This window comes from Trachurus japonicus, chromosome 22 (assembly GCF_045865225.1).
Source record: "Trachurus japonicus isolate A0001 chromosome 22, Traja_1.0".
Classification (NCBI taxonomy): domain Eukaryota; kingdom Metazoa; phylum Chordata; class Actinopteri; order Carangiformes; family Carangidae; genus Trachurus; species Trachurus japonicus.
This window is the reverse complement of record NC_140928.1, coordinates 15,816,653-15,944,696: the sequence shown is the minus strand read 5'-3', so window position 1 is coordinate 15,944,696 and position 128,044 is coordinate 15,816,653. Positions and strand designations below refer to the sequence as shown.

General features: G+C 41.9%; 7 protein-coding genes across 9 annotated transcripts; 4 read left to right on the top strand and 3 right to left on the bottom strand.

The window, feature by feature from the left end:
* Positions 1-25,793: 25,793 nt before the first annotated feature.
* LOC146963770 (14-3-3 protein beta/alpha-1-like) lies at positions 25,794-35,187 on the top strand. Of its 2 annotated transcripts, none has more exons than XM_085766798.1 (6): positions 25,794-25,849; positions 26,401-26,848; positions 31,247-31,370; positions 32,816-32,979; positions 33,074-33,169; positions 34,106-35,187. In XM_085766798.1, the coding sequence occupies exons 2-6, from the start codon at positions 26,555-26,557 to the stop codon at positions 34,181-34,183; spliced, it is 756 nt and encodes a 251-aa protein (XP_085622924.1). In that variant the 5' UTR covers positions 25,794-25,849; positions 26,401-26,554; the 3' UTR covers positions 34,184-35,187. The 2 variants fall into 2 exon arrangements, with proteins under 2 accessions (XP_085622924.1, XP_085622923.1); XM_085766797.1 differs by having other exon boundaries at positions 25,794-25,853.
* Positions 35,188-36,574: 1,387 nt separating this feature from the next.
* adam17a (ADAM metallopeptidase domain 17a) lies at positions 36,575-49,908 on the top strand. 2 transcript variants are annotated; one of them, XM_085766650.1, is made up of 20 exons: positions 36,576-36,799; positions 37,134-37,266; positions 37,942-38,075; positions 38,370-38,458; positions 38,782-38,968; positions 40,557-40,687; positions 40,811-40,897; positions 41,556-41,681; positions 42,154-42,298; positions 42,668-42,759; positions 43,187-43,339; positions 44,262-44,461; positions 44,612-44,715; positions 44,865-44,999; positions 45,321-45,448; positions 45,562-45,640; positions 45,802-45,890; positions 46,045-46,104; positions 47,056-47,092; positions 48,137-49,908. In XM_085766650.1, the coding sequence occupies exons 1-20, from the start codon at positions 36,694-36,696 to the stop codon at positions 48,544-48,546; spliced, it is 2,625 nt and encodes an 874-aa protein (XP_085622776.1). In that variant the 5' UTR covers positions 36,576-36,693; the 3' UTR covers positions 48,547-49,908. The 2 variants fall into 2 exon arrangements, with proteins under 2 accessions (XP_085622777.1, XP_085622776.1); XM_085766651.1 differs by lacking the exon at positions 47,056-47,092 and having other exon boundaries at positions 36,575-36,799.
* On the bottom strand, positions 49,902-53,790 carry iah1 (isoamyl acetate hydrolyzing esterase 1 (putative)). The gene is made up of 6 exons (XM_085766652.1): positions 53,648-53,790; positions 53,463-53,515; positions 53,169-53,320; positions 52,661-52,822; positions 52,445-52,566; positions 49,902-50,242 (listed from the first exon to the last, which is right to left on the bottom strand). The coding sequence occupies exons 1-6, from the start codon at positions 53,708-53,710 to the stop codon at positions 50,057-50,059; spliced, it is 738 nt and encodes a 245-aa protein (XP_085622778.1). The 5' UTR covers positions 53,711-53,790; the 3' UTR covers positions 49,902-50,056.
* An 802-nt stretch (positions 53,791-54,592) lies between these two features.
* Positions 54,593-55,618, top strand: LOC146963767 (dnaJ homolog subfamily C member 30, mitochondrial-like). Its single transcript, XM_085767807.1, has one exon. The coding sequence runs from the start codon at positions 54,607-54,609 to the stop codon at positions 55,615-55,617; it is 1,011 nt and encodes a 336-aa protein (XP_085623933.1). The 5' UTR covers positions 54,593-54,606; the 3' UTR covers position 55,618.
* Positions 55,619-56,754: 1,136 nt separating this feature from the next.
* Positions 56,755-62,732, bottom strand: LOC146963766 (cleavage and polyadenylation specificity factor subunit 3-like). Its single transcript, XM_085766896.1, has 18 exons — positions 62,527-62,732; positions 62,336-62,399; positions 61,803-61,900; positions 61,546-61,674; positions 61,284-61,461; positions 61,111-61,200; positions 60,868-61,018; positions 60,097-60,272; positions 59,845-60,003; positions 59,560-59,706; positions 59,306-59,458; positions 59,018-59,126; positions 58,614-58,712; positions 58,364-58,458; positions 58,131-58,218; positions 57,846-57,912; positions 57,605-57,701; positions 56,755-57,490 (listed from the first exon to the last, which is right to left on the bottom strand). The coding sequence occupies exons 1-18, from the start codon at positions 62,595-62,597 to the stop codon at positions 57,389-57,391; spliced, it is 2,073 nt and encodes a 690-aa protein (XP_085623022.1). The 5' UTR covers positions 62,598-62,732; the 3' UTR covers positions 56,755-57,388.
* A 235-nt stretch (positions 62,733-62,967) lies between these two features.
* On the top strand, positions 62,968-69,354 carry itgb1bp1 (integrin beta 1 binding protein 1). Its single transcript, XM_085766895.1, has 7 exons — positions 62,968-63,119; positions 64,487-64,602; positions 65,550-65,628; positions 67,230-67,360; positions 67,462-67,554; positions 67,925-68,074; positions 68,173-69,354. The coding sequence occupies exons 2-7, from the start codon at positions 64,531-64,533 to the stop codon at positions 68,242-68,244; spliced, it is 597 nt and encodes a 198-aa protein (XP_085623021.1). The 5' UTR covers positions 62,968-63,119; positions 64,487-64,530; the 3' UTR covers positions 68,245-69,354.
* A 429-nt stretch (positions 69,355-69,783) lies between these two features.
* asap2a (ArfGAP with SH3 domain, ankyrin repeat and PH domain 2a) lies at positions 69,784-127,556 on the bottom strand. Its single transcript, XM_085766894.1, has 28 exons — positions 126,916-127,556; positions 107,203-107,275; positions 100,253-100,398; positions 99,321-99,395; positions 92,894-92,943; positions 90,007-90,136; positions 89,556-89,641; positions 89,406-89,481; positions 89,193-89,279; positions 88,000-88,103; positions 86,006-86,075; positions 85,373-85,460; positions 84,311-84,359; positions 83,763-83,929; positions 81,689-81,822; positions 81,012-81,106; positions 80,033-80,222; positions 79,750-79,835; positions 79,146-79,261; positions 78,104-78,171; positions 77,889-77,996; positions 76,778-77,003; positions 75,812-75,964; positions 75,050-75,152; positions 74,470-74,528; positions 74,217-74,296; positions 73,465-73,584; positions 69,784-71,939 (listed from the first exon to the last, which is right to left on the bottom strand). Exons 1-28 carry the CDS (start codon positions 127,039-127,041, stop codon positions 71,865-71,867), a joined length of 2,940 nt encoding a protein of 979 aa, XP_085623020.1. The 5' UTR covers positions 127,042-127,556; the 3' UTR covers positions 69,784-71,864.
* Positions 127,557-128,044: the final 488 nt, after the last annotated feature.

Below are 128,044 nucleotides of genomic sequence, written 5' to 3'. Positions count from 1 at the left end.
TAGACTGCATTGCACACAGCACCTTTATGGTTAAAATTATATTTATCAATATATTTACTACTTTTTGTTTTTGTGAACATATTAAATTATTAACTAAATGAATGAAACACTGAATCTGAATCTGATTCATAGAGATGTGCAGGTCAATTTGGTGATACTTTCCATCACTTATTGTGTTTAGTTGATGTACCCATCAAATGTTCAAGTCAACTTGCTTTTGCTGTCAAAATGTATGTGCATCTGAGAATGAGAAGTACACTTTTTAATATGCGAACAGAAAATGTGGAAAAACAAATATTAATGTAATAATGTAATAATATAACGTTACTCCTACATCCTTCTTATATCCTTCATGGAGGATTTTTCATTTATTTTTCATCATGTTCCAGGTTCCTGGAGACTGAATTCTTGTTTTCAGATGGAAACTACAAACTGACAAAAATGATGCAACATAGCGAGTGTGGGCCAGTTTCCCATCCTGTGTAGTACATTAACCTCTCTAATCCTAGTTTTACGAATATTATTATTATTAATAATAATATAATAATTGTATTTATATTGCACCTTTCATACAAAAAAGCATCTCAAGGTGCTTGAACAAAACAACATCAAACAATTAAAAACAATATTAATCAAGAACGATCAAAAGGCAGTAAAACAGAGTGATAAGCAATAAAACAATAGTGCTCATACAAGTAAAAAGTTAGCCTTAGTTAAAGCCAAATTAAAAAAGGATAGATTTTTAATTTAAGCATTAAGAGAAGATGCCATTCTCAGATGTTTTAACTCTACTCTTGAAAATAAAGAGGGTGTCTGCCCTGCGGATTTGAATTTGACAGAAAGCCCTGCCTCCCAGCCAACTTCTGGAGACTCTAGGAACGACCAGACATATGCCCACCTGAGTTTCTAATGATATAAATGTTGTTTTGTGTTCTCCAGGAGGACAGATTAACATCAGCCTGCAGCTGTATGAAAGAAACAGGCAAATGAGCCCTTCATACTCACCGAATCATCAAAAGTTTGCAAATGAAATGAAATGATGCATTAGCATGCAACCAAATCAGGGACCACTCTTACGTAACGGCTAAGTCCTTACAGCAAACTGCATTAAGCTGCTGTTTTTATGATCAGTGGTTCCCAAAATGTTTTATTTTTCTATGGAAATCTGGTATATACTATCTATCTATCTATCTATCTATCTATCTATCTATCTATCTATCTATCTATCTATCTATCTATCTATCTATCTATCTATCTATCTATCTATCTATCTATCTATCTATCTATATATCTATCTATCTATCTATCTATCTATCTATCTATCTATCTACTACTACTACTTTTTGATATTAAACACACATATATGACATTTTGTATTTGTATTGTACTTCATAATCCTTCACAACATGCTGTGGGGCACTTATGATAAAAATAAAAAAAAGATAAGAATAACCATAAATCTACAGTAAGACCTTAAAATCCCAAAGCAGAGAGCAGAGAAAGAGAGACACCCTGAGTGAAAACAAACAGCTTTGTTCACAGCAGAAGGGACTTAAGAGATGCTATCACACATATTCAAAGTTTCTCCCCACTGAGACAGAAACTAACAGTAGTTCCACCTCTCCCCCTCCCCCACCTCACTCATTCCCAGTCTCCCTGACACACGCACACACAGCTCCTGGTCCTGGATCCTGGTTTACTGTTTATTTATCTCATCTCAGTGGAAGGACACCTGCTTCTCCTGGAGCTTGTTTGTGTTTGCACTGAGGACATAGGATAATACTGTCAGGGAGGAAAATGAGTGTGTGTTTGTGTGTGTATGCGTGTGTGTGTGTGTGTGTGAGAGAGAGAGAGGAGGCTGAGAATATGAGGCTACAGGTGGGTCTGACTAGATGCTGACTCGACAGAGAACAGAAAGGCCAAACCATAGGGGGAAAACAGACAAAGGAAAACAAAGTGCGGATCAAAGCACAAGATCAAACCTGAGAAAAGACCTAATGAGTTACTCTCGGGAAGTGGAAGACAATGATGTGGACAGATCCTTAACTCAAGTAAAGGTACCTGCACAGCAAAGCAAAAATGCAAAAGTCCTAAATTTACATTCTAGTTATGAAAATATAGGTACACAAAATGTTCTTGAAGTAAAAATGGGGGGAATTAAAACACAACGTAACTTTACTGGTCAGTTTTATGTCTTTGAGTCTCAAACAAATATTTTACTGACATGAATTAAATTAAGTTTAGATGAGACAGAGTTTCAACAAGACACTGTTTTTTAAAGGGGACATGAGCAAACACATTTGGGGTTAGGGTAGGCGTTTACTCTACCACGTATTTTATACAGTGTATAATTTAGTCAGTTTTTAAATGTTAAACCATAACTCATATCTTTGGCTGTCAAATAATGAAGGCGTTATCAATACAATCCATCTATTTCAAATACAGTGGAGTGGAAGTATTGAGAAGAAAATTTCAATATCAAAGTAAAGGCTCCCTCTGTCCATGAAAGTCTCTGCGTCTTTCATGGTCAGAGCTCTGCATCTCATGGTGGACCAGAGTATCCTGATTGGCAGAGTGGCCTCAGTATCTCTGCTCATGAACTGGTTCCTATCAGTAGATATCAGTATCAATGACCTCTTCTCCTCATCTGCATCTCTGTCTTGTGGTGTTCCCCAGGGCTCTGTCCTGGAGCCCTGCTTATTTATCTTGCACACTTGAACAAATAACAACAAATATTCACCAAAATAGTGGCCTTGTCACCTGTCTTTGAGGTCTTATCAGGGCGTATACGATTTAGACAAGACACCATTTAAAAGCAGCTCCACTCCCGTTATTACTTTTATATGGCACATGGCATGTATTGTAAAAAAACATTTACTGATTCACTTACAAAAACCCGAAAGCTAAAGAGGACTCAGCTTAATATTTACTGTTTCGAGGAGAGAAGAGCATCTTTTACGCACGCGTTTTATAGCAAGGACAAACGTATCCAGCCAGCTCATTTCTGCTTTTATTAAACTCTGCTCTCTAACAGAAGACAACCCGCACCCATGGCATGCCTGCAACTGGTGTCCAACAGCCTGAGGCAAAGAGATGATCTCATGAGTTTTTTGGAAGCAACAACACAGGTACAAACACACAAGTCGACATAATAACCGCTGCCACAATGAACTGTAACAAGCCACAGACCAGTGGCCGAGGAAAATCCAAATGTGTGGAGGGATGAACAGCAGTTTCCAACTGTTTCCAACGACTCAAGCCCTCCAGGATGCTTTGTGTCATCTCTGTCAATTTACTTAGAGGGATACAGCCCCCACCTCTCCTCTGTCCTCCCAGTCCCATCCCTCTTCTCCACCTCCCTTATCCTGGAAGGTAGCTTGTTTTCAAAGCCATCACGCCTCACTCCAGGCATCTAACTGGGATGGAAATAAGATGCAAATCTGTCTCCACTCTTGTAGCATGTAAGCACTTGCCTGGGCGCTTGAAACTGTATTGAGGACTGTTAAGATTCGCGCAAGCAGGGCCATCAGCGGTGGTGCAGCTGAAGAGTGGGAGCTCACAGTGAAGCTCCCTGTTGTTGGGTAAACAATGGACAAGCCTATATGAACAATGAAACAGTGTTGTAATGTGTTTGAAGATCATTATCATCTTGTTGGTCGTTGTCTCTCTAAATGTTAACAGACATCACATAGGGCCTATGTCACACACACACACACAGGGCCGCAGCTTTGAAAGAGATGGGAGCTGTGTAGGACCCAAGTCTACCAGGATGACAGATGAGTCTGATCGACAAATATTACTTTATTGACATTGTGGGAATGTCTTCGCTCCTGTGTAACTGATTACTTGTGGTTTACTTTGTTATTGCAGCCTCATCAGTTGGGACTTTCTCACTCTATCGTCCTGTGATGAGTTCTTATTTGAAGAGCTTCATTTGGAGACATTTTTAAAAGTTGCAGAGATGAGTCCCAACAGCTCAGGGGATGTGATGTTTTGTTGTGTTTTGCTGAGGCCGGGGTTAGATGCTATCACACTGATGACAGTAAAAACAGGCACAGACACTGAGGGCACGGCAGACCCGCATGCAGCGCCGCAACACCTAAAACATATGTGCTAATGCACGCACGCACGCACGCACACACTCACGCACACACACACACGCACACGCACACACACTGACGCTGAGAAGGAAACAGTTCAGTGGTTTTTCCAGGTGTTATGGGATTCTGGGATTCTTCAGTGTTTGTATGTGTGCGTGTGTGTGTGTGTGTGTGTTTTGCTTCACAACACTGCTGATGTTTTAGCCCTGAGCTGTGGATTTTACCGACCATTCAGTCTCATTAAAGAGACCGTTATTATTCACAACACAAGTGTGTGGTGCACATGACATATTTTAATTTTTTGGGTTGCTAAATATGTATAATAAAAAAAGTCAAAATTGGTCCTACTTTTTGAACAAGTCATAAAACAAGCAAGTGTGGTTTTATGTTCATAAATTTAATTGATGTAGGAAATAAAGTTAATTTGCTTAGGCATTAAAATAATACTACTGATGGACTGAAGAAGGAAACAGAAAATCATAATCATAATTGTGTGTAATTCCACTGTGTGTCTACTGCTAACAAGTACAGTATGGTATTGCAGTAATATATTAGAAAGCAGAGATAAGTTGAGAGGATACAATATCCAAGTGGCTCAGTCAAACAAAGCAGCGTCTCTACAGCTTGTATCCACTAGAGAAGTAACAGTTTGGGGTTGTTGCATCATCTAATTGGTCATAATAACAATAATCGATCAAGTCTGGCAATACATTTCGAAATGATGATATCATTATGAGATGATGTTGAAAATGTCATGGGACATTAAAGATCTGATGATTCATTGACAAAAACAGGCACAGACTTGACTCGATGGCACAGACTAACTTAAAAACCTACACACTAGAGGAGCCACCACCAAGCACCTAACGCTGCTGCAGCATTTGGCTGATACACTGAAGCAGCAGAGGAAGTGCAGCCTCTGATCTGTGCAGTTTATTCAAAACTAACACTGAAGCTCCACCACATTTACAAACTAGACCCTCTAAATAGAAATAAAAAATGAAGACCAGGAAAAGAAATGTCAGAAGAAGCCTCCAGGACGTCCCATGTTGGATTATCTATAGAAAAAAACCACACACAAAGTAAATTCAAAGTAAAGTCATCGTCAATCATGCGAGTACATTTTGAAGGATTATTCTTTACTTTCCAAATTCTACTGTACTGTACCTGTGTGGCTAAGTCTCTGTTTTGATTCCCGTTTAATCCTTTAAAAAGTGACACCACATTAACTGTTTTATATTTACAGTCAGCTACAAGTGTGAGGTTCTTATAAGCAGCAGGGCTACCTACATGGTGGCTGTTCGAGGAATGCAGGCAAACAGATCGCACAACATTCCTCTGTGACCATGGATGCTTCGACAAGCTATTTTAAGACTCACATCTATGGGAAATTTAGTCACATTTAAAATTAAATCCACACAGTGAAGTGTATTTCACAAACAAGTCACAAGAAAATAAGATCTGGATCTGCTTACTGGACTAATTTTGACTTTTTATTATCAAGGTTAAGTTTCACCTCTTTTTTTCAGGAGGAAATGGGCTTCCATACATTTCACCAAATTTACTGATTACATATGTTGTTAGATGCTGATTAGATGAGATCTCATGGGTCAACCTGCTCATCAGGCCTCAGAAAATGAATGTACTGTATCTTTGTCTATTCTGTAGGCCTTGTGATGCCATAAAGGTGACAAATCCTCAGAGCGCAGTACATAATTGTTCAGTTATGTGTCTCACATGCACCATGTGAGGGACAATAGTAGGCTAATGTACATCAATGTGTCACATGGAGGCTGAACATAGCAGTGGAAGCTAATGGATGAGACCAATGAGGTGACTTCAGTGAAGGCGATTATTGTTGAAGAAAGCGTGGGAGACTCTGTCAAACCAGCTCTGCCAGTCTTCACCTGGTTCAGCCTCCCATTCTGCCCAGTCCAGTTCTGTGCCTGCCGTGATTGACTCTAACTCACCTGCTCGAGCAGCAATCACAGCCTCCTCAGTTTTTATTGCCAGCAATACGCCCGTCATTAACTGAATGTGTTGAAAGTGTGAAGACGAAAATTACACAATGCAGTAAAACAGTTCACTAGGTATTATTACAACATATTCATTCCGCTGTATTTGATGCCATTTTATTTTTATGCTGCATTCATGCGAAAGCTCTAATTACTAGTTACTTATTGTTTTACTTGGAGAAGAAAGTTAAGAAATTTAAGTGAAAGTGCATCAGTTTCCTCTGAAAGTGAAAACAACAATCAATGAAAATATGTGTGTATACTTGTACCAACCCCAACACTGTTACCATCAGGTTGATTAATCTACTGTAAAAAAAAAAAAGAAAAAAGATTTTTAAAAGTTTTTTGTCCATTTGAGGGTTTTAAAGTGTCACATTGTATTTATTGAATACAGCTTTCAAGTAAATGCAGGAGGAGTGAAATTCAAATTTTTGTAAAATAAAGTAGAATTAGCAAAAATTCTATTATAATTATAGTAAAAAGCAACTTGTAAGTTCAGTCGATCTTTATCATCCCCAAGGGTCAATCTTCCGTGCAGCAAGCGGTCAACACAGTCAAGCACACATACAGACAGCAACACCAATGATACAAATATAAATGGATAAATACTCATACAGTGGAAAAATCGAAGAGAATTCAAAAAAGCTATCGCAGCAGGGATAAAAGAGTTTTTGTGGTGGTTGGTTTTGCATCTTGGCAAAGTGAATACGATCTGAAGGAAACTGTGAGAATAGGTGGATTGTGTCGGCCAAGATCCTATGAGCCTTTGTTAGGGCGCTTGCCTCATGGATCTGTAAGTGCAGGGCAACTCATCCCAGTAGTTTGGAGAATTCATTGTGTTTAATCTTACTGTGTCACTTTCTATTCAAAGGGGTCAGGAACAAAGCAATCTGTCAGTAGTTGATAGAAATAAATAAAGAGTTAAAAAGGTGGATTAGTGTGTGCTGATGGACAGGTCACCCTCATGTATTCATGCATGCGTTCAGGTTCAGCCCAGTTCAGCCACATACAAACACATCTGTTGTGTGTGTGCTTCCTGAACAGACCTGCTGTCAAACCTGGAATGTGTCCTCAAGAGGAAGCAGGAAACAGAAAAGCATGACCTCAAATCTTGAAGATGAGTTTATTTCTAAATCTCTCTCAGGGAGGCAGTTTCCACCGTATGCTGACAGTGTGTGTTAGTGCATTATCTCATTAGATCTCATCACTCGTGGACCGTTGACCTGTTGGATTGTGTCCTTTTTTTCAGTTTCACAGCTGTCAAGATGATACAACGGTGCGCCCCTCCACATGTTCAACTGAGGGGGCATTAAACCTACATAATGTGCTTCTTTTTGCCTGGTAGAGATGTTGCATCACCTACAGACAACAACAAACCTTCTGTTTCACAAAGAGAGATAAAGTTCCCTCTAGAAATCCCATGAGGAAACATGACAGTACACCGAGAAATTTGTACATGTGTAGTTTTAATTCAATTTTACTGTAGTTCGGACGTTTTTTTAAATGGTTCTTGTATTTTGGTTATTAGTGTCACTCCAGATGGATTGAAAAAATGTAATTTCCATGTTTTTATTGATGAATAAATGGAATCTCAATCTTGAAAAGTCTTTTATTTTGGAATTACATGTCAAACCCTCCCTTATTACCAAACCCTTAAACATAATCAGTCTAATAAAAATAATTTCACAACAAATTGAGATTGCTACTCATAAAAAGAAATGATCAAACCACCTTATGCCTCTATAAAACATCAAGATGAAAGCATAGCAGATGCAGAGTGGGTGATACGGGAGAAGTTTCACAGAGGGATTATTGATTTGATTCATCACAACACACGCTGGCTCACACACAAAGTCTAAGGTTTGATTTCTGCGTCGATACAGTCAGCAGCAGATCTCGGCGGGCATGTACGAACCTGCCGGAGTTTCTGTTGTCTTCAAGCCAACCGTTGCTGCAAAGTTCATATTGTGAAGGAACTGCAGCAGTGAAACCCATTAATCGTCCCGTCTCCTCTGACACCGTACAGAAAGGCATCGCTCTGTGAACATTATATGTCCCTATAAGATGACTGAACATGTGCGAGGGAGAAGGTTTTAGGAGATCATAGGGGAGGGAAAACTGTGTTCATGCTGCATCCTATTGTTCACTCTGGATCACAGAGGATCACTGTGTTGGTGGGAAGTAGAATATGAACGCCACAGAGAGGTCGGAGTGAAGTGACAAGGCAGCCACAAAGGAAGAAAAAAAAAAAGAACGTCAGGCCTCAACAGAGAGCCGAAGAAAACAGGAGTTTCACTTGAGCCGGAGCCAAGGACTCTCACGCCTGAGGGGGGTGAGAAACAGGGATGATTGTGATGATATTCCTCAACACATAATGTATATTAGATATTGAATATATGATACAACAAGACAGAGAGTTCCTCTTCAGTGCAGTCACACTGATCACAAGGAATGAGATTTAGCTGGCAAGTAACAAATCAAGCAAAGCAGGTCTTCTAGTCAGAGATAAATTTGTTCTGATGAGTTTTTGAGTTTCTAAATCTGATTTAATTTATCTAATCTGATGTTGAGACATTCTCTAACTGAAAGAATTATTGTTGAGCAATATTGATATTCATCAATGACAGATTTTTTTTAACCTATATAGGTAATCCTATCAGATTTTCTCAATTCTTTAGAGTCTGCATAAACAGGGCGATTGCATCAGTAAAACTGCTGTAATCTCAGTTTTCTTCCCTCTGTCACTACATCACGCGTTTGGCTTTAATGTGTTTCAGGGTCAGAGGGAGTGTGAAACCTGTTGCTGAGACAACACCTTAACCTGGACGGCTTTTGTTACTAACTGATCCTCAGACCAGTCAAACCAGCAACACCTCTGTCCTTGGTCCATCCCAGGGTGGAGCAGAGAAATCTCTGCAGTTGACAAGCTGGATTAGGCTAACCGTCGACTCCGCTCTTTGTTTTCATGTGTGACAGGGTTTCCCTCAGTGTGAGTATTATGGTCCATATTGAGCATGGGTTTGTCACATTACGGACCTTTTACTGTAATACATTTAGACATTTTACTGTAATACATTTAGACTTCTCACACTGCATTGTCTTTGGTATAGTGACAATAAGGTAGTAAATTTAAAGCTGTAAGCAGGTAGATGAAACTTTAAACCTAAACATTTTGCCATGAATTAGCTCACATGTTGCACACTGGACCTCTCTCTCTCTCTCTCTCTCTCTCTCTCTCTCTCTCTCTCTCTCTCTCTCTCTCTCTCTCTCTCTCTCAATAGATAGATAGATAGATAGATAGATAGATAGATTAGCTGTCAACTATCTGAAATAAAAATTTTATCAAAATAAAATGAATAAAAATTGTATTTCTTCTTTGAAATCCTGCGGTTCTGCCTGTGTGGGAGCAACAGACAGATAGAAGGTGCAGCCATGTTGCACAAGTCCTTAAAAGTAGTTGGAAGGCTTTTGGATTCAATCCGAAGTTTAACAATTTACAATAATAGAAAGCCATAGTGAAGCCAGAGCCAAGAGCAACTGACTCTTAGTAACTAAGAAGCAGAATTTTTTTTTGATTAATTATGCAACAATATTTTGGCTCAACCAACATTAACACAGTATGCAATGACTGTCAAAACAAGAGAGGAAAAAAAAGTATCATTTGTAACTTGCTGTATTGTAATTTAACATGTGTCTAAACTGTACCTTCTGTTTTGTAACATGCACTTCTAAAGTCACCTGATACGGCTTATTATTATTATTTATTTAAACACCCCTCTTCTGCGGCCATCAATCAAGCCAGCTCTGGTATTTTTATATGCTGCATTTTATTTGAACTTCATTTGTATTTGAGAAAGTGAAAGTTTAGAATACAGTTGTTTAAGATTGTGTGTGGTGTTTTTAATCATAATTTTAAAAAGAATAATAATGAGTTAGTTAGTTAAATATTCTTATCAGTAATTTTTTTTCATCAATTACTAAACATTTCAGGCGACCCCAAGGTTGAAAAACACTGCGTAGTGTGTGAGTGTGCAGCAGTGTGAGCTACAGACCAGCAGAGTGCGGTGTACACCAACATTTCAGTGGGACCAACCTACACTGATCGAACCCACTCATCTCTGCTCCGCTTTAAAAGAAACAGGTTGTATAACATTGATCTTTTCAAAGATTTGTTCCAACACGCCTTCTGTTCTGCTCTTTTCTGCCTTCAGGCAACAAAACCGAGCTTCGCGCACACACATCTGCACTACCACACACACACACACAGCCTCACACCAGTGAAGAGGCCTTTATATATTCGGAGCCTCTCCTGACCCCACTATTTTTATGCAAATGTCTTCCTGTAGGACAGTGTATAGAAGCTCTTGTCTATGGAAATTAGCAGCGGGCTTTAACTGACGCTGCAGATAAAAGAAGATGTTTAATATGAGGCCTCTTAGCTGGGAGGCCTCTTATTAGGATAATAATCTGCTTTTTCACTCACTCTCTCTCTCTCTCTCTCTCTCTCTCTCTCTCTCTCTCTCTCTCTCTCTCACTCACACACACACACACACACACATGCAGAGCTGCATTACTCTGTCTGACTCTTTGTCTCTTCCCTTTCTGTTCTTCTGTCTCTCTCATGAATATTTCACAATTTCCATACCCCTGTTGCTGGCTGCTTCTCTGGCTGCTTCTCTGTCTAACCCCCCCCCCTCTCTCTCTCTCCTCCTCCTCCTCCTCCTCCTCCTCCTCCATTTCTTACTCTTTTATCTGGATGAGTGTGAGGAGGGAGTGCGTGTGTGCATCTGTGGTATATGTGTGTGTAGGGAGGGAGTCTGTATTGATCTGTTTGTGTCGTAGTCAAAGCAAAAAAAAAAAACAGGGTTTATCATCACTGACAATACACACACACACACACACACACACACACACACACACACACACCAGGAGGGCGAAAGAGAAGCGCAGTAATGAGCTGCCTACCTGCTACTTGATTCATCATCAGTGTTGTGGTGCATGTTTTTTCATTTTTAGACTGTAACCTGAAGCCTCCATTTGACAACCAGAGATGATTTCTATGAGGGATCTATTTACTGTAATTAGAAGTTTACGATATGATGTACACACACACACACACACACACACACACACACACACAGATGCCGGTGAGGCCATGGGCAGGCAGATCAATTGGAAAAACAGTAGACAAAAGGGGAAATGAGTAGGATGGACAGATACTCCACTCCACGCAGGGGAGGAAACAGGAAACAGGACATCAAGAGGGGAAGTGCAGCAACAACATCATCTCCTCCTCCTCCTCCTCCTCCTCCTCCTCCTCCTCCTCCTCGCTGCGCTCCTCACACACAGATGTTCCCATGTAATCCCCCTCATTCCCAGTCCTCTGCACTTGTGAAATGCTGGCTTGCTGCTGGAAACCATGGAAACGGCTGCGTGCTGGCTGCTTGAAATGCATTCACAGCAATCACGCCGTGAAAACGGGACTATCCCACCCACTTACACGGGGAAGAAGCTGCATTCATCACCATGACGAGGGCAGCGCAGGGTGTTAACGTGGTCGGCTTTACAGTGCACACACTCGGTCAGTTCCAACAATAACATCTCTCGTTGCCTTTGTTCTGACAGCTTACATGGATGCATTCACAACACAGCCACAAGTGCTCATGTCAAGCAACATCTTAAACATCAAAGATGTAGACAATTATAACAAGCTTTGAATGGATCCATTGTTTTGTTTTTTTTATGCACAATTACATTTACTAAAACATATACATGCAAGCTTCTCTCAGAAGCCTTAAATCAATTCACTTATTCATCTCTTATAAAAATGCATTACTGTAAGAGTAGCAATTCTGCTTTTTGTAAGTATCCTGAGACTGGGGCTTTTACTGTATTTGTTCACTTTAAATATTGGAAACAAAAACATCTTATCTTGCAAGTCTTTTCTGGAGATTTCACAGAGTCAAGTTGGAGATCGGGTTGTCCAAACTTGTTCAAGTGGTCTACGAGAGATCATTTGAGAAAATATATTACCTGACTGTCATGATGAAAGATAGATGAGAGATATTGAATGAGAAACAAAACAAAAAACAAAGGTATTTTTTATTTGATCTACACCTTTTTTGTTACTTGTGGCTTGGCCAATTTTCTTTCTGCTTGTATGTATAACCATACATTCACTAGTAGGTTATGTACATGACACGTATGAGGATTTATTTTAAATTTACACTTTAAATTGGTTTTAAAAATTATCCCATGAGATCTTATCACCAAGCTCTTCACACTCACACCTCCCTGTCTTGGTTTTCTGTCATTGTGTCTGCTTCACGGTTCACACTGCTCTCCAGTTATCAGCCGCCAAGTTAACGCCCTGGGACAGCTGTCATGGAGGAATGTAAACAGCAGCGTCCAAGTCACATCAAGACTCACGATTAGAGAGGAGGAAAAAAAAAAGCAGTATTGTTAACAATAGAAGCCACAACGAAGACACAGCCTCACCCTTTATTTCTATCTCTGTGTATGTGTGTCTGTAGTACCAGGTGTCAGCCAGATTACTGACCAGTCGGCGGTGACACACTCTCCTGGCATCCTCCCTCTGTCTGCCTCCCCCCAAATCCTGTCTGTCTCTGTCTGACTCCTGTCATCTGTCTCTCTCTCTCTCTCTGGGTTGTATGCACCACATGACCTCACTGCCCAGATACCACAGCGATGCCAGTGAGCATGTCCGTTCATTTTTCTTTTTTTCTCTTTTTTATTTTTTACCCGCAACAGTCAAAGTCATGCAGAGGGAGAGAGAAAGGAGAGAGAACAGGAATTAATCATGGCAGGATGCAGACCATTTAAGGCTCTGGGTGTGACAGGATTCTTCCAGGGAAATGCTGAGATTAGCTTTACAAGCTATACACTCACTCTACAGTAATGGATGTGCAGTCAGATGACTGTGTATAGCTACACATAGCTGAAGTGAATGCAGTCCAACACAACAGTGCTGCGGTAAATTACACCCTTCATGAAGGTTATACAATGTTTTGTTTTCAGAACAGCGTTGATTCACCTTCATGCTCATTTTAGTTGTTGAACTGGATTGGATTAAACAGAGTCTTTCTGTTATTTAGCTTCCTTTCACTGATGGAAATTAGGTGGACAAAAATGTCATAAATGACACAAAGCTGAGCATTATAATCCTTGTGTGGCAAGGATTTAATGCAGGGCTGATATTGATCTTAACTAAGTGCAGGTAATAAATTTGAAAACCAGACACTGTGCAGAAACCACAACAATCCAGAGATATATTTTTTACAGTCTTTCAGGGATCTGGATCACATCTCTTGATTTTATACAATATCTTCCAGTGTCATGATTGGATTAAGTCCTGTCCAGATTTCATCATTTATGGGGTCATAGTTTGAAATATATGGGCAACTGTACGCCTCTGGATTCTGGGTGTATTTTGCACAGTGAGTCTCTTTCTGAGGGGAATGGGAATGTGAACCAAATTTAATACCAGAAGACTGACGTTGCCACCCCTGGAGCTGTGCGGCAAACGTGGCTAAGAACCAACACATTCATCATTATCACTGTCAGCACATTGACAGAGCGTAATGTATGTGAGCATCCTGCATGTAAATGATCTACTTACAACGCACAACCACTCAAAATACATTTTCTCCAAGAGTCCGCAATGTCCAAATCATAAAAAGGACGAGAAGAATTTACCAAATTTACTGTAAGAAATGATTCTACCAGATGATGGAAAATGTAACCTTCTCTGAAAAAGACTCTTTTATTTCTAACTGCCTTAGATGCATAAAATCTATGTAAGGTCATGAACACGATGTATTATCACTCTGTTATTACTCTTCACATTCCTCTAATATTTTTCATTTATTTGCTGTAGCGAAAGATTTGCAAGAGAAAAGGGTCGAATGTAAAGGTGGACTGATTATGTAACACACAGAATGGTCTAAAATAGAAAGCATAAATTACAGCCCATTTGGTATGTGAGCCATAGAGTGAAAATGGTTTAAGGTGGAGAACATAAGAGGAGTCACAACAAATTAGCCTTTTGAAAGCTCTCTGCTGCATCATCACAGTGCAGGGTCACCTTGAGAGGAGAGGAGAGGAGAGGAGAGGAGAGGAGAGGAGAGGAGAGGAGAGGAGAGGAGAGGAGAGGAGAGGAGAGGAGAGGAGAGGAGAGGAGAGGAGAGGAGAGAGCGAGTCATCAGAGCACAACGTGACCTGAGGCCTGGACACAGATTGAAGCCTCTCTCTCTCTCTCTCTCTCTCTCTCTCCTCTACCGTCTGTGCTTCTTTTAGCCTTTTAGCCAGATTACCTCAGTGAAACAAAGCTTTGTGTCGACAGTTTTGTGCTTATGGAAGAAAACCAGTGTAGATGACAAAGACCATGCAGAGCTCCATCTGGGTGAGTCTGATAGTCTTGTATAAGCCGCTCAGAGCAGACAACAGCCTTAAGTTAAGAGATGAATTACCTGATACTCCTGTCATACACCACAGGCTTGTAAAGTGCTAAGCTGTTAATATGTTAAGACTAAAGTGATAAGATGAAAACTGCTGAAACATGTACAGTAACAAGGCACCAAAGATCTTATCAGATTTTCCATATTTGGGTCATAAATCACTTCCTGTTGGAGCATTGTTTCCAGTAAGACAGTGTGGCAGTGCTTCCTGCAGGGATATCCTTTGTGTGTTTATATCCACAGGATATTTGTACCAGTTGTGGCTCCATGCCTGTTATAAATATAGCTCTTAGTGAATGGTATAGTAAATTTTAATGAATGGTAATGGTAAATTTTATCTTTTTTTTTCTCTCTTTTTCCATCACTTAGCTGCCATGACGACAAAGAGGAGAAAAATGCTAATCTGCTAAAGTTTACTTCATGATCTCTCCTGTGTTTTTAATTCTGTTCCATGGAGCCATTGTTGTTAAATGATAATAGAAAGCGTGGGCAGGCAGCTTACATTGCTATGGTGAGAAGAGCGCAGCAGGAGGTAAGGAAGGCAAAAGAGCAGGAATATGAAACATGAGAGGGAAAAGAGAGCGCAGCAGATCGTTGATGAAATGATAATAAACCACGTTGGACAGAAGTATAAAATACAGATACGGAGATAAAGAGGCTCACAGAACCAGAGAGTGGAGTCGGCTGTCATGACATCTCTAATGGAAGTGCAACGTTGAAGAGGAAATGTCACCAGCTCCGTCCTATCTACAACAAACACTCGAAGCTGAAGTGGCCTGGTGTGATGGAGGGCCTGCGTGGCATTCAAATACACCCCCCCTACAAACACACACGCATGTAAGTTAAAGGAATAGTTTGGCATTTTGGGAGAGAGGATTATTTGCATCCTTGCTGAAAAAAATCAACAGCACTCACATACTGTGTCTTCACATCTGACCGTTTGTGCTAAGCTAAGCTAAACTAATCTAATCATCTTCTAACTCTCTCTGATATAACTTTCAGCAAGAAAGTTTTTAAGAAAAAGCATAAATTCGCCCCTCTGTTCCTCTAACAGTGCTTTTTTGCTCTTTAGTCATCATTATCAGCATTGAAATTGTCTTTAAGCCAACAGAGCAACAGAGAGCTGACCTGTTTTACCTGCTGCGTCTCATATATTCTGGTACAACCCACCCCCACCTCCACCCTCTCCACCCTCACTCATTCTCTTTCCCTTTCCCTCTCTCACTCTCTCTATCAGGGCTGCAGTCTGACCCGGCTAGCTGTTGCTAAGTTTATCTCTGTGCCAATCTGTGCCCCAGAGGCATGCAGAGGCAACCCAGAAAAGACAGAGTGCACTGTCAGTTAGAATAATCAGGGAAGGGAGGGAGGGAGGGAGGGAGGGAGGAGGAGGAGGGGATGAAAACTCATGATGGCCTGCTCTGCTTAACACGAGCTGCTGCAGACCAAAGGGGCTGTGGACGCGCGTGTGTGCAAGCGTGTGAATTTGTGTGTGTAATATCAGTGTGTGTGCATGCGTGCCCCACTTGCATCACAACAGTAGCTTCAAAATATTAGCTTGAGATGATAGCAGGGTACTTTTTAATCATTAGAAATGAGCTCAGCGCCCTGTTCCCGGTGACCTTTCTGCTGCGGTTTGCCTGCAAAGCTCTGGAACCGACTCAGCCACTTAATAATTAACACCAGGCCCTCAAACCATTTCATGTGGCCCATGCTAATTATGCCACAGAGCTCTGCGCTGTTTGAATGTGTTTATTAAACGCACATGCCACAACTTTTATTGATAATATGCAAATTAAAAAGATCGGCCCTGTTGCTCTCTTGTTATTTTTATCTCTCGTCATGTCGCCTCAAGTATTTTGTCCATGTTGAAACCCTGTGGTTTGCACAAGAAAGCAAACATGACCTAAACACACATATGTGTAAGTTAACACCTTGAGTGAACGCCAGGAAACCACAGTGTTAGCCCAGCTAATGCACCACTGTTTTTTTAACTGGTGCACTGGAATTATACTTCAAACCTGACTGTCAATATATTGATCCAAAATGAGGCATGCTTGTGAATAATTGAGTTTGTGACCTCAATGCAGTGAGCTGACATCATCACTGTGGGTCTGGAGCCAAACGCGACACTGCACTGGAAAAGCCCCTCTGGCCAGGACTGGGAGATCTCAGCCCTGCTGGTGGCGTGCTGGGTCGGGCTCACAGCTTGATATGATACAGTGGCTCACAGATATGATGATGACATAACTCTGAACAGGGATTACACAACAGGCACAGAAAACCATCAAAGTCATCAACAGCTCTTTGCAGCAGGAATGCTGCTAAAAACCTTAACAGTTGTATGTACATCTATATAAAACCACAGCGTCATTATTCATCTTTGATTTAGGAGCAGAAACGTTCTTTCTTTTCAGGCATGTTGAGGCACAGACAGGGCAGTGTCTATTTGCCTACTGGCCCAGTGGTTGAGCCCTGCCCTCGGATGACTCATTAAGCTGAAGACTCACTAAAAAGGTCATCCGTGAGGTATTTGTGCACTTTGTAACTATCATCGTCCCTTGGATGAAACGTTCCCATTTTGTTTGTCACATGCAAATCGCTGCAGTCATCGGTCATAATAAGCTGCTCATCGGTGGGGGCTGCAGCCACACGAGGGGCAACACCCCGCCACACATTACAGGGCATGCAGAGGGACACGGCAGCATGCCATTCACTTCACCTTTGAGTAAATGCAGGGAGTGGCAGCCGTATCATAAAAACCAGCTTTAGTAACTTTCCATTTCTCATTACAGAGGAGGAAGGGAGAGGCTTGTGTGACAGCCAGACTCGACGCTTGAGCAACTTTATTGTCTGCAAACAACCGCACACACCCCCTTGACAACATAAACTTGAAGGACCATACCAGGGTGTTAATTCTAGTTCCATAACTATCAATTATGCCTACTTAACATTTTTGCTGAGCATTTTCAGTGCAGGCTGCACCAATTTATTTTTCTGATAATATGGGCATCTGTTGTTTCCAATATATTTGCTTTTCCATCACTGAAATGCTTGTTGCTGTGCAACAATAATGAGCCGATGACAAAAATGACTCCAGAATGTGAGCAAAATATTGGTGATTTGTGGTATTTGTGTGTGAGAAAATGATTTCACCTTTCAGAATAAAAACAGTTCATGTCCAAGAGACAATCAATTCTTTTACATGCTTTTATTCTTTACATAATATAAAATGCTGAACCTCATCACTCAAGCATTTAAACATATGATGAATGCTTCCAGAAAATGCTTTTCATGCACAAGCTTTGGTTCCTGCCTCTACTACAAAATGCACTCCTGCCAGCACGCCGACGCCTCTTCCCTCAGGAGACACATGTCCTTATCATGCGCGCTTCCTGGGATTATGCATTCGCTCTCTTTCTACGCTCTCCTCTCGCTGGCTGCATTCCTGTGCAGAACTGGCTCGGCCTCATCTCTGCAGGTTCACACAGGAGCCCATCAACCCTCCCGTCTGATCCCCTGACAAGATGCACACTCGGTGTTGGTATTTGGGTGTGTACCTTGCAAACACTGCGACAATGCTTCCTACACAAATAAAGGAGATGTTTCCTCCAGTGGTGACACTGCATATGTTTTTTTTTCTATGGGAAACAGAGGTTTTCTTTGTATCATGCATGTACTGAAAATGAGGTACTGAGATAGAGACAGATGGCAAATGAGAGAGAAAAAGAAGCACTTCAGCCTACTCCTATCACTGTTTCATTTGGCTGAGTCTCTGGTACTGTAGCACCCTGTGTGGGAGTATTGGAAGCCCACTTGTTGTGTAACACCTTTTCCATCCTCCACACTATCGCCAAACTCTGCTACAACAAGGTTGAATCACAACAGCTTTCATCTTCCGGTTGTGGGATATTTAAACTTTTTTGATGTTGTTTTCATGCTTCCCTCTGTCTCTACTTTTTGAAAAAAGAAAACGAAGTATAAAACTAATTTGTTTTCCAATGTACATCATACAGTATATACTGTATATGAATATAAATATAGATGGTACTGTAGCTTTGTTTTTGAGTTTCTAAATTTGAGCGTGAGTTTAGAAGAAATGTTAGGATTTCATGGCATGGGTTTGCACCGTGACAAACCAAATTTCTAGACACATATGATTGACATAATCACGAATATAGAAACAACTAGGATCATTAATGTACTGTCGGAATATTTCATATTAATTTAATTTGCAAAATAAGCATGCTGCCTTAGGGGCAAACATTTAATTTTTGTTCCCCTGATTTATTAAGCATTCTGTGAGTGACTACCACATTGTCATTTTGCTTCAATGCAATCATTCCCCCTGACGAGGCTCATTGACTTCTCCCGGTTGAGCTCAGCTGGAGATTGGCTCCCTTGCATTTCATGTCCAGGATTAATGGAGACAGTGATAAAGTAGCCTCTACGTCAGCACCTATAATGGTAACTTCGCTCTATGCAGCATTGACCCCTTATTGGTCCAGCCCAGTGGTGACACAGCTGACTTAGCCAACAGTGACTGTGAGACTAATCACGCCACAGAAATCATTACATCCTACATTTCTCATCTGTCTTTCATCTTATCTCGAGCCCTCTGTTCATTCCTTCTCTTCCCCTCAGCTATTATATATAATTTTCTGGCTCAGATGGAGAAGCCCGACAGAGAGGCACAAAAATCTCACCAGAGTGCTCTTCGCTCAGGGCTCTTCTGCTGCCAACTGCCACTCCACTCTGCAGTGAGGTGGAATGATGCTTGGCGGCCAACACATTGAGGCTAGAGGTGCTGCAGCATGTTGTATGAGCGTGCACGTGCGTGCGTGTGGAAAGATGGTGCATAGACATGCTAATTTATAGATGCTTCATCCACGCTTGTTACAGTAAAAGAACAGGACATGGAGAGTGATCGTAATGGGGAAAACAGGGCACAGCTCTGAACACGCAGCATGATTTTCTGCCAGCGATGAGCCAGTGCATATGTGTGTGTCTGAACACGTTTGCCTGTCAAGCATCTCTGGAAAGGCTGAGTCAGTCGGGAGAAACACATAGCGAGTGAAAATAGAGATGGGAAGGGAGAGGGGGCATGGAGGAGACTCTATACATTATGAAAGAGGAGTAGGTGGGAAATGGAGGGGAGACAAACATCACAGAGAGGACACGGTTTGAAAGCTATTGCATCTTGATTAACCTCAATAAACCTTTTAAAAAGCTTTTGCAGTAGAGCCATCACACAGGTTCTCTATCCCATTTTCATCTTTAAATGCATCTCAATAAAAGTCAGAATGAAATATTTAAAATATCATGTCAAGATAAGTGCACCAATCAGGACAATCAGATGTGTGCACAGCATCTTGGGTCACTTTTTGCAAACAGTATACAAAAAGAAAAATCACAGTCTTTTTGCAGATTTTACTAAAACCATTATTCTGTTGTTCATTATGTTTTTACAGTATTTTGCATATATCCTTTTGAAATGTTAACATTATATTATTGTTATTATCATATTGCATGTTATGTAAAAGATTGCATGTGTCACCTTTGTGAAAATAGTAGTGTGTTACAGTTTGACTGAAACTTCTCATTTATAATTTTTATTTTTTAATTAACTCTACTTAATTACAGTATGTAGTAAGTACAATATTGTTATTGAAAAAGAAGTCTATCAGTTGTCTCTCTGTGATTCTTCTTTAGATTTGAATATAAACTACATGGGTCAGTAGTACACTTTTCTGTCCTCCTCCTCCTCCTCCTCCTCTGGGAGATGTAGTCTGGACTAACATGCACAGCTCATGTATGCTCAGGAAAAGACATTCACTACTGGATAGTATGAAGGTCCTTCCCACCCTTTGGGCATCACAGAGTGATTAATCAGCCATCTCAGGATGCCACAGTATAAGCTGCAATGACGTTTGTAAAAGGTACCGCACAGAACAACTAACAGTAAGCTTTAAATGTTTTATTGAGACAGGAGAGGAGAGGAGAGGAGAGGAGAGGAGAGGAGAGGAGAGGAGAGGAGAGGAGAGGAGAGGAGAGGAGAGGAGAGGAGAGGAGAGGGTAATTAAATACAACTCAGCTGACTTTGATGAAGGTCATGCTATACAATGATGACTGCAGTAAGCATGTCTCGTTTGATAGAAAGGCAGACATGCATACAGTATATGAATGTCCACCTATGTAAGAATATATACATATATACAGTCTATATAAAGCTTTGGTGTTACAATGTGCAGCACAGGTGATGTATTATTCATATAGCTAAGGAGTAAAGAGTGAGAGATGGGTGAATGCAACCTCCATACTAAGCTATCTACTGCACACACACATACACACACAACAATCTATGCGGTACATTTTCCACATGGCCTTAGCATTTCACCTCTGTTTAAAGAGCAGTGCATGCAAATGTGCCGACTTCCAGCATGAGGATAGATAAGTAGAGAGGCAGCTCAGCACATCAGTGCCACTGGAAGCCACACAAGCTACAAGGGGGAAAAAAAACACAGTGACGTTGGTGAAATAAAGGAGGAGAGTCTGAAGTCTGCTTCATAAATCAGTGACATTCTCTGATGGATCTAATTAGAGCAGAGACCCTGTTGAAATCCTGGTGGGTGCTTGCAACTGTGTATGTATGAGTCTGCAGTGTAAGGGAGTGCACATGTGTGTGTTTTAATTACCTCTAATTAGAACTTGGAGATGGGCTGTGAACTGGGGCACAGAGGCCTAATTGTCATGTGACGACCTCCCACCTTCTGCACTGGGAGTCGTCAATCACCAGTCCAACCCTGCTATATAAACACAGTGAGGTTTCCCATACAAATATTAATTTGCAAATCATTGTTTCATTTTTTTATTTTTCCTTCTTAATACAGCAAAATGTCCATGTTGAAGACAGGGACAACGGAACTTTGTGGTATTTAGAAACTGATTTGTTTTAATCCGAGCAATGAATCAGCCAATAATAATGACACTACTTCTGCACAGACCAATTTAAAACAATTCTATCACTAGCCCATTATCTATTCTGTACATACATTGTTAAACATCCAGTTTCTCCAGTGGACCAATCCAGATCTCAAATGGACAATCATGAAGATCATCTCTTCTGCTCATAGTGAACAAATATACGTATCTGCAGTACAGAGGAGCCTGTCAGCTGCAAAGATCCATGACTCAGCCACATTAGCTTGTTGTACAGATACTCCAAACCAAGATGCAGAATGCAGCGTATAATAACGTATTAAGAGAGGACCTCTATTACCCGGAAGCTGGAATACATTGCTGGCTGCAGCGCGAAAAGCAGTTCATTGACACCTCGTATAATGAGAGGTTAATTTTTAACATGGCCAGTTGTTTTATTTCTTCCTCACAGGCCACCATTGTCAAACAAAGAGACTGAAAATGATGTGCCTCCAGGTTCCATGAGGAAGTGTCTGCAGCATTAACTCACATAGAAGATGTAATGACAAACATGCTGACCACACCAAAGGAAAATGACACCATCAGGCTCGAGTCCCCTGAAGCCAGCGACAAGCAACAACAACACTCTTATTCAGGTCACATAACACCTCCACTGACTGACTATAAGAACATATACTTCCAAATGTTGCAGCTGCAGGCTACTAATAGTGATACTGTATAACTGACTCACTCTGAACTTGCAGGGTCTTGATTAAATATTATGTCAGTGCTTCTTTGTTTGATGAGCCTTTCGACAAGGAGCAGGCTTAAACATTTTTTAGTGTGTTTGAGTCTTTGGTTGGATGTTGTGGGTGAAAAACAAGGTCAAAATGCAGCTTCAGGTCTAAGGGTGGGTTTGAGTTTTGGCCCCAGAATAGCATAACGACAAGGGTTAGCGTTTGCGTAGTCTTTAAGTTTATGCACAACCTAACTTCATATTTTGGCTGCTCCACCTATCAGATGAGACAACAATGTGAACCTGAGCTATAGAAGACGACGTGCCGCCAGCTAATATCCAGAGAAGCAGCTCAGAAGTGGAGCTGAAGCCATGGGATTTCCCTCCCTATTAACGATTACTATTTATAACCATCTGTCCTACTGTGGACAAGAAGCTGTTCATCTGAGAACACCATATCTAATGACAGAAATAGATGCCTTAGTTTCTAGCCTATGGACTGAAAGATGGTCATTGAAATATGAGGACTTGGCTATTTTGGAAAGTCAAAATGCATTTTGCACCGAAAATATTATTCCTATTTATCTGGTATCACACCAAACAGTTATTTCACTGCAATACCTATACAATATCTATGAAACCAAATACCTGTCTTGAGAATTTAATAAAGTGTCCAGAAACTCAGACCAGTACATTACATCAGACCTACGTTAAAACTGTCTTCCTTGATGCAGGTGCTGGTAAAAAGTCTGTAAAAACAAGAAAAGGCTTGTCGTGTGGTTTGGGTTGGACATAGACAGGATGTTACCCTTTATGTTCTTTCCTGTTGAGAGCAGTGGTAGCTGGTGACCTGCACTGCTGGCTGTGAAAGAGGGTCTTCATGCACTGTCTGTCTGTTGTCACCGCTGATACAGACCGTGGTCAGGTGCTTATCCAATCTTTCCAAGGCTTGTTCCAACAGGAGCAGATGTGTTTTCTAAAAAAAAACTTTTTTTCTAAATGATCAGAAAAGCATGCAACATTAGCTTCACCTTTGGCGAAAAATGATAACAAAGTTACCTCAGCCTGAATCAACCCTGATTCTGAACTGAACTAATTCACTAAAATCTTTTATATCTTGGTGGGACTGGAGTGATTAAACACAGTTTTGGCTTTGAATGCGATTGTTGCACCCCCACCACCTGGTATTAACAAGGCGTATTCATGTTCTTCACCATGGGCACAGTCACACCCATGTAGGCAGGTTTGAGCAGTTTATGTTTACAGTGAGAACAAAAGCAAGCCTGAAGACAACATTTGAAAATGCAAATGTATTTATGTCTAATTATATTATTTATATTTTAACATTCTTGTGCTTTCATAATAATAAAAGGTGCGGGTAAATATTTACTTTTTGGTTTTTTTTTATGCCAGGGGCTCCTGCTCAGCCCAGTGAACTATACAACGCTCTGTAATAGGCTGGATTATTACCCAGTTAAGCAGATAAACAGTAGGTTTATGTGTTCTATATTATATTTATAACGCTAATAGCTACTAGTGAAAACCATGGTTATGATTTCAGATAAATTCATCACGTATCTGTATCATAATGTTTGTCAAAGTGACCAAGATTTCACGATGACTCATCTTGAATCACTCCTTAACTCACTGATGACTCCTCATTTTCATCAAGTCCCTGGCTGCAGCCAACAGCCGGCATCATCATCCAGGAGTCAGTGTCACAGTCGACTGTAAAGACAGAAAAGCCAAAAAGTAACTAACTAGCAGTTTAATAGTAATCCCAAATCCGTGTTAGCCTGTGGTCTGGGAGTGACTGTTGTGGTGTGGCAGAGATGTAATCCAACCATTACCACAAAGAAGGGATTAAAAATGCAAATAAGGGAAAGTGTCCTCCTGTTTTTATCAAGATTTTAATCCTGTCTGTCTTTTTCTGTCACAGCATCTTACAGCTAAAGCTCCCATTAGGTCGACTGCTGTCTGGCAGGAAGAGCAGCTAAGCTGTATAATGCATCTGCAGCTACCTTGGCAGTGTATGACTAAGCAAACAGACATTGGAGAAATAATAGAGTGATACAAGCAGCTCACTGTGTATGCTGCAATTTTTTTTTTTATAAATGTAATTAATTATTATCTATCCACAAGGACTTGTTTATATCATGGCCTAATTATTTTAATCATCACATGTATCAAACAGTGAGAACAATTAACCAACCAGTATCGCCAGTGTTCGACCTGAGACACGCCGCAGACGACATGTCCACAGATCACTTTGATCTGCAAAGTGTCAGAGAAACCAAATGATTTGCAGGTTTCAGCTGAGATGAACTACGCCCAGGGGTTCCTTCTCATTATGTAAGCCCACGCCTTTTGATGACCTCAGCAGCTTGTCACTCTGTGACTGAGCGGTAAAGCAAGGTGGAGATCAAGCAAGCACAAAGGTCAGAGTGAGAAGGTTTGTGCTGTGTAAGAAAATGGCTAACACAAGACCTAAGAGGGAAGAGACTGACAGCAAAGAAGAAGGAAACTACCCCCTGCAAAATATGCACAGATGACGTCACCTATAAAGGGAAGTGCCACTGACATGCGCTGACAGTGGCAAACAAATACAAATCAAAATTGCTCATAATACAAGTGCCAGAGCATAACCAACCTCTAAATAGTTATAGTATGTATTATTACAGGTACGATTTCAATCCCAACTTCAATCAGAATATGAAAACATACATGTGGTTGTCACTTGACAGGGATCACCTCTCAAATTCAAGTTCTCACTCTTTCACTGTTTGCAATGGCTAAAATCAAAAGGGAAGGTAGCCTATGTCTTTACAGCATAATGAGGCAGGATGCTGCAATAGGACACAGACCCCTCTCCTAAAACAGAAAGACTCCTCAACCCCCATGACTTAGACCACTTGGGCCTACATTTTGGGGCCTGCCTGTTAGACCCATGTTTATTCCATCCATCCAGCATTGAGCAAGTCCTGCCTGAGGGAATAATCTACCAATTTTCACGTTTTGTTTCACAGTTTTGGGACAATGCAGGTCTATGACACAGATAAGTAAGCTACATCTGCTGTACAGAAAATCTTGGTGTTAGTGTTACCAGAACATTGTTAGTTGGAGTATTTCCATGAGATTTGTTGACAATAAGAAAAATATAAAATATCAGCAGATAAAAACTTCAAAAGAGGAGAGATAAATTGTCTGACTAAGTAAAGGGGAGACAGTGCCACACCCGCCTACAGAGCCTACAAGCGTGTGAATGCAGGGAGTGATTGGATGAGCATCACCATGGCAATGCGATGACGTCTTCATCCCTTGCTCTAATTGGAGGAAACCCCGTGGCCCCAGCCGCTGCAGCGTTCCAGTCTGTCAAACTACTTCTGTAGGCCCGCCCCCTTCCCCCGCGCTACGCAGCCATTGGTCCGCACAACTCAACTTTCCTGTCGATCACGTGAGATGACGATTTACGATTGGACGGACGACATCCAGAAGAGCCGCCCCTATTTCAGCACGCACAGTTGGATTTTCGCCGCTACTGCCGTTCTTTGCCTTTCTGACTGATCTGTCAAATCGGATCAATTTGTGGAGCAAATTCGGACCTCAGTAGGTCAGAAACGATGAGTATTTTTTTACTATTTCTTACCCTATCTTTAAACGTATTGACGCAAAGTAGTCGCTAAACTAACGGACTGCGGTTGGTGTAGTGTTTTGTACGGGTAACGATAACGTGACATTTTGTATTGAAAGGAGTGGCCGTTGGAGCTAACGGCAGCTAGCTGTGGCTAACCCGCTAGCTGCCTGCAGCAGAGCAGACAGCTTTGTGGCGGGTTTGCCAGCAGATCTCTGCTTCCGATGCTCACAGCCAGCAGCCTCCGCTCTCATAGCGTTTGTTCGCTGTTAGACACCACAGGTTGGGAGCTATTCAGTCGCTGGATGTTGTAGTTAAACCGAGCTGGTGAATTTGTCAGGATAATAAGTGTCCGGAATAGGTTTTTCTTTCGTTTAAGGTATTTTTTTTTTTTTTTTTTTTTTACCCAGATAGGTTGCATGTCTTTTTATGCTCTGAGGACGATCGTATAATTATGCTGCCTTTCAGTTGCATAACTTGCAGTCATATTAACATCTGTTCATTTTATTGTCTCCTTTTTCCGCAGCTTGTAACGTTACTGTGGGGAATAACATCGTCGATCCCTTTGCTGCAGCTATTCATCTACTCAGCAGTCCCTGACTGTCACACACACACACACACACCCCCTCCCCCGGATTTCTGATTTCTCAGTCCCCCTCAAATATATATTAAAAAAAACTATGGATAGGACGGATCTTATTCAGAAGGCCAAGCTGGCGGAGCAGGCTGAGCGCTACGACGACATGGCAGATTGCATGAAGGAGGTAACGGAGAAGGGTGGCGAGCTGTCAAACGAGGAGAGGAACCTGCTGTCCGTCGCCTACAAAAACGTGGTTGGGGCGAGGCGGTCCGCATGGAGGGTGATGTCCAGCATCGGACTGAAGACCGAGGGGTGCGAGAAGAAGCAGCAGCTGGTCAAGGAGTACCGGGAGAAGGTGGAGAAGGAGCTGCAGGATATCTGCAACAACGTTTTGGTAAGATGTCTTTTTTTTTTTTTCTCTTTACCTTGATTTTATTCTGAAATCTGCTGCATGGATGCGAAATGTAAAGCACTCTAAAAGCAGAGCTATGTTTGTTGAATTATTAAAAATTGGGGATGGCTATAACTTAATTGTGGTTTCTATAATTCTTCCTCAGTCTTGGTTTTCCATTTTTTATTATATTAGCGGCATCGTTTAGTGCTTTTTAGCTTAGTGGACTATTGCACTTAAAGAAAGCGGAAAGATGCCATTTGCACAATTGAAGTGGTGAACGTGTGCACACAAAATCCATAGTGACGTGATTATTTTAGTCCAGTAATCTGTGTCAAATGGCATCTTCCTTGTTTCCTGTGAGCTCCTCTGTTGTATAAATATGGCCTCTACAGGCGGAGAGGGACAAGGAAGTATTATGTAGTCCTCCCACTGTTCCTGCCTTTTGGGAATCTGAAATTAGAACAATGGGCTTGAAACCTTGTGAGGGCGTGAACTGACAAAAGGTCAAAATGACTACAGCAGCAAGGTGTGTCTGACTGGGTGGAGAGGGAACTCAGGCCGCACACAGGAAAGATAAGCTGTATGCTCTGTGTTGTGTAAAGCTGTGCTTTATTCCGTATCCATGCAGCCCCATCTGGCAGATAGAAGCCTAATGTGGTTAGCCAAGTGCAAGAATTTACATGCATAAACGACTCGTACTAAGCACAGTTTGTACACATCACTGATAAAACCACACTTGATGGTTTAACTAAATTTCTACTCGGACATTACTCTGGACATTTCAGGCTAAGCTTTACTGGAACAATTGAAGGGGAAAGGGGGGTGTATGCTTTCACCTCTTGTTTTATCTAATGCAACAGCACAGATTGGTGCTTTACATTATTTCCAGCCTGCCTTCATAGTGGATTAGAGGAGATCTGTGTGGAAGCTTAGCTGTAAGATCGAGATAATTTCCCCGTGGTGCTGTCTTTAAAATGCTCTGGAAAAGCTGTTGGGGCCAATCACTTTCCACCAGCTTCCCATGGGTGTTCCTGGGATGGTGCGCTTGCATGGCTGTGACTCAGCTTTCAGTATCTGTGCTAGTAAGTGTTGACTGAGGGTGTGTCAGTCTTCATGCCTTGACTTGTACCCACATAGGCAGAAGAGCAGAGACCGCAGTAGACGAGCAGTCTCGCTCTGGTACCCTTCTTTCTTGATTTCCTGCAAAGTACACGGTGAAAGCAGATAGATTTGCACCTCAGGTGGAAGCAGGGTGGTTGTTTGGTAGCAGAGGCATGGGGATGTTTGGTTTCCTCACAGGATGTGCATGTACAGCTTGTAAATCAGACAGGGTGTCAGCCGACACATGTAATTATTGCGGGCACCTTTATAGTACATTTGCTGAGTAGAGGGGGAACAAAAAGCTAGAGCCACCTTAGTCAGTGCTAATTAAATTGATAACCAGGGATTACTTCACGTTTGGAAAGTATATTATCAATTCCCGATGGATTTGTAAAGGCACTCGTGCCTACACAACCAGTCAGGCTTTCATCCACTACGCTATTCGTGCTTTCGTATGAGCACTGGTATCTGAAATCAGAGCTTTGTGTGAACGCACTGGGAGCAAGGCTACTCCTCTTCTTGTCTATTGTGCAGAGCACGCAGTGAAAGAGGAATGCTCAGCACTTGAGACATGCACGTGTAGCGGCTGAGCCAATCTTTGTGTCAGTAAATGACTGGGGAGTGGCTGCTGGGGTGGGTTTGGCTCGGACAAGAGCAGCGTCTCTCTCCCAGGTTTGGGAGAGAAAAGCTCTTTTCTCCCTCTCTCTCTTTTTGACTCACAATTATGTAAGTCAAAGACAAAGAGGATGTTTTATACCTTCTCTTAACACTGTATTGCTTCTGAGTCAGGATCAGTCATTAGGGCTTTAGAGGTGTTGGAGAGCATTTTCATTCTGGGTGAAATGATTAATCTGCTCTCTAAATCGGTTAACTTGAACATAAGCCTTGGTTTCACTGACACAGATTAGCCCGAGTAATCTTCTCATGTCCACTGAGAGACGGATGACTTGGCCTAGAGTGTAATCACAGGATGCAATTTGTCTTGTGTTTTTCTACATTACCACTACAATTTACTGCTATTACTAATTTGGTAGCTATGGTATATTATTAAAATTCTGTAGCTACTGTTTGTAGATTTTAGAGTTAACAGTCCCTGAAAGCTGCACCATGCCTTTGTATTGAAACACAAATTTGGTTATAATGGTTGGTTGGTTGGTTAAAGTATTCATTCCCACTGTTCTGCTATATAATATTCATTTCAGTTAAAAAATAAGTGATGTAATTGAAAAGGAGCCAGTTGAATATTTGACCTTAAATTGTCCTAGTTGTCATGTTCATCCAGTTGTGTACTTTGTAGACCAGGTGGTTACAGATATTTAACCTGCCACAAAAAGAGTTTTCCTTTTTTTTTTAATATAGCCTACATAAATACATTTACACGTTCCAAGCTTGGTCAGTTTTTGAGTTCTATGGTTAATTATTGGGAATAATGACACAACGCAGGCGTTGCTTGTATCTTTCCTTAGACGCTACTAATGGAACATTTGTGAGTGAATTTCACAAGGGAGTGAAAGAATGATGCAAAGTCTTTTAAAATCGGCAATAAGACTCATGTCAGCAGTGAGACATGCTATACAGTGCGAACATGGGGGAGTGCTCGTGAAAAGATAGTGGAATCTGGGGCAGAAGACAGCTGGGGATACACTAGAGGGCTGGCCTGGTTGCGGACAGTTTGAGGCGACTTTATTGGAAACTGACACAGAGCAAAATGTTTCCTCTAAATGACACTGGGCGAGCGCATGTACGTGACTCCTGATAGAGCACAAATGTACTCATTAATCATTGAGCTGAGCGGCTATGAACAGCAAAGAAAGTAGTGCTCTCTGGTGGATGGAAGCTAATGCCACTCTCATGATGGGTGAGCCCCACCTACAGTGCATCAGCAAAGTATCCAGACCCCTCGAGTTGTTTTACATTTTCTCATGTTGCACCCTCGATCTACAGTCTCTACCTCATGATGACAAAGCAAAAACTAAATTTAAAAATTAGAGAAAATGTATGACGAAGGTAAAACTGAAACATCACACCAATATAAGGATTCAGACCCTTTGCTATGACATTTGAGATTTAACTTGGGTGCTTGCATGTTGAAGATGTTTTGTAGACCTTAACATGAATCCACTTGTGGTAAATTCAGTTATTATTTTGAAACACACACACACATATTTATGTAAGATGTCACAGTTAACAATGCATATCCAAGCAAACATCGAGCCACGAGGTGGAAGAGAAAACCAGCAGAACACCCAGGACTCTTCTTTGAGCTGGCCACCTGGCTAGACTGAGCTGTCAGGGGAGAAGGGCCTTGGTACTGTAGCCACTCTGGCTGAGCTCCAGACATCCTGTGTGAAGAGAAACTTCCAGAAAGACAGCCATCACTGCAACACTTCAGATCTTCAGTAAAAGTTTGCAGAAAAAACAAACAAACTCTGGTCTCATTAAACCAAGACGATACTGTTAAATCTCGGGTATTATTAGCATAAGATTTGAAGGAATCCACACACTGCTCATCAAATGCCCTCTATCTTCCCAAAAGTGGGGGCAGCATCATGCGGTGGTTTTGTCTTTATAGTGGCAGGGATGAAGTGTGTGGTCAGGGTTTACGGAAATCTTAATATGGCAAAGTAGAAAGATATTGTTGAATGAAAACCTGGTCCACAGAGCTCAGGCCTTCAAGCTGGGCTGAAGGTTCGGTTTCCAACATAACAGTGACCATAGAGACACAGACAGTGAAGACGGTACAGCCGTGGCTCTGAATGTCCTCTTTCGACCCAATAAGGGCCCTGATTTGAACCCAGTGGAACTTCTCTGGAGAGACATAAAAATAGATGTCCATTGTTGTCCCCCACCCAACCTTGTAGAGCGTGAGACAAACTTCAGAGAAGAATGGCAGAAAATCCTCCAAACCAGGTGTGCAAAGCTTGTTGAGTCACACCAAAGAAAACTCTGGGCTGGACTATGATTGAACTAAGTACAGAAGAGGAAAGAGTCCAAGTTTTTCTGTCCATGTCATACTGAAAATTAGGGGGAATTTAATTGTAATGATTTATTTTTAGAATATGGCAGCAACTCCACAAATATGAAAAAGTGAAGTGTCTGAATACCCCGCAGTGGGGATCTGTTTTTATTTATTTTTTATCTTAATTTTGGTTGGCAACAGTAAACACAGTTTTGTTAAGAGCGGCTATTTCCACCCTTCGTGCTTGCTGTTGAAATGATTGTTGTGAAAAGTCTTAACTGTTCAACATTTCCTCTGTTCACCTAATTAAGTTGATTTTAACATTTTTGTCTTCACAGAAACTGCTGGACAACTTTTTAATTGGAAATTCCACAAATCCCGAGAGCAAAGTCTTCTATCTAAAGATGAAGGGGGACTACTATAGATACCTCGCTGAAGTTGCCTCTGGAGACGACAAATCAAGTGAGTTTGTGCTTTTTCTTCATGATAAAACATTTTTGTTTTTCTCTTCCATTCTTATCTTTTCATTTGTTCATTTTTTTTTCTTTGCCACTGCTTTTCTTCTCTTTGTTTGTAGTCGAGATTCTTTAAGGTATCCAGGCGTCTTTTTCATTAGTATGTAAAAGGCTAAAATAAGCCTCCGTCTGTCTTTTTGAATCTGGGCCCCTTCACACTCCGAATGGGAATGTGTCAGATTTTGTCTTGGAGCAAAGAGCTGGAAATGACGTCAAATGGGTCGATGTGTCACGGTCGTGTGACCACAGTGTCCCGTCTCATAGGAGGGCATAAACAGGAGTGGGTAGCAGCTTTGCCTCAGGGGAAGATGTATAGTTACACAAGCCTGGCCACCGTGCTGCTGATGGCTTATGACCACTACCTGTGTGGACTGGATCTACTGGGATTCATATTGTTTTCAATTATTTCATGGGTAAAACATTTTCATCATGTGCACAACATGACATTGAGTGATTTGTATTATATTTAGTATGCCAACCGTCACTTTATCTTGCAGCCTCATGCTGTCATTACAGTGTAATTTGAAAAATGAAATGGTAAAGGTTGTGGAGGAGTTCTATGTTTTTCCTACTGTCAACAGTTTTTGTGGTAAGACAATACGTTAGTCAGTTTCTCAGTACCGTCTGTCATCTCCCCTTCTGCCTGTGGCACTTGCCCACAAGACCACCGATTGTTACTGAGCATTCAAGTCTTTAATCTCCATGTCGGTTTCAATGGAAAGAAATTGTGGTGCTTAATGGCAGAAAGGGAAAAGATTTTAGTTGGATCAATTCAGTGTTGGTTTTGGCTTTTCATAGGATTTGTTGACAATAAGAAGAATGTAGAATAAAACCAGTTTTGTGGTTTTAAATGACTAGTTTCTCATTGGGAATTAGATGAAAAGATTGATTGCGCTCTTATGTATGCGCAGTAAATACAAGGCTTGAGCCTGGCACTGATTAGTCTAGCTTGGCACCGAAACTAAACAAGGGGAAGCGTCTCGCCTGGCTCTGTCTAAAGGTATCAAAATCCATGTGCCAGCACCTCTGAAGCTCACTGTTTAACATGTCATATCGCCGTTTAATTCTGTCAAAGTGTGAAAATGAAAATTTGTCTCACTGGCAGTTATCTGTAGGCCTGCAGCAGTATGCCTCCTGAATACACAGATGGTTTACTTGCCACTGCTGCAGCAACTCTGTGGAATAGTCGGATTCATAACACCCTTTAAACCACAAATTTTACACATGGATTTTTATGCGGTTGAACTGTTGCACTCAGCTCATATTTTATTTATTTTTTTTGTCTTTTTGTCTCTACAGCATCAAACTTGAACAGATTTTGGCCAAATTAAATATTTCCACTTAAATATACATTGACTAATATATGTTTTTGATTCCTTCCTCTTCCTACAGAGACCATTGAAAACTCACAACAAGCGTACCAGGAAGCATTTGACATCAGCAAGACTGAGATGGATCCCACACATCCCATCCGCCTGGGCTTGGCGCTTAACTTCTCCGTCTTCTTCTATGAGATCCTCAACTCCCCAGAAAAAGCCTGCGAGCTGGCCAAAAAGGTCTGCATACTTTTCAAAAAATAAATAACTGTCACTTAACTTTAGGTGTCTGTGGTGCGCTCCAAGTGTTAACATTTTCCTCTGCTTATTGCAGGCGTTCGATGATGCCATTGCAGAGCTCGACCAGCTAAATGAGGAGTCCTACAAAGACAGCACTCTTATCATGCAGCTCCTCAGAGACAACCTGACAGTGAGTGTTCGGCTCCACATGACACAAAGATGATCACGGTTTTATGTGTTTCATGCTTTAAACTAAAGTCATACAACATGATGCTCAGTCCTGCCGCCGAGCAAGATGCATTTCAAATGGCAAGATAGGGATAAAAGTACACACTTTCAAATGGCCTGTCAGTTAAAAAATTAAAAATTAAATCAACAGACCATGTATGATTCTAGGTGTAGGAGGCTACGGTAGTATTTGTCATTCCTGGAGGATTTGAAAAGACCACATAAAAGTATGGACTGTGTAATAAAAAAGGTATTTAGAACAGGATTTGCTCCATATATGGCAAGCTCAGTGTCCAGTAACCTATGCTTCATTAGACAGATTTCTTTTCCGCTGTTGCTTCTATTGAAGCTTCCTGCATCTTTATAGTGTTGTGAAATGACCTTAATAAGAACATAATTCAATTATGTTCAGAGATTTAACATACATAAATCACGTTTGATGTGACATAAGAACCTGACACTGACATAAAGATCAGATGAGCTGTAGCCACGGCATATACGTATGCTGCAGCACAGACATGGTGTTGTACTCTCTTGTACAGACAGAAAGTGAAGGGAGCATGTGGCCAATTATAGCGTAATGTAGCCAACCGATTGCAAGAAAGCCATATAAAATCTGATTAGGGTTAGTTTGAAATACAGTAGTCATTTATTTATTGTCAATTGAATGATGACGAGGCCATAATTTAGACATCTTTGAAGAAACCCCATGACCTGAAAGGATGAGTCAGGATGAATCAGCCTCTAGCTGTCCAAAAGCCTGAGACATACAGATGTTCAGAGACATTTCTAATAAAGCTCAAATGTGTAATCGCTGCCACTTCCTCTACAAAGCACTGCATAAGGATTATGAATACATACATGCATGAATGAAAGCTGAAATTGTTTCTCTTTCCAGTTATGGACATCGGACAACGCTCCCGAGGAGGGCGAAGGCGGAGAAGCAGGAGAGGGCGGGAATGAGAATGAGAACTAAAACACACAAGCCCTCTGTGTCGGGGTCATCTCCAAAAATGACAAAAGGAAAAAAAAAACTTTTTACACATCCTTCATTCCTTATTGCTCCACTCAAACATTCTACCAATGAAACCCATTGCTGAAAAGAGTTGTGTAAGGAAATAAATTTAAAAGAAAAAGAAAAATCAATCTTTTCACAATGCAGATTTGGACAACTGGTGAAAAGAGAAACCCTCCATTCTTCTGGTTTGTGTTTGTCCTGGCCTTCCCATGTGTGCAGTTTCAGCTGTAGAAAAGTGATTGATAGCTTGACAATGGTATCAGACTCCTAGCTCAATTTAGAGGCAGGAAAAAAAAATTAATCCCATCTTTGAACAACTGTAAGCCTAAATCCCATCAATTGAGAGGGTTTGGATTTGTCCCCCCCCAATAAGAAATGTTAGATATAAAAACTAGCTTCCCCCATACTTTTTCTTTTAGTGTGTCTATCTCAACAGTTACGTGGTACGGTTACAGCAGCTGAAGTCCAGCTTCAAACTAATTTTCACACTGCAGGGAAAGCCAGTGCACTGAACACACTGGCAACAAATACTATAATACAGCCAAGTAATGCCCATTGGTGAAATCCTCACTTTCTGCCCTGGTTATGATGCCACTCTATCACTGAAGCATGTCTGCGGGTCGGGGGGGAAGGTGGTGCTTGTTTGTCTGACCAAATGCAGGGACCTTTTTAATGGGAAGAAGACAATTCTGTCATGCATGTCTCTTGAGATATTACACTGGAATGGGAACAATTGCTGTAACACACACAAGTCCAAGTGTCAAGTTTAGTAATTTTCAATGCAGGTTTGTACACATCCTACAAGAGGGTGATTTGTTAGTCTGTCCAGTGATTGTCATTAGAGATTTGGACCACTATTGTTTTGCTATTCATTCAATTGTAGTCCCCAAAAGCCTTGTGGAAATGTTTGAAACCCTATGTATCAGCTATGTTAACATGAATAAAACATTTTATAAACCAAATCCAACTTTGTCTGTGTATTTGTAACTGTTATGATTGCAAAAAATGTGCTTTATGTGATATTGAAATGATTCTCGCAACTTTAAACAGGAATGAAATATTTTTTTGAAATTAAACTCCATGTCACGAGTCAGTCATGTTTCTCTGAGAGACACTGTTGGTAATCAACTATAATTACAAGTGGGACAGTTCAGAGCAGAACTTGGATTATCGAAGGTAAAAAAAGAAAAGGGAAATAAGGGGGAAAAATGAAAACATGTTGACGTGTCATTGTCTTTTTCTCAGATAAGACACATACAGTACATCATCAAGAAGCTAGATATATTTACTCAAATAGTGTCCCCACTAGTACTTGTATCTTCATTTAGTTAATTTATACTCCACCCCTACATTTCATATTACAATACTGTTATTCATTTATAATTATACAGAAGATTATGAAGTTACAGCAGATGAATATGCCTTTGAAAAGGACCATAGGGGTGTCGTGGCAACTAACTAGATTAGTACATTTATAAATAGTACTTATAATATAAATATAATAGCATAATTCGTTTTACGTGCAAATAAAACCCTTAAGAAATAATAATAATATAAAAATCTGACAGAGGCCATTTTCCTGCCAATGATTATATAATTAATATATATTTCAGTATTTCAGTATTTATTTCGCACAACACACATGACATTAGTAGACAGAGCAGAAAAGAACAGAAGCAGATGTGTGGAGCGCCAGGTCCCAAGAAGCTACTTAAAGCTTATGGCGGGAGCCTCAAACGTAATACTAACGTATTACATATTCATACAATCATGATAGAAAACAAGACAAAACATACATCACAGAAATGACAGAGACAATGACACAATACATAATACCAAACAATGCATATCATACAATCACAAGACAGATCAATAACTCACAATAGACAAAGACATAAAACAGACATACCCAGATTACGATGGTATATGCCAGATTTTTGCCTTTTGCGGTGGTACTTAGTATAAATTAATAAAAAATTATGACGTGGTTAATAATACTGTATATTAAAATATCTTAAAAATTGGTAGTTTTTTTTTTTTTTACATAAACCCCCCCACTTTTATATCAGAGGGCAGGACTGGTGCGTTCCAGGCAACCCGTAACTCGTGTTTTTCCGACCTGTTCCTATGGTTACCCGTTAGAACGTACAGTCAAACTCGTAACTTCCCACCTGTGAACTCGTACTAGATCGATCTACTCCCAGTTCCCAGTTCGTAACTCGTAACTTGCCTGGAACGCTACAAACTCGTAACTGGTGACTTGAAGTCGTGACTTACGGGTTAAAAAGCCTGCCTGGAACGCACCATAGTCACATCTTTTTATAAACAGGCGCTGACGCTGGAGCGGATGTTTTCCACTGGGTGCACTTCCGGGTAGCTTAGCTTAGCCACCGATAGCAGTCCAGACTAAACTGAGGAAACTTGGGACCATGACAGTAGTACAATAGCTGTCTGACCTGTCTGTAAAAATGATGAAGATACTGCTAATTGCCTTTCTGGCTCCTTGTTGGGTCAACGGTGCTATAAAGTCCAGAGTTACCACTGAGGACAGTCACGAAGAAAACCCGGAGTTTGGTGAGTAATCTACCAAGCTAAGCTAAGCTAACGCTAGCCCGAACGTAACGTTAACTGTCATCGGGATAATAAAAGGCGTAAACGAGGATTGATGTGAGCTGTTATTACTTAAGTAGATATATTTTACTGTGTTAGACGATACAGCTATTTATCAATTGTGTTTAAAATCATTTAACCACTCAGTCCAGGCTTGCTGCTATAACTTAAATCTGAACCATCCCAGGTGAGGAGGAGGCAGATTGTTGTTTGCACCGGGGTGTGGACTGTCTGTGACCGTGTTTGATTTGAAATGATCTGTCTCAGTTTCCACTTTGCTCGCCTGTGTGTCTTCCAGATGCTCTGAGCTCCGTCCTGTCAGACTTTGAGGTGCTGCCAGCGTCAGACCTCCAACTACACTCTGTACGGAAGAGGGACGTCCACACCCAGTCTCACCTGGAGCGGCTGGTCAGCTTCTCAGCCCTGCACAGGTACACCAGCACCTCCCACACCTCTGGATTAAGCCTGCCTCTGATTACTGTTATTGTGATCTTTGCATGCTGCATGGTAGGGAGTAGGGACACATTTAAACGTCAGACTCTTAATTTAAAGCAGTTTTGAAGCAATTCTGCCCCTATTTGGCTCAAAAAACGTAATGGATTCTGTATTGCCATCGGTTGGGCCCATAAAAGATGAATACTCTGCTTATGTACTGAGTCTGATGTGGGTCCCTCCCAAAGTTACACTTTTTTGTGTCAGGAGACAGGAAATATGTTTTACCTATTCTCCTTGATTTTTCTATCTGGGATTGCTCAAGATTGATATCAGCCTCAGATGATCTTTGGTATTCGCACAGAATTTAGACTAGGGATATTGACGACAATCGCCTTTACTAGAATCACACATTTGTTGACTCCACCTGTTAACGTGCTGTACTGGCATGCTTGCATTGTATCAAGACAGCTTGACAAAAGTAAAGTGAACTTTAAATATCTAAAACATGTGATAAGATTAGGTGTGTGTGTGTGTGTGTATATATGTATATATATATATATATATATTTCCCACTTAATATTCTAATAATAAATCAAAATGAATATGACCAAACTCTTCACAGTATTATGAAGCTGTTTTCTCTATTTTCTGTTTTGTTTTTCTGATTTCAGGCAATTCAAGCTTTACTTAACCACCAACACAGACCTTTTCACTGACAGTGTCAAAGCTGTGTTTGTTGATAAACATGGGAGAGAAGAAAACTATGATATTCAACTTCAGAATTACTTTACTGGACATGTTGTTGGTGAGTTGATGACTGATATGATTATGAATTCGCCTATTTTCCAAGTGCCTTAGCTTGTATATACAAAACAAGTAAAGCTCAAAGGGGAAATAAGTGATTTTAAAGACCATAATATGATGTATTTTGAATAAACAATTATCATTACTTGCTAAATATCAGCATCAACTAATGTTTAGCTGGTGATGCTTTGTTAGGATGACACTGACTGACACATAGATTAATAATAGATTACAGGGTTTGATCTGTACATTTGCATCTTTTTGTAATTGCAAGTGATTTGTGTTGTGTTTGCAGGAGAGGAGAATTCACGTGTTCAAGCTCACATAGACGGAGACGAGTTTTCTGCTCACATTTTAACTGATGAAACGGAGTACAATGTGGAGGTAAGGAGGGCTGTAAATTCTCAGTCAAAATCAGAGACTACACTGCTGTTCATTAAGTTAATTAGCTTGATCTTGTATATCTTGAATCTTGTACAGTATATTCCACATGTTATATGCCATATTCCTTATATTCATCTGGGATATCTTTGCCATGGATGTAATGGTGTGTTTTTTGTTGTTTTAAAATGTTCAATCACTAAATCTTTCATTTATGTCCATATCTTCCTTTTTCCTTTTTGTTGCCATCTTTTTTCTCTAAACCTCTCTCCTCCGTGTGTCTCTCTCTGCTCTCTAATACCACCCCTGTGTTTTTGGCTGCGCAGCCCCTTTGGAGGTTTACAGATTCCCCAGCTGACGGCAGGTTGCTGGTTTATCGCTCCGACGACATCAAGAACCTGAGTCGCGTCGTCTCTCCAAAAGTGTGTGGCTACGTCCACGCAGAGGACGTTGACCTGCTGCCACAAACTGCGAGGACGGACCGGGGTGCACAGGAGGTGAACCAGCAAAAAGGTGAGCTCTGCTGTCTGTTTTACCTCGGTGGGGGCGGAGACTAGTCTTGCAGATTTGTTCACGTTTGTGCCCATGTCGTGGTAATGAAGTGTAAATATATGAAGCTTTGAGATCACAAAATCTGTTGCAGCCTTGGCTCTTTGCTCCGGTTTGTGGATGGTAACGAGTAGGTAGAGTGGGAGGATAACAAATGTTTAAGGTGGAGAGAAGGAAGGAGGAGGCTGTAGTAGTGACACAAAGGAGGTGGGTGTTAGATACTTTAACAGTCACTTTAATAAAAGCCTTCTTATCTGTAAAACCTAGCCTATATATTATGCGCACACACGCTACTGACAAGTGGGTATTATGTAAAAACCAACTGCCTTTTGATTTCTTTTGTGCTGCATTGGAAATGTAAAGCATATAACAGTGGTAATGTGCCAGAGGAGATATCTAAAACACCTCTCACTAGCTTCTGGGTTGAAAGCACTCGTTGGGGAGATGAGGCGAGGTGAAGGTTCTTATGGAGGAGGCATTAAAATTCATGGAGGCTCCGCTGCCCAATCAGATGACTCTGACTCGTCACTGGTCTCCCACTGCTTGTTGTGGAAGCCAGAGCCGTGCACACCCACGCTTCTGAACAGTGGAGAGCCAAGTGCACAGTGTGATGTAATGTCTTCCTGTTGTGCTCATATTCCTCAGCTACTGTATGTTCAAAGAGATGTAGTATGATTTGAATTTCTCCAGAGCTCCTTGTTGAATTTGCAAGTGTTCTTTGTATATTTTATGATAATCTTATATCAGTATTAGCATTTAACAGCCTGCTCTGGAGCTGGTATAATGACGTTGGAATTAGAGCTGCATTAATTATTCATATTATTCCCATGGTTGATTTATCTCAATTACAAAATAGTTTGTAAAGATTTAACCTCTAGCTGGACACCTGAACCAACAACACATCGCAATTTATGAGTGAAATCTGCTTAAGGTGACCTGATCTTGAGGCCAAAATATACAGACGCCCTCATTCAAACATAGTATTATACACTCAGGAGTCTTCCTTCAAGATAAATGATAGTTTAATTCTGGTTTTAAGAACAAAGTTAAATCAGTTCATTTGCAAACAAAAAAGAAGACATGTTGCTAAATGTGAAAATGAGGGCAATTAACGACGGGATACTGGAGCATGGCCTCATTGTTTTAACTTCTTGATGTCCTTATGTATGTGTCTTTATGTAAGATTACCCGTGACTGTTAATATGGCAATGCATGTGATGCTGTGTGATAGTTAGTGCTTTTTATAATGCCGTCGCTCTGCGGACAGCTATGGCCAGAAGCAATATGTTTTCACATTGTCCATCCGTCCTATTCTCATGAATGCAACGTCCCAGTAATAGAATGAGGGCGCTTCAAATTTATCGCTAACATTTACATGAACTTCAGGACGAACTGTTTTCATTTTGGTGGTCAAAGCTCAGACTGTGATCACACAGAATGTGTTTTTAGTCATAACTCAAGAATTCACTCAAACACTCACCCATATGGTTCATATTTGATGTAATCCTGAATCCATGCTTTTCTTTACTTTACCCCTGCTTCTTTCTTGTAGAGTTTCATCACAGAGACAAAAGATATGTCCACGACCACAAGAAGAATACCTGTCCCCTCCTGCTGGTCGCTGATTACCGATTCTTTAGACACATGGGCCGCGGACAAGAGAGCGTCACTCTCAACTACCTGGTCTGACTTTCTGACTTTCCTTCATGCAAAATTCAGTTGAGAAAAAACACATGTTAAGGTTTTATACATTTCATCACCTTGGTATGTGATTCTTCTTCTTTTTTTTTTCTTTTCTCACTTTAGATTGAGCTGATTGATCGAGTTGATGACATTTATAGGAACACAACCTGGGATGATGAGTTCAAAGGCTATGGGGTTCAGATCCATCAGGTACGAGTGGCTGACTGTGTGTTGTCATGTGGTTGACATCTCACTCGTTGAGCAATTAGTAGCACTGAAACATCAGACATCACTGCTCCCAGCAGCACGATGGCTTTGTTTTACATCGTGTCACTCCCGGAAGTGAAACTGAGAATAACACAACCCCTCAGTGGTGTTTGAGAACTGCATTTGTAGGAGGAACTGAAAGCTTTTGTGTGTGCCTTGCGGGGTAATTTAATTTGTTCCACGGGCTTTGGGAATGAATGGAGACACTGTTTGTCATACGACGAGTCGCGGGTTTTCTCACTGAGAAGATATGCATTCATTTAGCTCCTCAGAGTTGTATTGAATGTTTCTTCACCCCAAAGTCAAGGAAATCTTGTAATGAGCTGCTTTTGAAATTTTCCCCATATCTTTGGGAAAAAAAATATGATACTAACTGACTGGGTCACATGATCCTTTTAAAATGTATGTTATTATAGGTTTGTGTTTAGGCCACTTTTAACAGCCTATGTTATAGTTTATTGTAATTCATTAGTCATTTGAGAAACATGTGCTCAGCGAAATTATGATTTGTTTGAATAAGATTTGATAAAATCCTTTCATTAAAATTGTATTATCCTGTGATAACACGTGAGGAATTAAAATCCTTGATTACCGCTCACAGATCATCATCAACAAGGAGCCTACAGAGCGTCCCCCTGAACTAGCAGGCACCCACTGGGTCCACTATAACATGAAGGACAGTCCTGTGAGGGGAAAAGAGGTCTGGGATGTGAAGAAACTTCTGGAGGTAGGAGAGTGAGTCAGAGACAGAGTAAAGTAGAAGCAGACAGCAGGAGGTACATGAAAGGGAGTGGAGGCTGGGAAATAAAGTGAGGACATTTTATCTGTTTATACAAATGTATAAAATACTCTGTACATTCACCCAATACAAGTTTATCACAGATATATTCGGTGCCTCTATGTTGGTTGATAAATAGTAGGAAGTGTTGGAGGTAATGTTTCACTCTTATACAAATACTGGCCAAAATTATTTGATTATAAATGTAAGGGATCATTAAATAAAAAAAAAACTGTATCAACCTTCTGTTATCAGATGGTTTAATCTCAAATACAATTTTATCTGCAGTTTGTGTGATGATCATTGCGCTCTTAAGTGAAATTGAAGTTATTCAGGATTTGAAAGATAATGTTACAAATATTTTCATTTCCAAAGCTTAATATCTTGTCCATATCATTTGTTTTGTTCTTGTGTCTCTCAGCAATTCAGCTCAGACATAGCTGGCAACGCCTCCACTGTGTGTCTGGCTCACTTATTCACCTACCAGGACTTTGATGAGGGCACGCTGGGGCTGGCCTACGTCGCTCCCTCCAAAGCTCAGGCCCTGGGTGGCCTCTGCCCCAAACGTAAGGACACAGCCCTAAGCGGCACAATGCTCTAGTCACAAGTTAAGTAGTACATGCATAGAAAAGCCTCCATGGCGCACAGCACCTGCTTTACAACATCCGTGAAATATTTTACAAAGTCACCTTGCTCTGTTTTGCTGCTTGAGTGTGTCACACTTTAGAAACCACCTCTATTTCTGCAACCTAAAGTCATAGGAAGTGAAAGTAGTTGAACAGACATGTGAATACTGATCTGGGAGTTGCCAGGAAGGGCAAGAAAGTCGAGCAAAGGCCATGACATTCAAAGAGAAAACTGCATGTTGGGTAGCTCAGGCTTTTTGTAAAGCAGAACTATTACTGACATCTTTCTTTAATTGTGCCATTTTGTAGCTTACTACCCATCTCACTCTGCCAAGAAGCCCAGTTACCTCAACACAGGCTTGACCAGCACCAAGAACTATGGCAAAACCATCCTGACAAAGGTCAGTTTTACTCCATTTCTCAATCATCATCTTTGACTAATTTCATTACTGGGTGCACACAGTTTCAGCCAGGATGTTATGCAACGTGTCACTCAGCCAAGTTGAAAGCGTAAGTAGAGCAGACGCACCTTTTTGTGCGGGTGATATGAGTAATGATGTTAAACCTGCTATAGTTTTCACACCTCAAGTATCAGTGTGTTGCACAGTCGACGCCACAGTATTACACTTCTGATCAGTCATTTCAGTTTGGAGGAATTTTTTGAATCTGGGGCTTTACCACCGTATAATCCAGTTTTTATGATAATAAATGTTGAAAGTGAAAGTGAAATCAGTATGTGCAAAGCTGCTTGATATACATTTAGTTTTGTGTTATTTCATCTTCACTGATCATAGCTCTGGTTGTAAGCAAGTGTCTCTGTTCCAACAGGAAGCAGATCTGGTGACTACTCATGAGTTGGGCCATAACTTTGGAGCGGAGCACGACCCAGACAACATCCCTTTCTGTGCTCCCAGTGACGACCATGGGGGGAAGTTTGTCATGTACCCCATTGCTGTGAGCGGAGACCATGTTAACAACAAGGTGAAGACAACAACAAAAAAATTTCAAAAGATATATTTAACTTCATAGGATGCAGTCTTGCTACATCCACACTAATATTTCTGGAGTTTTAAAATACACTGGACATTTTCAGCCCCTAAATGCACCTCCAGGGTTGCATTTTAGTCCTGATGGGGAAAAATGAAGACATTTGAAGACAACATGGAGACACCTGTGTTCACTTCCTGATTGGGTCTCATCATTCAAGACGCATATTTCCCAATTTGTCCTTCTCTTAAACACTTTCCTGGAACTGAGCAATATACTGCAGAGTAGATGACGTGCTGCTCCAGTTTCATTTCCAAACACCATTTGAAAATCAAAACATATTAGTGTACATGTAGCCTCAGTTAAGACAACACATTGAGTTGACGCAAAGTGTAATGTGAGGTGTGAATGCCATCTCTAAATGGGTTGCTTCTGCAGTGTGTTAGATAAATGTGAGTCACAGTTGCTTTTCATTATAATGACAGACAGTAAATGTACTGTACCTCCTCTGCTTTTGGCCTCAGCCGCTCATATGCATTTGACTTTTGCAGCCTTTTAAGATGGAAAAATGCTTCTGATTAACAGGTGTGACTTGTTCTGCACAGTGGGAACTCTTGAAATATACAGTATATGTAACAGATGAATAGATAGACAAGTAGATTTTGAACCCAGTGTGAATCAATTAAAATTCATGCAAAGACAATGGCACCATTTATATGGCTGTAAATTCACCCGTGGTGCACTCAGTGCTCTTTTCCAGAAACACAATTGTTTCACTGTACCATTTATCCATGCAGTTCTTCAGAGCTGTTAGAAAGAAACGTATCGTTCTCACCATCAGCTTTCATAGCTGAGCAGAAAGCTTCCACTCCCAGCTCATGTCTAACCTCTGTCTACTTCTCCTTCCTGCCCAAAGCGTTTCTCCAACTGCAGCAAGATCTCTGTAGGAAAGACGTTACGTTTCAAGGCGCCAATGTGCTTCAAGGAGAGGAACAGTAAGGTATGTGGGAACTCCAGAGTGGAGGAAGGGGAACAGTGCGACCCCGGGCTGCTCCACCTCAACGATGACCCCTGCTGTTCAGCTGACTGCAAGTTCAGAGTCAATGCACAATGCAGGTATGAGACCCAAAAGGAAATGTATTAACACAACCATCAAGTGTAAATCCACACTTAAACATCAAATTAGTTGACATATAATAACATAACGAACAAGACAGTCTTGGGTATTAGTTAGTCACGCAGATGAATCCACATGTGTCTCCACAGTGACAGAAACAGCCCTTGCTGTAGAGGCTGCAAGTTTGAGCAGGCGGGAGTCAGATGTCAGGAACCCATCAGTGCTACCTGTAAAGGCCTGTCCTCCTGCACAGGTGAGCACCACCTGCTGGTCAAATACAAGTACTGCACCGGTCACAGCAAGGCTGTTTGCTCTGACATTTGCCACCGGTTGTATTGATCGTAAACAGTAAAGATGCTGTGAAAAACTCTGTCTCTTTGCCATCTTTCTTTGTCATCTTAGGCAACAGCAGTGAATGTCCACCTCCTGAAAATGCGTTTGATGACACGGTGTGTGTTGACAATGGCCGCTGTCACAACGGAGAGTGCAACCCTTTCTGCGAGGCCATGCAGAACCTTCAATCCTGTGCCTGCAACGGTAAAATATGTTCAGTTGTCTTAACATGTGCCAGAGCCTCTGACGGATAAAAGCTTTGCATAGATTGTCTCAATGACATTGTGGATCCTGGTGATCAGCTCAAAGAGTAATTAGTCCCAAACTGCTGGTTTTATAAAACACTTCCATACATTTGTTGAATAAATTCAATTTTTTCTTTTTTTAGTTTGTTGTGCTTTGCAATCTCTGAATGAATGAGTCTTGTCTGAGTGAATCGTTTAATCTCTCCTCTGAAGAACAATGTGAAGGTTATCATGTCAAACCAAATAAAGGACTTCTATTGATCTTGTCTCCTGTTTCCAGAAACGGAGGACTCCTGTAAAGTCTGCTGCAGGAGAGATGGCATCTGCTCTCCCTTCATCCAGGACGATGGCAGCTTCCTGTTCCTTCGTAAAGGAAAACCGTGCACTGTGGGCTTCTGTGACGAAGGCGTGAGTAACTAACTGTCAGCTCTGTAGACAAGATACCACTGATCATTGTGTAAGTGAATGTATGAATGTTACAATACGTTAACTGATTTTGCTTTTGTATGCTTGTTAAACAGGGAAAGTGCATGAAGCAGGTGCAGGATGTAATCGAAAGGTTGTGGGATTTTATTGACAAGCTGGACATTAACACATTTGGTAAGTTGGTTTAAATACACTGCTTTTTAATTTTAAGCAGAGTGAAATATTATCTAACATTTCCGCAGGCCCTGAGGAAACAGGTCTTAATATAGTTTTTTAACTAATGACGATCGTAGCTGAGTCAAGTCTGTACAAACTGAGTCTTGCCTCTCCATCAGGGAAGTTCTTGGCTGATAACATAGTGGGCTCAGTCGTGGTGTTTTCCCTCGTCTTCTGGATTCCTCTCAGTATCCTGGTTCACTGTGTGGTAAGAAAAACTTTCACTACTTCCTGTTATCGTCAGTCTGCCATGAACTGCTTGAACATTTTGGATTGTTATCATTGTACTTAAGAGTTGGTTGATTTTACTCCTTTTGCTTCAAGTGCTGACAGTTGTGTCCTGTTTGTGTTTCTCTTTACAGGACAAACGACTGGACCAGCAGTATGAAGAGAACACAAAGGCCTTCTACTACCCTCCAAGTGTAAGTCCCTCCTCTGTCTTATGCTCATGAACGATCCTGAGCTCTCGCCTTGCTGCCACACTAACCAAACTAATACAGTCCCAATGCTTTGTTACAACACTGATACCTTTAACAGTGAAGGGAGCATGAAGGTTTATTGTTAAAGATGAGATTCTTCTTTAATGATCTCTACATGAGCTGTCACCACTATAAACTAGGTGTTAACAACATGTCAATGCAGCCGTGATCCCACTGAGAGGGAAATAAATGGGATTATATTTTCAAGGAATACTTCATGCGCTGTTTGATAGTGGGTAAAGAAAGCTTAAAAGCAATATGGTAATATAAAATATAGAAAACTGAGAAAACTAAAATAGCTAAATGACTTACTTTTAATGTCATTTTTGGAAAGTTATTTATTTATTTCATTTTAAAGGTACTTGGAACATATTTTTTCAATCAGTTTCTTCACTATGAGGGTTAGAAAAATGATATATTGGAAAAAGTTGTCATGGGATTCTGCTCACCAGACAGAATTTGAACATTTATCAGAATATGAAAGAACCATGTAGCACTTAAATCAAACAATTAGTGAAAAATCTCCATCCAACATGTTCTAAAAATTGACATAAATGGTAGGTCAAGTACCGTATATAATTTGTGTCTTATGCTTTTAGAAGACATGATGTAAGAATTAAGGAGCATTGAAGAAATGCCTTTCTTTTGTTTGTATGTCTAACGTTCAATTTCTTCCAAAGCTGATGACAAGTTTCGTATTAAGATCATTCCCAGAAGAGTTCAAGTAAATAAGCTCACAGTCCTGAACATACAGGGGTGGGACTACAGTCAGTAAGTTGAAGCAATACAAACCGGTGGTCAGTTGCCCGTCACTGTCTCTGCTGGGTTCAAGCTGCAAATGACCTGTCCATCACTCTTTGACTTGGCCCTTTTCCGTTCTCATTGGAACTGCAGCAGATGGTGGAAGTTTGTAGTAGAGCTCCCGCCATAGGTGAGTGCGTGTGCCATGGCTTGGTGTTGCGATGCGTTGCCATTGAGTCCATGATGATGCATGGTCAGTGGCCCACGTTTGGGATACTCCTGCAGTCACTGACTCCTTGATGTAATCACTGATCTAGCAGCACGTCTCCAACTCACCCGTTTCTGATCTGAGACAAATGTGAGAGAGGCTCAAACTAAAACACTTAAATATAACTGTGCAGAAGACACACTTACAGCTATTCAGATGTGTCCTTTACACAGAAGACATCAGTGCAGAGTCATTGTCTGATCAGAAATTACCTCAGGAAAGCAAGATTGCATTTGCGGAGTATTCAAACAGAGCGAGGACCAAACAGGTTGCACCGTGTTGTCCTTTGTGAAATCGGATGCAGTGTGTGTCAACATTTTACGTTTGCATCTGCTGCTGTTCAAAGCCACAAAAAGACCAGGGTGATTGATGTCCATTAGGTGATTGTTTCTTTTATTTATTCATTTTTAATCCATTCTTTTTCTTTGTGATGGCTGTCTGCACTGTGTCCAGTGGTTTGATCGGGAACATGTGGAGACTGAGGAAACGTTTTCCTCTATAGACATTTCTCACAGCAGACAATTTCATTTCCTACTACTAACGTTTATGACGACTTAATTCCATTTAGGTATGCCAGTAAATTCTGCTAGTTCGCTAAATATGCACGATAGCAGGGACCTGGTGCTCTTAAATGGACTGCAGCCATTATTCATATTAGTTTGAACTCAGCTACTTGACTGGAGTGAATGTCCACTGTGAGAAAGGTTTCTTTTATTCATTCCCACTTTTACTGAGGGAATAGTGAATGTTAATGGGGCGGAGATAGATAGATAAATATTAAGTGAATGTATTCTTCAGTATATTGGAAATTCATATAAAACTACTGCAAGTCACATTGTGAAGCTGTAAGGATCAGGATAAATATCTGATGGTCTCATTTAAACAGTGTAGTAAAAAGGGAATGAATCTCACCTCAGTCGGAGACAGCTGTGAGTTGCTTCTGTCTAATACGTTTGTGCTTTGCAGAGTCAAGAAATGCTGAGCAACATCGAGTCAGCGTACGTCGGGCGCATCGTCAAGCCTCATCAGCCTCCCTCCTTCTCCACCGGCCGGACCGCGCCCTCCTCCCAGCCCCCGCAGTCTCAGCAGCAGAGCCAGGTCGGGGGCCCTCCCGCCTCCACCAGCAGCAGCAGCAGCAGTACCCCGGCCCCCGGCCCGAGCTACGTGCCCACCCCGGACAGCGCAGGGGGCCCGCGGATGGCCACAATCCAGGAGGACACCAGCAGCGGCTCTCACCTGGGAGAGGAGGGCCTGTCGGACGATTTCACAACCGCAGGAGCCTGCTCGTCGGCTACGAAATCCTCCTACGAGGATCTGACCGATCAGAGCCCGGCAGCCAGGGACCGGCGGCGCCTCAAGAGGCAGGACTGCTTTGATACGAAAGAGACCGAGTGCTGAGCTTTAACGACCAGCACCAACATGTACGGTCGTGCACTTGATATGTGTTTTAGGGAACATGCAAATACATTAGCTCTTTTTTTTTCTCCTTTTCTTATCACAAGTCACAGACAGAAAATTATGAATTAAAAGTCAGATGTGGTGCAACATTTCAGGCAACACTAGATGTGAATATTACTCAGCTGTAACTTGGATTGAATCACTTTATAAATGATGCATTAATAGTCTCAAATCCCCGTGACTGCAGAGAGAGAGAGTTTGCTGAGTGATTTCACATTTTTTGTGCTTGTGTGAAATGATGCTGTGCCTTTCCCAGTCATATCCTCGACCAGTTGAAGCCTGGCAGATCCAAGATCTGTTGAAATGACTCCACTGAGGGCCGGTTCCTTAAACACATCCTAGAGTTTCACTTATCTTTTTCATAACAACCCAGATGCAACACGGGTTTTTTTCTGTTAGTGCAATTTTCTTTTCAAGAACAAAAGACAGGAAAAAATGACCACATTGATTCCAAGGCTGTGTGCTGTGTTGCCAGTGTGTCAGCTTTGATTGTGGACCATAAGGAGCATGTCAGTGTCAACTTTGCCTTTTCACTCCTACATACTTTTGCACCATGTTTTTTATCATTGAAGCAGTGCAGCCTCACGGGTTTGCTCTACTAAAGAAACATTTCAGTGTGATATTTTAAAGCGGCCGACGCTGAAGTTCGGCGGCAAGTATTCTTCTCATCACCAGAGTTCAATTAAGTTTTTTATCCGTTCTTACTGTGGTTCTTTTACTGTGTAAGTGGTGGAGTGGTGGTCTCTATAGCATGACACCTTTTCTTTTTGACCAACTGTGGAAACTTGGGGAGGGGAAGGTAAATGTCGGTTATTTATTTGTTGTGTATTTTTTTCTGTTTGGTTGATCCCTGTATGAAACAACATGGTGCCTTTTTCAATCGTTGTGCCTAACTTGTTCTGACCTATTTCTGTGCAAAAAGACAATTCTGTGTGTCGACCAACAATCTGAACAATCCTGATTTTAAGTTTTAATGATGCTGTCTAAGGTGCTCAAATGTTATTTTTCCAATTAGTCTTGTGTCATTGTGCCAATGTGAGTTGATGCTGTCTAACCACTGCCTGCTGTGTCACATTAAAACCGTAAAATAAATATCTAACTGTAGGTCAATAGCCAACATAGACACTATTGGATGGATGTGAACTGTTACACAGCGAGCAGATGCTGTATTCTAATGATGTGTGTATTCTCCATTTGTCTTCGTTTTTAAACATTCACCCATAAGTTTTTTTTTTAAGTAAGTTTCTTGCTTGCATTTCCTATGCACATAAAATAAAATATATAAATCTTTATTGTGCATTAGTACATGGTCTTGTATTGAACATACCTGGCAAATACAACACAGTGCACAGCTGCTTCAGTCTCAGAGTAAGGATGCAGCCCAGTGTCAGGCTCTCGACAAAATGCCCAGTCCAGAGTTATTTTTCCTCATCCTGAGCTCTGGTCACAGAGGAGGCTGGTCTCAGGGCTCTTGACGTCCACGTCTCCCCAGTAAGGCAGGATGAAGGGCAGGTCGGCCACTCGTCTCTCCAGCAGCCCCCACAGGTGCTGGGCTACGAACTGGTTTCCCTTGTCTGAGAGATGCAGTCCATCAGACAGGTAGGCTGTGTAGTCCTGAGGATCAGAGGGCATAGTTATTTTTCTGAATATGTGAATGTAGTCTGAGCCAGAGCTGTACCTAATTAGTTTTTTTTAATCAGTTATCCATATAGGAAATGATTGTTAGGTATTTTCTCTTTAAATGTCTTGTTGTATATAACTAATCTCAAAGATATTTGTTATAATAGAAAGCAAAAAAACAGCAAATTGTCATATATTGTCGTCAAACTGTAAAATATTAAGCATTAATGCTTGATCTATGAGTCTGGAAGACAAATCCATTGGCAGGTAATTCAGATGTGCATCATCAAATGTATTTATTATTATTATTATCCTTTTTACAGTGTATACAATATTTCCTAAGAATCTAAAATGATGAATCAGGACAACATCTTCCTGCTGATTCAGATGCCTTACCTGTAAATAAATGATAGATATATGTTTTCTGTGAGATGGCTGAATGTTACAGTTTTTCTCAGTCGCTTTGGTGCTATTCTCAGATCAGAATGAAAGTTCTCATAACTATTAGTTCAACCTCCACAACATGTAGTCATTTGTCCACATCATAGTAGCAGTTTCTCCTTCCTCTGAACAAATTGCAAATGCTTTTGGACATGTATCAGTTGCTCTCATACAATTCTCTGCTGTTTTACAACATTATCGTTTGTTTATGTCATGTCAGTCAAAATGAACTATACTTTTGAACGCTGAATGGTCTTTCCCTATAAAACTAATAGTCCTCATTTCATTGCTTGAGTCATTACATACAAAATTCTTGAACCAGTTTTCAAAATCTGTCAAACTAGTTTTAAATTTTGGGAGAAGCACTGTGAATTCAATTATTCAAACATTTACAGTAAGGAACAACAGGTATGTATGGTATTGGACAGTAATTCAGCACTAAACAATCTGCACTGCTGTCATTGTGTCAGGCATTACTGTAAGATACAGTGGGACAAGAACTTTTTTACATTTACATTTAGACTTACAGCTTCACTAGAGAACAGATTTACTGTGTTGTAATGTATTACAGCAACCACAGTAAAGATTTCCCATCTTTACAGTATGGTACTGTACTACAGCATTTTACAAGTAGGAAGCACTTTTACAGTATTGTACACTACAGTAATAATGGTTGATGCAGTAGCCTACATGTACTGTACATTACTGTAATTTTACTCTGCATCACATAGGATTATAAGACAACCTCACAGAGCTGGAAGATACTGAGCCCATTACAAACAATGGCATAAGGTTGAAAGAGATACAATGTAAGGATGACATTACTGTATCTTTGGGAATATTGAATCTGTTTCAATCGCTACAATTGACAGAGTGATGTAGATGAAAATGTGACAGGAACGTCTGGATGTGCAGGAATGATTTACAGTACTCTATAGGTTCAGTTACTATATGTTTGTTGTAGATGACTGTAGTGTATTTTTCCTTTGAACAATGCTGTGAACAAATCAGAATTGCAAAGAGCATATGCAGTAGAAATGTGAAACATACATATTCAGTATCTCCACTAAATACAGTAATGTGTAACTTTACTGTAGTTTTCACATGGCTACAAGTAGTGTATAGTGCTGTCTTGAGCATTTTCAGGTAGTATCATCACTTTTTGCATTGGAAAACACTTAGAGAATAAAGTGTCCTAATGAAAACATGACAAAGCCATTTGACTATCTTGTTCATAAACGATGGTGTCAGGACTTCTCATTTTGACGACACTGACAGTTTCATTGACATGAGTACTTGCTTTTGAGGGATGGACAATCCATTTTGAGCAAGTGACGCGCTTTTGCAGGTCATCCACTAGGTTTTGCAGTTTGTGATAATTGTTCTGAGAAATGCACTAACTGTTGTGCAAATGTTAAGAGTGATGTGAGAAAAGCACCAAAGCGACTGAGAAAAACTGTAAAAGGCCTTAAAGCTACTGATAGATGAGGCGGTGTTTAGCTCAGTTGGTAGAGCACCCGCCCCATGTGTTGAGGCTATAGTCCTCACTGCAGGCGGCCCGGTTCGAATCCCGCACCGAGCAGCCCTATCCTGCGTGTCATTCCCCCCTCCTCTCTACCTCCCATTTCCTGTCTCTCTCTCTCAACTCTCCTGTCCATTAAAGGCGAAAAAGCCCCCCAAAATATACTTAAAAAAAAAAAAAAACTACTGACAGATAGGAGCAGCAGCAGACCAATACTGATGCACTGTGCTCACCTGTCCATCTTTCTGCATGAGTGTCCAGAGGTCCAGGACGTCTGTGCCACTCTGAGCAGCAGCCTGCACACAGGCCTGGGCGTACTGCCCCGCTACAGAGTAGTGGCGATTGAGAGGAGATCCTGGAGGAGAAGTGAAGCAAAGAGTCACTTAGGCCGGCTGGTGTGTAACTTTTTTATTTTTTAAACTCGGGGGAGAAGGTTTTAAAAGTGTTACCTTTCAAAAGGCACTCCTTCTCCCAGGCTGGTTCGTGGATGGGTGGGGGGGTGATGAAGATGACTTTGTCTGCTGACACTCCAGCTGAAGCCAGGAGCTGCGTGATCTCCTTCAGGTTCTCCGAGTACTCCTCCAGAGGGATGTGCTGCTGGGGGTTTTTATCTTCAGGAACAGACAGAAGAGGGCAAAACCCCGCACAGAAACATTAATAGAGACACATGATAAAATCTGATAGTTGTGTGACATCTGGAAACATTTAGAGTGTGGTAGTCCTGCAGCTTAGTGTTGTTGAATGGGTTCATGTTTTCTGGTGATATTGTTCTTCATCTGAGCCAGCTGGTATGTATATCACAATTTTAAGTGTGCCAAATCTGAGGACTGGCCTTTTGAACAAGAAAGAAAGAAGAGATCTACATTTGCAGATATCTTGAAGCAGCAAAGCTCTTCTTCATTGTTGAACTGAACTTGTTAAAGTGTGAGAACAGATGGTGATGGTGTCTGACTGCACCTTCCAGTGAACAGTCGTTGGCTCCAAAGAAGACAGTGACAGCAGCGATGTTGCTTTCTGCTGAGCTCTGGCTGTTGACCAGGCGTGGAAGAACAATCTTAGCCCACCTGGAGTTGTAACCAGATAGTCCTCTGTTTACAACATCACACTTTCTGAAGGGAAAAACATATATATATATTTTTATAGCATCTTCAAATATTGGACAACAGAAGTAACTTTGGTTTGGTTGCCAGCCTGACTTGCATGCAAAATATAAAATCACCGTCCCATACTGTTGGTATGGGAATTGCTTACCTTGCTAATTTGTCGGCAATGTCTGCACCCCACCCGTTGGGTTGAAATGAAAACTGAAACCAGAGAAGGGATTTCTTCATTTCAATCTGAAGCTAACAGGCTAGCAGGGCATGTAGCAGGGTGCAAGGCAAAATGCAAAAATATTCTCGATTATTAAAATATAAATTTTGAATGCATGAACCCACCTGTGTGATGGAGTCGCCGAATAAAATCACTTTAGGCCAAGTGACAGTTTTGAACTTAGACATGATGAAGCTGCAAAACCGTAAACACCTGACACGTGTTTACGGAACTTCCTGTTATGGAGGAGCCAAACCCAGACTTCACAATAAAAGTCTTTACACCATGATTTTGGTTAAATGATTAAAATCAACAAAATAGTTAATGTGCATAACTTTTGACATTCAAAATTAAAATAATGCATAAATAATCAGATTGTAAGATTGCCCTGTCAGCCATACAACTTCAAGTGTTCACACATGTGTCTTTCTTTTCCCCCTGCAAGCTGCAAAGTGAATGTAATGCCTTTTAAAAATAAAGCAGCCAGAGGATTAAAAAAAAATTAAAAAATAAAAAACGACACCAAACACAAACTAATGTTTTTAGTTGGATATTTCTGGAAAAGAACACTGTGGTGTGGTGCTAATTAAAAGGAAAATAGGAAAAAACACAGATACATTTTCTATTTTCTCTATTTTACTTTTTGGTGTGCTGTTTATAGGTGTGCTGTTTATAGGCACTATGACCCAAGTAAATATTATTTTTTTTTTTTAAATTAGAAATACAAATCTTACAAGCAGCAAATGTCAGTATAAAATACATTTTGAAACTGAGCTTAACATGTCAGCATTTCAATAAAGATTTAACACAGTAACAGATGGAACAGGAAAGCCATAAAATAAAATAAAAAAAATGAAAAATAATAAAATAAAAATAAATAAATATTAATTTTACTATACTTAATTGCCTGCCTACCATAGACCTCCACAAGACCAATGTAAAACCATGAGATCCATGTGTAAAACCATGTGTAAAACATGTAAATTTTGAGTGCAGTTCTCCACACTCGCCGCTGGGGGCGCTGCAAGTGGCGGCGCTTCCCTACAGCTACACGGAAACGGTGTCTTCTTCGCACCTTGTAAACATGGCGGAGGTCAGGCAGCGTTTTCGGAAAGGAGCGTACGACTTTGTGAACAAAATATACAACCGCCACGTCCTGGAAAGACCAAAGAAGCGATGTAAAGGTGCAGCACACGCGTCGTCGCTGTCTGCCGGGTTTCTGTCGAGTGACATTAAAAACTGTGAACTTTACGGAGCCGAAAGCACCGCGGACAAAGTGACCGACGGGGCTGCACGGCGCAGTTACACAACTCAAACACCGGTGTCCGACGCTCACAGCGACATTTGGAGAGAGGGAAATGTCTCTTATTATTCATATAATCGTGGACTTAAAGGGTATAACATCCAGGTTGGAGTTGTAGAGAGAAATCGTCGGAGTAACGCCAACTTTCGGAGGACTTTCTGCACCTCCAGCCCTCACAGTCGGTGTTTATGTTGGGGTCACGGACAGTTTGTGTTTATTAGGGATTACACTGGAAACGGGGCTCGGTCTGAACCCCTGTACAAAACCAAAACGGGCTATTACGACATCCTGGAGGTGCTGCCCAACGCCACTCAAGCCCAGATCAAAACAGCCTACTACAAGCAGTCCTTCGTCTACCACCCGGACAGAAACGCCGGCAGCGAGGCCGCCACCGTCCGCTTCTCCGAGATCAGCGAGGCCTACACGGTGCTGGGGAACAAGGCGCTGCGGAAGAAGTACGACCGGGGGCTGCTGAGCCAGTCCGACCTGCTGGCCACGGTCAGACCCTCCTCCAAGGCCGGTGGGGGCTCCGCCAGACAGCAGCCCGAGACCCGGCGGCCTGCGGTGGGCGCAGACATCAAGGGGGGCGTGTTTGATTTCGACAAGTTTCTCAAGTCGCACTACAACGAGCAGCTGCAGAGACAGAGAGAGATCCGGGTCAGGAAGGAGGAGATGATGAAGCAGAAGGAGCAGGCGATGTCCGAGAGGAAGCTGGGCAGGTACACGGAGATAGGCGTCGCGCTGCTGCTGGCGATGGCGGTGGGGGTCGTGATGAGCTTGAAACGGGGCTGAAGAGTGGAGAAATGTTGTCTTAGAGAGAGAGAGAGAGGAATGAAAATGCATTTTACTGTGGGACCCCTTATTTATCACCACCTTTCACACAACAAGGGGCAAAGTTGTTCATGTGACCTGTGTTTTAAACTCACTCACTGTCACCTCCCTGTGGAAACACACGTGAAATCACCACCATCATCACAGTTGCAGCTCTTTTCCTGTAGATGTCCACCTGCAAGCTGCCAGCTGAACTATGGATCAATAATATGGATGAGCTTTTGTAACATTTGCTGCTCAGAACAGAAGATGAGTTGGCATCTAGATTGATTATCATTGTAGATTTTCAAAAACAAATGTGAAAAAGGTGTCTTGAGATACTAAGTTAATGTTGTTTTGGACAATTGGCTAAACAAAGTGAAATCAGATTATATTATATATTTTTCAGAACAAGCGATCAATCATCACTGATAATAATCTTTAATTGTAGAAAATAAAAACAAGCAGGATGGCACCACAGGACAAGTAGATGACTTCTCACTGTGTGTGAAAATACAGTATTCATTAGTTTTTTCTGTAAAAGAGTTAAATGTGGAGAAATCAGAATGTCATTTTATTTTTTTATGGCTGTTCGATCACAGTCAGCGTGATAACCCAGCAGTGATCCCCACTGTGCCAAGTATGTTGTCAACATGATATATGTTGATAGAGGAAGATTGGTTTTATGACCTGGTACTGGTGTGGTTCAGCTTCTTTCACTTTAATTCATCTGTTTTTCAGGTGTCTTTATTTCTAATGGTGGTGCAAGTTTTGATTTGGATTTGTTGCTATTTATATTTATGGCAATGTGAGGGATATCGGATCAGAGAGCCTGTTAAACAGGGGCATTCAGGAACTGTAACTTTATGCAGATAGATAAGTTAAATAATGTGCCTTGGATGATATTTATTGTAAAAGCCCGGTGGTTATATTGTCCAGATATTTAACAAATAAATGACTCCTGAGCCGTGCCTGTCAGGGCACAGTGACACTAAATCTGCCTGAGTCTTTTGTTTGTGTTATTTTATTGATATGTATGTACCAAACTCTATCAGGCATTAAGACTAACACTGATTTAAACTGATTTTTGAAAGAAGACACAAGAGACGACAACCCAACTGAGTCAACACACATTTTTATAAAAGCTTTTTGTTCAACATACAATAAACAGATGTAGTGCATTTGGAAATTCACAGTTCACACATTATAAGTTAGTCGTTTCAGTGCACATTAGTAACAAGCTAGAACAAACCTACAGTGCATTTACACTTAAATACAGCAAACTTAGTAAATATATTAAAATTGAAAGTGCTCAACACAAAACAACACTAAAATCTTTTTTCTTTTTTAAAAACATCTACCTACCCACATACAGCAGCTTATTTGTTTACTTCACTTGGTAGCTTATTTTCACCGGCGAGGACTCAAGGACGTTTCTGTAAGTAGTAAAGGCCAGAGCCATCAATCGCTCTGGTAAAGGCCAATCTACTATTTTCAGACTGGTGTGTGATTGGCTCCCGAGGCCTTTGATCAAACCAAATCTGGTCGAGCAAGTTAGTGACTGACTCGTCATTTTTTTGTGCTAATACAAGAATGAGCTTAAGTTTTGTTTCATGTTGTAGTGGAGAAACATGGACGTCAGAGTAATCTATCAGATAGACAAGTCATTCATCCTGAGCAGCACATGTTATTTGTAGAGTTGGGTTCGTTAGAAAAGCTGCTTCTCATTATGTCTGCAGACCTGACTCTGTTCTCAGATGACGGGGTTGAGGGCGTCATAGAGACGCTGCACGGCCAGCTCCACCATCTCTCTCAGGGAGTCGTCCTCCGTGGTCTCGTCCTCGTAGCACACCGACTGTGGACGGAAGAGAAAGTCAGTGAGAAAGAAAAGTATGTAGAAAAGAAACAGTGACACTGCACTGAAGCCATTATTCTGAGTGTGAGTGTGTCAGGATGAAACTATCTTTACCCTCGTTTCCAAACAAATGTGAACCGTCTTCCCATCGACTGTCACAGTGATATTTTTACCGTCACTGAAATCCACACACTCCACTCCAAACATGTCCCTGAAGACAGAGAGCAGATAAATAGAAACGTTGAAAAATAACTGTATATGTGAGGAATTTAATAAGAATAAGATTAACAATGTGCAGTTTTGCTATTTACACAATATTATAAACAAGTTGGTATAGATGTATTGTAGCACTCACTGCAGCATGACCTCTAGTCGGGTATGGAAGACGTCCATGTCCATAATGGAACTCTGAGTCTCCATGACTGTTAATAAACACATCACTGAATACATTAGACCAATCTATTAACTATTATCTATTATTAATAGATAATAGTTTAAAATGATCTATTAACCAGATACAAAGCATTAGACTTTTTTGGGTGACAGTAAAGCAGGAAATGGATTTGCACAATTCTTGCAACAACAACAAAAAAATCAACACTAAGATCACGGATAGATGTCCGTATTTGGACAAACGGACCTTTCTGAGCCTTTGGGTTGGACTGGACCTCCAGCACCACAGTGGTGACGGCATCAGCGTACATGTCATTCAGAGGGTTAGCGATCCACTGAAACAGGAGAAGAGGTTGTTTGAGTTGATCCAGGCATTTATAGACAGCAGAAGTTCACCTCTTGGATTCATAATATTTTGTTAAAATCAATTTGGTCTGGACTGAACAGAGACTTAGCAGCTGAAGTGTTCAGACCGCTCACCTCCAGCAGCACCATGCCGACCTCGTGGATCAGAATGATGTTTTTAAAGAGTTTCAACGTGTTTTTCTCAGTTCCATCCAGCTCCTCCACATCACCTGAGACAAAACAAAAACATGGGATATACTGTAGGTACTCAAATTTAGGAGCACAGAGAGAACATTTCCAAAAAAAAGGTTTCCATATAATAATGAATGATCCATTATTAAAGTGACAAGTCACTGTGCATGTGCACTAATGGGGTCGGACTTACCAGTGAGGTTCCTCAGATGGCAGACGAGCAGTGAGTACGGTCCAGTGAAGGGGATGGCCTGGGTCTGTTTCACCGTGCTCATCGACAGCTCTGTGTACGCTGCAAAACAGACACATCAGATCGCTGCAGCCCAAAGCATTAGACACAACTGAATACAGAGACTGTGGTGCTCTGGAAAGCCCTGGTGGTAACACAACAAATTTGTCATAGATCCAGACCAGTACCTCTGTAGCTGACTTCAATGTTTGTATGTTTTGTGGTTTTTGTTAATTAATGTTTACTACTACATCTGTTTGGTTTTTATTTCCAGAGAGTGTCCTTGAGCTGAATATACAGACACTAACAATGTTCAGGTGATCCTGAACCTCAGGTTGGAGAAACTCTGAGAAATGAAAGTCACTTACTGGATAAGTCAGAGGGATTGAGGATGTGGTAGTTGAAGTTCTTTTTCACCAGTATGCCCGATACCCTTTGACCCTGAGCACACTTCTTATCAGCCAGAGAGCCCATCACCTGAGAGAGGGGGGGAAAGTTAAGTTAAGTACAAATATCTCTGTGAGTTAAAACCAGCAGTGCATGTAAAAACCACAGCTTAAGCCAGAAGCAGAACATCGTGGCTACAAGCCATTAGAAGCTCGTTAAAAATCTTGATAGAGGCGAATAACAACAGAGAAACAAGGCAGTTTGTTGACCTTAGCCAGTTTCTCTCCTCTGAAGTTGAGGGTGACGGCTTCTGTGTTACGAGGGTTGTGGACCTCGATGTGAACCTGGTCGTTATCCTCATACTCCCTGATCAGTGCAGCCTTCAGACGGGCCATCTCATTCTGCTCCCCGTGGACCAGGATCTATGTAGAAAGTCAAGTAAGTCAGGTTACAGTCAAGAAAAGCTTAAAGCATTTGTATTTACAGATGGGAAAAAAAACAATTATTTTTTTCCCTCTCCTACCACGTGTGGTGGTTTGAGCGCCCTGATGAACTCGCTGGTCTGCTGGTAGTCTGTGTGGGCGGAGAAGGAGATGTAGTCCACCGACATCTTCAGCTGCAGCTTCTGTCCTGACATGGTGGTGATCTCCTCCGGCTCAGACATGATGTGCTGCAGGGAGCGCCCCATAACATGACAAGCTTATAGATGACCAAGAAACTGATTATGTAAATGACCGCACTTTTATTTTAAGAAACTAGATGAATGTGGCTTTAATTATTAACCCACTCTACTGCACTGTGCTCTGACCTTGGCCAGTGTGCCCTCCACACAGTATCCTGCGATGATGACTCCGTTCCTCTTATCGGTGCACCAGCTTTCAAAGAGCTCTCTGGAGAGTCCGCTCTGCATCATACCTGGAGATGCCATCACCACACTGGGACCAATGTCATCAAAATGGTCCATGCTCTGGAAATAACACAGTAATAATAGTTCATCAGTGGTGGTCAGACCCTAGACATGAGAAACAGTTTGGGCATCTGTATCGGTGGAGCTTTCTACCTTGAGGTTGCTGATGTGCTTGAAGACAAACGGGTTGTTGATGTTTATGGCCTTGCGAATCTTGTCGTTCATTGCATTGACGTAAGTCTGGTACACAGCCATGCACTTCTTGGCCAGGGAAGAAGCGTAGTAGATGGGGATGTCGTGGAGCTCTGGGTGGTTCTGCCAATACTCATCTACAGGGGAACATGAAATCAAAACCTCACAGACTCGCTGTGTCTTGCAAATAATGGAATAAAGATCCAAAAAAACAAAACTTACTGGAATTACTGCCTTGTTTACATCCACATATGTCCAGACTTATAATATATGTAGTGAAGATTTTGGAAGTAAAACTAAGTTTTTGGATTGAATTTATTGAATTAAATTACTCAGAGTGAAATTAAATTAGCTTTAGACAAATGCATGAATTTTAATAAAAAATATGCTGAATTAGATAAACTGATTTAAAGCAATTTAAATGTACATTATATAACAAAAAAGAAAACACAAATGAATAAATTTGCTCAAATACAGTGTAAAAAGGAAAGGGACTGATGGATGGATGTACATATGGACAGACAACCAGGAAATGAAACGCCTCTGGCAATGGATGTTGCCAGCTGGAAGACATAATATGAGAAATACAATGAGCTTCACGACTCGGATGAAGATGTGGGAGTAGATCTAGTAAAAAATGACAGAATCGAGACCATCAGTATTGCTGGATCTTGGTGAAATGAGCTATTTATAGACCAAATCCAGAGCAGGGAGTAACGCATGACTACTCACCGAGGATGAGCAGCAGTTCCTGGGCCCGTCCTAAGGCGAACACAGGGATTAAACAGCGACCTTCTCTGTTGACGATGTCATGGACCGTGTTGCAGAACCGAGCTTCACGTTCCTCCCTCTTTTCGTGGATGTGGGTGCCGTAAGTTGACTCCTTCAGAAATAAAAGCAGCGTTTATCATGTGTTTGATAATCTGAAGTGAGCAATAATAATACAAATGTAAACATGAGGAGTTGAATGCATACTATGATCAGGATGTCAGGTTTGACACTGGGGATCTCAGCTGCCATCAGATGCCTGTCTTCTTGTCGGGAGAAGTCTCCTGTGTACAGCAGCTTAAGAGGGCAAAACATTACATCTAAGCAACCGGTTTCTATAAAGAAAGAGAAAATAAAACAAACTGGGATGAGGTTGTTACCTTGACTCCAGCTATTTCGATCATGAACATGGCGGCTCCCAGCACGTGACCAGCGTGGTAACACCAGAACTTGATTCCAGCCACCTCTTTGACCTCGTGGAAGTTGATGGTCTCAATCTTATCCATGCTCTCCTCCAGGTCTGTCTCAGTGTACAGCATGTCGTCTGCAGAAATGTTGCTGCAGCATATAAAAATAACTTGATTATATTACCGCTCAGCAGGGTAGAGTGTTTCCTGATGAGACGGGCGCTTCTGGTCCTACCTGACTTTGACATAGTCTGACAGCAGCCAGCGGTAGATGGCCTTGGTGGCGTGGGTCATAAAAGTCCTGCCTTTAAAACTGGTCTTCTGGAGGAACCAGGGCAGAGCGCCACAGTGATCCAGGTGGAAACTAATGAGAAGATTAATAAACATCAAATGGCTCTTGAATATCATCAAAATAACTTCATGTCAGTACAACATCTGCAATTTATTAAAACTAGTCAGTGCAGCACATGGAGGAGAGCAGGCAGGACTCACTGGCTGATGAGCAGCAGGTCGATCTCAGCTGGGTCGATCAAGTCTATGTAAGGGAGAGCATCCATGCCCTCCAAGCCAGGGTGGATGCCACAGTCCAGCTGTGAAAACAGTACACAAACGTTAATCCAATCATCTGACCCAAGAAAATGTCAGCGCAGCTTTCCAGACCGTTCTGCATACATGCATGTGTGTAAAAACTGGAATAAAACTGCTCAGACATATCAAACAAAAGCCAACATTTTACTCCCTGCACACAGTAAGAAATAAAAATCTGCTTTTCTCCCAGAAACAGGACACAACTTTATAGCTACTGTTAACTATCTAACAGTTACCAGTTGATCAATAATGAATTCATGTGTCAGCTTTTTGTCCCAAATATTTGTGTAGTCTATGAAACTAAAATCCATAAATATTCAGTTGACAATTATATTTTAGAATAACGATTTACTGATTAAAATTATTATCTAATTTTATTAATAATCTACTCAGGTCTTGAGATAACACTTTATCACAGAGTGAAGATGAAAATTTACCATAATTTTCCTCCCTTTGAACTCCAGGATAATACATGACCTTCCAACTTCTTGACCAGCACCTCTGTACATGAGAAAACGAATGTATTACTGTCTGGTATTTTTTTTTATTTTAGTTTCATACAGAAACAGCCACTCAATAATATGCATTATATAGCTAATTAATTAAAAAACTAAATAAATGAACTCACAGCGGACGGATCAGTAGCTGGTCGCTCTCCTCGGCGGGAACAATCACCTCTACTTTACGTTTTGTCGCCATGTGTTTTTTTTTTTTTCCCCCTTAAATTTAGCAGGTTAATTTGACAAATATAATAAAACTAAATCCTGTCATAGCTGCACTGTACTGTACTCGGTTGAATGAATGAGAGCGGAGACAGCACACTTCCGGTGGTGTGCCAAAACACCGCCGACGTGCATCAAGAGTGTCGACAAAGGTTCCGCCTGTTTTTGCTCAAGCGGAACGAATTCATATAAATAAAAAACCTTTAATGTTAAGGGGTATATAGATGTCGTAACTAAATATAAGACAGTTTATTATCGCTCTCTCGACAACATATATCACCCATGTGTTATTCGGCTCGGCATTTAACATGAGAGCTACTTTTCTTTTTTTGGTTGAGTATTTCGCTGCGTCGCCTTTAAGCGGTGTTGGGTGTAGGCTGTGAAACTCAAAGCGAAGCTGCAGAGTCAAAGTGTAGGTAAACACAAAACCACGACTGAAGAGGGGGAAAATTAACTTTCAAACACAACATTTGAGACCCACTCAACACAGTCCACACAGGTAAGCTGTAATATACACAGGTGGCACGTAATAATAAACAGCGTTTTGTGTTTTTTGCCCAACGCCCCCGCGAAAGTCGTCGGGTTGTCAAGTTGAGTGTGAAGATGAAATGCGGTGGGGGATGTTTAAGGTGGAGCAGGACGGGCTGCACTGCATTCACACTAACAGTAGTGTTTTCTGCTTAATACGTGTGTTTAGATATTGAAAAGACATGGACTAATGTGACCTGTTGATTCTGGTGTATAATTTGTGTCATAGAGGCCTTTAATTTAATTTTTAATGCTTAATAATAGGCTACTAAAGTTCACACCAGGGAAGATCTTGTATTGGTGCAGTCTCTCATCCTCAGTCACGTAATTCTGCAATACTCTCACTGACTGAGATGATAAACTGTGGTGAAGAAGTTAAATAATAACCGGTACAATAGATAAACCTTTCACTTCAGTGGTAGTTAATCTTCTCTTTAATAAAATGCAACCTTAAAATGAGCAGCAGTTGATCTAGCTCCTATGACAGGGCGTCAATATTCACTCAGCATTGAAAGCACCATTTATTACTGTGTTATATCAGTGTGTTATATTGCTTTGTTTATCATAAAATTCAATGATTTTACCTGCTTTAATATTTTCTATCACCGCCTCCAGCTGTTTCATGTGGAGCTAGGGAAAGTTAGAAAGTAAAATTATGAATGAAACATTGAGAAAGTAGAGCATCTCCTACAAAATAAAAGTATGCTTACTTGAAACTGAAAGTAAAACATACCTTAATTTTTTTCTTTCATTTATTCATTTTATTTTGTTTGTTTGTTTTGTTTTTATCTTATCTTCTACACTTAGTTTTAACGTTTCAGGCAGCAGCCTCTGCACTATTTCTGAAATGTTCATTTAAATTTTAGCACTACTGGATATATTTTTAAATTGACAAGGCTAACTAAATAGTTGAATTCAGACCTAATAGCAACTGTAAACAAAAATTAAAAAAAGACACACCCATGTCTCTTTGACAATTGAAAGTTATACTCTGATATTGTTAATCACATTTGTGGTTTGTGGTTAAATTAGGTTTCATCTGGTGTGTGATAAAAGCTATGACAAGCAGATCTCTCCTGCAAAACAAGTAGGGCAGATTAAATCAATTCTAGCTATCACTCCTAATTTAAATACTGAATGGTTTTGTAGCAGCTGACGATAATTTAGATCGTGTAAAGGATGACTGAATAAAAGATTGTGTAGCTTAAGCTCTACACTCTCATTTGGTCATTATAAAATATTTAGACGACACCGCCCTTTAATTATTCATCACCTCTGTTCGAGACTTGAGACGGCAGCTCCGTCTTGTGTTTAACACTGTTCTCCGTGACCATCCAGATCGGGCAGGGCTGGAGGGCTGGATGCTGTCGTCATGGTGAAGGATGTTCCGGAAAGTCAAAAAGCGCCACAGCAGCAGCAGCTCACAGAGCAGTGAGATCAGCACCAAGAGCAAGGTACAGCAATGAGCACTAGGGATGTCACGATTACTTGTTTTCACAATTAATCGTGGTATTAAACGCCACAATTATTTAATCGTAAAGATTCCTAAATACCGTTATACTTTCACAAAAATGTTATGTTGGAACCTTATCGGCAGATGTGCGCAAAAATAAAGGTTAATGCACCGATACTGGTCCATTTACCTAAGGTAACATTGAATTGGTAGGAATTTAAATGTTAGCGTGTCATTTTTCATTTTAAAAAAAAGCAAAACAAAACAAAAAACAATTAAAAAAAAAAATGCAAACATTTGGTATAGACGACAATTCATGACCTGAATATTTCACACATTTCCCCTGGGGATTAATACTTGGTCATATATTAATAGATACTTGAAATATTTTGTGTAAACAATGAGTAATGTAATTATATTTTGACTGTATTTTATTTTACACATTCATAGTGTTGTGAAATTAATTAATGCATAATAATCGTGATAATCGTAATACCGTGATTATTTCTCGTACCAAGAAAATTTATAATTGTGACATCCAATGAGCACACACCAACAGGGAGTCACAGGGAGGGAGTCTTATCGTCTTATTGAACTCTGCTAACACCCTGCTAACTTTATAAGAACAACATCATTTCTCGTTACAGTATGGAAAATTAAGTTAAATGATTTTGTACTATTTTGGGTTATGCGCTGTGTACAATTCTTTATTTTGTTGTGATCAGAAATTTAAGTGTACTGATTAATTTCAAATGTCTGTGATCTGATCCTATTGTATTAATGCGTATATATATATTATTTTTATTTTATTTTAATTTTTTAAGGTAAAAGGGGTAGGGGTATATAAGCTTTGGCTTCAACCTACACCCTTTCGGTTATATAAGCTTGATATACCGAAATAAATAAATTCATTCATTCACCCTGTCCTGTGTCCGTCTCTCTCTTCAGTCTGTGGACTCCAGTCTGGGAGGTCTCTCCAGGTCCAGCACCGTCGCCAGCCTCGATACAGACTCCACCAAGAGCTTAGGTCAGTCAACAAGCTCATGAAAGTCAACAAGTCTTTACAGTATCTACTGTATATCCTATCCTCCCTTCGCCTTGCCTGTTAGCCGTCTTCTTTGTTAAAGGGATAGTTCAACATTCTGGCAAATTCGCCTATTGCCATAATCCCTGTAGTCATAGGAGTTGGATCATTACCTTTAAATCAGAAGTATGCTATATTTTTGTGTTAATATAAGTCTTAAATAGTTATATCTTCCGACAGCAATCACTTATATAGAGTGTTTGGACCGAAACACAGGTCTGTCAGTCCCTCTGCTCTGCTCTGCTCTCAGCCGAGGAGAAAACTTTTCTTGTATCCTACAAGTTTTATCCAATGAGGAGAGAGAACGACATGAAGGGCTGTGTGCGCAGCCAAGGGATGCGCGTCAATGTGGTGACGTAGGGACGAGGACCAATAGATCCATGACGAGGACGGGGGCTGCTAACTCCATCGGCTGACAAGACGTTATGGTGCGTTCAAGGCAACCCGTAACTCGTGTTTTTCCAACCTGTGAAGTCGTACCAGTTCGATCTGGTACGAGTTCACGGGTCGGAAGTTACGAGTGGCCGTTATAGTGACTTTCACAGGTAAAACAGGGCGGAAAAACACGAGTGGGTTGCCTGGAACGCTACAAAGTCGTAAATTGTGACTTGAAGCTGTAACTTACGGTTTCAAAAGCCTGCCTGGAACACAGCATTAGCCAAAACGACGGGATCGCTTACTTCTGCTTTAATTATCGGTGCATGTTGTTTTGAGATCCGCGGGGCAGAGACTCGAGCTGCTCAGCAAACACAATGGAGGTGAATGGCACAGGTAGGGGACCTGTCCCTCATCAAACTCATCAAATACACAATCCCCAACAACTATTTCTTAGCTTGGTGAATTTGCAGGTCACAACTTCTCTACGAAAGCGTTTTGGTGTTGTTGGATTGTGTATTTGATGAGTGTTCAGGCCAGGGACATGGAACCTGTACCGTTCACTTCCAATGTAGATCCAATTTAGCTCTAAAAGAACATTACTTAAAAATGAACTTCCATTAATCATGATGTTGTACTTGATATAAGGATATGGGTTATATAGTAGAGTCAATTAATTATTTGTGGATGGCTATCATTATATTATGGCTCCTGGTTGGAGCTGTCTTGTCTTGTTATTTTGTTGTTGTGTCGGTCATGTATTGAATGTATGTAATGTTGTTGGGGTGTACTGTATATTGTTTTGTATTTGTCTACATGGTCTACATTGTCTGTATTTATTTGTTTGGGTTGTTTTATGTCTATTGTCTGTATTGTCCAGTGTGAATGTGTATTCTTTTATTGTCTCCATGTATATGTTTTGGACCCCAGGAAGAATAGCAGATGCTATGCAGATGCTAATGGAGATCTTAATAAACATAAACATAAACAATGTGTTTGCTGAGCAGCTCATGTCTCTACCCCGTGGATCTCGAAACAACATGCACCGATAATTAAAGGCAATGAACCTATACTTCTATGACTATGGGGATTATAGCAGTAGGAGAATTTGCCAAAAATGTTGAACTGTCCCTTTAACCAACTCGTTGTTTGACATGTGGCCCCTTCAGGTAACAGTACATCTGATACTTGTGCTGAGTTCCGGGTCAAGTATGTGGGAGCTATTGAGAAGCTGCAGTTTAACATGAGCAAGACCCTCCAGGAGCCTCTGGACCTCATCAACTACATCGATGCTGCTCAGGTGAGAGTCTGAAACAAGACAGGGACACACTTCAAGTAGCAATATCTGCTTTCAGATACAGAGAAAAAAAACACTAATAATATCCTGCTCCTCCTATATAGCAAGACGGAAAGCTGCCCTTTGTCCCCGGAGACGAGGACATGGTCCTGGGAGTGTCCAAGTACGGCGTCAAAGTGGCCTCACTGGACCAGTGTGTGAGTAGTGCAGGATTGGAAAAGTGATATACTGTGTATGAGATTGAATGCTCATTGATTAGACTCTGCAGGACTGCTGGGTCATCAATGCAGCCAAACAGCATCATGGCTCATGAGATTCAGCCGCAGTTAATATTTTTTGATAAGGTTCTGCACGAAGTTGCTGACTCTGATATTTCAGCAATTCCCCCGATCTTCCATCCACTTTATGTGAACTAATGCAGAGCGAGCTGAGCTTCCTATATCTCCTATAGCCGAGTTACAGTATCAGAGAATTACATCCAAAAGCACGTGAATCCTCATCCGCTTAGCACAATAGGAGAAATACATATGATTGAGTTAGTAATAAAAAATGTTTTCCCATGGCCAGGATGTGCTGCATCGCCACCCTCTATACCTGATAGTGCGGATGTTGTGTTACGACGACGGCCTCGGTGCAGGGAAGAACCTCCTGGCTCTGAAAACCACCGATCCAAAGCAAGAGGAGTGCAGCATCTGGGTGTATCAGTGCAGCAGCTCGGTAAGTGGGACAAGAGTTTGAAATGATTGGGGTTGTAAAAAGTAAAATTAAAGATTTAGACGAGTTATTAAAAAAAAAAAACCTGTCTGTGATCCCAGGAGCAGGCTCAGTCCATCTGCAAAGTGCTGTCGACTTCTTTTGACTGCGCTCTGACGTCAGACAAGTCCTGAGGCCGGCGTGATGGACGGGAGCTGAGATCCGTCTGAAGTAGTAGAAGAAGTGAAACAACTGAAAATGCAACTGCTAATAAGAAAACCACCATATAGCTGCCAAAAAATTGTGACAATTTCCCCTTTTCTCTCCAAATTCCAGTGTAAATCTGCTCTGCTGTTCTGTGTTAGTTCACAGGAAAACATGATTCAGGCCCTTTTTATTGATGGCAACGTGTCACATTCGGTACGGTCACCTTCCCACCATTCTCCATCTGAGACAGAATTACTGTGAAATTATCTGACTCATATCCCCCAGGAATCAGTTTCCTTTACCTCACCCGTTTCTCGACCTTTCAAAATAAGATGAAGAGCAAAAGGTAAAGTTTAGTCGCATAAAAAACGAAAACAGGTTTTGTCACACTTCTTGTCGCAGCGTGACAAAGGCGGCTCCTATTTACTATAAATTATGGTACAAAATAATGATTTTCCAGCCCATCTCCACCCAGCTGTGTCAGCATATGGTGATTCATGGGAGACCTCAATCAGCGGAGAAACAACATGGTACACAGATATGAAGACATGTTCACGCTTTGGTTGTCTTCATTTGTGGTCCAGAAATATTTTTGTGTGTTTTCTTTTTGAACAACAGTATTGGTACAATAGAAGTAACTATTTGACCAGAGAGTACGTTACAGAGGCTTTAATTTTGTGACTTATATGAGAGGAATCTTACTTTTTTTTTCATGACTATTTAGCCTTTTATATTCTTGTGTTTGAAATTTCTTTACACTGCAAAATTTCTTGGTACCAAAAACTTGATATATTTTCTGATTTGTTTATTCCTGATTTGTATGTAGTGATTATATATGCACCAATTCATTAGATTCTTCTGACACCAGAGATATATTAATCAGCTGTAACATGAGAAATATTTTGGAGGAAAAAAACATGTTTACATTTGTGGTACTAACTTGACTTGACCTTGTATATAATAGTAACCCATGACCTCTGTTTGTCCTTGGTTCAGTTAAGATTCAGTTGAAAATGTGACATTGAGGTTATGAAAGATCTGGTACAGTAATTTTTTGGGGGGTATTTTACTCAATAAAGTGTAATTTCTCATTTTTATGTCAGCTGTTTTTACATTTGTTTTGTCTTTAATTGTGAATAATTGATACTGCTTGAGATTATTATTACTTTACTATTTACTATATTACTATTTTTACATTTCCTCCTAAAACTACAGTATGATGCACATTTTCTTTCTTCAATGAATTTAGAAATATGGATGCAGGCATGTTCATGTACTGGCCATAAGAGGGAGCTCTTGATGCATCATTAGACTCTTATTTTGAAAAGAATCAGTTACAGTTTCAAAATGCAGGTCATTAGCTTAAAGTAGTAGGTTTGTGTTTGAAGGTGTTTAGACCAAAAATACACCACTCCACAAAAACACCCATGATGTGCTGCCAGCAATAATTACATTATACAAAAATAATTATAATTTGCACAAATGGATCCAAATGTAGCTTTAAACTTTAAGAATCAGACTACAGCCTTGAATGATTTCATATTTTATTATTCCAGTTTCATTTTCCCATTTTCTTGCACAATAGAGTTAAGAGTTGATGCAGTGACAGTTAATGAGAATGAACTGAGTTAATTTTCCCAGTAGTGTGTGAGTGTATTTGTGTTTTCAGCACACACACACCCACACATACTCACACATACACACTCACAGGTCCAGCTGAGGTCTTCTCTGTAACTGCTCCTCACCACAGTGCATTAAAAGACATTTCTTGGCCAGGTTAACTCTGCTCTTTTTTTCTTAACATTTAAATATCAACAAAACAAAACCAAATCTATTTACACGAATAGATTATTAAATCCTCCTGTTTCCAGTGAGTTCATATTCAACATGGTGAGGAGAGTGTATCAGCTGTGATTCACATGCTTCTCTCGTCATTCACAAATCCATGGAAGGCTCTGGTTTCAGGTTAAATGCCTCAATATCAACATTATGAACAGGAAGAAAGTTGCTCTGCAACCAAAATGAAGTTAATTACATTGTATGTTTTATATTTACTCCATAACACTATAGATAAACTCATCTTTCTACATAATGGAACCCCAGAAATGTACAAATATGAAAGGCTTGAACTGTAGGAAGGATATTCTTTTCTCTATCTGGTTGTATTGAGTGTGTGGAGATAAGAGACTCAATTTAGCTCATTTGTGAATAAAAAGAGAATCAGCTTGTCAGAGTGGGAGAGCTCTAAAAGGCAAAAGGAAGCAACAAAAGTCACAGCTAACTATCGCCTTTCATCACGCTCACTTTTTTTTTTAAATTTCCCCTTGCTTGAATATTCGGTCATTCGCAGCTTATTCTGTGCAGACGACACATGCACACACACAAACACACACACGCTTGCTATTCCTCTAATAAGGCAGATGACAGCTGAAGACAGCCTGAGGTGTCAGACTCGACATAAAGGTAATTACCGACTGCAGCAGCTCCAGTCAGTGTCATCATCTGACCTAAAACAGTACGGGAGGAAGAAGTGGGAGTGTTGCGGCTGAATATCATCCTGAAATAGTACAGGCATGAGAGTGTGTGTGTGTGTGTGTGTGTGTCTGCATGTGTGTGGAAAAGCATTCATGGAAGAAGCCTGACATTGAATTCATTTGCAGCTCTGTTACTCTACGCACACACACACACATACACACCTGAGAGAGCAGGTTCTCCCAGGTGCGATTAGTTGAAGGCTATTTTTACATGCGGCCTTCTCCTTTCAATGCCGGTCTGTCTTTGAAACGGGGACAGGGAAGCGCTCCCGTGGGTGCAGCTTCTAGCATATTCTGGGGTTAACTTAGCACCATTAGAAAATCCTCCACAGAGGAGGGAGGGCGACCACAGAGTGGAAAAGTTGCACCTAGAAGCAAAGGTAGGCGTTTAAAGAAATCGCTCATGCACAGGTGGAATGTAGGCATGTGGACTAAATGCTCACTTTTACAGTTGTTAGTAAGTTATAATACATTGCTGTAGTCTGTCAGTACTATCACTTTCACGACTGTTTGTACATTGCAACTGAACAGAAAACGGGAGAAATGAATACTGTACATACAACCTTCATTATGTCACATGTCGTCTTATGTTGTAACAAGGATAAAGACAAGGAAAGTGCATTTATTGCCAGAGGTCATTCACTACAATCATTTTGTTTTCTTTGCTTTTTTTTTTTTTTTTGCTTTTTTTTTTTAAATCTTAAATGTCGGCGTCACAAACATTAACAGCAAAGCATTAAAATCACATACGGCCCCCACGAGTCCTGCAGTGGCACCTGGACTCTCTGGCGCCCTGGAGTGAGTCTGCCTCAGTTCAGTTGCCATGACGACAACCCTTCCCCAAAGTTGCAGCCAAGGTGATGATAACAGCGGCAACACTTCAACAACAACAAGCACACCGATGATGCCAGTGATGATGATGATGATGATGATGATGATGATGATTTTGACAACTAGATACTGGGATGATGATGATGATGGTGGGTGTTTTATTGGCCGACAGACACAGACGAGTGAAGGAGGAGGGACGCTGTATCCCGGGATGCGTCCTGAGAGCCGGAATGACCCTTTTTTCAGTCAGCGATGAAGTGTACAAATGTGACCGGAAAGGCTCCTCTTCTCATCGGGTCTCCGTCGATATGGCCCACCTGTGAAGAGCGAAGACAGACGAGAGGTCAGAGGATGATAAATGGAGGCTACAAGACAAAATATTTTCAGAGTAGCGGCCAGATTTTGCTCTTTTGGATTAATGTAATTTCACTAATACACCAAAACATTAGATTACTCTCACAAGTCGTCTAAAGCACAAAAACACAACCACAGAGACTAACTAAAAAAAATGTTTCCAGTTCACTGTGATATTTAATCTCAAGGATTCAATCTTGATTCTTGAAATTCTAAAATAGTTCTTTCTACATAAGTGGAAACTAATTACACCAGGCTGAGAAAAGTTATGTTCAGTCAGAAAGTAACACAAACAACACCTGTTAATCTGAGGAATAAAAAAAATACACTTATTTTATCTTAAATTGATCATTTAAAGCAATCTAGGTTTTCAAAATGAACTGAGGCAAGTGTTTTTGTATTTACATGTATGCAAATCCCATATTTATCGGCTATACACAATAAAATTTATATAAAATCAAAATTGAATTGAAACTGGAGATCAGTACCAACATCTAAACCACATCTAAGGGGGGACTCATACAGTGGACCTACTAAATGATGCTAAATCACAAAAACTATCTCTGTAACACATTTAAAATGACTTTTCTTTTACCTCAAGAGAAGACAGTACTTATTATGTCCCTTTAAGTAATTTTTTAACATCTTCTATACCTGAAAAAGAAAAGGCTAAGACATGTTGGTGCTTCACAAAATTTCTGTACAAGGTTAAAAGTAAAACAGAATAAGCAATGGTGTTATGAAGAGATGAACCAGTCTGATCAACATTTGACTGAAAAACAGGAAAACATCCTTCTTTCATTTAGATTGATTCTCTTTTTTTAATATTTTTGGGGAAGAATCTCAAAATGAAACTTTACAGCTTGAGTCACACAACCCGCTAACTTCCCAGCTATGAGAATTTCACAATTTCACCAACGTGCCACAGTGAGTGACACTCGCTGCAGCTGAGCTCATCCTGTTTGTGTTGCCTCATCATCACTGAGCTTTCATGTCAATATCGGAGACGCTAAACGAGTAATAACTGGTCTGACGGCAGGACAGAGAGGAAGCGTAGTGGGAACCTCGGGGGACTTTCGGGTCCTTGCAGACACAGTGAGTGACTAAATACGGTCATATCTGCAGAGGTGGCCCGGAGGAAAACAAGTTGCAGCTGGTCGACGTTCACACAAGGGGCTCCACAGAGGAAGCAGCAGCAGGCGGAAAAAGAGGAGGAGGACGAGGAGAAGGAGGAGATTTTGGGGGGGTGGTGAGGGGGTTGAAGCGGCCAGAGTGAGGTCATGGCTTCTTTGCTTTTAGTCTCCATGGTTACTGAGCACATCCACATGGTGAAAACAGAGCAAGAGTGGGACATGAGATGAACTGGGAGCTCTTTGTGCTTTAATCTAAGATCATACGCAAGCATCCGAAATGTAAAAAAGAAAAAAAAACACAACAACAACTGTAAAACCACAGTGAGTGTCTGCTGCTGTCTGGAGAGATACTGACCCACCACTCCTGGTCCTCCTCTCCGTCCACCACGATCACCTCCCCCTCAGAGAAGGTCAGCTCGTCTGGGTTGTCGGCTACACAGTTGTAGATGGCTTTCACTCGCTTCGGCCTCTGTTTCTGAAAGAAGAGACACAATGAACCAAACACGCTTCACACAGTCAAAGTCATATCTTCTCCTTCTGTCCCTGTCTCTTTTGTTTTTTCTTTGTATTTTTCTAAATTATTTTTTGATTCGCAGAGAGAAAACTGTATTTTTATTTAGGGAGCATAAGAGTTTAACAACCACTGATTCATCCATAATGCATGATAAGATGGAACTGGTGCAGCACGAGCTCTGAGACAAAGAGGCACAAAACAAAGACAAAGAAAAGGCTGCTGTAATCTTAATGTTCTGCACATGCTGACAAACTAAAATAAATGGCCTAGTTATTGTTTAAGAAAATATTAACCTTCCTCTCCAACTTTAAAATCCCCCCCCCCCCCCCCCCAAAAAAAAACCAGAGCTACTAAAAACTGCTTCTCCACAAAAACTGGAAGAGTCCAGGAAGGAAATTTACAGCCCAAGTGGACACTGGAAACACTGAGACAATAGGTCACCGCTGGACAGGAGGGAATTACACAACACTAATAACAGAACAAACCATGACTTGTTAAACCAGCGGCCAATGATTCAGTTGAGTCGTATGAATGAATAAGCACTTCACGCCGTGATATCTGGATGATGTTGAGAGGAAGAACGAGCGACTCACCGGGTAGGCCTTCCTCGGCATGGGCGCTGGAGGCAGAGACTGACCTATGGAGTTCTGGGGGCATCCTGGCACTTCCTTAGCTGGAACAGGAAGAGGAAATTATGTCACGCAACGACAACTTAACTTTCCACGTTTCCACACAAGAAACAGGATCTGACAGATAGCAAAACAACATGTGCGTAACTTTGCGGACACTGGAACATCACAGATTAGGACGAGGCGGACGTTTCACCTCTCTTATCTATTTACTCACTTGGTCTTTCGATAGACTGTGTTCGGTTTAGAGGGCCTCTGCTGAAGCTCTTATCGTTGCTGGAAAACAGAGGAATGTGAAAAATGCATCATCATCATCATCATCATCGACAACAAAGTCACATGAAGACACAGCAGTCAAAAAGAAAAGCCGTGCAGCTCTCAAAGACTCTTCGTGGCAGATTTATTGCAGCTCTGGCAGCCATGAGGGAGGGAAAAAGACAAAAGAGCAACTGTGAAGGAGAGTTACTGCTCGTTTGTCTCGTCACTGAGCTTTAGCCTGGGAGCTAATGAAGCGGCCGAGCAGCAGACATGCAGGCTCGTTTCTCTTGGGGAAACAAACAGCGCATTACAAGACAAGTGTTCACATCAGACAGATACACAGCCCGGGGCTACCGCATGATGTTCCCGGGTATGTGTATTGAATTATCTGAAACTGCTGTCTTCCACTATAAGCTGATGAAGCTGCTGGGGCGATACCACTGAACTCACCCTAGCCACGATTGTGTACGTGGCAACATTTCATTAATGATACAGCTCACATCTGAAACACTGTGTTAGTTTAGGTTTAATTTTCTTACCCTCCAGGGGATTTGGGCGGCACCGCTCTGGACCCCAGTGGTCCCTGGTTTGACTTGGACTGTAGGCTCATAGCTTCCATCTTTGACACAGGAGGACACAGACCTGGGACACACAGCAACACACCTCGCTTACTTTAATCTGTTTGACATTGTCCTATACCCAGTATCTCTCTCTGTCCTCAGACATGTAGCATCAGTCTACACAATCAAGTACATTCTGCATTCACTCACATTCTTATACAAGGACCCTTTGTACGGGTTACTGGGTAATTATATCTTTATGAATTATTATCATTTTGGCAAATTCATATAAAATCAAACTTCCTCAATAGACAAAACTCAAACACAGCACCTACCTGACTGCTGGTCCAACTCATTAATAAACTAAAAGCATAATCACATGCTTCTCTTTTATGACACACAGTCAAAGAGGAACTATGCAAGTCAGTCCCTTTTTTTGCTGTTTTGGTTTTGATTTGATTTGATTTTGGTCGACTTTTTTTCCTCTACCGAGCTCTCCCTACAGTTTCGGGGTGCATATTTTGTCACTGTTGCACCCTGCAAGCCCCCATTCTCCTTGTAAGAAGTAATCTAACCACTACAATTACTCCAAGGGTGTTTAATTAAGTTGCAAATCTTGCATAGTTCCTCTTTAATTCCTCAGACATAAACAGAGGAATGACTTTGAATCTACGACCACTTTCGCTTTGGAAAAGGTCCAGCTGGAGAGGGAAGTAATGTCGGAGGTCTGTCCATCCATACCTCCAGTTGAGGTAAGTCTCATCGGGGGAACAGGGGGGTGCATGTTGGGGGGGTCTGAAGATGACCTCTGTCGCCCCACCATGTCTATACCACCAGGTTTCCAGCCACTGGACACTGGAGACTGACCGATCCCTCCCAGACCGGACAACTGAGCTGAGAGAGAGAGAGAGAGGAGATTATTAAGAGAGAATGCACTGCACTTTGCCAAGACCAGCGTCCACTTTAAAAGTTGTTTCCATTTGAGCGTAATTGAGAGCGACATTTAATGGGGAGAGGGAATGTGCAGAATGTGGAGGCTGGGGGCTGCGGCGAGGTGAGGTGGGCAGCACAGCTGGTTGTTTCTGCTCCGCTCTCTTGGCAGCTCTCCAGGCAGCCGCTAATGTTGTTAAAGACTGACTGTGGCCGACTTGTCACAAGCCGGTTACCCTAAAGAACTACAGTGAGGTTGTTTTTTTGGCAGCATAAATACAGACTAAAAGACTGTAGATCAATCAATCAATATCAGAGCTTTTTAAGCACCTGTCTTTTTATATGAAGTTAAAAAGTGACATCCCAAAACCACTTCTTTTCTGCATGGAAAGAAAACACGCCCTTTTGATTTGAGATCATTTGAACATGCAGGGCCAATTTCCCCTTGTAAAGAGGTCGACAACTCTCTGGAAAAGCAGCCGTGCCATCTGTCTGCAATGTGACTTTTCTCTGCTTCTGTACCCAGAGACATCTGTGGTGTTAAAACAGGTCAAAATGTCACTCACAAATCACAGAGTAATTAACATTCAGGCCATGCCAACCGCACACACACGTGCAGAAATGAGACCTTCTTCGTCAGTGAGGCTGTTCCTCTTGGGCACATTTCAGAAATATCATGTCATTTCCAAAGGACAAAGAGGTCAGACTAAGGTTATCAGATTTAGCTGGACTGCTATTTTCGCCGCCAATTGCTGATAGCGCCGTGTCTGCCATTACCCAGGTTCCTCGGGGGCAGCGGTGGAGCAGAGGTGTTGCCGGCGGGCTGAGGCGAGTTGCTGCTGAGGATGGTGCCGTAGGTCTCGTTGTTAACCAGGTTGGGCATGTAGGCGCGCTGTTTGTCCTTGGTGAGGCTGATGGCGTCGCGGCCTCCGGGGCCCAGGTTGGAGTTGCTGCTCGGGGTGTAACAGCTGACCGGACGCTCGTCTCTCCGATGAGGGCTGGGCTGGAGGGGCAGCAGAGGGTCAGTGAGGACACACAGCTACAGTGTGCATGTGAGGATGTGACATTGTGATTACATGACGTGAAAATGTAACAGGTCAGATGTGGTTCGTCAGATTTGATCGCTTTAGTCTGCTGCCATACGTCCGTCTTGTATGATGATGATTTGGCCTGGTTCTGAATCTTGTACTTTTTTTTGTTTTTTTTCACCATTACTTACCAACAGTCATGATTGTAATTATTCAGCAAGTCCACTAAATGAATCATTATACATTTATAGATGTGTATTCAATTACTGGAATAACCCAATAACAGGTTATCCTATAAAAAATAGCAGTTATAAAAAGATTTGTTCAAAAATTTGAATGTGACTGATTAAAACTGTTTAACAAACCAATTAGTTAGTTAGTTTTTTCTCATCCTGTACTGAGCCTCTTTGGAAATCCTAAACGGAGATCTTCTAAAATCATGTTTTGTCTAAACTGGCAAACATTTCCAGTTTCACTGAAAAATGTATCAAATGCATTTCAAAGGAGGTTAAATCGAAAGCAACTGGACTTAGTTTCACCTCTCATCCAAGAGGCTTCATCAGTTCATGTAGTTCATGATGAGAGGTGAAACGTCTTCCTAGACAAAAAACTAAGTCCAGTTGCTTTCGATTTAAAATCCTTTGAAATACTATGACCTGGACAAATGAGAATATGCACCGGCGTATCAAAGGCAATCCTTTTTTAAGGCCTCAACTTGCCTCCATGAGCTGCAGTATTTTTCCTTTTTTTAAAATCCTAAATCTTGTTTTCTTAACCATTCGTGCAGCACTTGCTTAACTCTATAAATCTCTTCATAAATACTGTATTACCATTCGTTCTCTCACACAAATCTCACTCACCTTCTCATCCAGATCTTCGTCGCTCTCATCCAAGTCTTCGTGCTGCAGACACCATTCATACTCGACGTGGACGTGGGCGTTGAATTTCCCTGCCAAAGCCTGGTTCAACTATACACACAAACAAATCCACATACATGCAAACATGGATGAGTGACACAGTTTCTGGGAGCGATATGTTTGCAGGAATAAGCCGTGTCTAAACATAGTGAGCTCACCAGCTCCTCACACTGTAGGTGTTTGAGCCTGCGGGCGATATCCAGTGGTGTTTCCCCAGCCTCATTAGCTGAAAGGGAAAACAACAGAAACATATAATCACTGTTGTATCCACATGCCACATGAGCACAAAGACTCAGCCCATTTTCTTTAATCCCCTTTTCACTGTGACTTGAGAAATGTGTAATTAGACTGTTTCCCACACTGAACAGCTCTCTGGTCTCTCTGTCCTACTTCTCTATCTATCCATTATCTGGTTGTGTTGTTGATGTCAGAGCGAAGCAGAGAGATTAGTGGTGTGAGAAAGAGTTGCCACGGTCTTTTGGTAAAACTTGCACGCCTGGGAACCGAACCTGATGGACTTGGACCAAGAGGTGTTTGTGTGAGAGTGAGAGGATGAGGGGCATTAAGAATTAGTGTGAGACAACGGTGGAGGAACCTTCTGCCTCAGTTAAAGTAAAGCTACAACACTGTAATACAAATGCTTGAGTATTAATATGCAGATGTATTCAAAGTTTAGGTATGAATTGTTATCAGTTAAGCATTTTTAGTTAGTTATTAACTGCCACAGCTGGCTAATCGCGCAGCTCACTGAGCTAATGCTGGATAACTGATGAGCAGTTTAGATTTAAGGGTAAAAAGGGTTCATAAAATCTATCTACTAATAACATAATGGTGAAAGTGCTCTTCAAAAACATAAAAATGATATGATACCTCAAATTTCAAATGGTTGTTGAAAAGTATTCTGGTCTCACTCTTAATTATAATACTAACTGAAACACACATTATCCATTTTTATGTCGATTTTTCTACAATTTAAGTATTTATTAGCTGAGACAGTAACAGAGGAGCCAAACATAGTATTAACTCACTGCTTAGAGACTAGCTACCTACCCATCACCCATAAATTTGTGATGGACTGATGAATAAATGGCGCAGCTGCATCCAGGTGTAAGAAAAGAAAAAGACAAGAAAAGGGGGGAGGGGGAGGTGAACAGTGAATGCACCATGGCCATCCTGTTCACTGCTGCTGTGTTTCCTCACCGATCTCTATGGAGGCCTTGCCCCGCAGCAGTAGTTTCAGACACTCGCTGTTGTCAGTCAGGCAGCAGTAGTGCAGCGCTGTGCTGCCTTTGGCTGTCTGCTTATCCAGATTCAAACTGTCAGGGGACACAGACGGAGGAAAACTTTCAATCACAACAATACAGGCACGAAGCACCTCTTCTGTCTAGCATCTATACTGAATATGTAATGTCCTCCAACAACAAAAAAAGAGCAGGCCTTATCCATATTTATTTCTGCAGCTATGTAATAAGCAGAATAATTATGAAGGTTTGAATCAAGTATAAATGAGAACAGAGCCCTATAGAAGAGGGAACAGACAGAAGAGGCAAATAAATACTTAAATCCTTTCAATCGAAAGAAGGACTGAAAATGGAGAAAAAGTTCATTCCAATAACCTCTGTCAATAAGCAAACTTAAAAAGCAGCTCTTAAATTTGCATTTCAGTTGCATGAGTCTTCGTTATGGTGGTGTTTCCAGTGTTGTTTGCAAAGTCGAGTGGACCGCCAATATCCCTTCCTGCTTTTCACATTCTGTCAGTAAAATACATCTGGAGTGAAGCATGAGCGCTTGTGTGTTAATTAACCTGTTCTGAGTGAGGAAGTCGACGATGTGAAGAGACGTTCTGTCCACCAGCCTGACTGCAAGATGAAGAGCCGTCTCCCCTTGTTCCTGAAATCAAAAGATAAAACGTTTGCACCTAACTCCTGGTAGTATACTATATACAGTATAAAATGAGGTGCTAGTATAGAGTCATGGAAGAAAGTCAGAAGCAATAAAGACTCTTATTATGAAACTATTATGACTTAGAAGTAAAACCCCTGGAAAAACTATTAAAATTTAAATGTCGAGCATTAATGTGTACTGACGTGTCCGTTGGCCAGAGGTATGGGCTCCATGAGGTCCACTCCCTCGGCGTAGACCTGGATGAGGGAGAAAATGTCTCGAGCCTTCACTGCGTCGCACAGCGTGTGGAGCCGCGACGTCGCATCGGGACATTTCTTCCTGGCGAAGCGCTTCTCTGTGTATTTGGCCGTGATGAAGTCTTTCCTCGCCTGCCTGGTGGAAGACGTGTGGAGGACGGAGGTGTTCACTTACAGCAGGTAGATAAGACTGCATCATGTATGTGTGATCGTGCAGTTAAATCAAAAATAGAAAACACACTAAATTTGATTTCTTGTGATCAATTGATTGCCCTTTCAGTCCTTAATCAAGTGCCATTGTAAGTTTAAAGATGCAAGAAACAGCATAAAAATATAATATTTTGTTCTTCATTCAATAATGTATGACATTAAAATACACCTGAAGCTTATCTCCTCCCATGGTGGATATTTTAATGAGGGAGAGAAGCTACATTGTGTTAGCAGGGTATCAATAATGTGGCAGATCCAAAATAACACATATTATAACACAAAATTTGAAATTCTGCCTAAAATCCATTCTGTTTTATTTGAGAAAAATAAATAAGAGCCCTGTTAAGAGGAACAGGTGCAGAAAAGCAAACACCACCACTGCTTAATGCTCCTCTTGTTATGTCTATCAGTGGCTCCTGCGCTTTGTTTGACACGTGACACACGGGCACCATTTGAACAGCTGTGCACTGTGTTAGGTTTAACGTCACATGACCCTTTTGCAATGTGAAAAGTGTCGTAGCTAAAATATGTAATCAATAGAAAGCTGGGTGAGTTTGCTCATTTGCCAGTCATACTGTTTAGAAAAAAAGAACTGGTAATCAATAAGATTAGATGTGTCGGTGGGCTGTGGCAGAGTGTAAAATGAGACAGGCAGAGGAAGAGCGGTATCAATGTAAGAAGGGAGGAGGTGGAGAGAGATGAAGGGTGGACTTACATGTCACTGGCTGGGTTGGGTTTCACCACATTTTCAGCACTCAAACAAGCCTCCATGATTTCATTAAAGCCTGCATTCCCCACATTCTTGGCCAGCTGTGGAGCGAGCACACACACACACACACACACACACACATTAAAACTAGTTATATGTAATTTTCTGCACCACATTCATTAGTTTTAAAAGTCACCAGTTCAACTCGCTCCTCCATCAGGATGCAGTGCAGACTCTATGTACGTGGAGCTTCATGAACTGCACACCACCCGTCTAACTGTGGCCAACATGACGACGTCTTAACACCAAGCAATCATGACTGCAAGCATTTAATCCCGACTGTCCCAGGGGCAGTAAATCTCTTCACCAAACCGTCATTAGAAAAGCCAAACAAAATCTCAGCTATTTAGAGTGGGGAGGTTTTCCAGGGGCGTCGGAGAGGGGGAACACAAGGCCAAGAGTGATGCTCTTCACCTTCCTCACCCTCACTTTCACCTCCTGTCTTGATTTACTGTCCCCCTCTTTCCCCCTCATCCCGCCTTGCCCTGAATTTTATCCTGCCCTCAAAATCTCCAGAAAGACTTCTATGGAAAAATCAACACAACAGGATGACGCAAACTTTCAGGAAAAACAGGGGAAGTGAGGGGATTGAGCGAGAAGACCAGGCGCCTAAAGTGATTTACCAAGAGCTCTGAGGTGCTGAGTACATCCAGAGTGAGGGACTGGATCCTGGAGTAGTGGACTCCCAGCTCCCTGTGGATCCCCGAACATTCAATACAGGTGAGGATGCCCAGGTTGGTGGACAGCCACGTCGGGTCTGAGAGAGAGTCGACAAAAAAAGGGGGGGAAGAGAAAAGACACGTCAGGGAAAAGAGGGAGAAATTACTGTGTGTGACATGCTGTCCTTGAGCAAAAAGCAGTAAAGCAAGAAGTCATTTCTTGAGCATGTGAGCCAGCTTTGATGTTTCCTTGTGGAAAGCGGTGGACTCTGGAAATGTAATAACTGTCTGGAGGGTTTACTATCAGACAATGTCAGAGGAAGCGAGAGAGCCAAACTGTAAGTCTGGCCTAGATACACTGTATATCTGGCTGTAAGTGTATGTCATATAGAGCTCATTAAAATGCTGCGGGCAGGACTGGAGAAAAATTAAAAATAAACGATTTGAGTGAACAGTAAATCTCCATAAATGAAGACGATCCAGTTTGCGAGAGATTTCTCATTTTCTAAATTGAGGAGTTTAGGGACCATACCGGTGGTTTTGCAGTAGTTTCACTAGTTTTGCTTTAGTTCATAACTATGCACACAAATCACTCATAATACTTTCCCTATGCAACCGAACAAACTTGTGAATAGTTTCCCTTTTTTTTCCAGGCAGCAACTCATTTCTGTTTGTTTCAGAGTGTCGAGATTAACTTTCTATTGCATTTCATATATCAGTGGATTTATCCTTTCTATCCATCAACATACATGGAAAGTGTTGCTGCATCTTTTTGGTGAGAGCTGTGGTGCAGGTGTCACTGATGGTTTCAACGGTTCAATTATTGATCCATAACCATAACTCTTTATTATCCCCCTATTTTAGGAGAGGTTGTTTGTAGCCCCTTCCTCTCCATATTATATTTTCTTATTCCGTGGTGTTGTTGGTGAACTCAGCTTCCCCATCTGTGGTTGTGGTGAGATGGTTTGAAAGTCGAGCTAAAATCTGAACAGGTTTCTAATGTGATTGTCCTTGTCTTCCAGGTGGGTTCAAGCCAGGAGCAGGACAGATGTCACCTATTCACCAGTGGACCAGTTGGTCTGATATGGGACTTGGTGGCGGGACAGGATGGATCTGATGTGCTGCCTGACCAGCCTGCTGAAGCACTTCATTAAAACTGCTGTCAGGCCAGTGGGGCAGGCATCATTTGAGGGAATTTTTTGGCACAGGTATGATGGTGGCAGGTTTGGCACATAGTGTAAAGCCTCTGCACAGCCCTTGAGTGTGCATCCAGGTATGTGATCCAGTCCAAGGTCAGTCTCTGCAAAGGTCATTATCACAGACCTGTGGCAGGACTTGGTCGTCTGTGATGGCATCTGTGAAGTGGGTGTTGATGTTCATGGTGAACTGGCATTGTGCTGGGAGAGATGCCTCCTTGTGTGTGACATGTTTCTCTTTTCCCAGGATTTCTCACCATCAATGAAATGTGATTTCAACCACGGAGCTGTGGATAATTGCTGTTACATACTGGTTGATCCTGTCATATTATTCAAAGTTACTGCTGCTGTGCTAAAAAACAACACCTCTTCCACTTCTGAAATACAGGTGTGGCTCCAGCTGCAGTGTAATGGATGCAGGTCTTAAACCAACAGAACATCAATACTGAAAGCTTCAGAATATATTCAGTGACATGTGAAGGATATTATTTTTACAGCAACATTTAAAGGAGCTTTAAAGTTGGCTTCTGGCTGGGAGTAAATGGTGGTGACTGTCACTCGATAAGAACTTCAACCAATTGCAGCGCTTTTTGTTTTCTGGGCAGATTGGAGGCTACAGTGAGTCGCTATTGAAAAATGACAGGATGGGACGGGGCTAGCAAGTTCTGTGATGTGTTTAAGAACAATCTGGTATTATGAATTCAACATTCGGTGTCAAAAATGTTCTCACAAATCAAATTTAATATATTAAATGATCCTTTTACGATAATAAAATCTGTTTTGACTCCATGCTGTCCATTGTTTGTGAGGAGTCAGTTTTCTCATCTATCTGTGTCACTCACTGGGGGCTCCGCAGTCGCAGCACACGTCATTTCCCGTCATCCTCTTGACTTCCCCGAGGATCGCCTTGGTCAGCTCCTGCACGATGTTGTTCTCGCCAACATGCTGGTCCCCTTTGAAGGCCTGATTCAACGCCTCCTCTTTGCTGTTCTGCAGCACCGAGATCCAGCTGGAAGAGGGACGACACCAGACAAGACAGGAGGGAGGGAGGGGCGCACAGGAGATGTGAGTAAGATAAGAGTCAGAATAATGAAAGAGAAGAAGGGAAAAGTAGAGGGAGGAGTAGGGAAAAGTAGGCTGGGAGGCGGGGACGGGGCCAGGAATGAGAGGACAAAAATGGGGGGAGTGAGAGTAAAAGGCATTTAGTGGGCAGGGGGTGGGAGGTAAAGACAAGGCCAAGCGTCTGACTGGGTGTGAGGTAGGAAGTGTGTGGAAAGTGGTGGAGGTGGTAAACAGGATGCACTTAGGCACAAGCCTGAACACACACACACACACACACACACACACACACACACACACATATAAAGGGAAGGAAGGAACAGGCACTTACATCTGACAGTCCTGGTCGTCCTCGGCCTGAAAGTGATACGTTCTGTCGTCTAAAGGATAAAATAAATGAATGGCAGAACAGAGGAGAGAAGTGGGAGAGGAAAGAGAGGGAGGGAGAGAGGGCATTAATCCCAGAGCAGCAGAGATGAAGAGATTAAAATATCGTACTGACAGGTCAGACTGAGCCTGAACTCCTGCACAGAAAACAACTGAACTGAACTTGTAGCTCCGGTTTCTGCTTTCAGTTGGGAACGTGAATCACTTATGGTACTAATAACCAGGTAGACCGAGGTATTTTTACACCACTGTATCCAAGCAACATAAATTATGTTGCTTCTTCAGTGGCTGAAGTTACATCTCTCCATCACACAGCCCCCATCTCTTCCTAAATACTTTACTATTAATGCTGAATAGCATTTTGTGGGAAAGGTCTGCAAAGTGTTGAACCTCAGAACTGCTATTTGATTCATTTGTTACAGAAATCAATTAATTTGGGATGGCAAACCGAGAAACGTTGCCAACTATTATTTTCATCATCAATTAATTTGCCGCTGATTTCAGTTAATTCATCTAATGAATAAAATATCAATGGTGAAAAAAGTTTTGCAGCCTTAAAAACGACTAAAACGATCAATAATCAAAATACTCACAAATGTAATTCAATTACTGATGAAAATTAATGAAAATAAAAAGTGATTATTTTAATCACTAATTTCAGCTGTAGAGTATTTTTCCACAATTATTTTGCACTAGGGTCACAACCATCTCCTAAATTGAGGTGTGCAGAATTTGTCAAGATTTATTCCTTTGAAATGAGCTCATCCACAGTTTGCTGCTACTTGCTACACAGTTACACATTTGATTTCCAGTTGGGCCACTGCTGCCTACCAGAATTCAGCTAATTAAACTGAGGTATTTGAGTGCAAGAGCAACAGACTAGAGAAAATGGGGGGGAAAAAAACAGGAAAATTGCCAACAACAGGGAGTAAAAACAAAAAGATAAAGAAGGCGACCTATTAAATGAAAGTGGTGGTGGAAGTGGTAAAAGGAAGGAAGGACTTACGTGATATGAGGTCAAAACTCCTCTTCTCCTCAGGATTGTGTTTCACCTGGCAGGTGAGCAGGTTGAGTTTAGCCGGCGGCCGGTTCGCCTGCCAGAGAGAGAGAGAGAGAGATGAAGCACAGAGACGAAGGGAGGGTGGAGAAACGCAACAGCATAAATGAGTGAGCGTGTTATGTTTAACCGTATCTGACTGCTGCTGGAGCCAAATTAAACATCTGATAAGCCGCTCTGTGTGAGACAAACCGTGTTGGCGAGAGCACCGGACTGGCCCAGAGTTAAATCTTTATATGGGAACAAACAGAGTTAAGTGAGACTCTGCTGAGGCAGCGATGTGAGAGGAATGCTAACTTGTGAACCCGGCCTGTGATCTCCGCTGCTCGCCGGTAATGCATTCACGGCTAATGGGGGAATATAATGACCAGCGAGGGAGAGAGGGCCGGCAGCCAGGACGCTGAGACTAATGTGGGTGAAGGTGGTAAAGAGTAAATGAAGCATGTGTGGAGGTTAGTTTGTGTGTGTGTGTGTGCATCAAGGTGAGTCTCAATCAGACCATCCACACCGATCCGGTCCCGTGTTCGGTCGAGTTTTCACAGCACAGAGACGAGCGAGGAGAAGGTGCGACTGTTTGCTTACTGTGCCGTGTGAGATGGTGAGGTATCCGTTCTTCGCCGTGCACTTCCTCTTCTGCCAAACCTTCCTCAACCTGCAAAACACAGAGGGACACAGTGATGAGAGTGTCACATGTTCAGTTGTGCAGTGAGTCAATATACATTTAAAATAATCATATGTTACAACTGGGATCCCCATGCATTAGTTATGACACAGGCTGAGCAGCATATGTCTTATAAAAATGCTGCAGCACTGGTTCTGGTCTAGAGCTGAAATGATAAGTTGAATAATCACTTGAATGAGAAATTGTAATGATTTTGATAAACAATTTGTGTTTTAATTTTTCAAGCAAATATATATTCTCCTGAAGATTTGCTGATTTTATCTGATTTATGTTAAAGGGATAGTTCACCCTAGAATGATATTTCGCTCATTATCTACTCACCCTCATGTTGACTAAGGGCTAGAAGAAGTTTCAGAGTCCTCCGTCCCTTCTCTGAGTTACAGGGGGTCTTGGTGTAGCAGTGCATGTCCATATAACGGTTGCAAAGGGACACCGGAGCTCTTCGTAAAAAAACACACACAAAAAAACATCCAAATACCTCCATGATGCTCGTATGTAATGTCCGTCTTGTGCTGAAGCCCCAAATTGCGTAATTGTCCCGAAAAAAATTAAATAAGTCTATATTTTAAGCTTGTTTGTAGCGGAAGCTTCTCGAAGCTCCTCTTCCTGGTCCGTCCAAATCTCGCGTGATTCGCAGTAACCGCAATTACGCATGCTGACGCCGGCGCAAATCACGCGAGATTTGGACGGACCAGGAAGAGGAGCTTCGAGAAGCTTCCGCTACAAACAAGCTTAAAATATAGACTTATTTAATTTTTTTCGGGACAATTACGCAATTTGGGGCTTCAGCACAAGACGGACATTACATACGAGCATCATGGAGGTATTTGGATGTTTTTTTGTGTGTGTTTTTTTACGAAGAGCTCCGGTGTCCCTTTGCAACCGTTATTTGGACATGCACTGCTATGCCGAGACCCCCTGTAACTCAGAGAAGCCACGGAGGACTCTGAAACTTCTTCCAGCCCTTAGTCAACATGAGGGTGAGTAGATAATGAGCGAAATATCATTCTAGGGTGAACTATCCCTTTAAGTTAAAATGAGTGAAGCACTGTATTTAGGTATTGAGTATTAAGTAAGCATTTAAAATCTGTTTGTTTTTTCCCATGTGAATATTTCCATAATCATTTATGAGAGCAAACTAAACATATGTAGCTTATTGTACACATTTGTATACAATAAGAGAAAATATCATGGGTATTTTTCCCTATTTTTGACACTGATAGACTAAATAACTAAACTATTAAAGCAGAAGTGAGCGATCCGGTCGTTTTCGCTAATGCTGCGTTCCAGGCAGGTTTTTGAAATCGTAAATTACAGCTTCAAGTCACAACTTACGACTTTGTAGCGTTTCAGGCAACCCACTCGTGTTTTTCCGACCTGTTTTACCTGTGAAAGTCACTATAACGGCCACTCGTAACTTCCGACCGGTGAACTCGTACCAGATCAAACTGATACAACTTCACAGGTCGGAAAAACAGGAGTTACGAGTTTCCTTGAACGCACCATAACAGTCCTCGTCCCTACGTCGCCACATTCACGGCGTTCCTTGGCTGCACACACAGCCCTGCATGCCGTTCTCTCTCCTCATTGGATAAAAACTGTAGGATACGATAAATGTTTTCTCCTCGATTCAGAGCAGAGCGACAGACAGACCCGTGTTTCGGTCCAAACACTCTATGTAAGTGATTGCTGTCGGAAGATATAACTATTTAAGACTTATATTAACACAAATATCACTTACTTCTGCTTTAATCAAGTAAATAAATGGGATTGCATTATTCAGATGACATAAAAAACCCAAATTTATCACTAAGGACAAATGAAATTTATACACACATTCAACTGCAAAGTTACATCTGATCTTTGTACACAGTTAATTAAAAAACAAACTTACCCGTCACTTTTCTTGTAGAGGTAGCCACTGCGCTCTGTGCCGTGCTCCTTGTTGCCCTGTGGCTGGTGCAGGCTGTAGGTGGTGCTCTGCCGCACCTGAGAATCCTGGGAAAACAAACACACAGAGACACAGACAGAAGAGAACAGAGATGAAAAACTGACCTTTTACTAAAATATTGAAAATTACGCAATAGCTGATTAAGGAGAATTTCAGGACAAGTATGAACGACAATGAGAAAGAAGGCTGCTGCTGTGAGTGTGAATGATTTTAACACATGAGGGAGGGGTGGGAATAAAAGGAGCCCTGACATAATGGTTTGTCATAGCAGGCAGCCAAAAGCCATCATTAGCATTTTGTTCTCATTTGTAATTCTGAAAAGATCACATTTTGATCTGAAGACCAGATACAATTTTAAGAGATTTAATCTTTACTGAATTAAATGGATTCATTGTTTGGATTTTCAGGTTTGACTACAACATAACAGCAGCTACATCAAAAAAAGAAAAAAAGAAAAAAAAGACCAAACAACAGTCAGGATGTTTTGTATGAGTGATGTCATTTCCTGTGTGGAAACACTACGGGAAGCAGAGAGGACGAGGAATGATTTCATTGGTGTGTGCCTGCCATTATCAGCAAGCACACACGGCCAACAGGATAATCTCAAGCGTTTGGCACTACAGTTATTCAAATTTCAACTCAGCTAAAGTAAACCAAGGAATTTGAACATGGTGATGTCATAATTGAACAAACACATGAATCAGAAATAAGACAAACCGCTGATCTAAGCACTACAACTTTAATGACACCAACGTGAACACAGGAAGAGGTTTTTTTTCAAGAAATCCACTTACTCTCCTAGACTTGTTTCACAAAAGACGAAGGCAGCAGAGGAGAGAAGAGAACAATCTTCAGGTGAGACCAGGAGCTGCTGCTGTATTTTGCAGCTGCATATTTAAAGTTCACTAAGCTCAGGGCAGGGGTCGGCAAAATCTCTTTAATCCACTCAAATGTTTAAAAAAACAAAGCATGTAAGAAGCAAACAGGAAATACTGAAAATCAAGACAGATTAAAACTATTTATTTGTTTTTCAGTCAGAAATCTGCATCTCTAATTGGTGTGGGACCTCAACGCTGAGTTTGTCCTACATAAGTGATTTGCAGTGTGTGTTCCCCCGGTACATTTGTGTGTGTTACCTCTTTCTGCTCCACCTGTAACGCTGACTTGAGGACGTCTCGTAACTGAGTCAGCTGCTTCCGCTCCTCATCCTGCACCTGTTTTATCTGTCGTGAGGGAGAAAAAGAAAAACAAAAAGGGACGGGAGAGAGAAGAGAGGAGAAACAATGAGTGAATCACAGAGGAGGGAAAAAATGTGAGAGTGAAGTAAACAGAGCTTCTGGGGTTCTCACTGTGTGCAGATCTGTGGCCAGTTTCTCTATGGAAGGCTTCAGGTTGTCCACAGCTTTCAGACCGTCCTGAAAGAAACTGAACAAGCGGCACATCAGAATCAATTTTCGAACTCTGCAAGAAACAACTTTTTTCACATTTTGATGTCTTACTTGCACTGTGCGTGGAAGTACTTAATGAGATTCTGCAGCAGGTCGACCCCCTTCTTGATTTTGATCTCGTTGACTTTGAGAAGATACTGCGAAGATTGAATACAGATCCAGTGAGACCAGGTTCAGTCAGAGGCAGAGGCAACGCAAGCTCCATCTTAAACATATACGTCCCTTTCATCTCATATCTCCACACAAGTAAGGATCGGCAGCTTTCAAGTGAAGCTTAATTAAAGTAAAGCATAGAAAAGTTGCAGACAGAACAGAAACATACTATACTAAAATGTAATGGGTTGCATTTTGAATGACTCAACCTTAATGTATGATTTTTGCAGGACCTTTGATTTTAAAGTGTTTTGTAATATGTTGAAGCTGCAGTTTTCATGTGTTATCGTGCATTTATTTACTTTTCATTCATTATTAATCTGAAAAAACACGGATCAGCCGAACTAACCTCACACATCTGCAGCTGGAAGAATCTCCTCTCTTTCTCCATCTCTTCGGCGATCTCTGCCCCGCTAATCTCCGTCCTGATCATCCCGTGCTGCCTCGCGTGCTCCTTCTTCTCCTTCTCAATCTTGGTGCTGTCAGAAAGTGACATCACAGGAGTCAAAGAGCACGCACATCCACGACAGCACCGCAAAACGCACAGAAAGCTTAGCGTTGTGAAAAATCAGCCCTGTTGTTGTCTGATGAAGGGACTCTTTGGGAGAGCAGTGAAATATTACAGATGAAAGTCATACAGTTATCCAAAAACACATGCTCTTTCATAGGGAGGCATGGTGAAGAAACTATTCAGATGCATAGGAAACAGATTTTACTTATTGTAAAATATCTAGTGAACACACAAGATTTTCCCTGTGAACTTCAAATAACACAGACAATATTTGAAAAACTTAGCCAACACCTGTTATTTCTTACTGATAATATATGAGGCTGGTCCACAAAGCAGAGGGAAATGGGAAGCAGATGCCAGGCAGTAAGGAAACAGTTTAACTCAGACGTCCACATCCAGTCACACTGTTGTGATTTTGGATTCAAATTCCACAACAGGAATCTATTTCCATGTGCACCAAGTATTTCGGTTATGTGACATTGAGTATCTGGACCATTTTAGGTCTGTGTTGCCTGACAGTCAGAACCCAGGGCTGATTTTTCACAAACACCGTTGACTACACATACAGTATCTCCCACAGGCAATCAGGAACACGCGTCACAATAAGGAAGGGATGCACGAGTCCATGCAAAAGGGCATTCTTTTTTTATATGCTGTTTTTTTTATGACAGCATATCCCCTGCAAAAAGGATGCAGCAGTTTGTTCTCTACCAGAGAGACGGGAAGGAGCGTGTCGGAGCTGGTGACTGCTGGCTGTTTGACAGCTGTTTCATGTGCATCTGGACAGAAGTCAGCTCCCTGATCTTCAGCTGTGTGATCTACACAAACTACAGCGTGGCTCAGTACAACTTCAGACAAAAATATTAAGTAATTATACACAAAAGAAGCTATTCTTAAAATAAAAGGAGGAAAGATGAAGTGTGGTGTGACTGCTTGACTGAGCCAGCTTTTCAGATATTCTATCACAACCAACTACTCTTTAGGATTAAATAAAACAGAAATGAACTGTTATCCGTTCTCTGTCTTCTGGCTACAGGGGTAATGACTTTCTCATCTAACTTTCCTCCAGAAAACAAGCACGGCTGTTTGTGAAACTCACTGTCTAACTATTCTTTTAATGGTCATGGTACAACCTTCATATTGTGATCGTGATGTTAAACCACTTAAAGAAAGGAAGGTATGAGGAAAAATATATAAATTCCTTCCTCCCTCTTCCTGTTGCATAATAAATAATCAGGTGTTTCTCATGCAAAGTATTCTGGGTTCATTTGCACACCTCGTCCTTGTCTGAGGCTCATTGGGCTACAGTTGCATTGTTAATATTTATTGGTATTGTCGGCAGTCTGGAAGGAATAAAACAAAACCTGGCATGTTCTCTGAGGTTGTCTATTGTAGCAAATTGTCGCTACTGCGAAACAAATGCTACCTTTGACATGCAGTTTGTCATCATCAGGGTTTGAGGGGAAAAAAACAACACACAACCTGATGGATGACAACAGTGAGTACCAGCAGCTTTTCGTTTTGGTTGTAAACTTGCCATTTGGTCGATGTGAACGTGCCAAATTTGATTTCATTGTGAGGACACTGCCGGCCTTTGTCAGCACATGAATCTTCAGCCCCGACAGCGTTACAGCATCGTCAGGGCTGCAGCTAATAGAGACACATGTTAGCCAGGCTGTTTGGCTGCCAGCCAAACTCACAGTACGACTGATGATGAGACTGAGAATCCACTCACTTTCAATGCTGCCACTTCAGGAAGTGATTCACCAGAAAGATGCTCCATGTTTGATTCTTCTGTACACATTCTGCATTTTTAAGTTTGGGAAAAAAGACGGCTGCTTTGAGTCATAACATTAAAGATTAAGCACTTCCTTCCTTGGCAGCATTCAAAGTGAGGTTATCTCCAGTTTGGAGACTGTAAACAAAAGTCAGACTTGGGTGTCGGATGCAAATTGCTCGCAAACCAAATTAGAGAAATCAATACTGAATATCTAATTTCATCTCTCTCTGTGCTTGTGTTATGAAAACAAAATGTCACCGCGACAGCAGAGAGATCGGAGTAGACCAGAGGATGACTGATAACGAAAGGCGGCGGGATAAGTTTGGGTGGTTTTCCAATCAGGCAGAAAACTGGACTCTATTGACGGCCGCAGTTTGCCGTCAATAGAGTCAAATAATGAGAAAAAGTCGGGACAGAGAGAAACAGTCACATCCGGCTGAACTCAGTGTCAGTACAAAGTCCGTACTGTCCGATTGAAACGGTTTGGAGAGAAGATGGATTACCCTTTCAGTAAAGAATGTCCTTTGCAGCTTGAAAGATATATGAAAGTGCTATAAAAAGTCATGTGTACTTTGCATGCACAATCACAATGGAGCGTCAGTGAGATGGTGGAGAGGCGACAGTGAGCGGTTATTTACATTATCACGAATGTGTTGACAGATAATCACAAGGGGAGGTTAGAGGGGGAGAGCGGTTAGTCATCACATGTCAGACACAGACATGACACAGACTGCACATTTCAATTTAACATGTTGCCTCACATACGTGACTGAGACTGACTAAATAAAACTAGTCTGAACTCCTGAACTGACTGAATTACAACTAGTGATGATGATTTTAGGAATTACATCAGCAAGTTGCACTATTTAAAACAAGTAACTGAAACAAATTGTTACATTTACACAAGAGAGCTGTAAATTGAGTGCTGTGTGATTAGTTTCTTACACTTTTGTTTCGTAGTCCTTCCAAGCTTTGTCAAACGGCTTTTTCAGATCCTGCGATAAAAACACAAAGAAGAAAGTGCAATTGTTAATATGAATAAGGAATATACTGCTGAGGTGATTAATTAATTCATTTATTACTTTATCAACAGAGCTCAACAGTAATATTGTTTTAAAATCAAGCGAACGGAGCGAACAGAGCTTTTCACATTCCAGCTTCTTCAGGTTCACTCGCATGTGTGATAATTATACAGGTGTATGTGTGCTAAATAGCTTACTTCTTGGTCTAGTGACCAATCACCACACTACACATTACCATATTCAAGTATTACAAACATACATGATACATGATACAATGCCAAGTGAACAACAATACAGAGCTTCAGGAATACACAGTAACATTGATTTGTCAGCTATTGCCACTAATAAAAGAATGACAAATTCAAATTCTCAAATTTGAATTTGAATACTTGAACTGAAATACTTGGAACTTTTTGCAAAGTTGCAAAAAGCTAATTAAGTGCTAAAAAACCTCATTGAACTCCATGTGATCCAAAGAGCCGTGTAAAAACTACACTTTGTGTTTTCATAAGAGGTTATGTGTGAACTATTACTTGGCTCACCTGGTTGCTGGTAATAAACAAAGTTACTGTGCGTGTGTGTGTGCGTGTGTATGCGTGAGTTAGCGTGTGTTTCACCACAATATGAATCAGTTCGGTGAATCATCTCCCTCACAGTTGCTGAGCAGCCTGCAGCTGTGTCAGCAGGGAACTGGGCGGGCGAGTTTACGTGGAGGCTTTTTGGGAAAGCGGGAGCGCGGTGCGACTGTTTACGGCTTTTGAAACGCAATTCCTCTGGACGCCGGTGGTGTGCTTTCAACAGCGGCTCCAGCAGAATGCTTGATTAAACAGCATCCCTACCGCTGCGCTGCTGATTAAACAGCGATTAGGACAAGCGGAAGCAAACATCACTGGCTGCAATTGGCTGTGTCACTTCCTAAATAACACAAATCGACAACATCAATTGGTGCCTTGCCTACGAACAGAACCAGGCCGCCGGGAAAAAACTGTTTGAGTGAAACGCAACATCATTTTCTTGATTATCTCTTTTTGCTGTATTCTCTCAGAGCACCTGCTGAAACCAGACTGAATGTTTACTCTTCAGCACTACATCCTCCTGTCCACCTTACTGTGAATTCTGTTCATTACAGATGAAAAGCACTACAGCTTATATCCACAGTGCAAATGTTCGAGCTGCAGAGAGGACCGTGATCCCGCTGTTAACCTCCACTTCAGGAGCAGAGGAGTGGCAGGCCCTACCTGTCAGCCCACTGGATCACGGTCTGGTTCACCAGAGGCCAAGTCAAGGAGCACTCAGCCATTCACTCAGGCAGAGCTCAAGGGCAGAAATCACCAGAGGAAAGAGAGCATAAAGGACCATAGAAATACAAAAAACAAAAAAAAAAAGCTCTAGAGAAAAAAAAACGAGCCAGTGAAAAGAAAAGCCACAGCAGAGGAGGAAGCCGCTAAAAGAACGAACTGCAGGTCAAAAGAGAGCCAGAGAGAAAAGAGAGGGTGAGCGGAAGGAAATGTCAAGAGGCAGAGAGAGGAGAAAAATGGTAACAATGGCTAAAAATACCAGACGCAGGCATCGCTGGGCAGGGAAGGGCAGAGCAGAATAGGCCAGAGCAGAGGGCAAAGCACTCCCTGAGAGAGAGGAGAGCTCCTGGCGCCCCGTCCGACTGAGGCTAAAGGACAGTCAAGAGGAGAGAGGAATGTCAAGGCCTCCATTCGCAAACTTATCACCTCTTACTACCACACATGTCTAGGGATTGCTTTTCCTGTTACACATTCCTCTCAACTCTTCCCACTGCTGTACCAAACGAGCCTCCTGGTCAGGCAGACCGTCGCCTGGATCGGAGGTACTCCAGTTGTGTCTAGTCATGCAGATACTATTAGCGTTTGTCCCCAGGTTTTGACCTATTCCTCCTCCTCCACCCTCATACAAAAGGACTACTTTGTGACATGACACAGTATAAAAAGCACAAGTAGGAATAATAACATTAGCTATGGATGAGTTCCATTTAGCTGCTCCAGTTCCGAGGTCGTGGTATTGTGCCGGCCGGCTCACGATCACGGCTGCTGTGTTACAAGGCTAAAGAGGTGAACAGACTTCTAACTGGATTATAGTCATGAAATTATTTATGTGACTAGAGCAATAGCCACTGCAAGCAAAGTAACCGACTCTCTCACATAGAACTGCCACATTTACCAACGTGGTAAACGCATTCACCTCCACTGTGTGCACACTGAACTGGGATGAAGGTCAATACACAATGAGTTGTGTCTCTCTGCACAACTAGAAACCAGTAAGTTAGTAAAACTGGGTGAACTGGCCCTTTAGTGTATTTCTACTGTATTATTTTCTGCTGTTGGTAAATTCTTGATTCAGTAACCACTAATGTTGTTGATGTTACACTTGATAGCAGAGTGTTTAGTATGGATAAACCCTTCACCAGGGATGCGCTCCCATCTAAAATCTCAAACAGCGGCCATGCACGAATGGTTTTCGGGAGCTCACGCTCCACTGAACCACAATGAGGCGGGACGCAGCTGGACTCACGTTGCTCAGTCCAGAGGCATTAGAGCGCCGGGGTCCCCCTCCTCACACAAACACAGTAGATTCTGCAGCCTCCATCCAGGCACTGGGACTCAATAGTGAAACGCTGATAGGACTCATGGCGGGTTAGAGACACAGACGGGTCAATAAGCGGAGGATGAGGGGTGTCCGCTGCAGGCATGACATCATGCTGGCGTCCACTCTGAACGTCCGCTGTTAGCAGAACGGTCCCGTGGACTCAGCACTTTCCATTTTCCTCCGACTGCGAGTGTGTGTGCGAGTGTTTATCCTCAGCAATAACACTTACTGGGTCTTCCAGGGACCCCACCCCAAACGTTTTGACTGAGCTGGACCATGACAAAGACTATTTCAGGGATAATTTACAGTTATTTCCCCAAACACTTAAACTGCTTACACGTATTCAGTTCATCACCACTGCTACACTATGAATGAAAATTACAAGGTGACAACTGATGGCAGCCTTAAAAAGAGCACTCACTTTGTTTCTACACATGAAATCCGCCGTGCTCTGTGGTGAGATGGTCATGGAAGTAGATGAGGTGGAAAATGGTGGGTTTTCAGCTGAGTAACAGTGGTGACAGGTTGCTAGGTAGTAGCCCTCTAATCACAGAGCCATTAGCGACTGCCCCCCCTCCCCTCCCCTCCCCCCGGGGTTAGTCCATCGCACGCGTTGCCAACGACAGCGCTGGCAGAATATTAACAAGCTCGGAGGGAGCCACCAGAAAGCCATTAAGTCCCGAGTTAACTCAAATGAAAGCACTGGTGACTATTGTGGCTGCCAAAGAGAAGAAGTCATTATGGAGCTTTTTAAAATACCAGATTGTGCTTTTTTTCCCGCATTGAATAAAACTGAATTATTTTGTCAGGTCATTTTCTTTATTCTACCGCCGTTAGTACTGTCCTCCTAATCAACAAAATTAACCTTGATTTTCCCATTTATTTACAAATGACTTACTTAATGCATGTGGCTGACACACAGGCACTGATCCATAAAAGCATAAAAGCGTGCTCCATTTAAGTGCTTTTTGAAAATTAACATGTCCAGCTTTTCAGCACAGTCATGTAGAATTTCAAATATGTCACATGGCTTTAATTTTGGTCACTTTAAATTCTCTGGCTGCACTGTTTTTTATCTTGTCACGCATATAGAGGCCATCCTGACCTCTATTGGCATGAGAAGAAATATTTCAGCTACATAAACAGGAAGCTTTTCTACAGCTAGATTGAGTAAATGCATTCATGCAGAATACTGACAGCCTTTTATAGAGGAGTGTTTATTTGTTAAATTGTTTAATAGTTGCTCAAACTGGGTGGGGGATTAACAACACCTTAAATTAGTCACAAATCATCATACAAAACACACATTTTGAGTTTTCTTTATGTGTGACTCATGAAGCATGCATTTGTCACCAGCACTGACACTAATTTCTTTTCATAGACTTCTTTAACCTTTAAAATACGTCTCTCTTGCTCTTTAATGTAATGCACATCAAACCATTACTTCATCATCGTCTCTCCTCTCCTCTCCTCTCCTCTCCTCTCCTCTCCTCTCCTCTCCTCTCCTCTCCTCTCCTCTCCTCCTCTCCTCTCCTCTCCTCCTCTCCTCTACTCTCCTCTACTCTCCTCTACTCTCCCTGCAGTCTAAACAGTTTGTCATGCAGGTCTGGACTTCTTCCTGCACCCTCCTCTCTTAACAGGTACTTCCCCCTGGGAGAGGAGTGGAAGAGCAGGATAATGACAGAGGAGGAGGAAGATGATGAAGGGAGGGAGGGAGGGAGAGACAAGGGAAAGGCCTTGGGCTGCGGAGGTGAGCAACAAGTTGGGAGGGAGGGTGTAGCTGCTCACTAAGGCAAGAAATGATCCATCACTTTATTTCTGGATGACCCCTCCTCCTCTACTTTCTTTCTCCCTTTGCGTTTCCTGACACCAACAGACTGATTTCTCAGGTTTACTGACAGTTACAGCAGTGGAGACATTTATGACTGTGCGAATGTGTATGTGTCCAGAGGTAGAATATAACCGGCAGCTCATTAGCCCCATGTCACTGGGGTAATGAGAATCATCCGAAGGCTAATGAGCAATAAGTGGGTAAGTATTACAGATGTGACTGGCTGCCAAAGTCGGGCTGCAGAGTGAGGGGGCTGGTGATGGATACACAGCGAAGGAGACAAGAGGGGGAAGGAAAATGGATAGCAGTGGAGTCAAGAGAGAGACAAGAAGACAAAGAAAGGAAATCGTGGAAGGGAAAGGACGACGGAGCCTGAAAAGAGGACATTGCACTTGAGAGAGAATCAAAAGAGCAAAAGAGAAGAAAGCACAAAAGAGGACAAACAGTTCAGAGGTCGAGACACAGCCAAGTGGCCAGGGGTCATGGGGACAACTGGCGTTTCTGTGGCAACCAGACTCATTAGGGAGCGGGTTTAATCGCATCATACCTCGGTCGAAGCCGCATCCGATCATGTGCCTCCAGAGTGAAAGGTCACAGACCGCCACGGACAGTAACGAGTCCTGATTGTATCACAGGGCAGCAGAGTCTGTCGACGGGTTCAGTCCAGTGGGTCGACTCACTGACCGACTGATGTGTCTCAGACCAAAATGTGTCTGTAGCATTGATAACCAGTTACCTACAGTTGTGATCCTGTTCCCCTACTCTTAGTCAGATTTGACGACAATTACACAATTCAATTTAAGTAACGGTTTAGTTAGCTTGTTTGTATTTTTGTAACATTTAATATTAAAGACTCGGACTTGTACTGTTAAAAGTAAACACATTTTTAAGAAAAGAAAACTGTATTGTGTCAGTATTGGTGTTGCAATGTCAAACAATATCTTTTTATCTAACTTTGAACGGGTTAAAGAAAAGCAATAATGTTTTGTGGCAACCAACCTATTGTTCACTAGCTCTCTGTAGCTATTTATCTATATCTAATGGAGAGCGATTTTACACTCTTAAAGTTTTTGTAATGGTTCAATCTGATGCTCACTGCAAAAACATGTGTGGCTGTAGAGTTCATGCTCATACTTTTTAGTACATCCCTTTGACTGACCTAACACTTCAGCACACATCCAGTTGAGTGATCATAACCTCCCATGACAGGTCAAGTTTGAGGTTTTAGTTTTCTGGCTTCAAAAATTAACTCGACTGAAGTCTTTGTGGTTTTCTAGCAACTATTTCATCAACTACGGTAAGTATTTTACTCTATACTTGACTCAGCTTTCGCTTTTTATGGAAACCTTGCAAAAAGGCCTCAGGTAGATCAAAGCGGCTTGTTATTAACCCAGTGAGCAAGAGCTCAGTACTTCAGAGGGCAATGATTGTCAAGTAGGTGCTTCAGGCCAACACCACTTCTTACCTCTTACTGCTAGTCTCCTGGAGAGGATTAAACCACAGCCCAGGTATTCACGTTTCAATTGATATTTACATTAGATTCTGTCTTTAGTGTGGGATGGTGCCGCCCTTGGTGTTAATCTACTGTTTTTTGTGTTAATTTCTTTATCTTCCTCACAAAGGAAGAGGTTTCAGATGAATTATCGGGAAAAAGTCTTCAAATTAAGAGCCAGTATTTCACTTTTGATGTAACTGCATGTCATCATCATCAAAGCGCAGGACTGGAATAAATGACCTGCTAATGACACATGGATGAGTCGGTACTTGCACCAGTTTAATTAACAGATGGTCCTCTTTCTCGTACTTTACTTAAGTCAAGAGAAAGAAAGAAAAGAAAACACACACACACACACTTGCCATTGAGTTGCAGAGTAAAACAAGACCATGCTGTTTGTTGTCTTACCCCTTTGACTCCCTTCAGGTCTCCTTTCAGCAGGCTGTCCAGAGGAAAGGTGATGATGTTATTCATGTTTTGGAACTGGAGGAGAGCGAAGAGAGAGACGGGTTAAGAGCCGACAGGTTGAATCAGATGATTTAAACCAGCAGGAGACTAAAAGGATTGTATCTCCCTGACCTTTAGTGTCCTGTGTGTTGTTGTTATTGTAGTAAACAACAGTGATAAGAGGGTGAATGTAATAAGGTAAAATGAAATGATGCCAGTAAACACTCAAAACCGAAGAAATGGGAGTCTAATGACTTTATTACTTTACCAAGTTTATACTTAAAGTTTGCCCACACAGCACCATTTAATCATTCACAAATGTAATTATCACACCGTTATAAAATGATCTGTGTGAAGCTGCAGATGTTAAAGTCTAAAGGCTGCAGCTTTGAGACACTACATCTTCACATCCAGGTCAGGTGGCAGCTCCCGTTTCTTTAATATGAAGGTGTTGAGATAACAAACACACTCTCAAGCTTCTGGTCTCAGTGCGAGTCCACACAGACCTCACATGATGATGGTGTCTGATTGTTCTAGTAAAGCTTCGACCTTGATTCAATCCTGTCTTTAAACAGAGCGGGATCAGGATGAAGCAGATCCTGCAGATATTTGGTGTTTCGGGGTCTCTCTGGCTGATTCGATGGAAAACTAGAGCTACCTCCTGGGGGCTTTAAGTTCCAGCTGGATTCAGTTTGTGCTCAGAGTGAAAGAGAGAGAGTGTGTATGTGTGTGTGTAAGAGAACACACACAGTGACTCAAGGGGATTGAGACAATTAGGGACAGGATGGAAATCTTTCTTTGTCCCAGAGGACTTTTCCCCTCCCAACTCCCATTCACTCTTCAACCCACACACACAGGCACACATACACACAAAACATTCAGTGCAGACTCACCAGGTTTTTGAAAAGCGCAGTGAGCTCCTTGGTGAAGACGGAGAACTTGAGGAAGGCTGAACCCAGATCAGGATCGTCTCTGTACACACAGTTTTCTCCAAACTTCTCCAGGGCCTGAGTGTACTGTTCCTCATTCTCCACGTGAGCTGCAACACACAAACACACACGCAAACACACACAGGTCAGGTGCAACAGGAAGCAAATGGGAATCAAACCAAGGTCTTTCACTCTCTAATCATTACAAGTCGGAAATCAATCGGTGTGTATGAATAATAAATGTAAGCCTTTCCAGCGAACAAAGATCCACTTTTCTGGCTGATCAATCTTTCCATTACAGTTCAGGAAACCTGTTAATGGAGGTGAGAAGCGCTGCGCTCTGCTGATTGGACTGTTTGTCTCTACTTTCTCAATTGTTAGATGATGACATTTGTACTCTGCATATTCTTCTTACTTGTCAAAAGGCAGCACCTACATCAACTTGACCTTAGACATGTCAGTCAAAGAGTCAAGTGAGTCATGACAGTCGCCTCATGCCTGTGGTCTCGGAGCAAAGCTGCAGAGGTCTGGTAAGATCACTGCTTTCTAAATCCACCTCCTTTAGCTGTGACTAGAGAAACCGTGTGTTGGGCTTGATTTTAAATTTTGCACGTCCTTGAAAGTGACGAGAAACACCAGGGGTAAAAAAATATGGAAATCCTTGTTTTAATAATATCTGTACCGAGACAGATCCTATCAACACCCATGGGGAGACAGAGAGAAATGAGAGGGAGCAAAGGAAACATTAAGTCAAAGAGAAAAATACACCGAGCCGTCCCTCAGACCAAACATATTCCCGGCCCCATTCAGCAGTCGAGGTGGGAAACCCCTAAACTAACCGTGACCGAAGTCGCCCACCGTGTCTAAAGTCGACCTAATCTACCACGAGGTTGGGCCGAGATGACTCCACTTAATACACTTCACGCCAGACTAGGCAGCTGATGACAGCTAATGCCATTGGGATGGTGGTGGAGCGAGGGATGGGAGCGCAGGGGACTGTTGCTATGACGACTATCACTGAGAGACGTGACGGAGACAGATGGGGGGGGCGGGGGCAGTCGATTGGTAGGGAGTATGAGGGAAGGACCACAACAAGGAGAAGAGAGGAAGTGTGTGTAGAAATGTGAGGATTTACACTGAAAGGCACCATGAGTCAGCTTTTTTATTTTTATTTTAACACACGTACACTCTGATCAAAAGAAGCCAGACTAGTTCACAGATGTGGCAGGTTTATAAATAAAGCTGGATAAGCTCATGTCTCTGCCGCAGAGAGATATCCATCAAGTTATTAAAAAGGGGAGAGCTGAAAGCCTCTGAGTCACTACCTACAGACCTCCTCACATCAGACAAATCTAATTTAAGCCTTGAAATATCAACTGATGCAATAGGTGAGCTGGGTGATAAGGCTCCGATGAAACACAGTGCACAAGGGGCAAAACGAGAGGAGTGAACAGCCAGCAGTAATAACTAAGTACCAGAGAGAGATGCGATTTAACCTACTTCATGAATATATGTTTATTATTATTATTGAACATATTAGAAAATACTATAGCTCTATAAAAAGCTCATTAACAAGTTCCTGGAGCCCACAGTGAAACAGCAAATCATTTCTTTTGTGTGACCAACAAGCCAAAATAAAAAAAATATGGCACCATCCACTATCACATGAAACAGACATGTGACAGGCTTAAACCAGCAAGCAATTCACAGTTTCTTTGTTTAAAATCACCAACAATACGATAACAGTTGATAAATAATATTCCACCGACAAAGGGAACAATTAATTTTTTAAGCATCGGTTCCCAGCACATTAAAAAAAAAAAAAAAATCTGACAAATACTAAGCACACCACATCATCATTATATGACACATTTAGAATATAGTGGAAACAATTAGTAGATTAAAGAATTAATTCAAGCCTCTAAAGTGTAAATTAAATTTATTCTGAATCCTCATTTCTCGCTCTTGTCAGCTCAGATTTTCTGACATTTTGCAGATCAGACATTCACCCTGTTGATGTAGAAAACTAATCCTTAGTTGTAACTCAGTTCAAACTGATTCAAAGCTGTGAGATTCATCATGAAAGACATAATAATGTTCAATCATTGTCATGTGTCAGACAGCGACCCACACCACGCACATGCAGTCTCCTTTACACATCAGCTCCAGCTGTTTGGTTGTGGCTCTGCCAGGCTGCGAGCCAACAGGGCGGTGGCCTGCTCTTGTTTTTGAAGTGGCACATGAGAGAGCCGAGCGCTGCTACTCAGCTCCGACAAACAGCTCAAACCCCCCTGGGCTGCTTGGTGACTACTGTACATGCGTATTTGTTGTAACATGACCTAAACACATCACACATGCAGCCTTCACTACAGAGCAGCTTTGAACCTCAAAGGGCTGCATGACACACTGAGCCAGTTTGTGAGGAACGTGGCAGGGAAAAGACCCTGAAGCGAAACACAAGTACAGCAGTGGTCTCTTCTATAACCCACACTGTAAACAACACAGGCAACATGTGCAGGACAAAACTGAATATATTAACGGCAATACATTAAGGTCACATTGAGTGCCTTTCTTAAAGAAACAGCTTTGGATGAGTCAAACCTCGTCAGTATGTCTCCTCTTTACACTGAACATCCTCTGTTCAACAGAGGATGTTCAGTGAAAGAAACCCTCAGAGTCAAAATGATAACTCTAAGTCTGTTATTTTGACTCTGAGGGTTTCTTCCAGGGTCCTTGATGAATGATCTGATGAGTGTTTTGAACCCAAACTAGTCATAAATTATGTCATTGTTTAACTTATGGAAGGAATTTAAGTGAAAAATAGATGATTTCTCATTTCCCCTGGAACCAGCCCAAGGATCACAAGGACTTTTTTTTTTTTTAGCCTGTGAGCTCTTAAAGTGAAGCAATTTCTACTTTTGACCTCTTGTCATAAGTAGTTTTCTTTTAAAGGGATATAAATAGAAAATTAAAAGACAGATTAAGCTCCAGAAAACATTGTGGCAGTAAGCTGTGACAGTGTGTGAGAGGGAGAGAGAGAGGGAGATGACCTTGCGTTTACTGCAGAAAAGAGGCATGATACTCGAACACACACACAAATACACACATACACACACACAAACACACAGTTAGAACCAACACAACCGGCCTGCTAACGCCCAGTTTATGTACACCATCCTTTTCTGTATTTTCTCTTTCAAACATACATGTGGGGGGAAAATGGTGGCCTCCAGGCGTCTGCTGAGGATTATCTAACATCCCAAAGGCCTGTTTTGCAGCTTCTTCTATCTCCCACACACACACACACACAACCACACACACTAACACAGAGTTTAATCACCAGGTAGCAGGCTGGCCTCTGCTTCCTCTTTCCCTACAGTATGTCACACACTCATCCCTGGTCAGCCGACACGCCGACGCTCACCAACACAATGCGCAGCCGACCTCAGATCAATTCCGTATCTCTCTGCGGACTCTGTGAAAACAACGCTGGGCTCCATGTCCGCTCGACAGTAACGGTCACCAGCGTGCAGAGAAGACACAGGGTCTGCCAAGAGTCACAGAGGATGAGCTCATCCATGCCATCGTCATGGCTGTAAACATGAAGCTGAATCCAAACGGAAACGGTTAGCATCGCTCTGTCAAAGCATTACCCATAGTAGTATCAATCTTCTCGGTTAATTGCGGGTATATTTTCGAAAATGTCAAACTTTCATTTAAATCTAACTTGTATGAATAGAGGTGACTCTGTCTCATTTCATTACACTCTCTTTTTTTTGTCCTCTCCCTCCTTTATTTCACTGCCTCCTTGGGTTCTTCTCCTCAGACATCCATCCAATTTAATTACATTAGCACTTCTGGGAGTCTCATTTTCTTGGTTACCTGGCAGCTAAAAGAGAAATGCTTCTGTCTGTGTGTGTGTGCAGCTGTGACCTGGAGCACATGTCCAACCCAGACGCCATCAAGTTCAGTGTTTTTTTTCCCCCCTGAAGCGACTCAGGGGTCGTGTGCTGCATTATTCAGCCGACCCCGTCCAGCTCCTCTGGCCACCTATAGGTGCAACAACAGCTGGAACACGGCGGCGTTTTCACTCGTCTGCCTCAGGTGGTTATCTGCTCAGCAGCTTTGGCAGAACTGTGCTAGCAGCTCTGCTTCATCAGCTCCGGCTTCTTTCTTTCGGAGGGAGGGTGTGTGGAGGGGTTGAGATGCTGCTGCTGGTTTATTCATCAAAACCCACGAGCTGACAACCTGACATGTCCCTGCAGCAACACGGAGCTCTCTCTCGCTCACCAGTAAAGCTTTTCTCGCATCTCCCTTTCTCACCTCTTTCTCTCTCACTTCCCCAGCTTTTTCCTCCTCTGTCTGGTACAAGCTGTATACTGTTATACGAAGAAGTACGCGCTCTCTCTCAGCCCTTTAAGTTCTCCCATAGCGTCGTAATCATGTTTATTTTTCCTCGCCATTGTAAGCAAAACCCTCCGACATCACCCTCGCTCCTTCATCCTCTCCTCATCATTACTTTTCCTCGTGCCTGAGCCCAAAATCCTCAGGGGTTTTGGAGTATGACAGTGTCAGTGACACCAGGAGTGTATCGAGGCGGTCGGCGTCGAGGCTCCCCGTTGTGTGCCTCATTATTCAGGCTTCAGCCCTGCACCGTCTCTGGAGAACATGAAGAACACTCAGTGCTTTCACTCTCTTTCTTTAAGCACACAGATGGCAGAGATTTGCTTTAGATGCTGCGGCGCGAACGCCTCCATGCATGTCAGCATTACAGTTAATGCATGTTGTCATTTACACTTTGCAGTCCAATTTAGCTGTATTTAGACCTTTCTGATTACTGTTATGGTTTTGTGGAAGTCGTTTGTAATTATCCTCTGAATAATAAATCTCACCTGCGTAGATTATTTATTTTTAAGATCTGGGGGAAATTTCCACTGATTACATTTTGTGTATAGAAGTATTTACCCATGCTGAAGTGTTTACAGCTGATTTAATCAAGCTGCAGCATCAGGGCTGAAGACTTAGTAACAGTGTGTTGCAGGTTTTGGTTGAGCTACATTTCATTTGCAGTATATTTACATTCTAATAAACAATTTCAAGAGCAGCACTTAGATTTTCTATGTGACTGAACTGCTGATTGATATGAATCCAAACAGCACTGACTTGCGATTATTGTTACTTTCACAAAGTGAAACATAATGGAAAGTAGAAAATGTCTAAAACGATGGAGGAAAAATACCAGCATCATTGATTTCTTTTAACCCTTGGGGGAGTATTGGGGGTGTTGGGGAAACTTGCCTCCTTCCACATCTGGCACACCTACTTCAGGTTGTGGCCCTCTTTTGGTCTGAGGGAAATACCGCCTTTTAGCTGCTGCTGCGTTTAAATACGCAGCACCACAGCTGTCAACAGCTGTCTGCTGGGAGCACTGAGAGCTAAGTAATGTTAAAGTCGTGGAGCATACAAACAACTTGTAGGCCAAGGAGAGCTGAATAGTGAAGTACTAATTCTCTAGAGGTTCATCACTAAGAGAAACACCAATCACATACAAATACTGATTTGAATCATTGTTTGTATGAAAATGTTGATCAATGCAGCTTTAACTACACCGTTTTTCTAGTTAACAGGGTAAAACAGCAGACTACATATAGATCAGAAGGCGTCATCAAATCTTTGTTCAAGCACAAGTCTCCATGTCTTGCTCTAGAGTCATCCCAGGTGTGTACAAAACAGATCAGACTGCAAAGCTTTTACGGTAAATAACCCTGATAAGAAAAGGTGACCCAGGTTAAAGTGGGTTTCTCTTGGTAGCTCTGCAAACAACAGCGTTCACACAGGAATTCCCACGGACACGTCAGTGTTTATATTGCAAACACTGACAGAAATCTGGACAAGTTTCAGTTTTCAAGGCAAATGGTTGTTTTTTTTTCCTCCCAGTTTTTCCTACTGCAGATAAACGTGTTCATAATGAAAACAGACTTCAGCTGCCTGAAACACCTCCGACTCTCAGATGTCTAACCTGCTGCGCTAAGCACACAGACGCAAATGAAGGCCGGTTATGGACAATGGGGGCCATTCATTTTGGCAGCGGCCCAGTGTGAGAAAACCGCACAGGTTAATCTTCTACACGCAGGTGTACCTGCATACAGTATAAACAATATCAGACTGTTGTGTCCTGGGAGTCTGGCCGCACATATGCGCGGCGTATGTGTGTAAATGCATGTTTAACAGTGCAGTGAAGTGAGAACATGACTTGTGTGTCTATGCCTCAGCACCCACATACAAACAGAGTGTGTGCCCCTCCCCAGCTGTTCCTCTGGGGGTCTGGACCAGACAGCTGTCCCTCTGGCCTGAACAGAGCTCACACTGTTCTGAAAAAGACATGCTCAGCACATTGTTCGGAGGTCTCTCTCTCTCTTTCTCTCTCTCTATGTCTCTCTCTGCCTTTCTCCCTCTCTCTCCCTCTCTCTCTCTCTCAGCGGGGTTCTGTCAGGCAAGCCAAACAAAAGACACTGGAAACACCCAACACTGGCACAACCAGTCACAATGAGCATGGTAATAGCACATGCAGGCAAAACAACCACCCTTCCTACCCCTGCCTCAAAGACAGGGGGAACAAAGGCAGTGGGGATGCGATTAATTATTATTTTCATTGTTAATCTATTGTGCATTAATCAAAGTAATATTTCTGTGTAAAAAATGTCACTGGAACAAAACAAAAACCACAGCTCAAAGGGATCATTTGAAATTGTTGGCAAAGTCTGTCCTGCAGGCCAAAACTCTAGATGTAACACTCGATTAACTTCTTAACCGCTGCTGTTCCTCATCAGATTGATCTTGACATCTTTGAAGGTTCCTGTCCAAAGTGAGGGGAAGTGAAAATCCAGACAGACAGGACACACGGGAGGACTCACCCAGGCCAGACGTGTAGATGGCCTTCACAGACTTCTTCATTTTGTACAGAACACTGCGGTCCACATCCAGAGCCTGGACAGAGGAGAAAAAACACAGAGCTGGTGATGAAGAGGTGGATGAAAGGGGAAATCACTCAAGTACCAGAGAGACAGATGACTGTTGGTTTAACCTGAATTTATTTTACTACTGCTGCCTGCACAGCTGAGCTCAGGGTAGAGCAGCACAGGCTGCAGCATCATGGTGTACAAAATGAGCAGTGGGGTTTCTCCTGATTCCTGAATGTGAAAGGCAGCGATCGTTCATTTTCAGCATCCAACACCAGGGCCAGTGTGAGTTCATGTTGAGTGCTTCAAGTAAATAATGCAGCCAGAAGTTTCTTTTTTATGTTATACTGTGGAACAGCCTTTAATAAAATATCAAGGTAATCGAGGCAAAAATAATTTTATATACTGAATTGAAATGATATAAATGAAATTGTACTTGTTTTTGTTGTGTTTAGGTGTATTTATTTATGGTTCAGTTTGCACTGATTCAGTTTTGGTTTAAGATTCTGTTGTTCAGGGTTGCTGCGTCACCTTGTGTCAAGGTTGGACATAAGTCTTATCCCTTTAACACGTCATCATTGGACTGGTGCATTGAAAAATTGTTGAGTTGTTCATTATTCCTTTGACTCAAGAGTCACTGATAGTTCATACCGTCTTTGTGGCTGTTGATTCATTCAACCTTCGTTCGTAATATTTGAGGTTGCAGTTTATGTTGTTGCAAAAATTAATTAAATTCTTTGGTGTTCCTGTTATTTTGTCCACACCCTCGGTGCACGTTCCATGTGGAGGGCTGTCTCTATGCCAGCTCCACTCTAGCTGCAAGTAATGCATTATTCAAGGCAGAGCTAAGAATAGACCGGAGCTCCCTCGTCGGTTATTGTGTTAGTGTATGTGAATGTGAATGTGTGTGTGTGTGTGTGTGTGTGTGTGTGTGTGTGTGTGTGTGTGTGTGTGTGTGTGTGTGTGTGTCAGCATGTGTGTGTTTATCAGTATAATAGTTTGTAGGACAAGAGCAGTGAGCATCTGAAGGACATTTCCCTGAGTTGTAGTGCAAACCTATGAATAACCCACAAACATGCACACACACACACACACACACACACTAGTATTAAGCACAGACTAACACAGTAACCAGAACAAAACACTGAGAGCTCAGCAGAGACAATGCACCACTGTATCAGTGATGAGTGAGGGACTCTCTAGGGATGAGGGGGATTTGGGGAAATTAGTTTTCAGGGACTTTATTAAGTCCGTCCGGCCCACCGGCCCAAAGTCGGCGCCACTTTCCCCTGCCCCGCTCCCGTCTGACTGACACATATCAGATCCCCTAGACCCTCTGAAAACAAAAAAAACACACAATGGTTCCCATTCAGCTACAATATACACACAGTAATACTGTACTCACACACACATCCTCCCTCTCCCTCTCTTTCTCTGCACCACTAGATGTGATGACAAAACGTACCATGAATCTATAAATCTGCTGTATTAACATCCAAGTTTTGAGCTTTTCCTATTACAAAATTGAAGAAGCACTCAGTACCTTTCCTTCCCAGGGTCTGTATTTCACAGTGACACACACACACACACACATCCAAAGGAAACAGAGAGAGAAATGACTTTGAAGAGAAAACGACATAAGTTAAGAGCCACTGGTGGAGGGACAGGCTGAATAAATGAGGAACGCAGAGCTCAGAGAAAGAACCACCTCAAAAAATGGCAGAGAATCAACTGAACCGAACAACCACAGTCATACCTTTGTAATTGAATTTCATTGACTCCCTTGCACAGAAAGCTGTGAGATTTGAGTGCGTTTTGATGGATCATCAATGCATGTTACTCATGAACTGCATCAACAAATCTGGCCACTGCCTCATTTAGACAACTTAAACTCCCAATTACGCACTATGCTGCCTTTAACAAAGAACTTTAAAATTACATCATAGTACGTCGTTCTACTGAAAAATAAAAACAAAGTAAGGCGCAGTCAAAGCAGCAGAGCAGTAATCACCCAGACCTGTCCTCAGTCTGACCTCTGAGATACAGCCAGTGTCATGCAGGCAGCAGCAGAGCAACATCATCATCACTGTCGACCTCTTCGTGTTGTGTACGAGGCCATATTCACCTTGAAGAGTCCATGAAGCTCAGGTACTTCACGTACAAATAACACTGGGAAAGTGATTTGAATTCATGTAAATATTAATTGGAGCTGGTAGCTTAAAAACAACAACCTTCTAAACAAATACAAATTAATTCAATTAACAAAAAATAAACCTCCAACAGTACATGATAAAACTATAACCGGATGTTATTTTCCAGAGGAACTGTTGCCAGCTGTCCTGTAAGTGAGTTGTTCTTCTGAGTAAAAGTGGGACTTTCAGTGCTGTGGTTTTACTTCCTACAGCTCATGATAAATGACTCATCAGCCACATAAGTCATGTCCAATTAGCTCTGTCTGGCTCAGACAGACAGTAGGTCAGACTACACAGTCATGCATGTGTATACATACATATATATATGCATGTAGGTAGGTATGCATGCATAAAAGACTGACAAAAGCACAGCTGTTTTACAAAAACATTACTCACAGATTTCTGTCTGCACGGAAAAACCGGCCAATCACACAAACACCTTTAAAAAGAAACTGCAAATGACCACTCAAGAGTGTTTTGTCTTAGCAAAGCAGAAATCACCTTTGCTCCGGACATGGAGTCTGCTCTCGTGTTGAAAGTGAAAGGCTCCAGAGCACTGAAAGCACCTCTGCTGTATCTAAGCTTCTGGCAGGTTCCTCCTCCAGTTCAACTAGAGTCCTGGAGGAGATTATTATAATTATTGATTAATCTCCCAATTACTAAATTAATCCATTAATCTTGTGCTTTACAAAATGTCAGAAAACAGAGGAGCCCATTCCTCGCCCGAGGTGGTGTCCTCAAATGTCCTTGTTTGTGGCGTCCTGGTTTTTGTGTAAGCAACTGTCCAGAAAACCTTGAATACTAACACGCTAAGTCAATGGCTCTTTTAGCATTTTTGCAAGAAAAAAAAGATCTAAATGATTAACAGATTATCAGAAGAGACGCATATCTTTTTTTCCCCAAAATATTCCCAAAAATCCAACATTTGAGATATGTTGAGTTTTACACTTTGACCATAAATCGATATGTAATTCTCAGGATTTCTAATCACACACTGTGATTAATCACTCCTCTGTGTGAGAGCTGCAGGAGGACTTTCAACACGTGCCTATAAAATGCACTTGAAACTGCCTCCATGTATTTATGGATAATTTGATGTTGCGTGAGGTCAAACAAGGGTGAGGCACTGACGTCAAAAGGCATGTAACACTGTTAAATGGCTGATTGGGGCACAGAATCAATTAGACACCAGGCCGCAAAATCGTGCAGAGACATGTTTGACAATAAATTGACTGTGATGTGATGTCACATGCTTCTCTGTTAGTGCCTGCCTGTGCTAAAATGTCATTTCAACACAAGTCACATACTCATGTAGTTAAGCAGAGTGTCACTGCAGAGTTTCATACCTTCACCACTGTGCGCATAAAAATGGCAATAAATGTGTCAAAAGCGAAAGCAGCACTCTGAGCAGCTGTGCTGTGAATGTTTCTGTCAATGACGACAAATGGACAAGAGATTTACAGCAGTCTGTTTCCTTTGTGACTAAAGCTTTCTGTGCATATGCTGCAGGGACACCGCCAGGCTGCAGCTACTGTATGTACTGTAACAGCTTGAATATGAATAGCTCTACGTTGTAAATACACTATGAAACTCAGAAACCTACACTCAGATGAGTTCGGGGTAAGTCAACCTCATGATGCCATAATCAGACGCAGCGATGCACCAGCTGAGCTTTAGAAACTCAACATGTATCTATAAATAAGTACATAAATATGTTTAGTCTGAGAAGCTCCTGGGTTTGAGTGAGTTGTGAAGCAGTGAAAAAGTGAAAATGCAGCACATATTTTGCCTTATTTATGATTAACTTCTGCTGGCTTTCATGGCCTGTCCATTACAGGATCATTGAGGCTGATACTGATATAGATAGATGATATAGATTATCAGAACAAACATGTTCTGATAAGATGTCATTTGCGACAAATACAAAATGTAGTGGACATTTCAAAGCTGAAACATTAACTTGTCATTACTCTCTCGTGAAAGTACAGTTGGTAGAATGGTATATAAAACATAAACCATAACAAATGTAAAGTAAATAAATGCCAAACTCCTATGGCAGATATAACTGATACTGCTACAGCCTCATTTCCTGTGTAGTAAAATCATTGAGCCATCAACACACATTTACCACATTGTGCTTGGACATTGGTGGATCTAACCCCCCTAAAGCATTTACATTTACATGAACATTGACACACACAGCTCCAAGCCCAAGTACAGCCTCAGTCTCACACAAACACACACACACACACAACCAACAATCAAGCAGTATCACGCTTCAGCAGACCCTTTCAATCTGCACAGAGTGGTCTGCCGGCCGGGGGAAAGGGGGGAAGACAAGGGTGGTGGAGGTGGAGAGGAGAGGGGGTGGGCGGCCAGGCGGGGTAATAAACCAGCTGAACACAACAAACTCATAGCACTAAATCACTCTCTCCCTCTCACACACACTCACACATTTCCACTCTGATGTGCTCTCCGGGGTTGAGCATGAGTGACTCTTCACTGAGCAGCCAGGCCACCTTTTGTTGGAGCCCTCTTGTTTTGTAGCGCAAGCAAGCAGGCAGGCAGGCTGCTCTAAAATTAGACACTTTTAACCCCAAAAAAACCCCACTCCCAGTCAGCGTGAGGGGAATTCCAGCACCGCGGCGTTTTCAACGGCGCCGGATCAGAGCTGAATCCTCACACAATGGACGCGGCCTCTGAGCCTGGAGCCGCTTCACAAGCACACTTCATACGAGCGGTACTGCGACATCAGCACTTTTCACTGTCCCGATAGCGGCTCAAAGCAAACGAACCAAAGAGGCTCTTCGCTGAGCGGGAGGAAAAACCCCAAACTGAATTGAATTAATCCTCCTCTTAATGCATGACATCATCATCATCATCACCACCATCATCATCATCATCACCAGTGTGATTACAAACGGGCACCATCTGCTGCAGCCGGTCTACAGACACTATCACAACGCCGCTGGGTCGTGGAGGTCGTTGCCACGGCGATCCATTCACTTATGGTACTGAACTGTAGAGTAACGTGTGTCGGGTTACGGGATCTTTGCGAGATAATATCTAATGTGTGTTCAGAGACAGACAGAGGAGGGGGAAAGAAAGAAGATACCAGAAGGCCTAACTAACGCTGAGGATGTTCAGAATAGATTACAGCACAGTGTGTAATTTAATTTAGAGGCCGATCCTCGCTATATAACAGTTTGGTCTTTTTCAAACCAGAATTTACAACTACTTTTGAGAGTATAACATAATATAAGTGTGAACCAAAAAAGGCAATACAATAAAAAGGGGGTCAACCACTCTCTCAGTTTCCACAACCACTTCCTGTTGGCCTGTAACCACAACTAACTTTGGCAAGGGAAAAAAAAAAAACACAGCATAGAAGAGGAAACAAATTTCTGTATAAACTTGCATTTTCCCCCGGCTGCTGTCATGAGACAAAGCTCGGCTGGGTGAGCACAGAGCACAGCTACAAAGAACCAAACCAGAACTAATCAACTCAACGTGGTCGGGCAAAGCTTTTGCCAAAAAATGTCTTCCAAACCAAAACAAGAGAGAGGGAAATTAGTAAAAAAGAAAAAAGAGAGAGGTTCACACAGACGTTTCGTGACGCAGCAGCTGTCCACTTTCTGGGTCAAACACTGAGGTGGCTTTATACATCTAAAAAAAGAAGCTCATTTTGGATGCTAACCAATGTCAGGGAGGTTTGTTCTACATTATAATACACTGGTGTAACTTTTATCTTTTATTCACCGTACTTCTGTCAGTTGTGGAGAACAAAGCTACGAGATGTGACTTCAGGCTGCCACTGCAAATGAATGTAATTAATCTGCCACACACTGGTTAGTAGAGATACTGTATTCCCAGAGACCTCATTACAATGTTTGTGTTGTACAATATTCAGTTTACAGTAGAAGGTGTAAGGCAGAAGAGCAGGGCGAAGCTGGAATCAACAACCTTTATTTGTCCTAAAAAAAAAAAACAATCGAAATCATTTTACTTTTCCTTCCTGACTGACAATGTTTCGATTTAAGCACTCCAGTCCAGAGATTATTTAAGCTTGTGTGAACATAAAAAGAGCTCAGTAACTTCTCATGCAGACAGTGGGAAAGGCAGGAGAGCAGGAGCCACCGACTACAACAAAAAGAGAGTCCGGCTTGACAAGTTCATCTCATCGCAGCGCTCTCCACCTCCTTCTCCACCGTGACCGTCTGTGGAAAAAAGACATTCCTGGCTGATTGCACGTTGGAGTGACTGACAGACAAGACAAGAGTCCCAGCCCCATTGTTCCCGCCGACAAACCCTGTGCTGATGACAGCATGTCTGCTTAGCAAGATGCTTTCCCGCTTTTCAAAGAGGCCCCTCGGCATACAACACACACACACACACACACACGTGTTCAATTTTAACAAAAGACAATCCAAGAAATCCTCCCCGTCTGCAGTATTGCTATTGTCATCACCACACACTCGTTGAAAGCTCTCCCTCTCCCTCTCCCTCTCACACACACACACACACATCACACACACACATCTGGGTTCTGTCTGGTGTCTCTTAATAACGTGTCTACTAACCCTGCATCACCCTTTAAGCCTTCCCACTGCGACAGTCATGTGAGGAGACTGTCTGCCATATACGGTGGAAATCAGGCAATAAAAAGGCAGCAGTCTGGGATGTAATTATCCAATTTATTTTGTGCGTGTGCGGTGGTGGGTTGCAATCCGTGTTTTATTGAGGTACCAGATGTTACCAGATGAAAACAAACAAACTTTACTCCACTGAGGAAACTTCTGAAGAGCGTTTTAAGAGGACCTGCTCCAGTGTAACTTACACACACGCACACTTCATAAATAAACGGCTCTGGTTTTGATGTGAAAATCTTGGGACAGGCTCGACATCATGTTAATCACATTTATTTCACCACTGTGCTGCGGTCAGCCCACACTGTTTGGAGAGGCAGCAAAATGTGAAACCGGAGCTCTCGGCGAGACAGATGTGATCAATCTTCCCCTTTGATCAACGTTGGGATCAGACGCTGCCACCGACGGCGGCACATTCACAGCGTCTGTCCCTCAGACACGGACCGTCGCTCCAAAAATATTCCAGATGAGCTGTGATATTTTCACAACAAGCCAAACGACATGCGAGTAAAATAACAGCATGAACACCAGCAATACATCATGACATGATGAGGAGTCGGGGGCTTCGGTTTTCTCTCCACACTGGCTTGGCTGTAAAGGTGTCAGTATGCTTCAGACGTGTTTGTGGGATCGCCAAGCAGCCAGTGAAACCCACCCGCCAACACCTTCCCGCCATTAGAGGCCAGTTCCTTTAAAACCACTGTGGTTTTAAAGGCACAGTCCATCACTGTGGCTGTCCTTCTACCAGCTATCTACTGCCAGTTATCTACCTTGGAAAACAGGATTTAGGGCATGAATGACGTCATAAGTCAGAAAAGCAGCCGCTTTATAAGATATTGTTGTTGTTAGCTTTGTTAGCTTATCCCAGCCGATATCCTCACACTACATGATAATTTGCGCATGAAAACAACATGATAACATGTCTACAAGTAGAAGCTGCACAATACTGTCATCAGGGCAGATTCAATAACACAAAAAACAAGACTACTGTAAGTGTAAATGTAGTAATGTACAGCTTTTATTCACTACTGAATATCAAGCTTGGGGTTACTGAAGTTCCCCCGAGTTTTCGTAACTGACTGGAAACTTGGAAAATCCAACTGTCAAGTCATAATGGATTATGTACCATTAGTCCATACTAAGACATTTTGATTTCAAAACAATGTTTCCATATAAAAATCATCTCCGTCTAGGCTAACACACCTGACAACATACCTGAGCGGTCATGATAACTAAACACTACTTTGGTGTAAACAGGAAGCAGATTGTCTCCGCAAAACGTTAGTTGTAAAAGTATTATGCCCAAGGAACAGCAAAGACAGCTGCAGTGTTAAAACTCATTATTTAAGTACACAACAGCTGCTAGCAAACGCAACAAGGTTAGTAACGCTCGTAATTTGTTATTCATGTTGCTTTTGCCACTGGTAGTCCAGGCTGACAACCCCAATCGTGAAGGCACCGCGGGTGTCTATGCCGTCATTTACAAAGGTCATTTCTTTGCCCAACCAGGCTACAACAATACATTACCTGAGTTTTCAAACTAAGGCAAGGCCAGCAGTGATTTTAAAAGTCACAGTTTTCAGTGGTTGAGAATACCAGAACAGCACAGAAACAGAAATGGGTTTTAAAATGAAAACGCAGCAGTGTGGATGTGGGCACAGCAGCACAAGGTCAGAGGTTTGAGGTGTTACCAGGAGGGAACACATACTGTAATAAACCAGTATACAATGCTGTGACGACACACTGGTGTGAAATATTGATGTACTGGACCATTTTTCTGCTCTCCTACATGGCTGACCGCAGTTATTTTAGGTCACCTGTAAGCAATCTGTGGCAAGTTTTCCCCCGTAGCAAAATAAATAAAACATCACATCATTAGTAGGCGGTCTCGTCCGCCACATTGCGGAATGAGACACATCAGCTTTTCTGCAGGTGTGGCGTCAAAGCAGCCGCCTGGTCTGATGAATGGCCGGCCAGCCAGATACAGAGCTGCTGTCTACAGCTCTGCATGTGGCAAAGTCATGGTAAAAATACAAGTGGGGCACTCACTCCACTTTAACATCCACTGTGACTCATTCAAAACACATGTCAAATATACAGTACAGTTCAGCCCTGTGGGCATTAAAGAGAGGGCAGGTCCCAGAGGAAGTTGTGCTGAAGTCAAGCTGTTCACTGTAACACAAACTTTTTCTGTTACATTTCAGAGTCGTCTCTTATCTGCAGTCATCGTTTTTGAATCCACCCAATATCTCCAAAACTACAAATCCACTATTAAAAAAAAGTCAAACTGAAATGATCTTTTCAAGTGTTTCATTCACAACTTCTCTCCATGCTGAGTGAGTAAAGTCAATATTTGTATAAAAAGTCAGTTCCATTCAGGCGACCACTAACAGGCCATGGTTGCAGGGTGTCTCTGTGCTCCCACACAGCTGAGATGTGTGTAGTCAGCCGGCCCTGGGGCGCTGTGGAAAACTCCAGGCTGCAAGTTCACGGGAAGTGTGGGACACAGAGAGAGGGAATGAGGGAGTGTGTTTTTTACTGTGTCATAGGACCGTCTGACACAAGCTCATTAACGCACACGCACTGTGGCGACAAAGCTGGTGTGTACTGAGAAAGCTGCAATAGGAATAAAAACTGAACTCTGAGTTTAACAGCTCATAGGGACATTTAAATTCAGTTTCTAAACAGGTCTTTCAAACATCTCATCTACCTTCAAGCACTCTGGTATTTTAGCACCAGGACACTTGGTGTGTTTTACGGCTCCTCACTGAGCGCTACAAAGATCACTGTTGGACCAGTGCCTCGACCGCCAGCTGCCAGAAATCACACAGGGATGACAACATCAACTGCAGTAATTTAAGTGTCAAAGAAAACACACTTTCATGTTAACTGCCGAGGTGTTTTTCAGGACGGTTTACATTTTACAATGTGACAGACCTGGGGAGAACCTTTGTTTCCGTTAGGGTTTCCCAGACGACTGCATCGCCTCATGGTACATTTTCAATCTTAACTTTAAAATTCTCTGCAGTTAGTAGTTGTTTAGATCTGAAGAGTGGCCTTTTTTTTAATTCACCCATCCTTTGAAGAAAACTTTTAAAAGAAATGATAAGTGAGGGGTCTCTGCAAACAAAACAGACTTCAATCTAAAGCCCTAAAACATGATGGATACAATTTTCAAAGGATACCAAATGGCGCCAGGTTTAAAAATCTATTAAAATGGTCCCCCCCGACTAAGAGGGGAGTATTTAATGAAGTCTGTAAAATAGCAGGAGGCTGATAAAAAACAAGTTAGAAGGAGGGGCTGGGAAATTAGGACCAAATGTGCCCAGTTTAAGGGGAAAATCTCCTCTGACTTCACCTTGGAGTCTCTCTATGGTTCTTTCCTCATAGAGGCGTGTGTCAGGCTGAGGGTGTCAAAGCTGTAGTGCCAGAGGCAAAGTGCCCAGCAGTTACAACAAAACTCTAAAAAGCAGTATGATGATGTCTGGATGAGACAGAAGGAAAATGACCCGCTTTCTCCTGGAAAACACTGCAGCAAAAGGCTACAGAGACCAAGGCTGTGGGCTGTTGAGAGCACTTCAGTTGCAAAAGAAGACCCTCATTAAAAACAAGTCATTTTGGGGGAACTTTGCTGGGAACTTATGACATGAAAAGGCTTTTTAGTTGAAATAAACTCAGCCCCTCTGCAAAACCGAGACAATCTGCAGGGTGTGTGGCTGCATTAAGAAAATTAGAGGGGGCATCACTGCTTTTAGTGCCGCTGCCTATTGTGCAATAGGAGTTTTGGGACTATCGAGCAATTTGGGAATACCAAATAGATCATTAAAAAAAAGCAGGATACATTCAGATGCTAATAAGCTCAATTCCTGGAGTCGTCTTGTTTAATTCCCAACATCATACGACTGATCTTTTTTTTTTTTTTCTATTGTTGGTCCCAGCTGAGTTCAAAGCAATCAGACTAAAACTGCCTGGAGAGCCTCCAAGGAGTTTGTGTTAAAACATTCCCCAAATAGAGAAGAGGTCCGGGTCTGTTCTCTGAGTGAAAGTGACAGCAGGACAACACAACTGTGAGGATTCACCCCTTCCACCCCACCCTGGCCCCAAGCGAAGCCGAGCGGCCGGGACTACAAATCAATGGTGGAGTTCATTAATGAAGAGGCAGGGCCTGTCGGGGAACAAAAGCCGTCGACAGGAGCCGTCTCGGGCAATCTGGGCCAGGACACTCTGATGGATGAGATGAGCTTTAAGGTCCCATTTACCACGAGTGCCCCTGGTTTCCAACCCCCTAACCCCTGTAGGACCAAGAGCAGCCAGTCCCCTTTCACCTCAATCCTCCTGCTGGACAGAGTCCTCATGATGTTCACACTCTTCAAAGTCAAACAGACTCACCATGCAGGCCTGACAATGGCCGACAGACTGCATCTACCGGTGATCAATTCACTACCACGTCCCAATACATGCACGAGGATGGATGGTGCATTTAAGTGAGTGAAATCATATCACATCCTAACAGTTAAAGCCCAGTGGAGGATAAGAGAGACCATGGCTTTGAATCGACTGGAACAGGACCGTGACCTTCGCCCTGGGTAGATCCATTGGGAGGGTCTGTGCATCCTAATGAGGACCTGGTCAGCGCCTGTTTCTCAATGATAATACAAACACAGCATTATCAGGCCCTGGAGGCACCTCTCATTTGGAACAGAGATCCCATGGGAACAATTGAGGTAGTGGTGGCACACAAAAAAATAGATAAAACGGGGAAATTTGCTTTTACCAATCTTAACATTTAATATACAACTGAATCCTATATTAGCTCAGCTCTTACAATTAGCATCATCAGTATGAATGAAAAGCAAGTGCTATGGCTCCCTATGTCAAACAAGAACACAAAATAAATGTGTTTAAAGTGCTTGTGCCACTCCAAAGCGAATGGATCTGGAACAGTTAAAAAAAGAAACTCATCAACGACCCCTTGCATAAAATCAAAGTGATTTCATTGAGGATTTGGAGGAATGACTGTCGTTGGCTTTGCTTCAAGATACTTGGCCTACTCTGGTGCATTAACTATAGTAAAAAGGCGAAGTCAAGGGACAGTGGGGACAGCAGATGTAGAGTGAGGGTGAAGGGAGGAAACAGGTCCTTAGTCATCCTGCCAGAAATTCCCATTTCAATTATAGGAAGCATTAAGCTTCTTAGGTGGCATACTGAAGACTGGCCAGAGTGGCTAGGGGCTCGGGCTGCTCACTTGGGCCAGGCCGCACATTTAGGCCATGTGTGTGTGAGACCTCTAAAGCTATTAGATGTGGATTGAGCCTGCATCGATAATCCCACTGTCTGAAGCTTTGTTAAAACTTTCCTCCAGGCCACCTGTTCCACGAGAGGCAGCTGTTGTTCCCAGCCAGGCCACAGATGAGCCGGGCCTCGGTTGAGGGGGTGGGAGAGGCGCAAACAGCCAGGCCTTCCCTGATTTGGCCCGGGAACAACTCCAGCGTTAAAACAAGCTGGCAGACTGACACTCGGGAGAAGAGTTACGAGAGCACACTTGTCTTCAGATGTTAACACATCAGCCATAAATCACTGTGCTTTAAATGAGACGTTAAAACACAAAGCAGCAGTAGAGAGGGACATGTGTTTTGTTCTACAACAACTGGTTATGCACAGCAGTGTAGCCACCAGGAAAATGGAAATTGAAAAAGATATGATCCTATGTTACAACAAGATAAGAGTTCATGTCAAAATTAAACACGCCCCCAAACAACAAGTGGTCTGAGATTAAGTGTAGAGGTGCTATAGGGGATGAGAGACTAAAGCCCCCTCACAGCAGGCAGCCATCAACTGCTTTTTAACACTTGGGTTCACTAAGAATCTACTTACGTACACAATCCATATTACCCTGTCTCACACCAAAGCTAGACACAGTCTGTGAGAACAGACAGGAAGCTGGTAGAGCCTGCACAACCAGTGCCAGCAGCGACCTGGGCATGTAGCGGATACCATCACCATTCCCACAGGTACCCCCCTAAATAATCTCTGAACAAAATCGAGCAGCTAGGCAACATGCCTTACCAGTGCATAGCTGGCATACCAGTGTCACAGACCACTGTTGGATTAAATAATAGCCAGATGGAAGACTAATGATGCTAGCCTTCTGGGCTCAGGCACCCCCAACCCCCATCAACATTAATAATGGCCCATGAAAAGCTGAGTTGGCTATAAATAACCATTATTCATGTGCAAAAAATGAACAAACTGGACAAAGGAATATGGGAGGGAGAGGCTGCCTGGCTGGGTGAGTTTCTGTAATGGAGGGTATAGACCATGCAGAAGCTCCACTTTTTCTCCTGGGATACAGATACAGGCTTGTCAATAGATTTTTGTGCAGACAGCTGAGCTTTCACAATAATTAAACTACTTCAGATAATAAACATAAAAAACATGCAATTAAAATTTCTGGACAGGAAGCCAAAAATAAGATCTATCCACTGCAAAAGAACAAACAGTCTGGGATGCACACACAACCTATCTAACTAAAACTAAAACAAGTTACAACAACCACATCTTGTGAGGTCACAATGACCATTGACTGATAAAATCTAATCAGGTCACCCTTGTGTTTAAGAGGACATTTGTTTCAAATTTGAAGTTCCTTCAAGGCATTACAGAGATAACATGATTACCAAAACCTTATCAGTCCATCCTTGAAGTACAGTGAATGTTTGTGCCAAGTTTGGAGAGGTTCCATCAAGGCCCCGAGATATTGTGTGCATGGGGATGGGACGGTCGGATGGACGAAAACCCCAAAACTTGAAATGAAGCATAAAAACATAAACCTTTAAATGGTAGCAATAATATTTGTCCTGTACTTAAGAACAACTAAAAGAAAGGCCAGAGGACCTGAGAGGTCATGCTGGTTTATACAATGGAAGCCTGTCAGAAAAGTAGGCTGGTGCAAGACCACAAAATAACTTACAAAAAATCTAAACAAAATCAATACAGAAATTGACAGACAGCCAGTGGAATTAAAAAACAGTGTCATGTGTTTTCTTTGACAGAAAAGCTCAGAATCAATGGAAACCGATTTGCAGTTGTTTGTGAGAGTATCTGCCAGGTATAAAACAGTGCATCGCTCTGTGTCACTGTGAGAAATTGTTAATTGTTAATAATTGTTAATAATTTAGCCTTTAATCATAGAGATGACAAACAGCAGATTTGGTGACAAATCCGACCCAACCTTAAAGTCCAGGGGTTTCTTATTGGTTTGGGTTCTGGAGAATTTAGGTTTTTAATTTTTGATCTTGAAAATCTTCTGTGACATTTAGGCACTAATCTCTAGAATACATTTATAAAGGAGTGTGAGTTGGTTTTCAGTCATCAGGAGTGGACACAGCTATATAAAGCTGAGTATCATCAGCATGATTATGAAAATGTTTATGTCCATAAAGTCCATGCCAGGTCATCACCAAGGGGTTACATACAGTGATGAAAAAGATGTGGCCCTTAAATCCACCCCTGGGAAATACCACAAGTTTTTGGAGAACTTATACTCATTTGGACTTTAGACTAACTGCTCTGTGTTGAACTCTCCGGCACAGTCCAAAGTAATCCTTCAACCTTTTCAAAGAATTAAGTGATGGTCGGATGAGAATTTATTGGCATATTGATTTGTCCTCATATCACATAGTATATAAACACAATTATAGTGGCTTCTCTAAAATTCCATTTAACACAGATGATTGGAGACTGGTCTGCAGTTACAGGGTAGAAATGAATCTAGATTGCTTTTTCGAAAGAGGCTTAACGAGTGCATCTTAAATGATGTAGGGAAAAACACCCAGTAGAGGGTCATTAATAATTGTAGGGATCTGAAAAAAAAGAGATAGGAATTGGGTCAAGAGCTCAAGTGAAACTCTTCAGTTTTGTTTCACTATTTTCCTGAGCAATTCAGCACTGACCAGCTCAAAACTGTACAGTTGTGTCGTTGACAGAAACAGATTTAACAACTCCCTGGGATTGCTTATGTTAGTATTTTTGGTTAGAAGAATAAAGTTACTACAAATCTTTATTTTTTCCTGCCTGTGTGTACTATAGTTTCTTATTCATGCGATGTTAAACTATAGACATCCCTGACCTTGTCCTTAGGTGCTCAGTGTGAATTTGTGTTTTTGCACTGAAGCCTCTAGGGATTCACTAGGTGATGAATGCTATGCAGCGCTGAGTGAGAGGGACAGGCTTGGTGGGGACATCAAGGGCAGAACTTAAAACAACTTCAGGAAACTGGTATTTATGCAAGAATAAGGAACAGTGTTCAGGCTGCGTTGCAAGCAAGCCCTCTACCTGTCAAACAACTTTAAATCACAAAGCAGCTGTAATATCATGAAACACATTGTGTCTGTGTCTCTGTCTGTGCAGCTGACAGGCTGATCAAAGGGTTACACTGCTGACGACGCAAAAGCTTGTATTGAATGTCAAGTTGCGATGGTTGTTTTGCAGCCACAAGCCCTAATACTCAGCAGTCTCCTGCAGTCTGGTGCATGACTCAGATCTGTTTTCATACCCATTGTGTTCAGTTAGTTGCCACTTTGAAAGGGCTGTTGATGTAGCACAAACTGATCACAATGATTGGCCCACTCTGGCAGAGAATTAATATACCATTACCATATACCACAACTGCCACAAGCATTGAGCTGGAAGGGCAACACTGTAATTTTCCACAACTAGGCCCGTCCTCATACCTGAGCTAGAAGTGGATGCACTTGAGACTTGCTCTGAGAGACGAAGTTATCGATTGCATCATTTTTAGAGTTTCTCTCTGGTCTGGCAGGATTCAGTAACTGGGGCATAACAACAGTAACAGATGCAGAAAATAGACGAACCACAGAGCGTGCCAGCTCCTGGCCTCAGACAGACATCCTGCAGACGTCCTTGTGCGTTTTCTTAGATGAGATAAAAGTCCAGAGGCATTTTCACCAGGATCAGTGCTCGGAGGTCGGCTCTGCCCTCGGGGGCCTAATGCCTCCTTCCAGTGGGACTTGCGAAGCCTCCGAGGTGACGGTTTTCACACAGAAAGTTGAGAACACAGTTGGCCTTGTGTTAAAGTGGCTTACCTCATGAAAACACTGTTGTTAAGCAACCAACCACAAAAATGAATGGTACCTCTTCAAATCTGGAGTATTCTGCACTGAGCTCTCACAAGTTCAATGGCACACCTATAAACTAATAAAGTACTCCCAACAAAAAAACTCATAAGCTTCTACAAGCCTTTTGCATTTTAAGTTTTAGAAGCGATCTCCATTTATGAAGCTCTGAATACAACAACAATGGTGAATAAAATAAACTTAACTTCACACCAGAAACTGCCACTCAGATCACTGTGAATGAAACTGGAGAGAAACCTAATACGTTTTGTTTTTTTTTGCCTAAAGTATTGACTCTACTCCTGCCAAAGCAAAGTCAACACAAGTGTGGAGGAAGAAAGCCATGTTTTACAGAGCACAAGGGGTGGGGGAGTGGAGGGGGGGGGGGGGTCAGGACCCAAAGCCTAACATCCTCTTACTGGATAAACAGGTTTTTATTACTGTGGTTTTACCAGCACACACATAAGACATGCACACACATGCCCCGAATCTCTCTAGATGGCTTCTTAATAGCCAGCAGTTTAAAACTACTAGCCTAATTAAGATTATGTCAAACGCAATTAAGTTTAGAAAGAAATAATTACACAGCATTGCGCGCCCTTTCTACGTAAAACCTCTGTCAAAGTGCCTGACCCCCCCCCCACCCCCCACTTCTGTTAATGTGTTTAAGGGCTTCCTATAAACAACCAGACCCTAAGGTCAGTGGGTGAGACTGTAAGTGTGCCAGCTATTTAAAACAGCTCAAACTGGAAATTCAGGTGATTAAATGTCATTTATTAAAGGGTTAAGTGGTCTGATAAACAGAAGAGGGAGACTCATGGCTAAAACAAACAATCAACATAGGGCTTGATGGATAGATCAGAACTGTTCACTTAGTTATTAATAATTAGGCCTAACAGAAGCTTCAAGCTGCATACTTTAACTTCACAAGTCCAGGATTGACTGTCGCAACACAATACAACATAAAGATGGAAAGTGACAGGAAATATTACCTGCATAAAATTAATTATTATATATATATATATAGTATTATTATCATAATGTAGCTGTACCATCACTTGTATTTTGTTGCATTTCATTGATGGTGGTTTTTGTTTAATATAAAACCTGGTGTTCAGGTATAGAAATGGTTAACAAACATCCTCAAAACATGACTCTCATGAGGTTGTTGCTCTGGTCTCAATGGTAACAGGATTAAGGAGCAGAACAGCAAGCAGCGCCTAAACCCCTTAAACATCTGGAACAGCAGATTTCCGCATTTAATGAACACTCTACTACTAAACTAATGAGTCAACCTTGTCAACAAGTTGGACCCACACAGATGTATTAGGGATTTAGGGAGTAGGCTACAGTTTGCTAGAAGAACAATCACACGTTCTGCTAGCACTTTCAAAAATAAGGCGTATAACTATGAAATATATTTTCAGGCAAACATCAATGTATATTCAAACCTTGGATTCTTCTCATAACTAAAATATTTATGCACACAACCGGAGACTGGGAGCAAAAAAAGATCCTAAAGTCAGCAACTAAACAGACAGCCCATTATCAAAACTCGGAGGTGTCAATTCGCAAAACACAGTGGGCTGAAATGATACACCAGCCCGCTGTAGCAAATACAGAACAGCGTGTTCGCTCCAATCAGCCCGCCCTCAGCTGTCAGTTCAAGGGTGAAAACGAAGAAGTGAGCGCTTATTTAACAAACTGCTACCCAACAGAAAACCAGAATCAGCACAATGTTTGAAAGTCGGCACAATGCTGAAAACAGCAGAGTCTGATATTTTTATTTTTCGTTCAGCCTTCATGAATAAACGGTACGCTGGTGTGTGAGCATAACACTGGAGGAGAGAGGGTTTTTAAACTTTAAACAGATCCCCGCTGCCTGCAAATGCACATATGTAAATGTGTTTTTGTTTGCGTGAGTGTGTTGGGAGGTTTCAGGCAGGCTGGCAGACAATAAGTGGAAGTGTTCCCTCCGTCCTCTGCTCTGTTTAATTGGTCAAACAGACCAAAGTGAGCGAGGTCTTGTTGTCCAAACAATAAGGGCTTGTGTTCCCTGAGCCTGAGCGTGGGGAGGTCAATGTGAAACAACAACACGCCACTCCACGTCCCTGCAGCGACCATTCAGCAGCTTCAACACTGAAAACAAAGCTGCTGAATTGGATCCTCAACCCAACAATTCAGCCTCACAAGCCGGCAATTACTGCTGGGCTACTATTTTAACAAAAAAAAAAGGAGTCAAATCCACACACACTTATTTGCTTACTTGTACAGAAACAGCACATTCCACTGTGAGCAGTGCTGAGATCAATCCCCCCACACACAAACACACACACACACACACCCAGCCAACGGCAGATTAGTCTAGACTCTCTATCTCAGAACAGGTAGTAGCAGAGGTCTGAATGAAACGGTGTGTAGCAAAAGTGTCTGACGCCCCGAGTGAAGCACCTGCCAGCCTGAGCAGGTGTATGTCTGGCTGCCTGGCTCAGTCCTTCACAAACACAGGTTAAAAATAAAGACACAACCCTCACCCAGGTACGGAGAATCAGGGAGCTTAAAGTGAAGTTGAGGCCGAGGCCAGATATGGATTAGCTGAGTAAAACTGACATTGGACGCCAACGACTTATCTCAGCTCTGGCACATATCGAGCATTTAAATACCTGTGTTTACAATTAAAAACTTTTTCCTGATTGACAAAAAAAAAAAAAACAGGCTGGGGGGGAAATGATCCACTTCCTCACACGTCACCCCACCGACATTCACAAGTGTACCCTAATTTAAGGAAGCAGAGGAGGCACACTAACACACACACCGAGCTGCTCATGTGGGAAAATCTATTTTTACCTTGAGGCAGGGCGAGGCGCTGCCATACAGCACACAAAGTAGGGAAACTATAACAAGGGGGGGCGGGGGTGGGCAGCGGAGGACTGTCAGGGAACAAAGCGGAAGTGTCCTTCCTCCTGATGACCTGCAAGTTAAAGGAGGAATACAAAGTGCACTCTGTCCACAGCTACAGTATAGTGCAATACAGCTGGAAACTGGGGCAGATGCATGTTTTTTTCTCCCCCTCCTTCAACTGTGGGAATAATTATTGAGCCAAAATACTTGAAATTACTTCTCTGGGGAAATAGTGTATGTGTAGATGACGATTATCGTATGTTTGGACTCCATTTATCTCTTTACTCTTGCTTTTGTCCACTGACCTCTATGGCATGTCTAACATCCTAGAGAGGGATCCTTCCTCTGTGCCATTTCCCCATCTTTAATAAAGGTTTTTATTTTGAAGGTTTCTCCTTATCCAAATCAATGGTTGTGTACTACTCAGCCCTTGTAAAGCACTTTGATTTGATTATGAGTTATTTGCTGCCTGACTCATTGTGAGGGGAAAGATCCAATTCACACACACACACTGATGAACAATTGTTTACAGAGGTTAACATGGAGACACAAGGGATGGAATAAAAGGGTAGTGGTGGAGTAGTTTATGATCAAATTGAATAGATCTGTGGCATAGACAAAGATTTAACATATCTGGGAGTAAGATGCATATTCTTAATGTATCTACTCCAATCTAGATGATTTTATATAAAGATTAAGAATATTATCAAGTGTGTTTGGGGATAAATAAAATATCCTTGGTGGATGTTTGCCTCGTAAACTCATGGTTAAGGACAATCCCACAGAGCTACTCACCTCCTCCAGAGCGGTCACTGTGTTCCTACAGTGGGACATCCTTGTGGTGAAGTTTGAGGCAGTCGGCGATTTGTAGTCCTCATTTGTCTCTGCCACAAACTCTGAAACTGTGATTTGGTCCGGCATAATTAATCCCTTTGCTGATCAGAAGAAAGAAACACTTTTCTAAATCCCCCTCCTCCTCCACCAACCACCACCACCACCACCACCTCAGACAGAAAAGTTCACAGCTGTAGTAGTAGTCGGGTGAATGTCTCAGAAGGTCCCCGCGGGTAGTTAACCATGTCTGGGTGTTGTTTTCCTTATGTCATTCCCTGTGTTTTGCTCCCAACACTGCTGAGTGTCCTCTGTTGTGCACGCTGTTTCGAGGAGGAGTTGCAGCAGCGTTGCCCTGCTCTTCACCGCGCTGCGTTTTTACAAGGTGATGGATAGGTTATATCCCTCCCGCCCTTTATTATCCCTCACTTTACTCCCTGTCCATCCGGTAGCACGGGGGTCGTCCGCTCGGGGTCACGGAAGAAAGTAGAGCTTCCCTCCGGTGTCTCTCTCTCTCGGTTTTTCCTTTATCCCGTAGCCTGCCTACCTACTGACAGAGCAGCGGAGCGGGTAACTACTTCTTCCTCTGAGCCCGGGGAAACAACAAGCAGGCAGCAGACGTTTCAACGGGAGCGCAAGAAATTGACAAAGGTAGAGGAGGGGATTCAATGGACGCGGAGCAGCCAATGGGAAGCACCGGCTGGTAATTGGGAGCCAATCAGGATCATGGAAGGCGTGAGCTCGTGTTGCTTTCGAGGACTCCTCGTAAAAAACAACTAGTAGCCTATATCCTGGAAGTAGTGGCGATTTCAGTTAGTTACAGTAAATCAGTGGAGTTAGATAAACAAAATACAACAAAAACCCTAGAAACTGGGCGTTAAGTAAATATCTGTAATGTTTTTAGTCTTAGTTTGAATGCTAATTAGCAGCATGTTTCAAGAAAGTTGGAATAAAAACTGGTGTACATGAGCACAATAAGGTGACAGTTGTAAAAATGTAGGCTACTGCATCATAAATAATGCTTTTGAATAAATGATCTATCCTTTATTTTGTTTTATCATATAATCATCAAAGTTTAAAAATTTGCATTTTT

Coding starts and splice junctions, on each gene's coding strand:
- itgb1bp1 (XM_085766895.1), top strand. CDS start 64,531: ATGTTCCGGAAAGTCAAAAAGCGCCACAGCAGCAGCAGCTCACAGAGC. Junction 65,629..67,229: donor AGACTCCACCAAGAGCTTAG/GTCAGTCAACAA, acceptor TGGCCCCTTCAG/GTAACAGTACATCTGATACT. Junction 68,075..68,172: donor TGTATCAGTGCAGCAGCTCG/GTAAGTGGGACA, acceptor CTGTGATCCCAG/GAGCAGGCTCAGTCCATCTG.
- adam17a (XM_085766650.1), top strand. CDS start 36,694: ATGATGAAGATACTGCTAATTGCCTTTCTGGCTCCTTGTTGGGTCAAC. Junction 44,462..44,611: donor AGAGTCAATGCACAATGCAG/GTATGAGACCCA, acceptor GTGTCTCCACAG/TGACAGAAACAGCCCTTGCT. Junction 46,105..47,055: donor CCTTCTACTACCCTCCAAGT/GTAAGTCCCTCC, acceptor TTGGAACTGCAG/CAGATGGTGGAAGTTTGTAG.
- asap2a (XM_085766894.1), bottom strand. CDS start 127,041: ATGCCGGACCAAATCACAGTTTCAGAGTTTGTGGCAGAGACAAATGAG. Junction 89,482..89,555: donor TACTTCCACGCACAGTGCAA/GTAAGACATCAA, acceptor CCGCTTGTTCAG/TTTCTTTCAGGACGGTCTGA. Junction 89,280..89,405: donor TGGCCACAGATCTGCACACA/GTGAGAACCCCA, acceptor CCCTCACGACAG/ATAAAACAGGTGCAGGATGA.
- LOC146963766 (XM_085766896.1), bottom strand. CDS start 62,597: ATGGCGACAAAACGTAAAGTAGAGGTGATTGTTCCCGCCGAGGAGAGC. Junction 60,004..60,096: donor AGCACATCAGCAACCTCAAG/GTAGAAAGCTCC, acceptor TGTTATTTCCAG/AGCATGGACCATTTTGATGA. Junction 57,491..57,604: donor ACATTTGTTTGGAAACGAGG/GTAAAGATAGTT, acceptor TTCCGTCCACAG/TCGGTGTGCTACGAGGACGA.
- LOC146963770 (XM_085766798.1), top strand. CDS start 26,555: ATGGATAGGACGGATCTTATTCAGAAGGCCAAGCTGGCGGAGCAGGCT. Junction 26,849..31,246: donor ATATCTGCAACAACGTTTTG/GTAAGATGTCTT, acceptor TTGTCTTCACAG/AAACTGCTGGACAACTTTTT. Junction 31,371..32,815: donor CTCTGGAGACGACAAATCAA/GTGAGTTTGTGC, acceptor CTCTTCCTACAG/AGACCATTGAAAACTCACAA.
- iah1 (XM_085766652.1), bottom strand. CDS start 53,710: ATGTCTAAGTTCAAAACTGTCACTTGGCCTAAAGTGATTTTATTCGGC. Junction 53,321..53,462: donor ATTGCCGACAAATTAGCAAG/GTAAGCAATTCC, acceptor TTTTCCCTTCAG/AAAGTGTGATGTTGTAAACA. Junction 52,823..53,168: donor CAACGACTGTTCACTGGAAG/GTGCAGTCAGAC, acceptor CTGTTCCTGAAG/ATAAAAACCCCCAGCAGCAC.
- LOC146963767 (XM_085767807.1), top strand. CDS start 54,607: ATGGCGGAGGTCAGGCAGCGTTTTCGGAAAGGAGCGTACGACTTTGTG.